This window comes from Aplysia californica, unplaced genomic scaffold (genome assembly GCF_000002075.1).
Source record: "Aplysia californica isolate F4 #8 unplaced genomic scaffold, AplCal3.0 scaffold00066, whole genome shotgun sequence".
NCBI classification, from domain to species: domain Eukaryota; kingdom Metazoa; phylum Mollusca; class Gastropoda; order Aplysiida; family Aplysiidae; genus Aplysia; species Aplysia californica.
The window spans coordinates 1,015,045-1,146,254 of record NW_004797336.1 but is presented as its reverse complement, the minus strand read 5'-3'; the positions used below and the strand labels follow the sequence as shown (position 1 = coordinate 1,146,254).

General features: G+C 40.8%; 3 protein-coding genes across 4 annotated transcripts in view; 1 reads left to right on the top strand and 2 right to left on the bottom strand.

The window, feature by feature from the left end:
- Positions 1-12,942: 12,942 nt before the first annotated feature.
- LOC101852537 (titin) lies at positions 12,943-73,669 on the bottom strand. Its single transcript, XM_035968534.1, has 19 exons — positions 73,251-73,669; positions 52,891-52,979; positions 52,277-52,383; positions 51,504-51,687; positions 50,456-50,580; positions 46,181-46,447; positions 44,390-44,560; positions 42,557-42,718; positions 33,686-39,938; positions 32,369-33,535; positions 31,101-31,190; positions 30,517-30,646; positions 28,294-28,393; positions 27,527-27,576; positions 25,748-25,839; positions 24,744-24,870; positions 24,141-24,343; positions 21,095-21,195; positions 12,943-20,223 (listed from the first exon to the last, which is right to left on the bottom strand). Exons 1-19 carry the CDS (start codon positions 73,321-73,323, stop codon positions 17,913-17,915), a joined length of 11,802 nt encoding a protein of 3,933 aa, XP_035824427.1. The 5' UTR covers positions 73,324-73,669; the 3' UTR covers positions 12,943-17,912.
- Positions 73,670-81,911: 8,242 nt separating this feature from the next.
- Positions 81,912-121,522, top strand: LOC101852308. Its single transcript, XM_005093581.3, has 17 exons — positions 81,912-82,095; positions 84,833-85,032; positions 86,671-87,602; positions 92,034-92,139; positions 94,329-96,510; positions 99,265-99,395; positions 100,445-100,491; positions 101,083-101,245; positions 101,726-101,866; positions 104,876-105,012; positions 105,734-105,849; positions 106,461-106,558; positions 107,556-107,621; positions 108,178-108,285; positions 108,646-108,741; positions 113,078-113,170; positions 114,639-121,522. Exons 1-17 carry the CDS (start codon positions 82,041-82,043, stop codon positions 114,687-114,689), a joined length of 4,722 nt encoding a protein of 1,573 aa, XP_005093638.1. The 5' UTR covers positions 81,912-82,040; the 3' UTR covers positions 114,690-121,522.
- Positions 121,523-127,180: 5,658 nt separating this feature from the next.
- The window catches only part of LOC101851930 (ankyrin repeat and SOCS box protein 1), a 20,289-nt gene continuing 16,259 nt past the window's right edge, over positions 127,181-131,210 (bottom strand). For both annotated transcript variants that reach the window (XM_005093579.3, XM_005093580.3), the window contains one exon: positions 127,181-131,210. This exon is cut by the window's right edge and continues 768 nt beyond it. The gene's annotated coding sequence lies outside the window, so the exon portion shown is untranslated.

Sequence of the window (131,210 nt, the reverse complement as noted above, 5' to 3'; positions counted from 1 at the left end):
GCCCCCCCCCCCTCTTCAAACAAACAAAAATCAATTCATCCCTCCAGATTCTACTCCTTCTCCCCTCGTATTTTCCACCCTGCTGAATCCTTCCCAGTCACTTGTTGAATCGGACTAGATAGCAAACTGATATAACAGTCAACTGCAGTTTATAAAGTTCAAAGATTTCAGTTGTATGTTTTAACAAGGGAGAAATACGCCTACTGATGCCCTAAGACAATATTACACGTTTTGGTATAATCATAATATATTATTCTTTTCTACTTTTTTAAAAACTTTCTTTTTGGGGGAGGGGGGGATCAATTTGAACTCTCCTTTTGGAACTTGTTTGACCTGCTATGTACATCTGAGGTTTCAACTCTCTACGTGACCACATTTTGGACATGTTGTCAAGCGCGAAAGACGTTTTTAATGTATTTTAAGATCAGAAGATCGAAATGATTTTTACCTTATTTTATATCCTGATTGAGCTCCGTTGATTATTCAGAACCGTTTGTTATTTTACGGCCCTTTTAAGACGCTAAGGAAATAGAAAGATGGCACTTCTGTTTTATCTTCTACTGTCGGCGGAATCAACACCGGCGTTTGTAATGGTGTAGCGATCAGTCACAAGTAGAAGACCCGGGTTTGATTCTCGTGTGTGAAGAATTTGTATCGAGTATTTCGATCTGTCTGCCGAGACCTTGTATCCTTATCAGTCGTGGTTAGCCCTGACAGGCAGTATTAAAGTCCACTTCCTTATTTATCTAAATTGTTTCGATAGGGAGGTAAAACACCAACAATCTTTTAAAAAAACCCACCCAAATCGGCCTAAGTGTCAGAAGAGCCTTAGAACGAACTGTTTCGGGGTGTGAAAGAGGCTTAGAATAATATGCGTGGCAGGCTTACAAGATGTAACTGACAACTGACCTTACAGCGTGCCGCAGCTCAACGGCCGCTTACGAACCTATATCAAACGTTGTCTGTGGTGTAGCGTTCCGGTCCTTCGCTATGCCACGCTGGAGACCCAAGTTCATTTCCGCTGTAAGGAAGATATTTTAATTGAATATATCGGTTTTTCTGATTGGGTGTTGTATCCCTCTCAGAAACTATAATGACGAATAATGGGGCTCTTCTCCCTTGCATGCGGGGGCTCTCGTGGCCTAGAGGTTAAGGTGTAGGCCTCTCATTCAAAGGTCCCGGGTTCGAATCCGGGTAGCGACCGAAAGATTTTCTGCTTTAAAATTGTCTCCTTTCCCCTCCTTTCCTGCTCTCTAGCAATGTTCTGTTGTCTGCTTTCATTTCCATTTTCTGCCCCCACCCCCTCACCTCCTTTGCCCCCTCCTCTTGGCTCCTGACTCTTTCTGCAGCCTTTCTACTGCTACTCCTTGGCTCCTCCTTACTGTTGTCTTTCTGCCACACCCCTGATCTTCTGGTAGGAAATATCTACACCTAGCCTTCTCGGACAAGGGAGGAAAATCCCGGAGGGCCCGAGTGCAAGTTGCGCACGTTAAAGATCCCTTGGTGGTCTAAAATCGATAAGAGTAGGCTTCGGCCGCCACCCGGGCAAAACTCAAAGTTTGCTACCAACTGAAAATATTAGGTGTGTCCCGCACCCTCATGTGACCTTATACAGTTGCGAGCACCGTAAAACACTTTACATAAACAAATAAAACAAACATCCCTTGCATGCATGAAGAAAACTGAGTTCGATTCCTCTTTGTGTTTAGATTGGGTGGTGAGAGAGAGAGAGAGAGAGAGAGAGAGAGAGAGAGAGAGAGAGAGAGAGAGAGAGAGAGAGAGAGAGAGAGAGAGAGAGAGAGAGAGAGAGAGCGGGGAGGGGGGGGGGTAATCAAGTACCTCTATCTGTCTTCCTGCGTTGGCCCTGAGAGGAAGGATCGAAGTAGCCCGCCTCTTATATGATCTAAACTATGTAGATGGAGGCGTAAAAACATTTACAATTATTTTACAATTACAATAACAATATTGGTTTTTCGCACATGGGTCACACAAGACGGTTGGCAAAAAACAACAACTACTAACGGACCGGTTGTAGCCTTCACCAGCTGGAGGTGCAAGCAAAGCTTCTGATGGTGCCACAGAAGACCCAAACACTAATGCTCAGGGGCACACTTTACCACATGTATATTATGTTTACTTGGATGAATCAATCGTTTCCACCTTTTTCTCTTCTTCGTCGCTTTAGTCTTTGAGAGAAGTACTGCATACTGGGTGTTTTGTCTTTGTTCCCGTTTTCGTTGTGTTTTTTGTTTGTTTTTTTGTTTGTTGTTTTGAGATTTGTTTGGTTGGTTTGTTTGTTTGTTTGTTGTTGGGGTTGTTGTTGTTTTTTTTTGGGGGGGGGGTTCTTTGGCTTTTCGCGAATATATAGAATTTGCTATTTAAATTGTCCAATGCCATGTGATCTAATGCAATAGTTCCCCTTTTTTACCTTTTGGATACGACTGGAATTCGCGAATTTCTTTAAAAATCGCGAAAATAGCAAATTCAAGTAGTGTGCGAAAAAAAAACAACATACAAAGTCATCTGTTTCTGAATGAAATGTTTATGCCGTGCTCGGCATTGTTTCTTTTTCTTCTTCTTAAAAAAAATAATTGGTAAACGACGTTCCTCGGCGGCTCTTTGCCGCAGATGTCCGGATCTTGCTCTGTGCTGACCGCCCTCTAAACCGTCCTGTCCACTGCCCACTCCTTCGTGTCACTTGAGGTATCAGGTTACGCAGAAGAAACTTTTTCCTTTGGACGCCCCTCACACCAAGAACATATCTCAGTCTTTCGAAGCGTCTTTAAAATCTTTTGCTGTTGGACACACGCTCAATCACGTATGCATGCACGCTCGCACACACACACACTCTCTCACACACACACACACACACACACACACACACACACACACACACACACACACACACACACACACTCACACACAGACTTACTAGTTTACAGTTGTACCAACACAACTGTCCAAGCATAAATTTGACCTGGTCTGCAGTGAATTAGAGAGAAACGTTGAAACGCAGAGATAGACACAGAGAAAAAGAGGTGCAGAAAAAAAACAGACTGACAGAGACACAGACAAACATACAGACACACACCTACATACACACACTCTCATACACACACAGAGAGAGAGAGAGAGAGAGAGAGAGAGAGAGAGAGAGAGAGAGAGAGAGAGAGAGAGAGAGAGAGAGAAACAGAAAGACAGACATGGGGGGGGGGGGGGGAGCTAAGAGAAAATCCTTTCACCTCTCCCATTTTCATAACCCGACCCTCGCCCCTCTGCATCCTCGCCTTTCTTTGTAGAATGGGCTAATTTCACCCAAGTTTTTATGCGGAGGGCTTCATTCTCTCCTACTGAATTCACTCTCCTCTCCACCCAGGCCCACCGGGCCAACCTATTGTCCACAGGAATGCGACATTTTCTATAAAGCAGCGAAAAATAGGGTCTTAGCCCCAGTCATGGGCAAGCTTTACGGAGCAGGAAGTTAACAGGATTTTCTTAATTTAAAGAAGCTGAGGCTGTGCTCATAATTCACTTTTTTAAAGCTGATTTGATGTTAGATTTGGACGCCCGAGCTTGGACTCACCACTGTCAAATAAGTTGCCTTATTTGGGGGTCAATTGCCCTTCTTTCTTACAATAATTTATTGTTTTGCTACCCTGACTTACAACCTTCACAGTCATCATTTAAGTATTTTTAGTTTCGAATACGCAAGTGCAAGATTACAGAACCTGAGTTTTATCAAGTATTGCATATGTCAACGTAGTGGCTAGTTTTAAACTGCATGTAGACACTCTAAAAAGTTTCATTGAAAGAAGACGTATTGACCACGTGAAGAGGAATATGGAAGTGGAAGATTTTTACTTTGGTCCAAGCAATTGTTCCTATAAACCGTTACACCAGTCTTCCGGCCGGACGTGTCAAATTGGAGTTTGGTATCAACAAGACAACGAACGACCAGACAATCATGAGAGCCTGTTTCAGATATCAACAAATCTCCTGTCGCTACAAGATTTAAAAAGTCCTGGATATTGCAGCGTGCTTCACGACAGGTTCACATCAAACCATATCCACTTATTACAGCCCCGTATAACCACAGTCGCCTGGTCGTGGCCAGAACCTTTAATACTATTAAGTCGTCATATCTCTAGGATGTGGTCTTCCCGTTGTTTCTCAAGGTGGTTATTTCAAGACAATAGAAACGAAACATTCTCACGGTGCTTGGTGCCCTCTGACCTTTCACGTGTCTCGAAACCCTCGCTGACCTTCCACAACATCGTAGTTGTGTTCTTATTGGTCCTCCTCGCCGTCTTCGTCATCCCAGCAAACGCTGACGTGCCCCGCGGTGCCGGACCTGTGGTCCAGATTCCACTACCTGTGACTTGCTACCGACATTTCGGCCATCGAATCCAGAGCTGCCTGGATCCGTTCCTCCAGCTGTTGTCTCTGTATGAGGCCAAAGTTCACGAGCTGAGACATCCCCTGATAGTGGCCAAGCACATCTGCCTGTAAGTATCACTTGCATTTATTTGGTGTGTTACACTACACGGGTAAACCCAACCTGAAATAATACGTTCTCTGGGAGTTCGTCAAAGGAGTTAGATAATGTTAATGGTATAATGATTAATAGAGATCACTTCTATGGCGCCCACTCCCCGGTGGCTATATGAGCTTCACAAGGAAATAAGATTTAAAATTTGACAGTTTACACAATGGCATATTTTATGCGTATAGGCCCATTCGAACTTTTTCAAATACATCATTACGCTTATAAGATTAACTGCATACGTCATTTTTGGCCGGTTTAGAGTTTTTGGTTTTGAAATGAAGAGCAGAGCCAGCTTAGTAATGATGTAGTTCCCTTGGACAAAAGAATAAAATCCAAATATAAAATCAATTGAATGCACTAAAGTTCAAGTGTTTCACAGAGTCAATTGTTCGAAAGAAACAGGGGTTTTTTTCTTCTCATTTTATCATAATGACGAAAGCATTTATCCATGAACGTTACGACACATTATGCGCACCTACTGTAATTCGACTAAAGAAGATATACACATAAAGACAATTGCTGTGGCTGAAAAAAGAATCAAATCTAGCTGGTTTAGGGACTATTCCTCAAACTGTTCGCCAACATAAGTTGCACACTCACATTTTATCCCCCCCCCCCTTCCCCTTTCCCCCATCTTCAGCATTAAACACACACACACACACACACACACACACACACACACACACACACACACACACACACACACACACACACACACACCACACTCGCGCGGGCGCGCACATACACACACACACGCACACTAACACTAATACTAATACTTTGACGGGTACCGTTACGGTCTTTTTTAAGAGTGCTAAAAGTGGGGGAGTGTCCTTTGTTGGGAAGGAGGGGAAGAAGGGGGGGGGGGCCCCCCAAAACCGCCCCGCCCCTGTCCCTAATATTACACTTTGCGCGGGAGCCCTTCAGCTTTTTTTAAGGGGCCATAAAGGGGGGGAATTTCTTTGTCAAAAGGGGGGAGGGGGGGGGGGCCAATTTTTTGGGTTCCTTTTTCCTCCCCAAAAAAAACGGCCCTCCCCCCCCCCCCCCCCCCCCACATACCCCACCCTCATAAAAGTTTGAGCTCCTGTATGACTTTACTGTTATGCATATTTTCCTTCTGTTTTCTTTCCTTCGTCTTCCTTCTTTGCCTTGAACGTTTAGCCCAAAGGCTCTGATAAGGCCTAAAAATCGGAAAACGAACAAACCAGTCCCTTTCTTTATTCTTTACTCCTGCCTCAGGCACGATGCTTAATTATCGGGAAACGACGATAGCCCAGCTAGCACGAGTATCGTACTGGGCTATGGCACGGACGAATCTGGTTCGAAACCCCACCAAGGGTGTTTTTGAACTTCGGTCGTTTGGGAAGCTTGAAGGTTCTCTACTTAAAGATCAAGTCCTTCTGAGATGAGCTTTGAACTCGGAGGTCTCGCCTCTTACACAAACATAGAGTCAAAAGGTGCGTTATACCCATACTAGGCCTATACAATGATATTCGAGTTTTTACCCAGGAGAGCTTTATTAAACACATTGGTTTTTCGAGTTTTTGCGTAGGAGGGTTAATTAAGCAAATTAGGCATTGCGTGCGCAGAAGCGTATTCTGCTGGGTTGGGTTTTTTTTTTGGGGGGGGGGGGGTGGTAAGTGTTTTACGGCGCTCGCAACTGCATAAGGTCATATGAGGGCGCGGGACATATTAAAATTAAACATTTTTCAGCTGGTAGGAAATTTTGAATTTCGCGCGGGTGGCGGCCGAAGCCTACTCTTATCGATTTTAGACCACCAAGGGATCTTTAACGTGTGCAGCATGCACGCGAGACCTCCGATATTTTTCGCCCTTGTCCGACTCTGCTGTTTCGCGCTTCGTCATGTTTTATTCTTGAAGAAAATTTAAATTCCGGTGGAATCTGGGTCAAAGACTCCTCAACAACATCACTAATATCATCGGCCAGCTGTTCCGGTGTACATAATTTCATGTTTTTAAAAATCGTCTCTTATTATGTGGTATTTGTCGTTTAAACAATTTTTGAAATATTTGGTCGAAATTCAATTTTTTTTTTTTAATTGGAAAAAAAGCAAAAAAAGATATTTAACGTAGGTACAATTTGTGAAAAAATTGAAACCGGCTGTTGTTGTTTTCAAATTTCCAGAAAAAAAATTGCTTTCATAACTTAGACCTTTGACGAAATTACCGACGATTATTCATTTGAATTGTTTTAGAGTGACTATGACACAAAGCCGGTCCATCAGAACACTACCCCCTAAATTCAAAGTTTGGAAAAAGCTTGTTGTCCACAAACCCGTCCTTTCTGGATTCACAGAACTCTCCTGTAGACTAGCGGCAATCCTTGAAATGATATCAGCTATCTATCTGTCTGTCTGTCTGTCTAGTTACTAGCTGCTGTTTTGTTGTTGTTGTTGTTTTTTTTTTGGGGGGGGGGTCTTTTAAAAAAATTAATAAACGTATCTACATATCTGCTTGCCTCCCAGTCTGTACATCAATATTTTTCATTTATCTGTCCACATCTTTTAGTCCTTACCTTTCTCCCGTTGTATTTTTTCTTTACCAACCTTTTACCTCTTTATTCAAATCTTGCCATATTTGTTATTTCAGAGAGTACGAGATGGTGCTTCTGTGCCTCCATTCATCGCTCACAGATTGTCCCACTGCACAGAACCTCAAACGGGTTCAAGCCAAGCTCGATTCTACGTGGGTTGCCCACATCAACGAAATGTGTGCGATCCAGTCAAAAGAAAAAATACGGACAGAAAACAGCGATTACAGGGATCTTACAAACTACATTTACAAGCAGAAATTGTCGAATAGTATGAACTCGTACGAAATCGCTCGTCAAATACTCAAAGAATCTTCGAAGACTCGAGCGGAACTGGAAAAAGACATCGTGAGAACTCGGGCAGACGACATTTTCCGAGGGTCTTTCGTGGAGAACAGACGACGGCAGCCCCCAACACTGCAGAAAGAAATGGATTATCTTCACGATAATGACTTTTCTCAGTCAGACGACTCTCTCAAACAAACTCAGCTAAATATCGTGAATTTCATTCAGAATTACAACAACTACCACAGCAGAGCTCGTGAAACCAATGACAGTGACAGTCCCAGACGTGAGCCGTCCTACCATCTTATCCACAGAGACGTTGCAAATGGTGGCTCCGGGAGAGATGTTGGTGTGTATCTCAACGGTGTTCAAGCCGTTTGCCTTATTTTGTATATTCGCCTTATTTAGGGGGAAGGGTGATTGTATAAAAGACGGAACAACTTTTTACAGTGAAGTAGATTCTTGTTTCGAATCCGAGTTGTACTATTATTATAGGTAATAAATGTGTCATCAAAATGGGAAAAAATGAATTGTTTCGTCTGTCTATCCATGTTTAAATTTTTTTTATAAATTACCCCAAAACGAAAGAGAGCGAAGAATGTCTCAGAACATTGAGGAAATAAAACGTTTATATATATCTATCTATATCTATATATCTATATCTATAATATATATATATATATATATATATATAGAGAGAGAGAGAGAGAGAGAGAGAGAGAGAGAGAGAGAGGGGGGAGAGAGAGAGAGAGAGAGAGAGAGAGAGAGAGAGAGAGAGAGAGAGAGAGAGAGAGAAAGAGTGCAAGAGAGAGAGAGAGAAAAAGAGAGAGCTCAGTGTAAGACTTCGTCATCATAATATGTTCCTTTTCAAAATGGCGTATATCGCTGGTAGCAACATCTATAAAACGGGAATTCGAACAAAAACATCTTCTATCGTCCTAATCTCTCGTCCTTCTTTTTTTTTTTTAGTTTTGTTTTGTTTTGTTGTTTCATTGTTTTGTTTTTGTTTTGTTTGTTACTCTCTTGTAAGTTCACCTTTAATTTTTGGCACGATGTGACCTAATTGTGTTGCAAGGGCCATAAAACGCTTACTGAAACAAACAAAACTAACAAGCCAATTGTTGAAACAGGAATTAAGTTATGAGTCTGCAAGCTTGTAAAACTGATATCATTGCAATTGCCATTAATATGTGGCTGTGCCATTTGTATTATTATTATTATTATTATTATGATTTTGTTGTTATTGTGGTTATTGTTGTTTTTCTCTCTTTGGGGGGAGGGTGTTTGTTTGTTTCCCCCCCCCCCCCCCCCCCCGCCCTTTTTTTTGTTGGTGTAAACACCAGAAACAGGTGAGAAGATGGTGTCCTCTTCATTGACAAAGCAAGAACATGCGCTCGCAACTGCATAAGGTCATATGAGCGCCAAAGGGTGGGTGTGAACAGAGAAGTCCTTACAGGGAATCAGACTTACTCAGCTCATCTCTCTAGCTTCAACAGCCCAAGGTCTGCTTCGACTATCACTATCAAGGCACCCCGGAAATAGCGGGTCACACATAAAAAAGAAATAGAGGAAAATGACAATAGTAAGGATTAGGAAAGTAAAAGCAGCAGTTCCCTGTTGCAGATCAGGCACAGTTATGAGCGTGACATGATGAATCAGCCCATTTACAATTCTACTGTGCTTGAACGAGAAATGTCCCCACTTTGGGATGAAATTGTTTTCCCGCCCACGTGTACATAATTTAGATAATTAAGGAGGCACCCTGCCTGTCAGGGACCTCCTCCCCCCCCCCCCCAATTAAGGAGGCACCCTGCCTGTCAGTCAGGGACCCCCCCCCCCCCTCCAGCTGAGAGGGTGGTCCCAGCAGGCAGAAGGACCGAGATACAATGTATGTACTCGATAAAAATAACACTTCTCCTCACTGCTGCAGAAACGAACTCCGGTCTCCTGCGTGCGACAGCTAAGCGCCTAACCGCTACACCACAGACGTCGGTACAATCGACATCCAGAGTCCAGATCTGTGCTATAATCTGCATGATAGATTATACAGTCGAACTTGCTCTAATGGCCACCCGTCCAAGACAGTTACCTGTACAAAGAAACAATTTCCATGCCCCCATGAATCAGAGGCGAAGCGTCTATATAATCAAATAATCACTGCTTCCCTTCCTAATTTTGAAACATTGTCGCTGTCAAATTCATCCATAAACGTAAATCTCTTAAATTAAAAGTAAAAAGACGTTCGTAATCAACAATGAACAGTATGCCTAACATTCAAAACGGTTTCACGGTCACAGAAATAGCCTCCTCACCCCTCTCGGGCCACTCCATAAGCAGTCGCAAGCTTTGATTAAGTAAGCTTAAAGTGAGGCTGGAAGAGTCTACCAATAGAGTTGAAGGGAACATGTGGATAGCAGTCAAAGCTGTTTCATTGCCACATATACCCTGTTCACCCCTTTGGGGCCACAGTTATAATCAATCACAAGCCCTGATTATGTAAGCTAACTAACACTGGTCGAGTCTACCTCACAAATGTGAGGGGAACTAACTTCTAATAATCTCTTGACTGCTGCATGTGCTTGGTTTTTTTCCTCGACTTTTTACCGTCCTATAATCAGATCGTGACCTCGATTATGACACCAGCTCCTGGCCGCGAAAGGCTAACAAAAACAGCCAAATGTGAAATTATAAAAATTATAATTGTCATGTTCTACCAAAGAGTCAGACTCACTGGTAGATCTATAACATATAGATCTAGTACTGACATCTCTGCTTCTTTGCTTTGTGTTTATGTATTCACATCTAAAGTTAAATTTAATTTAAGTTGGAACTGATATTTAATAAGATACTTTCCCGATTATTTTGGCGGTTGAACATACAATATGAATTCCGGATTTGTTTTCATTCGCAACTGAGAGTCGCCGCCTCGAGTAAGATTCTTGTGTGATATCTACAGGCCATATCTGATCCCGTTTCACTTTGATTACCCTGTCAAACAAGTCAGCCTTCACCCCTGCCATGAATAATAATAATAGCATTTATATAGCGCATACGAGGTTCTCGTGGTCTACAGTAGAGGTTAAAGTGGTTGCCTCTCATTTAACAGGTCCCGGGTTCGAACCCAGAAAACGCTGGAAAATTTTCTTTTCTAACATTTTCTCCTTTCAAATCATTTCCTGCTTTCAAACAATGTTCTGTCGTCTGCTTTCGTCGTCACTTTCTGCCCCCACCACCTCATTTCCTATGCCCCCTCCTCTGGACTCCTGACTCTTTCTGCAGCCTTTCTATAGCTACTCCTTACTTTGCTCCTTCTTACTGCTGTCTTTCAGCCACACCCCTGACCTTATGATAGGTACGATCTACCTAGCCTTCTCGGATAAGGGCCAAAAATCTCGGCGGTCCCGCTAGCAAGTTGCGCACGTCAAAGATCCCTTGGTGGTTAAAAATCGATAAGAGTAGGCTTCGGCCGCCACCCGGGCAAAATTCAAAATTTCCTACCAACCGAAAAACACTGATCACATTCAATATGTCCCGCGAGCTCCTATGACCTTATACAGTCGCAAAAGCCGTGAAACACTTACCAATATCCCCCCTCTCCCTCTAAAAAAAACCAAAAACATAATTACCGGTAGCGCATACTCATGCTCTACGCGCTTCCGAGAACACGCAGGAATATTCTCAGCTTCCCAGGAAGCATACAATGCAAGCTGCGGATTTCACGCGCCCAAACACTTACAAACTGACAAGATCTTTGACTACCTATACACTCTATAGCCCTCTTACGTTTTTAAATCTTAAGATGACATTGTCCAAGGTAACTCCTTTTCTCCTCGATAACGGGTTGCCGTCTTTGACAATTTCGACTCTACTTTGACCGGCCAGTTTGTGAAGGTCTCCACTACTTTCCATTTGAGATGAGACATTGTCTTGGGTTTTCAGTTTGGTAGGAATTGATTTTGACTTTTTGCCCAGGTGGCGGCCGAAGCCTACTCTTATCGACTTTGGGTCACCAAGGGATGTTTAACGTACGCAACTTGCACACGGGACCTCCCATTTTTTGTAAGATCTTACCTACCCTATGATCTGGGGTGTGACTGAAAGACAACTTTAACCCCTTTATTGCTGAGACGTGTATCTTCGTTTGTACCGGTGCAGTAAAATGTTTATCCAAGAGAGATTCGACTAAATCCATAGTACCTGCCACCTTATTATAGAATAAGCAACTGCACAAGTGATAGTTACATCTTTTGAACCTTCCTCTAGAGGCCAATTTAAGAAAATAGCACGGAACATGTTTTGAGGAACACAAGGGAACACATATGTCCACACAGCAGTTAAGAGGTTAAGAAGGAGCTAAGGAGTAGCAGTAGAAAGGCTGCAGAAAAGGTCAGTAGCCCAGAGTTGGAGACAACGGGGAGGGGGGGGGGAGCAGAAAGTAGAGACAAAAGCAGAAGATAGAATATGGTTAAAGAACAGGAAAGTAGGTGAAAGGATAAAATTTTAGAGAAGAAAATGTTCCGTCGCTATCAGGTTTCAAACCCAGGACCTTCTGAATGAAAGGGGAACGTGGTAATCCTCTAGACCACGAGAGCCGCCTAAGAGAAGTGCAAAACTCAAGTGAACTCAATATTTTTTTCAGTAAGCAATCCTTGTTTTACAGCACCTGCAACACAATTAGGTCATACAATTACCGAAGATTAGATTTGTTACTAGCGACTAACAAACAAAAAAAAAAGGAGAAAAGATAAGGACGATTAATGTTTGAAAGGACAGGAGGAGGAAACCACACCAAAGTACCTGCCAACCACCCACTAGAACTCACTCTCACACTGGTCATGAGGATAATGATGATGATATACGTGCACGTATTCACAGAAAAACACTGAGATTCTGAGATAAAATAGACGGGCAGTCGTGGAGAGAGACCTGAACCAAGGGACCAAGACGACGCTGTTGTGGGAATGTGAGAAGGGAGCTAATCGGGCAAAATTTAAAACGCATTTTTTTCCGCTTGTCGGCCTTGAGTAATTGGATCACACCAAGTTGCACGTTGTAATACATCATGTAGTAGCAAATATTCTTCACAGTCACAGTCATTGAGGGTAACTTAGTGTAAGGAAAAAGTAAGACAGACGGACAGTCGGACAGAAAGAGAAAAAGAAAAGATGTAGGACTTATCAGTAGCACCCTCCAACAACCCACCCACATGGAACGTGTAGCTATACATAAACGACAACTTGTTTAACTTCAAGACTTGATGCAAATTCCTACAAGCTCCTCTGGTTGCCATAGAAAGACTCTACTACCGGCATTCAAAATCATATTAAATACCACATACGAGTAAGGGGAAGGTAGAAAGTGTCTGTCAAAATTCAAGTCTACAACAAAACAAAATGTGGAAAAGAATAGCAGAAAGAACCCAAAATGTGAAGAGATAACATTCTGTGGCTCTGACCCAGACAGACAAATACTGAAGTAAAAAATTTTTTAAAGGAAGGTTTCTACTAATTCACTGACAACAAGAAAGGGGGGAAAAAAAAGCAAAAAAACAACAGCTGCATTCAAATTTACCCTTTTTGGGATGACATTTCGGTTTTATTTTCAGCAAAATCGACCCCTTTTACTTTTAAAGGGCTGTAGGTCAAAAATTGTCTGACAGGGATGAATTCTCTCATTAGACACGCCTGCACAAGACAAAGAAGCCTTTTATGGTGCTTAAATTCAATGGTATACACACATACATATGAAAACCTACACATATGCACCATAACATACATAGAAAAACAAGAAAAATAGTCTATTTGTTCCAAACCCACATCCAACTGGCAGCAAAAACCCAGAGCCAGAAATAAAACAAAACAATTTCCAAGACTTTCAATAAAACAAGTGACCTAACAAGCAGAGAGTACACACGACACACATATTATCGATTTTTTTAAAGGGCTTTGACTCGCGAAGATGAGCGTCGCTCAAATAAAAAAATTACCATTACACGACACACGCCTCAGCCTTCTGAATGCAGTGATAGAGTTAGAGAGAGTTGTCAGAGGGTCTGTGTAGAAGTATCAAGTCAATGTTTGCAAACACTCGCAACCAAAGACAAGAACAAAAACAGACTAAAAATAGCAGCAGGTCTCATCCTTATCCAAGAGCAGACGCTCACAAAGCTTTTCTTTTCTTATATACATATTTTTACGCCCCCTCATCGACACAATTTAGACTATTTTAGGAGGCCAACTTCATCCTGCCTGTAAGGGCCTACCTGGGCTGAGGGGGCAACAACATCCCAAAAGAAAATTCTAGATGCCCCATAAAACATTTTTTTCCTAACAGGAATCGAATTCGCGTCCCCTACATGCAACAGAAAAGCGGCTGACGAAGTTCGCTACAGCACAGACGTCTGAACGCAGAGCTCAACCAGCAGACAGTGGTACAACAGTCAGTAACAGGTTTAGTCAGATTCGGGTTACTGTAAAAACTAAAACACCCTTGTCTTTTCAAAACACAAAAGTATTCCACAAGAGGCACCTCAAACATATCTTTGACAAGACTAGACACGAGGTGGGGGGAACAGCCATGAAAATTCCACCAACAGCCCTAACAGAAATACACTCTCCGCTAAAGATTTGAACCAGGGGTGCCTGCACTGCAGTCCAGCATGAAGCCAACTGAGCTATTGGTTTACTTGAGGTCAAAAATTTTCTCTCACGCAACTGATCCAACTGCAAAGCATGAACATGAAGGCTCTCCAAACAACTGTAAAATTAAAATCTTCTATTAAGGTGTACAGAGATAATAAAGAAATAACTGAAAATCTTACTGTATAGTCTTTTATACAAACTTTCACTCCACACTTGAACCCACTGGAGCACACAAAGGAACTGACATGAAATGTCTATGGTCAAGTCCTAAAACATTATTCAGTCTCCCCCCCTGGATGGAAACCCAGCCACAAACCACTAAGGGGTCACATGGTAGACTACAATGAAGAAAAAATTTCTAAAGCATCCTACGCATACATATATATATGTATATAATATATACATACATATCCTTTCAAAGTGATACAACAAAATGTACAAAAGTAACACTAGCACCCAACACATACAAATCCTTGTCCTCCTTATATCCAAATACTTAATTAAGTAAAGTAAAAATAACAGCATTCAATTTACAGAAAAAAGGGAAACATATCCTTAATTGTGAATGCCTTTCGCATTCAAAATGTAAAGTACTGTACAAAAAGATTTTCTTTAAATATGGACAATATAATGCAAATGACAATGGTACTTCTTTCATGTACGGTATGCCAAAAAAACCCATGTAATACGTTTGAGCTTTACAGTGCAGGATGTTCTCAACCCTTGTATATATACAATAATACATTTGTCACTTCTAAAGAGACCATAAATGTGCATGACACAAGATTGCTCTTGTTAACAATTCAGATTTTCAACCAAAACATAAAAGATAAAACAATTGTAATGTCTGTTCCGAGTCAGACACTCACACACCGCAGTTCTTTCATTAACAAGCTCTCATAGCACATTTGTGAGTCAGAAGTGGCAAAAAGCTGAGCCATCATATACCACCATGATACATCAGGCCTCAACTCGAGAAACAGTTTGTAACTTGGTGTACTGAAAGTTCGAACAAGTCGAATATTGCTGCTGCGTATTTGAACTTAGTGTGTCCAAAACACAGCTGTCCTATTTCGTTTCTATTTCACAAAATGTTTGCTAAGCACAGGTGCATTATTCAAACTGGAGGGGTAAAAAAAGGAAAACTGCAGTGGAGTCTGACACAATTTACTGAAAACAACGGAAAACCCAAGGAAATGAAAATCCCCCATTTTTTTGAGAAACCTCTCATAGCCTGAAGCCTGGCAATACCGTAGAAAACCTGGCAGTCCAGCACATTTCTTATTCAGCAGACTCCATTTGTACGAGAGGTGAATACAGAGGGATTGGCCCAACATAGGGGCAACCAAACACAACTGGGAAGGGACAGAGAGAGATTTTATAGCCTGAGATGACTACAATGTTTTAACCACTATCCCCACTATTACTATTAGGTTTGGTGACCTCATAGAACAGTCTTCTCATTCCCAGTACGTTGTCAGTGCAAACAGCACTTGCTTGTTGAGTTGTGGATACTGAAATATATTTTTCAGTGTCAACAAATACTCAGGAAGAAGTGAGACTACTACCAGGAATCCCACACTTGGATAAAAATATGAGAACTAGTGGGCTACCTGAACAACAGCCGCAAGTGTTACAAGGAAGACTGATACAAACACACAGAGGAGAAACAGCTTGAAAAGAGCTGCCGTCACGGAGCTGTGCTTTACAGCCAGCCAACATGATATTCACAACACTTTTCCAAGAACAGCGAGGGAGAATAGAACTACACAGACACAAAGTAGAGGGGCATACAATACCACATTACCCATCAACCACTCTAAAGTGTGTGTAAGCTTTTCTCGTAAGGCCTATAATAGTAAAAAATGTTGAGTCGTTGCAAGAAGACCTTTTCCATCAAACCTGCCCTTTTAAAAAATATATTAATAGAATTACTCAAAACTTATTGCACAGGTCAAATGAAACCAGATCTGATCTGCCACAGTATTGCACCATCTGAATCTTAAACAACGGCGCAGTCAATGCCAAGTTCTTGCAATTAATGTCTTCACAAATGCCGAAAAATTTCTTAATAAAAATTAGCTGTAACAAAACAATGAAAACAAAAGGCAAACATTTTCACTCTTTCTCTTTAAACAAAAGTTGGACTGGGGAAGGTTACAGTACAATGTTGGTCTTCACGTTAAGAAAAAATGTTCATGAAAATCAAGACCTTTCTCCTTTTCAGATCCTTAAAATGTTACATCAAACTGTTACCAGTGGCCAGTCAAGTTCACAGTGAAGAACTTGCCGAAAATGCACTAACATTTATGCTGAGAACATAATAAAAAAACACATTTCTTTAGCGGTGACCAGAACAAATTCTAAAGTCAATAGTCAGATATACTGGAACATCCACATCATCTGTGTGGTCTTTCTATCGTACCTCAAAATCTGTTACAGGTGTACATTGTGTATCACAGCCTCTGGGAATAATGCCGAGAAAAACACCTCCCCTCCCCCCTAGTTGTTGGAAATTTAAATGGAAAGCAAATTACATAAAACATTCGTTTTCCTCATTTTTTTTTCCAAATTATATTTGATTTTCTAGTCCATTTCTACACTAAAACAAATACAATTTACTTGCCTTACAATTTCATATTTAAAACTTGAATACAGGTGTTCTTCAGGTACGAAATCAAAACCTGTAACATTCGAGACCTGCAACTTTAAACAAATTCATAATTTCCACCTTCATCCCTATCCAGGTCTCATTCTCCTAGACATAAAGGCAGTAGCTAAAAAAACAAACACAAACACTCCACTTGGTATCATTCACTGTAATTGTTTTGACAGAGGAAACAGAACTGATAGCCTTTACAAATTTTCTTTGTATCTGCCGACCACACACAAAAAATTTTAAAAACTGTTGTCTCGTAAAACAAGAAAGAACGTTACAATAAACATCCCTGCAGACCCCAAGAGCTTCACACAAGGACAGTAGATCAAAATAAAACAAGATAACTATCCCTTTAAATTTCACTTTCATCAAAGAAACCCAAAGAGAAATGACCAAAACATTTTTCCCTTGTCAACAGCTTTGTCACAGGGACACAAAAACAGCACCACCAAATGCATGTTACCATGGTCTAGGAGGCTCTGAAAAATAAGACTATCCTCTATACACTTGTAATTAGTTATCACATAAAACTGTCACAAAAAAAGTAAGCATCTAAACAATAATTTAGAAAGCAGGCTGCTTCAACCACGCCTGCCACAGCTAATCTGGGTTGAGAGGGACACAATACCATAGCAGAAAGACGGAGACGCATGATAAAAAAACCTCCCCACAGATCTTCTGCAGGCGACAGTGAAGCGCCCAAGCGCTGCACCACTGGTGCCAGTAGCCATCTTCACAAATTACTCCTAGCAAGCTCTACAGACTTAAAGTATAAAAGCTTACCAGAGAACTTTCTGATTCACTCAATAGCATTAAAATGAAAAGTTCCTTCAAGGTCTAATCAGATCCATAGGCTCCCTCTCCTGAGCAGCTTCAATGTACACTATATCCTGGAAAATGTTATCAAACGACAACTTTGTGAGCTTGGCAAGTGACGGCCACCGCCCCAAAAGGATTTTCTGTTAGCTCAAAGTGATGAGCTCTGAACTGACCCTGCTCCAAAGGCATTGGAATATACTGCCACACAGCTGGAGTTTTTCACAAGTTGGCAAAACAAGAACCGGTCACAACTAAGAAGAAATTTCCAGAATTACTCCATGCCTTACTCCTCTCCAAACTCATAATAACACATTAGAAGATAACGTCATACGACACAAAGTTCTCCACGCTGGCATCTTAAGGACCAGAAGCAGCTCAGAAAGAATTTCTAGAATTGTCAAGCTTTACACATTACGTCCGACTCGTTTCTGGGCTCATCATGCGCTGGAAGATGTTATCCGAGCCCGGCTCCACCAATGTTGGGGGCATGTGGTCGGGCACCAGAACCGGCATCTCCCCCTCTTCCTCCTCATCTTCACTCTGTGAGTGACCCCCTGGCACGCTTCCGCTGCTCACCGGCTCAATGGGTTCCAGGAGGGGAGGGCTCAGAGTGCGCGGTGAGTTCGTACCCTCCTCAGCCGCTGCTGCTGCTAGTGCAGCTGCTCGTTTTTTCTTCTGGGCCATAGCCTGAGCCAGCTGAGAGGTGAGGCCTGTCAGCTTGAAAGTCTTTGGCGGGGATGGAGAAGTGGCCTTTGGCTGGTCAGTTGCTGCTGTGGTGGTGGGTGTCGGAGACGGATCCTGCTGCTGTAGTTTTGCTGTAGATGTTGATGGCACAGGAGATGAAAATGAGGATGAAGCAGACAATTGAGACGATGTTGAAGATGATTTGGAGTCTGCATGTGGTGATAAAGAGCCTTGGTGGGGTGAATGAGATGACTTAGGGTCTTCAAGAGACGTAGAACTAGCTGCTGGTTGTTCTTTTTTCTTCAGTTCCAATGATTTGTAAAAGTCTGTCTTACTTGCAAAAGACGGGGAGTGACAGCGGTCATCACTGGAAGGATTTTCATCACACTGAGACTCACTCAAATCCACTTGGTCTTTGCATTGTTTGTGATTCTCACTGAATTCCCCATCAGGTTTTGGAATATTAGACGGAGAGGAGCCCCGTTCCTCCTCATCCATTTCTTGGGAATTATTGTCTTTGGAAGGTCCTTCCTTTGCCGAATCTTCTTCCACAGCACCCGTGTGCTCACTGTCCTCATGCAAACTCTCTGGATCAGGCTTACGAGAAGGGTGCTCCCTCATGTCCTGTTCACTTTCAAGTACAACGGTCGACAGTTTTTGTCTTTTCGGCTGCGGTTCAGAATCGTCCGAGGAATCTCTCTCATAAAATGATTTTGAAGACTCGTCAGGGGGATCTCTTTCACTAAATGATTTGGGCAGCAATGTTTTTTTTGCTTTACGTTTCCACTTGTCGTAGATTGAGGGTCTGGGTGTAGAAATTCCCTCAGAACCAAGTCTCCCATCTCGACTGTCCACGACATCGTCACTGAATCGAACTCGCTTCACAGGGGGTGGCTTCTCATCCATACCATCACTGTCCTCATCATCAGATAATGTCCTTTTACTTTTACGAGCCAAACTGTCCATTTTCTCAATGAGAGGCAGGGCACTGGGGTGGACATACTTACTAGGAGCCTGTGCGCTCCTCGGCTTCCGGTGAACCCCGTCCCCAAAGAGAGAGCTTGTTGTGGAGTGTTTATCTGGCGCTACATTATACACCATCTGCCCGTTGATCATTTTGGCATTCTCGTACATTACGTCTTCATACACTACATTGGTCGGCTTTAGTTTCTTCGCCATTTTCTTATTGACCTGTCTCAAGCGCTCCTTGATGTCGAGCTGCGAGCTCCCCTTGCGGCTCGTCTCCTGAGACTTAGAGGATTCTGCAGTGGGAGATTTTGAGGGCTTGTCCGCTGAAGAAGAAGAAGACTCACTTGCAGACACTGAAGGGGCCACTGCTGGTGATTGCGACGCCATTGTACTGGGGATACTGGAGGCAGGTTTTACAGGGCTGGGTGCCGCACCTCCTGGTGCTTGCTGCGGCTGCTGAGGCGACGTCATCTGTTTGAGCTGGAGTCCTGCCTGCAGCTTGATCACCTGGCCAGCTTTGCTATTGGCGTCCACCACCGTGATCTTCTTCTGGGCCAGAAGCTTCTCGTACTCTGCTCGGGAGATCTTGACCACTTTGACTGGCGGCTTGGCAGCAGCAGGAGCAGCACCACCAGGCGTAGCCCCTGCAGGCGATGCGCCTTGTTTCAATGTAGCAGACGTGTTGGGGGCAATTCCTGTCGACTGTGCTGTGGCTGGTGGCGCTGAGGTCGTGACCGCTGTTTGCCCTGCTCCTGCTTTCTGCTTGTCTTTGGGTTTCTTGATGTACTCACTCACGATGATCTTTGGAAGCGATCGACTGGTGGGCTCATGGATTGGATCCGAGTACCTGAACCTGGCGCCAGCAAACTTGGAGAGATCTACAGGTTTGCGGGCTTTTGCAGACTCCTCCTGTACCTTCTCCTTGTTAGATTTAGGTACAAATGACTCGAAGTCTGCAGCATCAAGACCCAGCAGTTCACGGCGGTAGCTCCAAGTAGCTCTAGGTCGAAATTCTGGATCGTCTTCCTCTTCCTCCTCCTTATCCTCCTTTGGAGGCTCAGCCCCCTGCCTGGGAAGACACAGAAATATAAAGGACATGACTTGCTTCACACAAAAGACCACTTATACACACAAATACATAAAAATCAGATTCTCAAAAATGTTCAGAAAAAGATCATAGTATCATACAGCCCCATACGAAGGGCTAGACAGTGAAAAACCTTTGGTAGGTCTTCCATCTCAAGTCCTGGGACTCAGTATCATAAATCTGTTGTTTGAATCGGGTATCCTATGAATAAGTAGCTTTGCTGTAATTTACCAGTTCACCCACCAGCAAACAGGGAAATTAATAAGTGAGCAAAAATGAACATATGAAGAAAACCGTGTTGCATCTCCCTCATCGTGACTGAACTGGTAAACTGGAATGAAATACTCTACCAAGGGAGTTATTGTTATGGCCTGTGAGCTTCCACCTCACAAAACTATAGACAAGCACAATAACAGGAACTTCTTTGTGCATATCCACAATGAGTAGGCTACTTACTGAGTATGTTTATCTACAATAAGAGCATTTTTTAAAAGACGTCCATAAGTACACCCCCTGCATTATTCATGTAACATACAGTCAGGATCAGCCCCAACAAAGGGGAAGTAATGCCAAATACTTCTTCTTCTGATTCATTACAAATCTGCATATTACAATATATCATGGCGTCTTGCATGAATTACCTGCCACTCAAGCCTCACAGATTAAATCAAACTCGGTGCAACAATAAACTGTTCTTACAGGTAAGACACTATATTTGATGCCCGACTAGTACTGAATTTCATGCAAGTTGAGCCTCTCCAGGATGTCAGAAATTTATCACATATTAAAGAAGAAATCTACAGAAATGGGTCGATTTTGGAGTCATAAAGTATACCTCCTGTATTATACTCACTTTTTCTCCTCCTCATATTCATCAGACTTCCATGCTTTCCCTGAAGAGTACAAAATTCTTCCACGAGTATAGCCCTCTTGTTCCGAATCTGAATCAGAATCCTAAAAGGAAAAAAAAAGAGAGATAAATTTCAAGCTTTTGGTTGTTGAGCTGAGATTGGGAGTAGTACTGTAACAAGTTAATTACTTGACCAGCTCCTCCAGACATTTTGTTTATAAATATATTCACTAATCCCATCCTTCTTTGCAACAGTGTATTAATTACAAGGCAGAAAACTCTCTATGTCATCCCCTAGTGGAAACAAAACATGTTTAGTCACCTTGTTACCAAGCAATAAAGAAAAGTGGGCTTTAAAAAGATATGAACCTTTATTAAGGCACCTGTCAGATATAAAGCGATGAAAGTAGACTGACAGACACATGGCAATAAGAACAAATAGATAAACAGGCAACACGATAAATAAATTGACTAAATCCCTGATACAGAGCAGGCTTCTTACTCTTTACAATCCCGAACCATAGAAAGCCTCCAGCAGATGACCATATTTTACTATATATAGTATCAAGCCCCCCCCCCAAGTTTTCTATCATAAGCACTGACACAAGCTAAGCAAAAAGTATACTGTAAAGTGGACAGCACATATAATATAAAGAGAGAGAGAGCTTACTTTCAAGTAGTGATATAAGCACCAATGATACAATCTACTCTAATAAGCGCATGTAGCCAACTTTCAAATATGGACAAGTGCTACAAAAATGAATCTATAATAATAAACTAATATCAAGTATGGAGAAATGCTATAAAATGTAGCAATGCCAATCGCCCGCTGCACCTTGGGCCGGAATTCGGCCTCCGCGCGAGGGGTAATTTTTCGGCCGCTCGGAATCAGAAGTGACTCTCTTCTAAGTACAGTTACGGGAAAACTCGTGGGCGAAAATAAATGAAACTCGGCAACCAATCAGAGGAAAGGTTAAACTAATGACATGCCAGCGTACAATCCCGAATGACTTCTAGAACTAGACCTGCATGTGAGCCTCAACCAGATTGTCTGAAAATTTTGCGCGCACCCCCCCCCCCCATAAGAGCTTAAATTTTGTGGGTGTCATAAGGAATGACTTTTCCGAGTAACGAGCGACCACCCCAACAAACACAATAAAGAAGAGACCTAACCCTAACCCTAGGCCTACCCCAAAAAAGAACCTGCCACGGGCCTCATGTAAAAAGGCCAGCACAAGTCCAAAATGGAAAAAAACCCAAAAAAACCCACTCCAAAACAAAGAGCATGCATAATGGCCTACATCTACATTGCTATTATAATAGGGTTTGATACAATAACACAATAGAATTGGAGTATGAATCCTCCATACCATATATATAGATCTACATCTAGTAATCTAAATAAATCTAGATCGATATCTTGTAGAACAAGTGAATAGGAATAGGCCTTGAACTAGAAATCCGCTTCCGATTCCGAAAAGAGGGACTCAGCTGAGTATAGACAAAGATAGTATATCTTTGGTATAGACAAATGTTGTACTATCTTTGGTATAGATTCTAAATAATTCACGCACCTGATGAAATGCTTTTTACCAACATTAATATTACAGCACAACCTATGACTACGATAGGGTTTGACACAATAGAATTGGAATATGAATCCTCCATTGAGGTCTATAATGATCTATATAAATCTAGATCTAGATCTAGATTCTATTAGAACAAGTCAAGTGAGTGAATGAATCCACACGATCTCAACAATTGAATTTGTCAACAAACGAAATTCAAAATGGCCGCTCGAGCACGAAACTGAAAGTACACAATTTAGGTCATCGTCCTTTTTCGTATTCGCATTTCTACTCGGGTTCCGACAATTATGTCGGAAACGCCGACGTCGGCAGTCGGCGGAGCGCGCGTCGGCGGTCGGCACGAAAACGAAAAGTGCCGACAAAGCCGATGGGAGGAAAATGGGTCGCTGGCACACGGCCAGGCCTCGCACTTCGCACATAGACTGATACAGGTGGGCCTAGCGATAGCATCGGCCGGTTCGCGGGTCGGGTCGCGATTGTCGGATTTCAGACGATTGTCGGCAAACATGCAGGTCTATAGAACCCGAGATATTGCCGTGTTTGTGCAAATTTCCTCTGCGATTCGAAAACTAAGCGGAGCTGCGGGTTGATCGCCGACCACACAGGCGCCCCACATGTCTTCTTTATTGCTGTAAAATTTCAGATCTCTGCGTTTAGTGCATTTTACGTACCAACTTAAAATTACCACCCATCCATTGATAAAACACTTGAGCTGGAAACTAGATCACGCATTCCAAACGCGAGGTGCCGGCATGTAAGAGGCGCGTGATCGCTAGACGGCATGTGATTGGCTGCCTATAATTAAATAGGTCACCGATGACTTCATCGCAGGTTTTCCCCGATAGCGCTTTACTGAGTTTTAGAAGGGGTGATCGCGTTGCGGTAAAAACGATGTCACGCAATTCAACAAATTTCATGCAAATATCAGTCTTTAAGATCCAAAGTAATAAAGACATCGAAAAAGTGATAGCAGAACTAGATTCTGCACTAAAAATCACATGAAGACGCCAAGTTTCATTCATATGCTCCAATTCATTACTGACTTATGAACAGTTTTTCCTCAAAATACATCAAGACATGTCCAATATTTTGGCGATATTTTCTTACATGAAGGTCCTCCAACATTTTGCAAACAAAAATCCTGATAACTTTTTAAATTTATCTATGGATTTTTAAAATTTTAAAACCATAGTTCTTAGAATTTACTCTATTCGCATTTAAGCCCATTTTTAAGCAAGTTGGATGAAAATTTAATTTTCATTGTCATTGCTATAAAAATGCAATCCAAAATTATAAACTCTACTATTAAGTATGGAGAAACGCTATAAAAATGCAACCATATCATCATCATTATTATCATTTTTTAACAGCTTCATGATCCCACACTGGATGAAAAAACAAATCGATATTTTCAGCCATCATGAAGCGAGTCTTCCGCACCCCACCATAGCTAAAAGTACCTCTCGATAGCTGGTCCTCTTTCTGGCCGCCCGGTGGCCGAATCCGCCCGCCAGGTCATATTCATACATATAGCTGGAAGAGCCGTAGGCGTTGACGTAGCGACGGCTCACTCTGGTGGACGTGGGCTCCAGGTAAACACGGAATGTGCGGCGCATGCTGCGCTCAAATACTCCCTTAAGATTTTCTGCCATGTAGCCAAAGTCTGAAACGTTGCATAAAAATAACTGTTTGCAATGGGGAATGAAAAGAGGTTTGAGGTCAATTAATACATTTTACCATTTGAAAACTTCAGCACATCTACAGAACTGAGTGATACATAAAGAGAGAGAAGCCAAAATTTCAGCTTCAAGCAGCACAAATCAAAATGCAGTTTTGGGCACAATATGTTTGAATCAATAATGCTAGTAAAGGTACAACATAAATATCTATGTGGAAAAACAAGAGGAAAAGGTGTTTTTTTTAAATCCCTCTTAATTTAGAAAAATTTTAAAAAGACAAGAACAAAACCAAAAAAGGTCCGCTCCCAACATAGAGAAATATTCTTTTAACAAAAAAAAAAATGGTTCAGAGTGAAAATAATGTTCTATCAATATTTGTCTCACCACTATCTTTCCCATGGTATTCGATGCAGTTATCAAAGACAAGATTCATGTCACGCTCAAACTCCTCCTTGGACTTGTATCCTCTTTCTTCCAATTTCTTTTCAATTTGCAGAAGGTCCATTGGCTCCTGAAAGAAGTACACCATGGATTCAATATTAATTTCCATTCCACCTTAAAACACAATTTTTGTCTCATCATGAAATTTGTGTCTATCTTGTCAGTCACACACTTCTCTGGTTTGTTTCCACAAAGCCAAACTGAAAGCCTCTTGAAAATGTCCAATGTACAATGGCATATCAACTGCTCAGTGTAAGACTGGATCATGCATCACTTTTCTAACATGGCGTATGGCAACGTCTTACACACAAAGCAGTCAATATGTAATAATCAGACCAAGTGCTGACAAAGCTCTTTGATCACAGACTTCCTTGTGTTTCTCAAAACACTCTGCTTCTGCAGCCAGACAAAAACAACATGATCTATATAGGGAACAACTTATCAGCTGCATCACACCAGTACAAAATACTATATTGCACATGGGATAAAAATGCGATAGTCCTCCAGCAATGAATCAGCAACATCGACAGCCTACAGACATTCTGTGGAGAACAATAAGTTCTCCACATTCACAGTTTGTTACCATACACAAGAATTAACAGCCATGCTTTTCAAAAGAGAGGGAAAAAAAAAAGAAAATTCTTTTGAAAAGAAGCCAGTTGCAGTCTAGGTAAGAATGTATACGGTTCCTGCTGCAGAGTTGACTATGTGACAATGCGATTTGTGTCCAACGACGAAACGTCAATGTCATAATGCGACCCCTGTGCATCAGTCTGATATTTCATGACCCCTCAATCAAAAATAAAAATAAACTAAAACAGTACCAATAATTAGCCTCATCTTCAAAATAACCTATCATGTTAGACACTGTTCTAATCCTCAATTAAAACCAAACAGAAAAATGACAAGAAACAGGATAAAGGCTTACAAATGAATTAACCCATTACCTTGATCACTTCAAAGAAATCAGGAGTATTCACTTCTTCCACAGCTTCTAAGAATGGCCAAGAGTATTCATTCCTTTTGACAGTCAGCAGCACTGAAACAAATAGCATAAACCTCATTTAACATTTTCATTAAATATGAAACCAACTTGGTTCATTTTCCTTTCATCAGCAATCTAATGCAATAAATCAGATTTAAGACATTACCAAAAGATATTATGAGGACATACTCAACTAAAAATTAAACATAAGTCTGGCCATGCATTTGTCTTTTGCGGCACCCAAGGTTTCAAATCCACGATTACATGAAAGCACTGTGAAGCAAAAATACATATTGACAAATGAATACAAATAACCTATTCTCGATGTCTCCTTTAACCATAAAAGATTACATAACTATGTAACCTGTGTAAAAGCAACTATAGACCTGCATGTGAGGCTCAACCAGATTGTCTGAAAATTTTGCGCAACCCCCCCCCCAAAAAAGAGCTTTTGTGGGTGTCATAAGGAAGGACTTCCGAGTAACGAGCGACCACCCCAACAAACACAACAAAGAAGAGACCTACCCCTACCCCTAAAAAGAACCTGCAACGAGCCTCATGTGAAAAGGCCAGCACAAGTCCAAAATGAAAAACATTTTTAAAATTAAAAAACCACACCCCAAAACAAACAAGGCTTACAAGGAGCATAATGGCCTACACCTACATATTGCTAGATCTACAATAATAGGGTTTGATATCAAATAACACAATAGAATTGGAATAAGAATCCTCCATATAGATCTAGTAAACTAAATAAATCTAGATCTAGATCTAGAAGAATAAGTGAATAGGATCTAGGAATAGGCCTTGAACTAGAAATCCGCATCCGATTCCGAACAGAGGGGCTCAGCTGAGTCTAGATTCGAAATAAATAAATAATTCACGCACCTGATGAAATGCCTTTTACCAACATTAATATTACAGCACAACCTCTGATAGGGTTTGACAAAATAGAATTGGAATATGAATTCTCCATTGAGGTCTATAATGATCTATATAAATCTAGATCTATCTAGATCTAGATTCTATTATCTAAGTGAGTCGGACTGGAATGAATCCACACGATCTGAACAATTGAATTTGTCAACAAAACGAAATTCAAAATGGCCGCTCGAGCACGAAACTGAAAGTAGATAATTTAGGTCGTCGTCTTTTTTCGTATTCGCATTTCTATTCAGGTTCCGACAATTATGTCGGAAACGCCGACGTCGGCAGTCGGCGATGCGCGCGTCGGCGGTCGGCACGAAAACGAAAGTGCCGACAAAGCCGACGGGAGAAAAGGGGGACGCTGGCAGTCGGCCAGGCCTCGCACTACGCACATTGACTGATACAGGTGGGCCTAGCGATAGCATCGGCCGCCTCGCGGGTCGCGTCGCGATTGTCGGATTTCAGACGATTGTCGGCAAACATGCAGGTCTACAACTAGCAGTGAGCAATTAACTAATGAATAGCACTGCACGAACACCAATGTGGCAGATGTAGTGAACACTGGCAGCTGTAGCATACATTTGTGTATGACAAGACAAAAAGGGTTTTTTTTGCTTTGTTTTTAATTTGAACACACTGATAATATAATGTTTAAAGGGAAAAAAGCAATACAGATCTCCAAGGAAAAAATAAACTGGGATAGTGAAAAAGTAGTACCTACTAGAGGCACCCTCAAAATAACCACTTACTTATCAACTTGATGTACAGTTATTAAAGAGACAAAACATCACAATGAAAATAAATGTTTTCTTACCCTTTTCTAGGTTGTGCTGCATCTCATCATCCCCATCATCCTGGTCATTACTGGTAGAAGAGATAATAGAGAAAAACCATGAAAAACATTTCAACAAACTGTCATTACTGGAATTAAAATGCAGACCAACACAAACCTGAATGCCTAAAGCAACCAACTTCATTCAAATGGCATGGACATAAATCGGGAGAGGCAAACATTTCTGATATGAAAAAAAAAAAATTTATAAATATTAAGGGCTTCTACTCTGTCCAAGTTCTCCATTACATTACAATAATCATATTTTCAGCTCCCCTCCACTCCTCTTACAAATCTATGGTTTCCATGACAAATATTTTAATAGACTAAAACTTAGCTCATCTCTTCCGAAATACATGACAAGAGGTCTTGTTCCACAGTCTAAAACATACCTAACAGTAATGATTAATCAAGGTGTATTCTACTTGCCCTAGTCCCAGCTATAGTTTTCCATTCTTTGGTTCACCTTATCTATAAAACATGCAAGCACACCTGTAAGTGGCCCTCAGAAAAATTGCCTGAAAATCTGAAGGAGCGTAGTTGCCCGCCAACGCGTGACACCCGAGCGACACAAGCGTGAGGATTAACTAAAGGGGCCCGGGGCAGAAAATTTTTAGTCAGTCAAAATTGCCAGATCACAAACAGGTCTGATGCAAGGTATTCAAACAAGAGGGGACAAAAAGAACATATTATAGAGCCTTTCACAAATCAGAAGTCAAGATGCCCCTCAACTATCGTAAAATGCTTACTCATCCTGCCGGAGTCCATTGGCCAACTCAGGAGGAATTTCCAAGCCCTCAGCAATCAGCCTTGCTCTTTCCTCCCTCAGTCTAGCACGATTGGCCCTCTCTGGGATGAGAAAAATATTAAAATTCAGTTAGGCTAAAATACAATGCCTCCAAAAAAGCGTAGCAAACGCAAACAAGAGAAGAGTCCTGATGAGCAACATAAGCATGACACAGCATATCAATGGTGAGGGGACCAGAGAGGGCCTTCAATTCAGTGTGAATCAGTGCTATGGTCATTCAACAATTTCAAAAACATAAGCATAACTCTGTTGTTCTTACAGATTTTTCAACTGTCTTCTAAATCCGAAACCTGGAAAGGCAGGTAACCAAATGCATCCTATGAAATATGCAAGCATGTGCTTCTGATTCGAATATGGTGATTTAAAATGTGCCGAAACATTGCCTTTGTCTGCTGATCAGAGGACCTACATGTCCGGTACACCCTTAAAAAGCATAACAGCAAACATTAAATGTTTATTAGCTATCCAGAGAACTGGTGTGAATTTTTTTGTACATAGCACAAACATTTATATCACGACAGCCAGTAACAACCAAGGCAGCCTTTAAAAAGGTCTTGAAAAGGAGCATTGGATGAAAGTTTTGCTTAATGGTTACAGTTATAGTGCGGTCAAATATTCATGGCGCGACTTATTGTTAAATATCTCCTCAACTATCGAACATAGGTTCTCCAGTTTTTTCACAATGACTTGTATCAATTTGTCATAACAGGTCAACATTTTTGTAAACACCTGCAAGCCGTATTCTAGAAAATTCCTAAATAAATACTAATAAAAAATCCAAGGGCGTGGTTTCTACAGATTTTCAAATTTTTAAATGTTTACAGCTGGGGCAATATTGCTTTTATTAGCACGTCCGTCATATTTTTCTAATTAGAACATCATACTTATTGAACACGTTTTGAGAACCTTTAGGGCCTAAAATGTGTTCACTTTTTAAAAAGATTCTTGTAGCAAATTTTGCAAGTAAAAATTGTCATTGATGAGCTGTGAGATAGGCCATATGCGTAATCAAAATGTGTGTGAGAAGCGGGAAGTGCTGTGATCGATACCATTTTACATGTAACAGAGATTTCAAGTTTGCTATATATATTTATGAAGAAAAGTTTTTTAATCTAGCCCCAATTGTTCTGGAAAAATATGATTCAGTTAAGACAAATTGATACAAACTGCCTGTTAACCCTCTGCGTGTGCACCACGACCAGACTCATACCTCCCTTCCGCACGCATCGCGACCACCGGTCGTAATCCGACATGAGTGTAGAAACTATACCGCTGACATGAGAATAGCCATTTTTTAAACTGCTGATGACTACAGTCCACTAGTGCAACATTTATTAGTGCCGCTGGCTGCGCATTTCACAGTCGTGGATCAGTTTGGAGTTTTTTATATGCAATTTTCTGGGATATTGTTTAGTTTTCAATATGTCGGATTCATCAGCCTATTTAGACATAGATTTACCCAACATTTTTCTGGAATCGGGCGACAGCAATAAAGAGTTTGAAGGATTAGATCCTCAAATAAAAGATTTAGATCAACATGTGAATGATGGGGATATTGTGTTGTAGATCTAGCGAGGCTCAGCCCAGAAGGGGATGTCGATATTCCTGCTGATCTCCAAGCAGGCTGGACTAAAAATGATGAGGATTTTGATACCAACAACAACATAAAAAAACCACATCTGACCAGACACAAGGGTAGTTCATTATTTAAGACACATTTTTCCTTCTTACTGTAATTAGAAATTATGATAAATAAGAAAGATATGAGCTTTTATTATAACCATGTTGAAAATTGGCATTTTTCTAAAATAAACCCACCACTGAAGAGAAGTAATGGTAAAAATGGCTTAGCACTAAGAGGGTTAAAGAGATATTTGAGGATAAGTTGTGCCACTAATTTTTGACCGCACTATAAGCGACAAGGTTAATATCAATTTGACAGAAAAATAAAAAGCAATAAATGTATGAAATTCTTTGAAGGCAGCATCTTATCTTTGAGAAAAAGATGTGAAGGTAGAGCCAACCAGAGAGATCATCAACCACTTGTCTGTGAGTGATTCATGTCTAAACATGCTATGGATACAAATCAGAGACAGCAAACCCAAGGGCTAATTTGCAATCCCAAAATACAGACCCACAAAACGACCACTGCACCCACACACACCTTCTCTTGCCCTCTCTTTTTCTTCCTGCAGACGTTTTTCCTCCTGAATTTTCATCTGTTGCCTTTTTTCCTCCTCAGCTTGAAGACGCTTCTTCTCTTCTTCTTCCTCTGCCTCTCTGTTCAGACGTTCCTTGGATAACAAGAAGACAAATACCGTAGTGAGATACTTTGTATCAATACTTTAAAATTGTAAACATTGGAAAATATAAAGTTAGCCTATTCATCAGATCACAGTTTACAATTATGTTTTAATTTTTTAAAGAGATTTCTGTAACGATGATAACCCCAGCATCTTTCACTATCTCATTTGTCTAGGCATGGATCCCAGTAAAGAAAGAAGGCTGACTGTATCTAACTGATCCTCAAGACAACAGTTTATGTGAACAATTTAAATACTGTCCACAGATATTAGATATAGATTGCAGTTTAAACTTTTATTCCCAGTCCCAAAGCAGAAAGCAAGTCGCTTTTTGTTAATGCTTTAGAATGAATATGACTACATCTCAAATAAATAAACAAGATAACCCCAATAAATTAACAGGTTTAACCTTAATTACGTCTTTAAATAAAACATCTTATATTACCTGTTCTTCTTCCTCCATTTTCTTCAGCTCAAGACGATATGACGATCTTCTCGGCATCATTTCTCTTGCTCTCTTTTCTCTAGCTTGCTCCTGGAAGATTTGAAGTACAGGTTAACATCAAGCTGTGATCCATGAGAGTACCTCTACGCTTATGTTGTCCAATAAGCCAAAAAGCTGATTACATAGTTAGTCTACACGTCCACCAAAATAAGATCACTACCAGGCCAGACTAAAGTACAACGTTTATGCAAGGTTTAGAACCGACTCAAGACGATTCATGTCCACCACGTCAGACCAGCTAGGCTTAACCTATTTTTAGCCCAGTGTGTTAGGGTTACGAGAACAACAGATAGCACAGGCATAGGCGATTTATTGATTTACATTTTCGGCATTGTTTCTGATGTGTAGATCTATAGAGACGTATAAGAATAGGTCTAAACACCCTGGCATACATTTTAGCTCATACAAGCCGGGTGACCTAGGTATTGCGCGAAAGCTTATTTTTATCTAGAGAGAGAGCGAAACAATCTAGGTCAAGTGCTTTAATTCCATTTTTCAGCACAAATCTTTTACTGTACAACATATTATAATAAAATACAACTGTATTGATAATGTAAAGTGCAATGAGGAAGCAAAATATACTTATAGATGCAAATTTTCTTCCAAAATGAGTCGAATTGAGGCTTTCTTAGTACCTGTACGGCAGACAAAAAACACACAAGCAGGAAAATTGCGTAGTCTTAGGCAAAGAAGTCAGTGAATGACAAAAGGGAGCTAATTTGCATATATGAGCCTGGCCTGCAACTGACGAAAAATGTCATTGGACTTGCCCCCTTATAATGCACAAAAAGAGCGTAGAATACATCACTCACAGCGCCAGTCAATTGGAACAGACAGCATACCATGTAATTTTTGCACAAATCATTTGTAACAGTAACGTGAAGAGATAGACCAGTAAGCAGTTCAGAAGTAAGAACCCCCCCCCTCCCGCACAATCAACCCACTATACACATAATACACAACCACCTGCCTCCTGATGTTCATACTTTACTTTTAAAGGCCCCGTTTTAAACTCTTAGACATCACAATGCTCCCACCAAGACCATACTATGTTGAGCCCATTATAAACATCTTCCATTAAACCGGTCATACACAGCATACAACGAACCTACATGAACATCTTCCACTGAGCCTGTCTCAAACATCTTACATTGTGCTGAATGGGTGCTACGACAAACTTAATCTTACACAGTCAATAAGCAACTCACCTTGTCAGCCATGATGGTCGGGATCTCTGGCAGGAAGTCGTTCTTGATGATTCGGTAGAGCTGCTTTTCCTTGTTAACTTTGGAGTCCTTGAGCTGGTCAGTGAGCTGGGCCCAGTCCTCTATGGTGTCACATACAAGCTGCCAATGGCTCAATCCCCCGCGGAATGCCTGAGCATCTGAGTAAAGCAACACTTCCTGGAAAGCTTTGCTCTGTTTTGACTTAGCCTCATCAGCCCATTCCTTGTCCTCCGCGGCAGCTAGTTCTTCCTCAGGCTTCTCTTCTGCGGGAATTTCTTCCTTCATGTCTTCCTCTTTTACTTCTGTGCTTTGTGCCATCGCTTCGGTACTTGTGTCAACCTTCTCAGCAGGAGCCTCCACACTTTTCTCATTTCCTGAAGTCGCTGGAACATAGTCTTCGACCACCATGTCTTGTATCTCTTCTGCCCCTGCCTGAAGTCTCCCCGACTCTTCAGGCACACAAATCTCTTCTTTCACCTCCATCACTTCTTGACTTGCCTCCTGAGAGTGTATCACAGAAGCATTCTCTTCATTATCCAAGATGCAACGGCTGATCTCTTGTGCAACTAAGTTGTTACTGAGATCTTCCTCTTTCGGGGGAAGAACCAGGTCTTCTCTCTGACTGAGACTGGCCACTTCTTCGGAATCTTGCCTCCTCTCATCTCCCAGCTCAATCTCTTCCTTCTCTCCTTCAGCATGACAAGTTGTGACAGTAGCCACATCATTATCACCTTCTTTCTGTCCTTCCGCTTTTTCCGACATATCATCTTGCTCTGGGGTCAATTCACTTTCAGCTTGGTCGCACATCCCTTGGCCAGACAAACTATCTGCAGCATGATCATCTAAAGAAATAGTTTCTGAGTCCTGCTTTAGTCCTTTATCTTCCGAAATGCCAGCCTCTTCATCAACACATTGCGTCTGAACTGAGGGTTCCAATTCATCCTCCTTGGTCTCATCTTTCTCTAAATCTGCCTCAGCAGAAGTCACATTCTCCGAGGGCTCAATCCCAACACTAGACTCCTCCTCCATCTTTGTCTCTGTACTTGCCTCCACAGACACGTCCATTTGAGACTCTGCCTCTGCCTCCTGCCTTTCTGTCTTTTTCGCCCTCTCTTCTTCTACTTCTGTCTCTTTCGCCCTCTCTTCTTCTACTTCTGTCTCTTTCGCCCTCTCTTCTTCTACTTCTGTCTCTTTCGCCCTCTCTTCTTCTACTTCTGTCTCTTTCGCCCTCTCTTCTTCTACTTCTGTCTCTTTCGCCCTCTCTTCTTCTACTTCTGTCTCTTTCGCCCTCTCTTCTTCTACTTCTGTCTCTTTCGCCCTCTCTTCTTCTACTTCTGTCTCTTTCGCCCTCTCTTCTTCTACTTCTGTCTCTTTCGCCCTCTCATCTTCTACGTCTGCCTCTTTCGCCCTCCCTTCTTCTGGTTCTGTCTCTTTTGCTTCTTTTGCCATCTCTATTTCTTCAACAGATGCCTTTTTCTCAAGAACTGACTCTTCATCACAGACAAGTGCTTCTGTTTCTGCCTGTGTCTCACTCACTGTCTCTGTATCGACAGCCGTCTCCATGTCACCAGCCATCACATCCTCTGCCTCATTATCATAAGGTCTTTGCTGACCCATCTCACTATCTGTCTCCATAACCATCTCTTCCTCTGCTTCTGTTGTTTTCACCATCTCTTTCTCCGCTTGTGTCTCTTTCACTATCTCTTTTATTGCTTCTATCTCTTTCACCATCTCTTTCTCAGCTTCTGTCTCTTCCACTATCTCTTTTATTGCTTCTATCTCTTCCACCATCTCTTTCTCTGCTTCTGTCTCTTTTGATGTTCCTCCCCTTGACTTTGCCTCTCTTGCCATCTCCTGCTCAGTTTCCGTCTCTTTTGACATTATTTCCGGTACTTCATCAACAGCCTGTTTTTCTGTATCAATTGCCATCTCATTCTCAACCTCTGCTTCAACCAAAGCCCCTTCCTCCGTCACTCCCTTTTCCGTCTCTTCTTCAACTGTGGTTTCTTTATCTGTCTCTTCTTCAACTACTGTTTCCTTCTCTGTTTCCTCTTTAACCATTGCTTCCTTCTCCGCCTCCATTTCATTTTTCTTCTTTGACTCGTCTTCAACCGGCGTTTCTTTCTCTGTCACTTCTTCAACAGTCGTTTCCTTCTCTGTCTCTTCTTCAACAGGTACTTCATTCCCTGCTTTGTTTTCAACCGGTGGTTCCTTCTCTGCCTCCATTTCATTTTCCTTATTTGGCTCTTCTTCAACTGACATTTCTTTCTCTATCTTTTCTTCAACCTGTGTTTCCTTCTCCGTCTGTTCTTCAACTGCTGTTTCCTTTCCTGTCTCTTCTTCAACCAATATTTCCTTCTCTGCTTCAATTTCATTTTTGTTCTCTATCTCTGTCTCAGTTTTCTTCTCTATCTGTGTCTCAGTTTTCTTCTTTATCCCTGTTTCACTTCCATTCTCTGTCTCTACGTCAACTACATTCTTCTTCCGAGCTTCAGACTCGGCTTTTGTCAGAACCACTACTGCATTTTCAGCCTCCTCCATTTCAACCACTGCATCCTTGACTACCTTAGACACCCCATCAGCCTCCTTTCCTGTTTCTGTCTCTACCACCGCAGTCTCTTCTGTTCCACTTACTCTCTTATCATCTGTTTCAATCGTAGTTGTCTCATCGGCCTCTGTCTCCACAGCCACTTCACTTCCCCCTTCTCTATCCACTTCTTTCACTTCCTCTGTAGGCTCCAACACTGTCACAGACCCTTCAGACTTGGCCCCACCTTGCATCAGATTTTCAGCTCCTTCTGGAGTCTCACTGGAGATTTCCCCGACTTCCATATCCTCCTCCTCCTGAGCTTTCTCAGGCTCAGTCTCTTTTGCTGTAATGTCTCTCTCCTGTTGTAAAAGCGCCTCTTTCTCCCTACGAGAAGCAGATGCACTAACCACACCAGTCACCACTGCCTCCACATCATCACCACTTGCCACCTGTGCTGATACAGTTTCCCCACTTGCTTTATTTTCTTCAACTGCTTCAGCTGCCTTGTCTCCATTATCTATTGCAAGGTTTGACTGGGTCTCTTGTATCTGGGCCTCTTCAGAGATTTCCATCGCCCCCATCTCATTTTCTCCCGTGTTCCGCTCTGTTCCTGAATTTACCAAGCCTTCCTCAAGTACTTTTCTTCTCCCATCCCCCTCAATGACCCCCTCAAGTGATCCAGTTTTCTTTATAGCTACGACTTCATCCTTTGATCCCCTTTCCTCACTCCCATCACCTTCCTTTGAAGGTGTTATCATGTCTTTGACAGCACTCTCACCACAGACAGTCCCCTCGTTCAGAGCCTCATTCTCTGCACCTCCCTCACTAGCGGTCCCTGAAAGGTTCCCTTCCTCCCGGGCCACCGTCAGCGTCTCAGCTTGTTTACTACCATCAAGTTTTGGAGCCAACTTTGTCATATCTGTGACACTTTCACCTTCACCATGTTCAGAGACCGGTCTTTCATCTCTCTCTTCTTGGTTTATCGTGGGGGACTTCTCAAGGGCAGGCATTTCTGATTCTGAAATACTTGACACTGTTTCCCCTTTGGTCGTCGAGGCAGCATTTCCTTGTTCCGATAGATTTCCATCACCAGTCTCTCCAGGGAGACGGGCACCTGTGTCTGTCACCTCAACTTGCTCAGCAGCTTCCCCCCCTGTGGCAACAACACCAGTTCTCTCACTGCCTGTAGTGTCATAATGCCTTCCAACTGAACTATCTCCTACACTAGCCTCATTTTCTGCATCACGCTTCGCTAACCTTCTTTCTTCTGCACATACAACATTCACTTCTGAACTTAAAAACTTCCCCTGACTTTCAGCACTGGAGTCTGCAGTCTCAGAAACCTCACTTTTGTCTCTGCTCTGCTGTAGCGCTGTAACAACCAATCCAGAATCCTCTATAACTCTATTTGATTGCGAGAGCATTTTCTCTGCCGCCTCGTTTTCCTCTGAATTTTCAGTGCCTGGTACAACATGTAGCTGTGGAGAACTTTTATCTCCATCTGATGAATGGTGCGTCACAGCTATATTTTTCATCTCTGAGTCTTTGTCCTCAACATCAAAATCATGAGTAGCTTTAGCGTTTTCTGAACTTTTCACAACCACAGCTGTCACGGGGCAACCCTCCTTCTCCAGAGAGACAGATGTGCCAGAAGAGGTGGTTAAAACACTGCTTGTGACATCAGCAGAAACCGCACTGGCAACGTCTGCGCTTACACCAGAATCAGATGTGTCAACAACCACAGCAGTGTGATCAGTATTAACAGTAGCAGTCCCTGTGACATCCATGACACAATCATCCACAGTTACATCCTCCTCAGAAACAGACGGACCATCTGCAGGTTCCTCATCAGGACAGTTATCACAAGTGACCTCGAGCCCCTCGTTGGAAGCAGTGGCAGGGACACTGTCGGTCTTCACCTCCATCTCAGCCTTTAGTTCCAAGGCAGTGGCTTCAACACCCGAGCCCTCTTCCGACACCACAGCTTCTTCCTTCTCCTCACCTGCCATCTCTTTGGACTTGGGAGACACAGGCAATGATTTTTTTACTTCAGGCACAGGACCTGACTCAGCAGAAGCATCAGGCTCAGAATGCCTTCGGCTATTTTTCTCTCCAGACGTCTCTTCCTTCTCTTCTATGCAATCTACCTCCATTTTTTCAGCCACTTTCTCACATTCACTCTCAGCACTCTCCACAACATTTACCGAATGGTTGAGCTCTGATTTTGCGGATGGAATTCCATCTTCAGGGACTTTTTCAACTATTTTTTCAGCAAGGCTTGATCCTTCCCCTGAAGAGCTGCTCTGAGCACAATGCACTACTTCTTTCTCTTTCTCTGGCTGCTTTTGATTGTCACTCGCTCCAACAACGCCATCCACCTCATCATCTCCATCACAGGCCACCTCTTTGCTTTCAGATGACACTTCTTCATCAACCTTTTCTGAGGACTCTCTTAAGTCCACCTTCTCAGAAGACTCTCCTCCCTCTACCTTTTCTGAAGATTCTGCTGTGTCTGTTTTTTCTGAAGACTCAGATTCTCCTCTGTCTCCCTTTTCTGAAGATTCTGCTCTATCTGCTTTATCAGAAGATTCTCTTCTGTCTCCCTTTTCTGAAGATTCTCTTCTGTCTCCCTTTTCTGAAGATTCTCTTCTGTCTCCCTTTTCTGAAGATTCTCTTCTGTCTCCCATTTCTGAAGATTCTGCACTGTCTGCTTTATCTGAAGAGTCTGCTTTATCTGAAGATTCTGCTCTGTCCGCTTTATCTGAAGATTCTGCTCTGTCCGCTTTATCTGAAGATTCTGCTCTGTCCGCTTTATCTGAAGATTCTGCTCTGTCTGCTTTATCTGAAGATTCTGCTCTGTCCGCTTTATCTGTAGATTCAGAAGATTCGCTTTCATCTGTCTTCTCTGAAGGCTCTCTACTCTTAGCTTTTTGAGAAGTCTTCACAGATAAGTCTGTTCCAGTCCTGGACTCCTCTTGATCAACCTTTGTATCCTCATGAGACGGTACAACTACCTTCTCGGGTCGATCCACTTCATCATTGGGTTTTTGTGAAGAACTACTGACTCGCAGATCAAGAGCAGAGTCCTGAAAATATTCAGAAAAAGAGTTGTCCCCTGCCAGTGAACTAAAAGTGGTTGAGGCATCAGCAACTGTGAGGTCAATGCCCGAGTCCACAGCAGAAGGCGTGTCCAGCTCCATGTGGTCAGCTTGTGGCCTGATCTCAGAGTCGGGACCTGCACTGTCGTCTTGACCCACAACTCCCTGTGTCACCTCAGTATCTACACCAGGAACAGGTGTGTCCACTTCCATAGGGTCAGCTCCGCCTTGGCCCATAACTTCCTGTGCTGTCTCACTACCTAAGCCAGTAACCTGAGGTGGAACCCTCCATTCTCCAACACTCAAATCTATCTCCTGAGCAGCGCCTGCACCTTCTACCACATCCATCTCCCTCATTTCTTCCTGACCGTCATCCATCAGCCCACTTTTATCCTTATCTTCTGACTCGTTCATGTCCACTTCTTCCAAGTCAATTATGTGAGAGCTATCTTCATCTTCATCATAGTCTTCACTTTCGTCTAGGACATCATCACTAACTTTCACTTCTTCATGAACCTCGTCCAATCCTGAAAGCGACATGTCCTGACTCTCCTCATCCTTGTTACTCTTCTTCTCTTCACTGACCCCCAGAGGCGAATCTAAGTGGTTTGGGGCATCTTTCTTCACAGAACTCTGCACCATATCCCTGGTTGTACAAATCTGTCGTGCGGAAACCTCTTTACCTGAATCGGTGTGAATTTGACCAGACAGGTCTCTCTCTTCAGAGCCATTGTCATTATCTGCAGTATCCTTTACATTGTCTTTCCCTAGCTCTTTCTTGCATGATTCTGAGTCTTTGACAAGTTCTATGACATCTGTTGACGTTTCTTCTTGCCTCTGAGACATACATTTCTCATCAGCAACTTCTGAAGCCTTCCCTTCCCCATCACACTGATTACCACCACTCTCGCTTGACTCATTGTTGGTTTTGACTGTCACTTCACACTTCTTTGCTTCATCTCCATCCATCGACGTCACACCATGCTCCTTCACTTCCCCCTCCAGAACTGATGTGGCCACTACAACATCAGATTTAGAGTCATCTACAATCTCTGATGCAATAAGTTTTTCCTTTAACGCCTCGACATTGACTGATTTCTCCTTCGTTTTGTTTCTAGACTCTTTGATTTTTTCTACCACAGACTCTACACTCTCTGAAACCATCTGTCTCACTGGTCCCTCAGATGTTTTTTTCACTGCAGCTGCAACTTCTTTCACATTGTTGACAACATTTACATTTCCCTCTCCTTCCCTGCAAACCCTCTGCTCTGATTCAGCCTGGTCTAATTCTTTTATTTCCTCCTTACTGTCACATGCCAGTTCACCATCTGGATTGTCAGCGTTCAGCACATTCGCTTCAGTATTTACTTGACGGCTGTCTTTATTTTTACGTCGCTGTGGGGTTGATTTTCTCCGTGAGCTTCCCCGCTTACCCACGGTGACAGGCTCAGGGACCTTGCCACTGTCAACTTCATCTTCTGGGAGAGCAGGGGCAACACTGACCTTTTCCTCTGCACTCACAGTCAGGTCTGTTGAGTGGTCATTTTCCCCAGCACCATCATTGACCTCACCATTGACCAGCTCCATCTTCTTGTCAACTTCTTTGGGTATGCACTCATCTGAAACTTCATCATTAGTGCTATTATCAGATGTACACTTAACTACTGCTGAAGAACTTTGCTTGGTAGTGCTGGACAATTCATTACTGGAATCTGGGGTGGTTGTTCGACTGTGCCGAGAGCTCAGCTGAGCCTGAAAGCCATCAATTGCCAGTCTCTTCAGTTCTTTCTTTGCCACTGTCGAATCAAATATGATGTCAGCTCCAGCTTCCTCCACACCTTGTCCTCTCCGAGAGCGCCTAGTTGGGGCAGGAGTCCCGTCTGACACTTGTTTGCTCCTCGGAGTTCTCTTCTTTACTGGATCCCTGGAAGGAAAAATAACAATGGCAAATGTGTCTCAAACCTTTATGTAGAGCTATCCTGACACTTATAAAAGTTGCCCCTCATTGTTATTGTACAGCTGATGTCATATGAGCTGCCACCATATGTATCACAAAGCGGAGGAATCAGGCGCTCGTCAATTTTTGTGCATGTCATCTGAAAGCTGATTTATTTGCCTTGCTTTCAATTAAATAAATACAGTCGAACCTGTGTAAGACGGCCACCCATTGTCAAGGAGAAAAGTGGCCGTATAAGACAGGTGGCCGTCTTAGGCAGGACTGATCACGATGAAGAAAACAAACCATTCCTTTCTGAGAAAATAAACCCTTCCTTTCTGAGGTCCCAACCGAAGATAGTTGCGTAGTTGTTGTTATTTTTGTTGTTGCATTTGTGCACGGGTGACAATAAAACGAAATGTGTCAGACAAGGGGGACCAAATGCTATGGTAAAACAAACACGTGTCGCTACCACTCGGAGAACAAGCAACGCTTCTGTCACAAGTTCATGCTGACGTTCATTGTTACTTTGTTACAGACTGGGTAAACAGTGACCACTCATCTCACTTACGATTTGTGTATGGGTTCTGGGCGCGGCTTATGGGTTACGAGTCGAGGGATCACATGCTTCCCTCCCCAGCAGCTGAAAATTAATTTTGTTATCTATTGGTCAACAGCGAGAGGGGCCTACACAACATGATCAGTTGGAGGGACTACCTAACAACGACACGTTTTTAGATTATGACGGCTCGCCCACAACGCCAGGGGCCAATGCTTGATTTATGACAAAGCGTAATGGAGTCATTAAGGTGGCCATCTAAGACAGGTGTTATTGCTTTGTGTGATAGGGGTTGTGAGTTGAAATATAGTGGCCGCAGCCGCATTGGACAGATGCCCGTTTTACACAGTTAAATTATATAGAAAAAACGAAAGGGGGAAATGGAAAGTGGCCGTTTGTACAGGTGGCCGTCTTATAGAGGCGGCTGTCAGGGCAGGTTCGACTTTACCTATTTATCTTGAATAGATATTTGCGACAGAAGGAAGTGAGGTCGCCTGGTTTCAGTGGTGAGATTAGCGAGAAAATGGCTGCCAAAGTTTGGCAACTCCAAAAGCTAAAGAGTCCTTGAAAACAGAAAAATGACATGTTTTGTGCCTTTAACCAATGTTTTTCAGTAAAATTCACATGGAAATGTGATTTTACATGGACATAAATGAGGTTCAGCCAAAAAATAATAAATTCTATTAAAATTTCCAAACTTTCGGAAAAATGCCTGTTTCTCCGATTTCTGTATTTTGACAAAAGCTGATTTCACCTCGCTGCCTCACATATATAAAAGAACAGAACATAAATAATACTTCATACTCTAACAACATAAATGAATAGAATATTTCAGTCTCCTCCAGGAATGTTGTTGCTATCGATCCAGCAACAGCTGGGCTCTCATCCTTCTGTCACTGCTTCCACCAGCCGAAGCTGAAAAGTAAGGAAAATTCTGCCGGGGGTCCGAGCAGGGCCCAGGGACAGCGTCCTGGTGGAAGCTCCCGAAGAAATTGAAATTGAGTGCTTTTAGAGGGCAGGAAAATGGTATTTGGGAGCCTGTTTGAAATGATTGCCTACAAACCATAACATTTATTTTTTCACCAACATTTTGTCTTGTTTGATTTCTTCACCATGATCTACATAATATATTTCCATTGATAGCAATGTTTAAAAGCAAGTTCCCCTTCCATTGCTACTATAATTCAATTAATTTGTCATCGCACCATTGATAGAAGGCAAACCTGCTAATTTTCCTTAAATTTCACGTCTGAATGTCGCATGTCACAACCTCGGAACACCACTTCGAATTATTCTTGATTTTAGTCGTTTTAGGCTGGTTTTAGCATAAATTTCTTTCATCGCTGCCCTTATCGCGTTCCCGTGCCGTAGAATCTTCGTATTGATCATTTCTCTAGATCTAGACAAATTTGTAAAAAAGTTTCTTACTGACAGTAATTTTCTGTCTCAGCTCACAAGTAAATTTACTTGATCAACGAGCAGATTTTCCAGGGGCGGCAACAATCCGAAGATAGACAGACGAAATGAGTGAATGATAGAAAGGAGGAAATTGGCACAAAAAGTTCGCCAGATTTTGGTCAATCCACAGGTAAAAATGTACTGCTGACCAACCCGCAATGAATGCATGGGGCCTAGCGGAATACAATGTAATAGCCGATTGCAGGAAATGCGCAATCTGGCAGGTTTCTATACCATTAACTTATTGCCGAGAAAATTACCATAAATATCCGTAACTTATACAGTACTAAAACTAGATGATACGAAGGTGAGTACGAATCTTTTGCTACGGAATTTTGGTAGTCCTACGCTGTCGCAGCTTTTTACGGAGGGAGTTGATAATGATGGAGGAACAAGTACAGAAATGGCAGAAAGTACGGATTTCCGTAAAAATACGGAAGAGTGGAAGCATTGTACTGTCCAATGCCATGTAGTGATAAGCGCAGATTTGCTCTCCCCCAGGAATAAAAACTTGGCAACTATGTGTACACAGTACCCTGACACAAGGCCATATAACAAAGGAAACTTTTTTTTTCTTGTTGTCACTCACTGTTTCTGCTCTGCTTGTTCTGGTGTTGGGGTATCTTTGGAAACACTGCGAGACTTGGCCCCTCTCCCTCGGCTGTGAGATCTTGAACGTCGTCCACCACGATAGTAGTTTGTCCTCCTTTTCTTTGTACTCTTGTCTTCAGTCAGCAACTCAACTGGTTCACTACGTCAGCCAAGGGCACAAGACACACACAAAAAAAGGAAAAAATACAGTCTAGCACTTACACAGCAAACAGATTTTCAGGTCACACATTCTTTTGTATGTATATATATTCTTTGTATTTAAAAAACATAGCGAAATTCATGCAAAATGAAAAGATTTTTGCTTCCTCTCAATGTTGTAATGTGCAAGCTAGATTGTGCACAATCAAAACCCAAAGGGCTGAAAACTACCAAAAAATTGATGTATAGTTATTATCCACCCCCACCTGTAACAATTATATCCATATTCCTTTCCTCTCCCCCCTCTTCAAATACAAAGCTAAAGTAGCAGTGAAGGCACTAAATGCCACTGACCAGAAGTGTTGATATAACATCTTACTACACCTGGAAAACAAAGAAAATCAAATTCTGTCACCTAGAAAGTAAAGGAAGGCTTTTCCTACAAAACTACATAAAAAGTCACAATCTACAAAGCCATGATTTATAGTGACATAAACATTTCTTGAAATGACTCGACTTTCTTTTTCTTCTTCCTTCTTCCTCGTTCTCGATGACAGCAGCTAGACAGTCAGTCCGATGTCGCACACAAACTGCGCAGTTCGCTTCAACTCTGAGAGACTGCCATACAGCTTTCTCTCAAAGGGAGCCACATTCTGCTATGTCTGTGTACGGGGGGTGACGTAGCGCGGGCAGTGTTGAAGGATATGGTTGGCATCCTCTCGGTCGTGTCCACATTCACAGATCGCTGACTCTCCCACTTTTAATTTGGTGTGCATATGGTGTTTGAGTCTGTTGTGGCCACAACGGAGTCTAAAGATTGTGACCTGGTCTGCTCTATTTAGTATGTAATAGGGGTCATGTCTGTTGAGTCTAGGGAGGGATCTTTTCCATCTGTTTCTTAAGGCAGATTTTATTAGTGTTTTTGACTCTGAGAGATCCTTGCCATCTTCAATCTGGGTCATTTTGGTTCCTTCTTCGGCCAAGTCGTCTGCTTTTTCATTTCCATGAATGCCACAGTGACCTGGTATCCACTGCAGAGTTGTGTTGGCTTGGGAGTTTAGATCACATAGGAGTGAAAGGAGTTGTCGTACTTGAGCTGTTTGTGGCTTTTGGAGAGCTTGCAGGACACATTTGGCATCTGTGAGGAAGACGGTGTTGGCTTTAGATTTTTGGTGATTCAAGAGAATGGTGGCTGCTGTTTTGAGTGCTGATGTTTCTGCTTTGTAATTGGAAGATAGAGATCCTCTGGGGATGGAATGGCTTTCTGTTGACCCATCTATCCACTCTATGTAGATACCTCCACCGCCGTTTCTGACTGCATCAGTTGCTGATCCATCTGTGTAAACTCGATTCCACCAGTTGCTCGGGAAGTTTCTGTCCAGGTAGTCGAGTGTCAGTGACTTGAGTATTGGAGGAGGGACTTCAGATTTGGTGCCAAGCTTTTCTAGGTTCTCTCGAATTTGAGGGGGGTGATTAGTCTGAAGGGGGTGGACTTGACACGGGTCTAATGGGGTTGGAGATTCTTCAAGAGAGACTTCGAGTCCAGAGCTGGAGTGTCTGGCCGTATGGAGGAAGCTTGTTCTTTTTAAGCGTTTGCTCTGGCTTTTTGTAGATCTATCAATGACTCGACAAAAACACATCTGTACATAATCAGAATAAATTGTCCCTTTACCTCATTGTGGTATCAGCTTCGACCTCTGGAGTTTCCTTTGCAGCAGGTTTTTTGGAAGACGCTTTCCTTTTCTTTGATGATGTCTTCTTTCTCCCCTTGAGTTCACATTCAAAATCTGCATCATCAGCATCATCATCCATCTCATCATCACTGCCATCATACATTATGGCTCTGCAGAAGAAAAGGTTTTTTTTATATTAGAGGGTTTTGCGGCGCTCGCACCTGCATAAGGTCATATGAGCGCCAAGGGGTGGGTGTCAACAGAGAAGTCCTTACAGGGAATAAGACTTACTCTGCTCACCTCTCCAGCTTCAACAGCACAAAGTCTGCTTCGAATATCAAGGCATCCCGGAAATAGCAGTTCACAAGAGTGTGACAAACATTCAAAAGAAGTGGAGGAAAATTACAATAGTAAGGATAAGGAAAGAAAAAGCAGCAGTTCCCTGTTGCAGATCAGGCACAGTTATGAGCGTGACATGATGAATCAGCCAATTTACAATTCTACTGTGCTTGAACGAGAAATGTCCCCCCTTTAGGAATGGCCTAAACACACTACAGTCAGTGGCACTGCCCCCGGGGGTGCATGCCACGGGGGGTGCAGAAGAAAAAGACAACAGCTCATTTCAAATATAGATGAAGCAATCCATATTTGGTATCAGAGTATTGCTTTGTCCTGCATTCCGGTTTCCAAACTCTTCTAGTGCCAATGTCTGGAAAATACAGGCATACAAGTAAGCAAAAATAGATGTAAGTTTTTGTTACTGGAAATGTCTTCAGTGAATATTTTGAAAAGCATTCCGGAGGCAAAATCACTTTAAAGATGATAATAATGTATTACCAAAAGGAATTTTTTTTTTCTAAACAAAAAACATAACAAACTACTGTCCTAACATGCATAAAGTTATCCAAAGATCGTACATAAACAAGATTGTTCACTCAGTCAAAATAGTGTCCGCGGAAGTCCGCGCAATGCTTCAGATGGCGCTGCAATCTTCGTTTTGAAGCTCTCTTTCGTTTCTCCAGAAGAATAGGACCCCCCTCCCCTGGCAATGCCACTGACTGAAGTGTCTTTAGGACATTCCCAAAGGGGGGATATTAACATGTTCGTATGTACAGTAGCATTGTAAATGCACTGACTTATCAATCCAGGGTGCCTTGATAGTCGAAGCAGACTTTGTGCTGTTGAGGCTAGAAAGGTGAGCAGAGAAAGCCTGACTCCTCATTTGGACTTCTCTGTTGACATCCACCCCTGCACGTTCATATGACTTTATGCAGTTGCAAGCGCCATAAAAACCTTACTAAAACTAAGAAGAATAGGAATAGCACAGTTTGTTAGTTTCACTTTTTTTTCCCCACACAAGTAGGGTAACTCTGTTCACAAAGTCGGGAGCTCTTTCAAAGAGGGCCCCACCAAATTATGAGGACACTTTTTTAATTAGCTCAAAGGGAGGAGTGAACTATCTTGCTATACATGATCTTGGGAGTTATCTCAGTAAAACACACCTGAGTAGTTAGTTAGAACAAGGCTCAGTTCTCTGAGAAAGACAGTTAATGAAACTTTCCAAAAACAAGAGTGTCAAGGTTTTGTCATTGCCATCTTTTGAACTACTATAATTTGATAGGTATAGTTTTGAATTTCCTTCGATCAGTTTTGTATTGATGACACAAAGAAAAGATCAGGTAAGGACTTTATGTGTTGTGTTGTGTGTGTGTGTGTGTGAGCGTGCATGTCTTCCCCCCCCCCTCCCAACAATACAAAACTAGATACAAAATTAAAGGTAATAAACTCACTGCAATTCTTCATCTGCATCGTCCTCTTCCTCCTCCCCCTCCTCCTTTTCCATATCAGCAGTGACATCATCATTCGCTTCCGGCTGGTTGGCAACATCCTCTATCAGATCTCCATCCTCTTCCTCTGCATCCCCTTCATCAACCATTTGGGGTTTAGCGCTGAGACTGGGGTTCCTCCGCACAGTGCCAGTCTTCTCTTCTCCATTCTCCAGGTCTTTGTCTTTTTCCTCTTCTTGTCCTTTTTTTGGAGGCCTTCCTCTCTTTTTCCTGAAAAAGATCAAACTCTCAAACCCATGCCTTCATTGTCTTCTTCCCCGGCCACCATATTTGTATATATATATATATATATACACACACACATATATATATATATACATACACACAATATATATACACACAATATATATATATACACAATATATATATATATATATATATATATATATACTCATCACAAAGCGAATAAGCAAAAAGCAAAGAGGAAAATCAATACTACTGTAAATTTCTCACTTGACAATCATCGTAGGAACTTATGTCCACTAAAACAACTTGTCTTGAATTTCTTATTTTTAAATTTAAAAATTTATTGGATGTCGATTAAACAGGACAGACAATTATTTTATTAATTTTAATGTTTAACTCACACACACATAATTGTTGACAACAGCAAAGCTGACTGCCTCAAAACAGAGCAAAGAATATATCAAATTGAAACAAGGAAGAGTGTTTGGAAAGCAAGGTGAAAAGGTACAAACCTTGAGATTGATCAATATTTTAAAAATCTTAAAGGAACTTTACACACACCACCTTGTGTGTGTGTGTGTGTGTGTGTGTGTGTGTGTGTGTGTGTGTGTGCGTGCGTGCGTGCGTGCGTGCGTGCGCGTGTGTTTATAATTATCAGTGCTTCCACAAGCTGAAGCTGAGAAGTACGGAAAATTCTTCCAGGGTTCCCAGCAGGGCCCAGGGAGAGCGTCCTGGTGGGGGTTCAGTGCTTTTAGAGGGTTGAAAATGGCATTTGAGAGCATGTTTGAAGAGCTAGATTGCCAACAAACCAAAACATTTATTTTTTCACCAACATTTCGTCTTGTTTGAATTCTTCATCAATATCTACAGAATATATTTCCATTGATGGCAATGTTTAAAAGCAGGTCCCCCTTCCATTGCTACTGTAATTAAATTAATTTGTCATCGCACCATTGATAGAAGGCAAACCTGAGAATAATGAATAAATATGTACCTTCACAATATAGTTACCCGGCATATACCCTAATTTTCCTTAAATTTCATGTCTGAATGTCACATGTCACAACCTTGGAACACCACTTTGAATTATACTTGATTTTAGTCGTTTTAGGCTGGTTTTAGCATAAATTTCTTTCATCGCTGCCCTTATCGTGTTCTCGTGTCTAATCTTCATATTGATCATTTCTCTAGATCTACACAAATTTGTTTTAAAAAGTTTCTTTCTGACAGTAATTTTCTGTCTAAGATCACAAGTCAATTTGCTTGATTAATGCGCAGATTTTCCAGCCACGGCAACAATCCGAAGATAGACAGACGGAATGAGTGAATGATAGAAAGGTGGAAATTGGCAGAAAAAGTTCGCCAGATTTTGATCAATGTACAGGTGAAAATGTACTGCTGACCAACCCGCAATGAATGCATGGGGCATAGTGGAATAATGGCCGATTGCAGGAAATACGCAATCTGGCAGGTTTCTATTACATTTACTTATTGCCAAGAGAATTACCGTAAATATCTGTAACTTATACTAGTGCTAGACGATATGAAGGCGAGTACGGATCTTTTGCTACGGAATTTCGGTAGTCCAGGGCTTGAAATAGACCGCGGCACCGCTGCAATTTGCCTTGGTGCCATTGCAATTTGCTGTAATGCCCTGAAAATCAAAGGGTTAACCGCGGCAATTTTTGCCGTGCCCTTGTTTTTTGTTGTTTTTTAATGTACCATCATGAAAATAAATCAATATTTGTCCTGTGCTGTCACTTTTGGAAAAAAAAGAAAGAAAAGAAAGTTAAAACAAGCGTCTTGTCGGGTTCGCCGCCGTGGCAGGTCAGTGAACCTTAGTCACAAGATACCGCATCGTGTGAGCACCGGTTGTTGGGGTCATCAAAGTTCATTCAAAGTCTGAACGCCGCGAAGTATGGGACTCCGGAATGGGGGGGGGAGGGGGGGGGGGCATTATTGATTATTTATAATTTTTAAGATATACTCGAGGAAGAGAGAGAGAGAGAGAGAGGGGGGGGGGGTATGAAGATATCCCGTTAGACTTGTCTGAAATCTCATCAAAGCTTCAGTCAGACACTGCTCAGCTTGACCATTGTGTCCATTTTGTCATGGCAAGTGCAAACACACTCACATTAACCAAACCTCAGCAGTATCTGAAAAAAGATCTGGATGAAAAAGAAGACTGCAGATGTGAGAGAAAGTGCAAGTGTGATGATTACAAACATGAAAGATGTATTGGATAAGCTGGAGCTGTGCTTGGAAGAAAGATTTTCTGGCACATCAGAAGATATAGTTTTGAAGAGTGCAGGGATATTTGACAGGACAAATGTGCCTGAAACTGACAAAATTTAAATGGGTGAGTTGAAAGAATATGGTGAGACACAGATGGATGACTTGATAGCTCATTATGAGACTGTGCTTCAACACTGAGGATGCTAAACACTGAAAATAAAGAAAGAGTGGCTCATGTTTCTCTCCGAAAGTCAGGGCTTAAAATTACTTCTGAGTGAGAACAAGACAAGTTCAGTCTTGAAAAAAGCAAGGAAATTTCCCAAATCTGTCTCATTTGGCTCATATAATCCCTGTTTTCTTTGAAGAGGCACATCCTTGGTGACTGAAGGCATTTGCTTTCCAGACATATGCCTGAAAAGATCATGCTTATATGTCCCAATGGTCCTGAGATCAAAGAATTCAACCCAGAACCCTGCATTGCCAAGTGGCAAGAGATGTGTCTCACAAATAGACGTCCTGATAATACAGCACTATTCCCTGAAATCATCTTCTCTGGTGATACTTTTTAAAATCACTTGTGTTTTCCCAAAAGGGACAAACAGTAAGCCAGTCTTTTTCTATATTGTGTGTGCCAACATATTTTCAAAATTCTGATCATCTAGTGATTTACTTAGTTTTCATTCATGATTTTACCAATTTTCCGATAACTCTATACTTTTGTTGAGAGCAAGAATAAATTGTATTGTTATTTATATAAACGTTGTGATGCACGATCCAGTATTACCAACTTTAATCAACAAAATGATCACCTATAATTTTTGCCTTGGTGCCCTAGAAAATTGCCTCGGTGCCCTCTGATTTTTAGGCCCCACCGATTCAATTTTTGACTGCCCTCCTGAACACCTAATTCAAGCCCTGGTAGTCCTACGCTGTCGCAGCTTTTTACAGAGGGAGTTGATAATGATGGAGGAACAAGTACGGAACAGGAAGAAAGTACTGATTTCCGTAAAAATACGGAAGAGTGGAAGCACTGAATTATGTATGTTTGCCATTGCATGCTGGAATTATTGGCCACAGCCGGCAAACTTTTACCCATGATCTGGTATCAATTTTTTTTTAATGTAATTTATTTGTGGCACCATAAACAAATGCATCTTATTGTAACAACACAACAAACATAGTAGTTACAGGCAAAAAATTGTCAAAGATTCAAGTTCCAAGTTGTTGTTTGCTTTCTGAAATTCACTCTGATTTAGTGCCCATATGTGGCAATGATGTGACAAATATAAAAACAGGTATCCCATTGGTGTAAATTGTTCAGAGAAGGGCATTCAAACAAACCGCGCTAGGACAGCTACAAACTTCAATATTACAAAACAACACGAAGCAGATTGATGCGTTTATCCTTGACAATAGGCGTATCAAAGTGCATAACATTGCCTTTAATTTAAGCCCCCACGAACTGCAATTCAAAATATGATTACCTAGCTAGCATTTTTGCAAAATATTGGCAAACATTTTGACTGAGACAAAGACAATCCACGATGTGAAAACTTAGTTGCAAAATCCTGACAAGGAATTCTTCAAGAGGGGCTTTACGTTCTTTCGTATCTCTCTGAAAGTGCATCAATTTTGAAGGAGACTACATAGAAAAGTAGCTCTACAATGCAAGCATCTCATGTGAAAGTTTTAATTTCCATCAAAATAAAATTGTTTAAATCTGGCATTTTCACCTTACAATCCAAACAATCCTTGTATTACATACCACTCATTTACATAACCACCACATTAACTCACTCTGGTTTCACTTCATCCTCCTGCTGTGCCTCCCTGTACAGTCGGGTGCCATGAAAATACCAGTATTTGGAGCCTTTGGCATCCGTCCCAAGAGGTTCCACTCGCAGGCTTTCTCCACTGAGTCCCTGAACAAGGAAAAGACGTCTCAGTTGTTTAATGTTGTTACTTAGGAATCAACATGTCTTGATATGCATCATTTATTACATGCTACTGTTCCTAGAAATGTCTCCATGACAAAAAATAAAAGCACTTCTATGAACTATCATGATAATTTCAATAAAAGTTCGAAAGGACAAATTATTTGCTAATTACACTACTGTCTTCGGACCTCAGACGAACCCAATACAACACTCATCACTTAGAGTCATTATATGGATATTCTGTCCTGGGCACTCTGGAATGAAGGGCAATGAGGAGTTTGATAGGCTGGCAAGCAGTGCCGTGGTTGATGGTGAGGTGAAATTTGACAAAGGAGAAGTGTTGAAGACCCTGGAGGAAAAGTTGCGGGATGAGGAAAACAGGGGGGACAGCAGAACACCACGCAATCATTAGGAAGCGTGAAATGGGGATAGAAAGGGGAAAAGGAAGAAAGGAACGATTATCTGGAAAGGAAAGACGCAATAGACAGCCACCGGAACAATCAGTATGGATACCTTGTGGGCTTTGGTGCTGGGGAGAACTGAGCACTTATGGACCTGTCCAGTGTGCAAAGACATTGTTGCCCAGGACAGGTAATACAGGTGATACAGATAATTTCAATAAAAACTTGATAGCACTGAACAGAATTTGATTACCATTTCTTCCCAAACGTTTTCCATATCAAAGGATCATTTTCTATAGCTGAAGCTTTTTGCTTATGGTTCTAGGAATCCTTTTTTGTCTTTTCTGGAATCACAAATTAATGCTGCATCTTCCCTTCAACTGGTATTTCCTGGTCCAAGTTGACCAAATCAGCAGTATTTGAAATTATCTAAGTCTAAGAACATAAAATGCAGTCCTTCACAGCAACTACAGTCTACCACCGCAAAAGCTCAGCCAATTAATGTACCTTAAGCACTTCTGCAACGTCATCTGCATCCAATCTGAAGTCACAAAGAGCATGAAGGACTTCTACTCTTTCTCTGACAGACAACTCCAAGAATGCCTTGTCTGCAACTGGATTTGAGCGGCCCAACTCAAACTGCCACCTTTGCTTGAAGATGTCTTTCAGGAACAGGTCATAGTTGAAGTACCTATGCAGAAATAAGAATGGGAGAAACTTTCACAAAAGTTGCTAAACAAATACATAATTAATACATTAAGTAATTCTGCATTTACAAGAAACTGCTATAGCATCTAGTAATTGAGAAAAAAAGCTAATGCTTTGAAAGGCACATTTTAGTCACTGTCACAGCTGGACCCCACACATTAGCTCTTTCAATCCACTTCATATTGTTCTCAAAACTTCTAAACCCAATTATGACCATAATAAGGGTTTTCATCCATTTTCTTTTTCTTTGGGCAAGTCCTACCGCAACAGAGATAAAAAAATATTCCCACTGTTGCAATTATTAACTTCAGTAATTGCTGGTTTTACATTCAGATTGTGCTTAAAAACAGAAAGTAAGAAAGAATTAGGCCTCTCAAGATTCCACTTTCATAGTTTCATAGAATAACTTTTTTGTAAATAAATTACAATTTCATCTAAAATCACGAATTTGGAAATAATTTTCAATTAAAAATGCAAACATCCGCGAATCAAACATAAATTACAAGCTAAGCATACCATAGCCATAATAAACTAGAGGACGTCCTGCCACTCTGATCCTACAAAATACTCACTTGATATCATCACGGGCGTAACAGCCATTCAGCAGTTGACAGATGATGTCAAGAACGAGAGTGCTGCCCCCAAGGGATGGTGATGTCAAAACAGCTTCCTCTAAATCCTGACAACAAAGAGGTAGTCATATAAAATTCTGATAAACAAAAGTTGTATCTTGAGAAAAAAAAACACTTCCAAAATCATGAGGTAACCTGTCCCAATAAATGTGATTTTGCTGCAATCTCATCAAGTGCATGTGAAGGAATAATCAATGCTGCATGCTCCTTTGGTATTTAGACACATATTGAAGCTTCAAAGATAAGGATTTTGAAGAAAATACCTTTTTGCTCAGTTGAAGAAAAGATCTAAACTTGCTTAAAAAGATTCTGAAATTATGATGAAAGACATCACAATCTTTGTTGTAACATAAACAGTTCATAATGCAGAAAGAAATTTCTTTCACTCTCGAATTATAAATCTGGACTGAACCAAGTGAAAAAAATTAACAGCTTTCAAGATTTCCTTAATAAAGAAAAATTGCTAATTAAAATCACAAAGCTAGTCTAGCATGAATACCTTTTTCATTAAATACTTAAAAGCAAGTCATAGTAAAAATATTGTCTTCACTAACCTCAATGTCGAAGTCACACAATCCAAACACAGCCTTGAACAGTGAGCAGAAATGTGTGATTGCTGGAATTTCCCACCATGTCTGAATTTCTGAGGAAAATTGAAAAAAAAAAAAATCAAATAAACAACAAGTTATAAAAACAGAAAAAAAAAACCCCAATACAGTGGAGTGCACTTATAACGAGTACTGAAATAACGAGAAGTCTGTTATAAAGACACTATTCTAAAACCCTGTATTTCCCCTTCTTTATATCTTTGTAAATAAAATACTGCTATAGCGCAATCAGACAAACACGCAAGTCGCTTATAGCAGAATATTGCTGCTGCAGTGCGCAGCGCAAAGGCCAATTATATATGTAAAACCTTGTAACTTGAGAAACTTGTTGGTGAACTAGCAAAACAAAGAATGGGAGTGCCCACATGTGTCAACAAAGAAGGCCGGAGCGAATGAGTGGGGAGGGTGTGGCATGCGCAGACAAGCAGAACGCATCGCGAGATAGGCCAGCCTAGTCTAGATTATCTAGGCCTACCATGCCTCTCACTTCTCCGATGCAGGGATGGAGAGGTCACAGTGATTCGATGGATAGAGCGAATGTGTGACATGCGCAAGCAGACGGAACGCAAAACAGGGTGTGGTGTGGTGTGGAGGGGACAACACAGCGGGCGACTTAGCCTACAGCCCTTTCTTTCTAATCGCTAACGTCGAGCTGTCAACATTGCTAGCGCTAGAGAAAGAAACCAGAATTTGATTTTTGATCAAGTATGACCAAGAGGTCAAGTTGAAACAAAATCATCATCAAGGGAGATAACAAAAAGAAATAAACAGAACACCAAACTCATAGACTAGGCCTACTTTATTATTTCCATTGAATTCATTAATGGATCTCTTATAACGAGAATCCTGCTAAAAGGGACATTTCGCACCAGTCCCCTCCCTCTCCTTATAACAGGATTCCACTGTAGCAGGGAAGGTTAGTAGTGTCAAGAATGACATCACCAGTGTCTGCTAAATTTAAAAATGACATTGCACCATTTCATATGGGTGAGTAGCCAGCTACTGTTGAGTTATTGAACGATAATTGAGACTACAGCTTGTTCACTTTCGCCAGTCCACATTTTAAAAAAGTATACTCATATTAGTTTACTGTTTACCTATGCCCACAACGTGGTACTTCTGCAGGCCAGCAATTAACAAAGAAATCTTATTTTAAAATCTCGATCAAGTCGAAAAAAGTTTCTCTATTTGGGCCCTCTGCTGTTTGGCTGCATACACAGGATCACTAAAATAAATCACTGACAGTAATCTAGCCTGAAAATTGCTTTTTGAGACAACTCCACCATCCTGCCCCAACATTTCACTGTTTGCTTGTAAATTTCATCCCACAACTGTCTAGACGTCTTCACATGAGTCTCAAAAAGTACTCACCCTGTCTCTTGAATAGTCTGGCCCCGCGGAAAATTGCATTTTTGAAATAGAAAAATTGCAAAAAATTGCAAGGTAAACCGCCTAAAAATTGCAAAAAAGTGCAACTTTCCCATCCCAGGCGCATTAATACGGGCTTAACATTTTTAGTTTAAAAACATGACAATTTTGAGTACCAGTAGCATAAAAGCAGCTCAGCCTTTTAAAAAATCATGACAAACAATACAAATTAATCAAATGTTATTAACAACATTTGCTAGTTACAACACACGAGTACGTTAACAATAAAGTTATCGACCAAATATAATATGATAACGCGTGACACAAAATAACGGAACCCTCGGTTTTCGAAATAACTTTTAAATGAAGGCATAAAATTTGACCAAATGTAGTACATATCGGGTACTTGGTTCATGCACAAATCTAGAAGTGTAGGAGGTTTAGTCTATAAAAAAACAAAAAAATTGACGAGAGATTTTCGAAACAACCTCTAAATACAAAATAAGCTTATGCTCCAATCAAATCAGATCCTGTTCTATTTTTCTCTTGAAACCTTCGATACACCGGTAAGCTGTATTTAGATCTATTTCAGATATTTTCTGTTTTAAAACCGGCATGGTATTGTTTTAACACTACGTCAAATCATAAAATACAGCAAATTTTTTTCCCCATTTATAAACAATAGAAATACATGTACTTATGTAGATCTAGATCATTTCTATAGTACCCACTCCCGTGTGAACACAGCTTAAGACGTTTTACATAATGGGGTGTTTACTTGCACGGTACGCGGACACCTAGCCTCAGTGTCTACGTACACGGTAACCAGCAACCGGGCACGTAGTCTCATTGTCACGTACACGGTAACCGGGCAGTTAAGAATTCCAAGTTCAGTTTTTGTCATCCGGTGTTGCCTTCAACTCCAGCCCTCCCCTGACTGTACTTTTTTTTTTTTAATCAATAATTCTCCCATTCCGGAGCCCTATACTTCATAGCGCACAGACTTTGAATGAACTTTGGTGACCCCAACCGGTACTCACAATGTGATGCGAGAGCACTGGTTCACTGACCGGTAACGATGGCGAGCCCAACAAGACGCGTGTATAACTTTCTTTTTTAAATTTCAACAAGTGACAGCACAGGACAAATAATAATCGGTTAATTTTCATTCCGGTGGGTTACCGTGTACGTAGATACTGACACTACTAGGTGCCAGGTTTCCATGTATGTAGACATATGCATCATGTACGAACAATATTCACGCGCGCGCACTCACACGCACACACACTCACGTAGACCTCACAGTCACATACGCACACACCTACTTTCTTATCACACGCGCACGCTTACACACATTAGATAAAGGCCTAGCCCAGAGAAGGCTACCTTCTCGGCCTAGCCTATGTCTCAGTTCGTGTTGTACATGATGCATTCCGGCCTGAATTTCCGGTTAAAGCTTTTCGAGTACGCTCAGTAGGCTTGAGCTGGGCCGATACCATGATTTACGTAGGCCTATCGGCTCTGTGCTCGCACCATTTCGTATCTAAAATTCTGTTAAAATTAAAGCGTTGATGTATTTTTGCCTAAAATTGCAAGAAATTGCGAAAATTGCAAAAAAATGCGGGTTTATTGCGGAACTCAGGGGGATTTTTTTTTTTTACCTGAAGGATTTTACTTTTTGCTGGGTGACTAAATGCAAAATAGGTTAATGCCAAGGTCGAGCAGACTTGTTTTCTCGCAGTACCTTTTGAAGGTATTTTCAAATGAAGTATAGTCCGGGAACATTGCCCCAACCACAACTGAAGTTTCTGAATATTCAGACATTTAAAAATCTCCAGCTCTAGAAATTGAATTCGATGCAAAAAATGCTTCTTCCCAGTCCTCGCAGAATGGCAGAATGAAAGGATGACGCCTAAATCTCACAAATAACCAAAAAACATCGATATCGGAAACCGTTAGGAGAAATAGAGTTCAACTTTATTTTCCCGAACATTCTGAGAAATAGTGACTTCGTTTTTATTTTCTCGTCAGGATGGACGATTACAAAGAAGTATGTGGCTATTCTCCAGCGTCGCGCCGGTCAATAGATCGGAAGCTATTCTCTGTCATCACATTGTCGGTCTATTACTAATAAATTATTTGTCGACTCAGATTTGCAAATACCTCTCTCATCTGTTTGTCTTGGAAAAAAATTCCCATAACTTCACCACTTTGTGCCACTTCCATTGATACAGATAGGTTTTCAGACACAAACTGCCTCAATTCCTCCAATTTAGAATTATGATAGGTGCTAGAAGAAACGTGTTCACCACTGGTTAAAAGAAGAAGTCACTTTTCACCGTTTCCAAAAAAAGGACATACGACAAGAAAGCACTGAAATCGCAAAATATCGAAAATTACAACAACAAGAAATTAGTTAAACATCAAGCTATACTATATGACCAGACAGGATTTTAGACAAAAAATCAATTTTGTTCGTTTAAAGAAACAGAATCATTATTTTAAAATATAAGCAAATGGACGACCTAAATAAATTAATAAAGTTACGCTAGACAATTATCATAGATAAAATATAATGAAAGGTAGACTTACTAGGCCTAGTTATTGTATCTCAAAATCTGCGCCGCCAAATACATTGTAATTCATTAGTAATAGACCGGCGGCATGACGCCGGGGAATAGCTTCCGATCTATTGACCGGCGCGACACCATAGAATAGCCACTTGCTACAAAGAAAGATTTAATCAAGTTAGTCTGAGCAAGGCCTCTGCTCTGGGACCCACGTGATCCTGACTACAAAGACAAAGATCAAAGGGCACGCAGGGCTCCCCCTTTCATTCAGGCCAACTTTTAAAGAGGTTTCTTCACCTTTTGGTTTTCTGTCTTAACTCACTGGTGACCAATCACGATTTATCTCGTGATGGCTTCCCGTCGCCTGAGGACCAATCACGAGTTATGAGAATAAAAATCAGCAAAATCGTCCAATCCCATATATTATCCATGTTTATTGTAATATCCAGGTACTCAATCCATTCCTTCTTCCGGTGACCTAAAGAAGAGTGACTCTCAATGAACGAGGGAGATTTTGAAGTTTGTTTTTTGATCGACATCAAATCATGTCTCAACCCTAGCGAAAAAAGGCTACTGAAGTGATTGAGTTCTTCGAGACGCTCGACTCCGATGTTGAAGAAACTGATTCTGAGGAGGAATTTTTTTATTCAGGTGAGAAATATTTACATCTTGGCGATAATAGGGAGTTGTCACTGCATCTCGGGACTGACTATCCCGACTGAGGAGAGAATTTTGTTCTTGATGGAGCAAGTTTAGATCTATCACTTTCCAGAAGTAAACATTGCCACGCCTACTTTTTTTGTTTACTTCTTGTACCTCATTTCATCATGACAAAGATAACAATCTAGATCTAGATTAGATTTTATTTTGTTTTTTGAACAAATCTAAAAATCTAGTTTAGATCTAGATCTAGGCTACTTTGTGCTTGTGAATCACTACCAAGCTATTTTCTACTAGATCTAGAACTGAAGTCATTCCCTAGTACCAAGTCAGGTCCAGAGTAAGATTTATTTTGTCAGTCCAAGGTCCTGTATCATTGCTCTTATTTACATCTAGATGTAGATTTTTAGATTCTGTTTCTAACTCAGGCAAGCATTATAAAATTAAAATTGATGCTCTGTTATTTTGTGTCATCTAAATTTTTCGAACATTCATGTTACTTTCAGGTCCTGATGAGGACAGTGATGATGCCGACCCAGGACCATCAACGTCTGCGGGACCGCCACCTAAACGCATGAGTCCGTCTGGTGATGTGGCACCTGCACCTGCACCTACACCTGCACCTACACCTGCACCTACACCTACAGGTGACTGGACTGAGGATCTCACTGGGTTTCCTCCTGGGGTTTTTGGTTTCCTCCTTGGGTCCCCTTTACTGGGCAGCCTGGTAAGCACATACCAGATAACGTCGAGACACCTCTGGATTTTTTCCGTCTTTTCTTCACAGCAGACATCCTACGGGTAATCAAGACAGAGACGAACAGGTATGCTGCTTCGGAGCTGGGTCGAAGACAGCTGCCCCTGAGAGTGGAGCACAGTGACACTGCTGAAAGAGTTGTGGGGGTTCTTCACCATCTGGGTGCATATGTCACTTGTCAAGAAACCCTGTCTGTAGGACTACTGGAGTATGGCAGAAATTATCCCCACATCGTTCGCCCCCAAAATAATGTCAAGGAACCGATTCATTCTTGACCTCTTGCATCTCAACGACAACACCACGTACATGCCCCTCAGAGAAACTGGTCACGACCCTCTCCATAAGCTGCGACCAATTATCAATCCCCTTTCTGCAACCTTCCGAGACCTCGTGGACCCCTTGACAGAAACTCGTCGTTGATGAAGCCATCTGCCCATGGAGGGGAAATCTGCGGTTCAGGGTGTACATGAAAGACAAGCCCAACAAGTGGGGGATCAAACATGCTGTGGGAGAGTGCCTCTGCGTACGTCTGTGCCTTTGAAATCTATGCCGCCGACCCTACCATCAGCAACAAACCCGTGGATGTGTGCCGACGAATGATGTTGCTGCTAACGAACAAAGGGAACATTTTGTACACGGACAACTATTACACCTGTCCAGCTTTGTACCATGAGATGATCACAGGCGACACCATGATTGTTTGGACGGTAAGAGCCAACCGTGTGGGTATGCCGAAGGATTTGGCAACGCTGAATCTAAGAACTGGAGAGAGTGCCTACCGATGGCAAGACAAACTGATGGCCCTCCGTTGGCAAGATAAAAAGTCTGTCAACCTTCTGACAACTGTGCATGACCCACAAGAAGGGTGACAGTCAGATCAAGGGCCCAGACCAAGGAGAAACCGCAGGTGGTCCAGGACTACACTCTCAACATGAGGGGTGTAGACCGCAGCGACCAACTCATGGCCTATATGCCCTTCCATCGCCGCACCTTGAAATTGTGGAAAAAACTGTTTGGACATCTGTTTACCCTCATGATGGTGCAGGCATCCATCCAGTACAACAGGAAACAGACATCAACAGGTGGGAAGCCTCTGCCAATCTCCAAGTTCATCCAGAAGCTTGGACAGGGCATGGCGGAGGAATTCTTGGGCTGGCAGGAAGGTGATTCCGAGGACCCACCTCCCACACAGCTTGACCACCTCCACTCACGTTGCTTCCCGGACTACATTCCTTCAACTGAGAAGAAGAAACGTCCCACCCGGAGTTGCAAGGTGTGTTATGAGAAGGCGAAGTAACCTGGCTCCACAATGAAGCGGAAAAAAACTTCGTTCTGGTGCCCATACCACAAAGTACCCCTGGTGTGGTTCCCTGCTTTCAGGACTTCCACACAAAGAAGGAGTACTGTAACTAAACCCCCTGACCCTGGATTACTGGAGTACATACATATATTGGATACACAAGCCTTTGATGAGTCAAACTGCATGTTTTTGTATATGTTTTGTTTGCGTTTTCCCGAGGCCTCTCATATTTTCTCTCAACCTCTGTCTGTGCTAACCATGTGGATTTCAATGCATAATGTAGTCTCTTTTTCACCAGAATTCCAAGCATACACATGCCTTGCACAATAACAGTTATCAATCTTTACTTTTAAAGGGTCTTTTTACAGCAAATATAGGTAACAACCTAGCCAGGGTTGTATCAGGGATGCTGAAAATTTTGTTTGAAATTCTCAAAAAGGGTGTGTTTTTGGTAAATCGTGGAAAAAAAAGTATCCAACATAGAGGATTTTCGTCAAGTGCACTGTGTTCAGAAAGGTTGTATCTGTAAGTGTGCCAAATTTCAGCTTTGTAACCTAACTACAACACCACTAAATAATCTTTTATAAACCCTCCAAAACCCTTGACGCAAGGGTTTTTGTCCGAAAATAGGGCTGGTCCCGAATCAGTGTAGCCCCTGGCTCAGCGCACGCGCACATCATCTTACGTGAAATTCGGGTCCCGAGTCGGATCCCCATTCACGCAGGTCAAGTGTGTGTGCTTCAGTCTGGTTGAGTTTGCGTGCGTTTGTGGCCTTCTTCTCGAACCGTCTGCGTTGGTTCGTAATCCAGGCACACGTCTCATTCAAAACACGCCAAGTTGGTAGCTCTAGATGTTCGTCCAATGAAATTTATAGAAGAAATTGACCCACTTAGACATGAGGAGCTCAAAAGGGTAGTCAGGAAACAAGACTTCCATTTTTCTATACAAAATCTTTCAAATGAGCTTGATTTTGTATGAAATGATATTACCTGATAAAAAATAAGCTTGTTTTATAGTTTTGAACACCATTGTGCAGGTACAAAGAACAATTTGAGTGCAAAACATTCGGAAATTGACCTATATCATATATTATCCCCTTTCAAACCTCAGGTCATTCATAACAACAAGAGCATCCAGAGAGATTATTCGAATGGGCGTAACTACTCGTAATGTCTTATCAGCTTGTGAGAGAGGGTTATTCATGTGTTTGTAACACTTTATAATAGAAAGCTATGAAAGATAGAGCGTTATTTTCATCATCGACTAACACACTCCCACAGTATTCATCTGTACACCAACAGTACACACTGAGTGACCCCGGTGGCCGGCCCGGAACGTCCGACGTAATCGGTTGCTGATAAGATTCGCATCTCAGCACAGACGCAGGACAAGAGTTAAGGGGTATTTAAACCCTTGTTTTAGAAACTGAAAGGGTAAAAGTCAGTTATCTCCTAGTTTTATAGTATTGAATCCAAACGATTTTTTATTAAATTACGGTTTCATTGTAAAAACAAGAAATAATGTGAGTAATATTGACTAGAATTAGAGTTGTGTCCATTTGGACATTGGAAGAAGGGTGGCAGTGGCTGGGCCAATCAAAAATACAACAAGAGTTGACAAACGAAAAGGGTCAATTCCGACTGTAATACACAAAGAAAATCAGACCTGCCACTCTAGGAAATCTTAAAGTCAGGATCTCAGTGGGGGAAAAAATTGGGATTTGGTGAAAATAAATAAGGATCAACGACAAATCACCAAGGTCACTGCCAAGCTGACTTGAAAAATTCAAGCCAGCGGTGTCCATATATATTATGCACCGCGCATGTACGTGTGTGTGTGCCTGTGTGTTTTATCTTTCATCACGTCAAGCTCTCCTAGTCCAAGTGTTTTACCCCCCCGATAAGTCCCGAAAGAGGCTTCAACCAGTGTGCATGAACTTAAATTAACCCCGTCAACGGACGGCCCCCAACACATGCGGAACTCACACGCCGAAGTCATGTCATGATATGCAAAAGCACTATTGAAACAGTCTTACTGACGGGTATTGATGACGGCAGAACTACGAATATAATATTGATAATTTGTGTGTTGCAAGGGGGCTCTCATGGCCAAGAGGTTAAGGTGTTGGTCTCTCATTCAAAGGTCCCAGGTTTTAATTCGGGTAGCGACCGAAAATTTTCTTCTCTAAAATTATCGCTTCTCACCTCCTTTCCTACTCTCTAGCACAACGGGACAATATTCTGTTTTCTGCCTTTGTCTCCTCTTTCTGCCCCCACCCCCTCACCTCCTTTGACCCCTCCTCTCGGCTTCTGACTCTTTCTGCAGCCTTTCTTCAGCTACTCCTGGGGCTCCTTCTTACTGCTGTCTTTCAGCTACAGCCCTGATCTTCTGGTAGGAAAGATCTACACCTAGCCTTCTCAGACAAGGGCGAAAAAATCTCGGGAGGGCCAGTGTGCAAGTTGCACATGTTAAAGATCCCTTGGTGGTCTAAAATCAATAACAGTAGGCTTCGGACGCCACCCGGGCAAAATTAAAAATTTCCTACCAACTGAAAATGTTTAATAAATGTGTCCTGCGCACTCATATGACATTATGCAGTTGCGAGCGTCATAAAACACTTACCAAAAAAAAAAAAAGAAAGAAAGAACAGAAGTGTGTCGCAATTTGGAGAATTCTGGATGGAAACAAAAGCAAAAGCAGATCTTGAGACAGTCCCAAGTCGAAAAGCCAAATCAATACTACTTCCATTACAGTTGAAATAACAAAATCGGGATGCTTGAAATTTGGAGCAAAAAATCTGGATACCGCGATTAAATTGGGATGAGTGGCAGGTTTAGAAAATAAACTGATTCATTATCAGAGCCATCCCAAGGTATACATTCCAGTTTTTCCAGACTTTCGATGGCGGACAATTCATGTTTACTAGTGTGTTAAAGAAGGGTGGGGGGTAATCTCACGGCCTGGGTAAACTCAAGGCACGGCACCAGCAAATGCAAAGCGATCAGAATGTGGGCGGAGCTTCTCTGCTGAGGCAAGCCTGTGTTCCCGGAAAGGGCGCGCAGCTGATAAGTAGGTCGACTGCTTCTGACACAGAGTCACAGACAAAAGGTGACTGTCGTGAGCGTGTGGGTGTGTTGTCAAGTCATGGATTCGGGGTTGAGAAGTGGGGAAATGACGCTTGCCTGACGCACACCACCTGTGTTAAAGCGTATGCAAACCCCCAAAATGAAATTTTAAAGAGTAACGCTCACGCACCACCGAAACTTAAAAGGGGGTAATCTGCTGGCTTAAATCGTAATATGCACATTTGTGCGTAATGGGGAGCCCCGGCACGTAAGTTTGGGAAACGAAGTGACTATTCGGACTCGAGTCCGAATATGAAAAAATGTTATTCGGACTCTGATTCTTGTCCAGCATGACATCACTTCCGACTTCCGACTTCCTGAGACCGTGACTCCGGCTTCCTGTCCTGCCTCACTCGTGACTCGCCTCTGGCTGGGTAGAGACTGGGATCACTTCAGGCAAAATGGCGTTTTGTGCAGGAGCCGAGTTTTTATCTTATGATGAATTTGAGGCCTGCCTGAAAAGTTCTAATAAATGTTTATTTGTCAAGAGGTCATCAGAAGCAATTAAAGATGGCTCGTAAGCGTGTGTCGGGGTCGAATGGGCGGCCTGCACACGTGTGGCTGTGTGCGTGTCGGGGAGGGGGGTACTATCGGTCCGGGCGTTGAACGTCGCATACGCGTCAGTCTTTTTTCCCCCGGCAACTGATCATTATACAATAATAAGCTAGTCTTGACGTAGATCTACGTAATGAATTGTGCGCTGGTCTATGGAATCAAAAGTTGACGTATGCTCTCTACACAGCAACACAACTTTTTCTTGGTAAACAATCGAGATGACACAGGCTTGTGTATTTGAACGGGAATCGGTCTTTTTTTTTTTACACAGCTCATAATATGCAGGTGCCAGATGGTCTGCTAATCTTCAATTTTACCTTTTTCTACAACAAAGAAAGTGGGAAACATGGGGTTGGGGGGGGGGGCGTATCAATGAGGCGGCGGGCATCGGATCGGTAGAAAAGGTGTGGGGGGAAACTAAAAAATGGCAGAAAATTGGAAGCACTGAACGTTAGATCTATAGAACGAAGACACTTCCTTTTTTCCTGACCCGAGTCCGAATAACATTTTTTCATATTTGGACTCAAGTCCGAATAAGAAATTTTTTTATTCGGACTCGAGTCCAAATACGAAAAAATGTTATTCAGACTCGAGTCCGAATAAAGACGGCCTTTGGGAAAACCTTTCCAAGATGCTGACTGTAAAAGAGTTCTTCATTAGGATTGTCCACGAGATGCTGGAGAATGTCCAATGAAATTCTCCTCTTGGATTCTCTGAGCAAAAAATGCTCTCTGCACCATATATTATATTTCTTGCTATGATGGGAGGGGGGAAAATATAGATCTAGATCTAGTACTGAGTTTTAAAAGGAAGTGATAATTCACACCGGGTGTGCGCATAAGAATTAATATTATTCACACCGGGTGTGCGAATAAGAAATAATTTTATTTGCACAGGGTCGAGCCTACGTAGATTTTGGACCTCGTTTGTCACACCCGGGTATCCCACCTTTTCGCAAGGCTTTAAATGTTGGGAGTGTATACAGACCCGGTAACCGGGAACAAAGTCACAAAGTATACAGACCCGGTAGGGGAACTCTTTTGTGATTTCGGAAAGTTTCAGCGCCCTCTTGGCTCACGGTAGAACTAGGTTCTTCTAGATCTATATAAAAAAATATGGCCTAGGTCAGATCTAGACAGACATAAATCATTGATCTAGTTTCGAGGCTAGCCTAGATCTAGATTCTAGATCTAAATGAAGATTGCGGATGTCTTTTCGATGAACGGACGTTTTATCTCTGTTTTGGAGTTGGAGGAATTACAGAAAAGAACAATGTCTCTCTCTCTCTCTCTCTCTCTCTCCCTCCCTGTCCCTGTGTGTCGCACGCATTCTCTTTTTCTTTGTATGTCTCTGTCTTTCTCCCCCCCCCCCCCCACATATTTCCCACTCTATCTTTCTCTCGTTCCCTCCTGCCAACTGGGGCAAGTCATATATTTTGCTAGCACTTCCCCCTGCTCGCTCTCTCGCTCTCTCGCTCCCTCCCTCCCTCCCTCCCTCTCTCTCTCTCTCTCTCTCTCTCTCTCTCTCTCTCTCTCTCTCTCTCTCTCTCTCTCTCTCTCTCTCTCTCTCACACACACACTACCGGGTCTGGGCGCTGAAACTTTCCGAAATCACAAAATGAGTTCCCCTACCGGGTCTGTATACTTCGTGACTTTGTTCCCGGTTACCGGGTCAGTATACACTTCGTTAAATGTTAAAACAAATGGACACTAGATCTAGATCTAGAATAGTTATAACTTGTTTCAAATTTAGGGTTAAATTAAGCATGCTCTCATCTCTCTGTCTCTCTCAATGCGTAGGAAAACAAAGGCCGGAAAAAAGAGAGATCATTTGAGTCATTATCATTGACACAATACGCAACTTGAATTCCAATTTGAGTTGTTGGGGGTTTTTTGTTTCGCATTGCACAATTAGAATTAGATCTAGAGTCTAGATCCATCCCTACCAAAGATAGATAATAATAAACTTTACAAGATTGTTCACTCAGCCCGAAAAGTGTTCGCAGTTCAAGTCAGCGCATTGCTTCCAGATGGCGCTAGAGTCTTTGTTCCGTTGTTTTGAAGCTCTTTCCTTTCTCCAGAGAAGAATAGGATAAATTAGTCTGTTAAATTAACTTTTATTGTTTTTCACACAAGTCCAAGTAGGGTCTGTTTGCAAAGTCCGCACTTTTTCGAAGAGGGCGCCACCAAATTTTGAGGACTTTTTTATTTCGAAGTGACTATTTCTCCGAACGTTCGGGGAAATAGTGTCGATCTTTATTTCTCCGAACGGTTTCCGGCCTCGTGGTTTTTTGCCTAATTATTGCGAGAGTTCGGCGCCAACTTTCATTCTGCCTCTGGTCTAGGCTTGGGCAGAATTGAAAAAAATAGGACTTTCAAGTCTCAAGTCCAGGGGGCGTAATAAAGTATACATGTAACATGAATACAATGTAGTCGCTTTGATAGTAAAGCCATCAGCATTACTTCCCTTTATCGTTATCATTATTTTGTTGTTCTCCAACCAACCACCTTTGTTGAGATGTATGGAACATCTTTGTGATACTTGTTTGGTTGATTTTTTTTTTTTTTATTGATTTTTCTTCGCTTTTTATTTTTTTGTTCTGTTCTCTGTTGTATTAATAAACTCAGGAATTGCTTCAGCCTTGGATGGCAATGATGGCATTGAAGCCTTATCCAGGCCTAGGCCTGTCTACCCCTTATCGAGGAAGTGGACTCAACCAATACGCCAAAGGCGAGCAAATCCTAGCAAGTAATAGGGGTGGTACTACCTACCCCTTATCGAAGAAATGGACTCAACCAAGCCGCCTAGGACGAGCAAGTCCGAGCAAGTAGTAGGGGTGGTAGGTGTATTTGAATTCAAACAATCAAACTGAAAGCACTAAATTAATAAGAAACATGCCAATTTTTAGCATTTCTTTAGACATTGGTTCACTGACTCTTTACTCAAAGTTTGTAGATCTACTGTACGTTAAAATAATTGTATCTTTTGATTGAGGGATAGATCTATTTTGCTAGGCCACGCAAGACTTGGACTTGCTCAGTTCTAAATACAGTCCGTGCCGGCTTTAAGCACGCCGGCCTTAAGCACGTTTCGGACTCAAGCACGCTAAACGGCTCTTACCGAATTTTTGCTATATATATAAATTTCACGCCTTTAAGCACGGTAACTTCGGCTTCAAGCACGCTTCATTTACAAGACAGTCAATATTTTCATGATGAGACATCGAAGTTCGAACACAGTTTACACCGCAGCAGTGGAGTGTGTCGAGAGAAACACAAAGAACGCAAGTGATGGACACACACTCACACGGGCGGAGAGGAAGGCAGAGAGATGCACACAGCCCCGCGCGCGGACATAGGATCTAGCCTAGGCCTAGGGCAAAGCTACACACGACCAAAAAAAAATACAAAGAGAGTCGGGGAGACCAAAAAGGGAGGCTGGCTGCAATTTCACCTTTGACCTTCGCTATCCATTAATCCTGATTGTGTATCACGCGCGAGGTGGGATGAAGGCGATGGTATGAGTGGCACAGCGGGCAGGGTACGCACCGGCAGTGTGTTACAGGTAGGCTTAGTGTACTGTATCGTGACTGGCCGTCTAAATTAAGTTTTCATTTCCCATTCGACCACAAAATATAAAAAAAACAAGCGAACAAATACTACCAAGGCGGGTGTCTAAATAACACATAATAACAGTGCACACTTTTGCGGGACCGCTATAGGCCTACTTACAAACAAAGGGAAATAGCACGGGGAATTTTCTACATGAAAATCTCTGGATTATGTCTACTTCGCACTTAAGCACGCTTCGGCTTTAAGCACGCTTGAGCTTCCTCCCGATGACCGTGCTTAAAGCCGGCATGGACTGTACTTGGTCTCAAACACTACTTGATGGGCATGAGAATTTCAAGTCTCAAGTCCAAGTCCCGCCCAGGCCTACTCTGGTCTGGGAAGGAACACCGCATGGCAAGCCCGCCTACAGACAACCTTCAGTAATACCCACCACACACCCACCACCATCATGCACATGTACACACACAAACTTATACCCACATTAACTAAACATGATCAGTGGGCAACTTTTGAACGTATGACGAGCTGAGCTGTGGATGGAGAGACTGTGAGTGAAAGAGCGGGTGAAAGGAAGAATGTACGAGTGTATCCACAGGTGACAGCAACTACAAAACGACAACACCGACCCCCCTGGCCTGGTCCACAGCTCACAAACGAAAGGAATGCGGCTAAGGCAGTGTTTTGCCTATATTATTGTCCATGGTTCGCAGGGTGCAAGGGAATGGGTAAGATTTTCTTTGTGTGAGCCTGGAAGGAGGGGGTGGGGTGTGAAAGTCATGCGGACGGGGATGAGCCGCGGGAGAGAACACGGGAATTGAATGAATGAGTGAAACTGAAAGAGAGGAACGACTCATGAGCCCTGGAGTGAATGGATCCTGTGTTTCTATTTTTGTATACTTTGAACTGTTACTGAATAAAGGCTGAAATAAAGCCCGAAAAACAAACACACACACGCTCCTCACTCTCCACTTACACACTTACTACCACACACAGACACACGCACATGCATACACACACACACATGCATACACACACACACATGCACACACACACACACACACACACACACACACACACACACACACACAGAGGAGCAAATTTTCAGGTCTATATCTAATCTATTTCAATTTTCAAGAGCTAGTCTATAGATTTTTAGATCATTGTAAAAACGTGAAGAAGAAAGGTTTCACAACCGAATGAAATCAAAATTAGAACAGCCCATAAACAACCACAAAAATTAACAAAAATAAGGGCGTGAGTCCACCTGTCCGAAGAAGATTGGCTGTTTTAACCCTAAATGTGCGTAATTTTAAAACAAAGTACAGGATATTACATGTAAATTTTGGAATCATACACATTAAGGGGCCTGCCATTGTCAGTACATGTAATCAATTTTGGTGGAACGTACGCTCTAACATAACATGTACATTTAAATTATATATATATACATGTATATATATATATATATATTTAGAATCTAATGAAGGTAGGAACATCAAATTAAATGACGTTACACTATACAACATTCCCCCCCCCCCCCCCCCCATTTTTCCCCAACAAAAAAAAATTGATAGAAAAACAACACATCAGAACAATAACAAGAAAGAAAGAAATACACACTAACAGAATAAAACACCACAAAGGGGGAAAAATAAAAGTAACTGTAACGTATTCAACAAATCAACGTGGTGACAACAAGTGAGAAAGAGACGAAGTGAAGCTAGGTGAACTTTCTTTCAAAAGTAAAGAGGTTCGGTTTCTTACTTTTTTCTTTTTTTTTTCTTCGCCTTTTATTCCCTGAGTCGGGCACCAAAAAATGCCAAAAAATCGAGCCACGACTGATTGGTCGTGGCCGCGACAAACGCAGATGCTAGTTCTAATAGTAGTAATAGTGCTATGTGTTTTTATCAATAACTCTCTGTAGATCTAGATCTAGATCTAGACAGCACACAAGTGAACACAACACATTAAGTTTAAGAGCAGCACCCTTCATAGGCAACACGTCATATCTGTAGCGAAAAACTGTTTGGAACTGTGGCATTTCTTTATATAAATATTTACTGCGGACATTTTTTGGACCGATTGAACCATATTGTAATATGAACAATCTTTGGTAGGCCTATACTATAATTATAGATCTATATAATATCAGAAAATTTGCGGAAAGGATGTGATTTCAAAGTGTTCGGAGAAATAGTGCCCAGCTTTATTTTCCCGAACGTTCTGAGAAATAGTGCCCAGCTTTATTATCCTGAACGTTCGGAGAAATAGTGCAGGCCTTTTTATTTGGCTCAAAAAGAGGAGCATCCCTACGTGAATGAGGATGAAAAAAAGAGGAATGCCCAGATCTAGATCTAGATAATTTCCAACCTTCTTTTGAAACGCCCCGTGCCAATAATATTTTGTAGTATTCACACACCTTACATTACTTACAAGTGCGAATATTTATAATTTCATAGTATTCACACTACACCCTGTGCGAATAACATTTAATTTCACAGTATTCACACACCCTGAGCGAATAAAATTTCACAGTATTCACACACCCAGTGCGATTAAAATTTCATAGTATTCGAATACAATTCCATAGTATTCACACACCCAGTGCGAATAACTACAGCCGTTTTAAAAAGCATGCCGACATGATGATAATAAGACGATTTGATATTTTTTTAAACTTTCCCTCCCGTCTCACACTCGGCTACCAGTTGTCTATTTTCTACTAAATATTGATGCCCAGAACACGAATATCAACTTCATTTCCGTCGCAAATTAATAGTTTTTAAAATATTTTATTGTTCGCAGTGGCTATTTTTACGGCGAGCCGTAAAGATAGCCTCCCAGTGAGTCCCAGGCTATTTTTACGGCGATCCTCGAAAAGCGACCCTACTCCGCCTCTCATGTACGCGACATGCCTCAATGTATTAGATCTAGGCCTATAGGGGTCGTTCAAAATATAAACTTACACCTCAGAGGGGAAAGGGTGTCTTTGGCTTCTGTAAGAAAAATGTAAGATTGGGTGGGGAGGTTAACCAAATATGACACTTCTGTGAGATGAACGTTTTGCTCATGACTGGGAAGAAAAGGTAAAAGAAAAAGTGGATAAATGCCAGTAACAAGACCCAGATCTGCATGATCACTGCAGATCCCCGTTGTTTTTTTTGCTTTTTGTTGTTGTTTTTTTAGGGGAGGGGGGGTACAAATAATTTTGAAATTATGATGAAAATTCTGTAGGTGGACATCTAATTTCTTAATGTTTCTTTATAACTTTGCAACTGTTTTGTTGATCTTTTAATGTCTTTTATTTGTAAGACACGTACCTATTGGATTGACAACAGTCTCAATGTCTTCCACATAAATGCGTTTCTTTTTAGTCCATATGGTTTGATTAAATTGTATTAACTGAAATGATCTTTTTTTTTTTACAAGTTAGTTAAAAAAAGCCACGTATAGTACAGGTATCTTTAAAATAATAATGGAAATTGAAGATCGGTAAAATTACTAATATTAAATTGGTGTAGGTGGGGGTTGGAGGCAAATGTGAGAAAAGTGGTATTGGGTTTTGTGTTTTAAAAAAGTCCCCAAAAGTGTAAGATTATATTTGAACAGCCCCATAGGTTTTCCATTTCCTCCTCTTCACCGTATTCTATTCTCTTCTTCATCTTCCTTCTCCCTTCCTCCACCACCACCTCTTCCTTCTTCTCCCCACCATCATCATTCACCCTCTCTTTATCATCACCACCACCATCACCTCCTCGTCACTATCATTACCATCATCACTGCCACTGCCAGCATCATCATCTCATTCACTGACATCACTACATGTACCACACCCACAAGAAGAGCGGCCATTTTGAAGTTAACACTTTTCGCCTTGGGAATGCCTTTAAAATGTTCCTCCTTCCTTATAATTTGCACTGAGCAGATTTTTGATAGAGGTGTAAAAAAAAAAATTTTTGCGTTCACAATGATTAATTTATTAATTATTGTGATGCAATTTCAGGGTACAGGAACACATATATATTTTTTTAACATTCAAATTTCAAAATTTTGCTCAGTACGATTGACCATAGTATCTTCTACCATTCCACCAATTTTCATGCAATTTTGTTAGAGAGTAAGAAGCCTTCGTTTTTTTTAAATTATTGTTTGTTTTGCATGTTGGTGCTGTAAAGTTTCCATTCCATGGCAACTTTCATATTTTCCGACTTATCAAAATTTACTTTGTTCATTATTTCTTATGCCTGCATAATTTTTTTTCCTAAATATGAATCGGAAAAAGAATCACCCTTGGGGTGAGCTGTTCCCCGTAAAAAAGGACAGTAATAATATGAGCACATCAGAAAACAAAACACAAAAACTTAAAAAATGCGATCTATTTTATTATTTCAAAGAATCCCACAACAACAAGGTCCTAGTAAAGAACATAAAAACATTGAATTGTTTAAGTCCAGAATAAAGACTATAATTATGATAATACTAATAATAGAGGACATTTAATTATAGTGCCTTACTCTCGGTTTTAACCAGCTCAAAGTATGTTACATTAGTTTAGTCATTTAGTAAAATGTAGTATAAAATAACAAATAAGGTAGTAGCCTACGAGACCTACAAGCCAAGACGGAATTTATAAGACTGAAAAACGTGTACTACGTCATCAGTTTGTGACCGCCGTAAAAAGAACATTTCAGTTAATACAATTTAATCAAACCATATGAACTAGAAAGTGAAAGAACGCATATATGTGGAAGACATTGAGACTGTTGTCAATGCAATAGGTACGTGCCTTACAAATAAAAGACATCAAGACATTAAAAGATCAACAAAACAGTTGCAAAGTTACAAAGAGGGCCACCTCTATTCTCACCCGGAGTGAGAATAGTGCAGGCGAGTCTTGTGGCTATTCTCACCCGGTGCGCGTTCACCAAATTTTGCGTTCACCCTAAACCACAGAATTCTACACTGTGATAACAGAAAAATTGTAGAATTCTGTGCCGTGAACAAACGTTCCATTACAACTGTAGCCTACTAAAAGCGTACAATTTTGTCTGTGGGTAGTGGAGAGAGAGAGAGAAAGAGAGAGAGGAGTAGCGCGAGAATTTCCGGGCAAAACAAAATGGCGACCCGCGTAGTTCGGCTCGATTCGAAAAGTTAAATAGCCGTAGCATCTTTGTAGACAACCAAATTAATTTACTTTTGTGTTCTAACATCACTTTTTAACTTTGTTTTGGTCAATTTGAACGTCCACACTGATAGACAGTATTCAGAAAGAGACAGAGAGAGAGAGAAGAGGGGAGGGGTTGATCTTGCGAGAACTTCCGGGCGGGTGAGAATAGCCACTTTCTACAAAGAAACATTAAGAAATTAGATGTCCACCTACAGAATTTTCATCATAATTTCAAAATTATTTGTAACCCCCCCCCCCCCCTCCCCTAAAAAAAACAACAACAAAAAACCAAAAAAAACAACGGGGATCTGCAGTGATCATGCAGATCTGGGTCTTGTTACTGACATTTATCCACTTTTTCTTTTACCTTTTCTACCCAGTCATGAGCAAAACGTTCATCTCACCTCCTCCCCACCCAATCTTCCACTTTTCTTACAGAAAAGCCAAAGACACCCTTTCCCCTCTGAGGTGTAAGTTTATATTTTGAACGACCCCTATAGGCCTAGATCTAATACATTGAGGCATGTCGCGTACATGAGAGGCAGAGTAGGGTCACTTTTCGAGGATCGCCGTAAAAATAGCCTGGGACTCACTGGGAGGCTATCTTTACGGCACGCCGTAAAAATAGCCTGGGAGGCTATCTTTACGGCTCGCCGTAAAAATAGCCACTGCGTTTATTGTTTTTAACCGAGATAGACGTGCTTTGGACCAATCGGGGGGTTCCAGGGGGGCCTGCCCCACCACTGGGGTAAAAGAAAATCTGGGGGGTTACAGGGGGGCATGCCCCCCTGTTTTTACCCATAATTTGACATTTTACAGTTAGATTTGAAATTGTCTTGAAAATAATTGATTTGCGACAGTTTTAGTGGCTTTATGTGTGATCTGTAGCAAACAGTACTGCAGTTTGACCCCTGAAACAGTGCATCTCTGTGAGCGGGAGTGAAAGTAAAAATTTACCGACGATTTAGACTAATTTAGTGCAGGGAAAGATTTAGAGACAAAAGTAGTTTAGTGACTAGTGTCTACATGATAGTATACAATCTAGATCTAGAATCTAGATTTCTAGATCTAGAATCTAGTAGTAAGTAGTAGTGACTGTGTAGACTCTAGTTGTGTGTGTAATAAATTTTATAAAAGTAAAAGTGTAACAGTCACAGTAACAAACAGTGTACGCTGTGGCTGTGGGAAAAAGTAAAAAGTAAACAACACTGCTGAGATAGCAGACTTCAAACCTTTTAACTTTTCCTTCGTTTTTGATTCATTTGAAGAGTCATGGTCGAGTTCACTGCCATCCACAGCCTCCATTGCAAAAATGTGCAATCGTAACCCCCTGCGGCCAGGGGCTCTCGGCTAGTGGTGGCACTACGCAATGGCACTGACCAAATAAATGGACGCTCTGAAGCCGTCGGCTTCCCTGGCTTGTCCGACAGCCGCTGAAGCACGATGTAAGACCTTCGGGTAAGACTGCACTTTCACGAATGAAGGGCACCCAGAAGCAGGTGCCTATTTACGTGACGATCCTTAAATAATAGCTGCTCCTTCGTAAAACACAATGCAAAATGTTACAGAAAACTGCAACCTAGGTCTGGGTATTGTTCTACGATACATCACGCTCAGACACCGCAGCCATTTTGTTTGATTGTATGCAATGAATTGTGGGTAAAGCTATCATTTCAAGATGGCGGTGAGTCGGGAGTGATGTTTATGAAGTCCGAGAAGAGAAAATGAATTTAGTCTTGACTTATGCATGTTCTGTCCAACTGAGTATCCTAATGGAGCGTTCGCAAACTTTGTTGAGACCTCTTTTGTTGCTGGTATTTTCTTTCACGTGATTGTGATTAGAGGAAAATTATTGCTTTTAACGACCCATGCACACAAATCGGACTCGAAAGTCCAATCATCAGGGTCCGCTGGACTTGTCCCAGATCTGACCTACCAATTAGACACACACAAGAAGGGCTAGACTGACCCACCCCCCTGCTACAGGCAGTAACTTTTTTTACAGCTATTACTGTGGATGAAAAGCATAGATTACAAAACAATGGCTGCACGTCTACGTTCTCTCCTTGATCTGGACCATATGTCCCTTGTCACTTGTGGTAGTTGTAGCCTATCATTATCAACTGATTTTCACATGATAGAATCTTGAGGCTACTATGGCTCTCCCCCTCCAGTCCCAGTCTCAGACTCGGTGGCAGTGGTGCCTCAGGTCAGACTTGTTATCTAGATCTATGTGTACTTAGATCTAGATCTAGATTTAGAAAAAATTCCATACACCCATGAATATGATGGGAGCCAGTGAAGGCTGTGAACTCGTCACAGCTGAAAAACGTGTGTGGCAAGTTCACCGGAAAAAAGAATCCAAATAACAGTGAATGGCACTCTTCAGGAAGAGTGGTCCTGACCTAACGCCTTACAAATTTATACACATAGATCTAGATGTAGATCTATTACACAATGGGAAACAAAAACGGAAGTAGATCTAGAGTAAAAACAGCTGGCGTAAGAATGGGTTTGGGCCTTTTCTTTAAATTTACCTGTGTCTGTCTTATTCCATTTCTTAGCTTTTTTTTCCCCTTCCAATTATTCAATCTTCAATCTGATTGAAGGCCTAACTTTTGCTTCACCCCCTGTCGAAGTGTAAAGTTACCTGGCGGTCCGATGAGTTGGGTCTGTCAGGGGGCCCCCGTCCAATTGCCTTGTCCCTGTCCTGTCTGCGACTGAATCTCTCAGTGAGTCTCTCAGACGATCTCCGCCTATGTTCCCGCGGCACCTTGTGACATCGTCCAAAGGCGTGCCACTCCCTTAATTGTCTTGTCCTCACAGTAAAGATAATAGTCATGTCCCTTGACATCACATCCAAGTTGCCCCTTTTCGCCCTGTTGAAATTGCACTCAGCTTTAAGATTGAAAAGTACACGGAGATGGAGTTCTCTGGAGCTTTTTGACTTAAAAGAGAAACAAGTGGAAGCCTAGGACGCACAGATTTTATTTTTAGATAGAATCAAATGTGCAACGACACATGGGTCAAATGATACGCAAAAGCCTAGTCTAGGTTGAAGCAGCGTTAAAGTTGCCCCGTGGCCGAATTTTCTCCAACCTATGTGACGAAATAACTGTGACGATATCACTGAAGGTATGTGACGAGTTCACTGGTATCCAAATATGCTAGAGTCTAGATCTACTGTTTTAGAGTCTGAGTCATTCATTACAACTCTACAGGAGGATATATTTCAGAAAAGTTGTAACTGTTGTAGTTGTAGGCCTATCTATCCTATGTTATAAAATTTCGACCAATTTTCTTTTTATAAAGCAAAGGCCTAGATCTTGTATTTGATTAATCGACAGAGATAAAAAACAACAAAAAAGCCCCTCTATACACATTGGCTTGTTTGTTTGTGTTTTTTATTCCAATTTCCCAGTAACAATGGGCAAGTGGCTGGCACCATTTTGAACTTTACTTTGGTGTAGTCATTGGATTTCTTGGCTAAATATTCCAAGCAGCCCTTGTAAGTGTTTGTTATTTAACTCTAGAAGTGCTCAGCGTTTCCCCGGAAGTAACCTGCCAAAAATGCCCCGCTTCCACGACCAATCGGTGGTAAACATTGGGGTTTGGCGGGGGGGGGGGGGGGGGGTCAGCTGAGATACCCGAGAAGTATACCTGCTACTGCTACTGAAAAATTACCTTTTACGGACGGTTGAACAGATGATAAAAGGCATATAAAACCACATCTTTTCTTAAAGCTGATCGAATGAGCCATTCAAAAATGATAAGCGATCTAAAAAATACAAAGTGCAAAACACGATACAGTCGATGTCGGCTTTAAGCACGGTCATCAGGGGAAAAGCATAAAAGCGTACTTAATGCTGAGTGTGCTTGAGTGCGAGGTAGAGATTCTTGTCATAATCCAGTGATTTTTAGATTGTTATTTTCCTTTTTTAGGAAAACTGCACGGGGCATCTTAACCTTACTGGTTAATTTCTCTCTGTAAAGGTCAAAGCCAATCGATGAGTTGAGTACAAAGGTTTTTTAAATCACCGCTAGGAGAAGAGGAAATTTGTTCGGGTTTTCAGGTTTGAAGTTTGTATTATTAGGCTTTTTAAAAAAGGCTGGCTCTATTTCTCAGAACGCTCGGAAAAATAAACTTGAATTTTATTTCTACTAATGCTCGGTAAAATAAAGCCTGGGGAAAGATCCACAGCTTGTTTGAAAACATAGGGCAAAGACATGCACACAAAAAAACTGCGAAGAGCCAGTGGAAACAGGTGGAAAATTTAAGTAATTCTTAAAACCGGTCTATATAGAGGCGGATCAAGTGATCCCCAAGGGTGCTGATTATGCCTGCTTGTCTCTGCCAGCTTTTACTCCTTTCTCTCTGTCTCTGCTGGTTCCTTCTCTGTTTCTCTCTGGGTTTCTGTCTGTTTCTCTCTGGGTTTCTCTCTCTGGCTCTCTGTTTGACTAGCTATCTCCATCTGTCTTGTCTCTCTCTCTCTCTCTCTCTCTCTCTCTCTCTCTCTCTCTCTCTCCCTCTCCCTCTCTCTCTCTCTCCCCCCCTCCCTCCTCCCTCCTTCCCTCTTCCTTACTCTGTTCATATCAAGCTATGTTTGAATTCGATTTAAAAAATGCTTCTTCTTAGTCCTCACAGAATAACAGAATGAAAGATGATGCCGAACTCTCGCAAATTTTTTTTTTAATTGAGGACGGAAACTGTTCGGAGAAACAGAGGCCTAGTATATTTTCCTGAGCGTTCCGAGAAATAGTCAATTCCCAAAAAAAATACAAGAATAGGTGAAAAAACAGACCCACCACTCATGTGCATTTAATCAGGATATCCCGATTTTTTTCCCCCAAATCTCAAGCATCTCGTTTTTCCTGATTTCGACTGTGATCCCAATATTTTTTTCCGTCTGTTGCTCCTGATTTTTCTGAAAACTTTTCCTTCTCTGTGGCGGAAAGGACCTGTTGAACTTTTTGTCAGCAGGTACTCTGAACATTATTTTTCTGAATATCCTTTGTTGGAGCTTTGCTCGCACATGTTGTTTCTGTTTCAACTGTAAACTGTAATAGAAGTTGTATCATATGGCATTCCAACTTATGGAACATTCTCAAGGTCTACTTTCGCTTTTGTTACCACTCCGAATTCTTCAATGATTTCCTGATAACTGTTACTCTTGAGCCATTGCCAAAACGTGGGGGGAAACACATGTATACATCTCACATTAGTGTGCATAAAATGTGATGCATTAGTATTTATTCCTCCAAAACTTATACATATATATGTTAAGTATAGGATGTAGAACCTGCATTAGCAGTTTCAGACCCAGTGTCAGCTTTACTATCTTGAGTTTGTTAATTTTTTGCCAAAAATGTTCGTTTTTTGTGATTCCTGGACTCTCATTTTGAGCACACCAATGCAAACTTCCAAGAAAGTCCAAAAGGTAGTATTTTTGGGTGTTTTTTTTTAATCTGTGCTTTGATTCTATGCTATTTGTGATCGAGAAAGGTTCACTTGCTCAAGAAATCGGTTGTTTGCAAATAAACGAATAATTCGGATCACTTGTGCGTCAGTGGTGTCGTCACGGACTAGGTGTTTCAGAAAACACCATTATTTTTCAGTAGAATCACCACAGCTGGTTAAATCTTTTTGCTTTACGTCGTTTATTCAGTAGTTCAAAAGCCGCGATGCGCGAAAGGAACATCGGGTTCCTAGATCTACGATTTCGGTCAGCTGTTTAACATTTGCCGTTATTGGCGTCACTTTGCGACGTACCGGAAGTCCGAATTTTAGCCTACTTTTGTTTTGAACGGATCATCAACAGTGCCCGGATATAATTGTTTTCTTGAGTGACTTCCCCTTACCCGCTTCCCCAGAACAGCGGAAGCAACGGGGGAAAGAGAAAAACGAAAGTAGTCATTGCCGTCACCTTCGGTTACGCACAGAAATCTTGCGTTGAATGTGACGTACTGGACTGAAATTGCGTGTTTTTAGGCTACCCTATTGAATATTTTTGTGAAATTGCGGTGTTTACATTGGATTCCTGGAACAGGAGTGTGATGTGTGAACAAACTTCGAGAGATGGATCATTTCTGTGGTTATAGATTTAGCTTTTGTGCTCAGTGATGACGTTTGGGGTGTCGTCATGCAGCCGTACAAGACTGACCGACGTACTAGAAATTACATTGTCCTCAGAGTAAACATTTTTTATGTCATGCGTGCTCTTTTTACTCAAACAAATAGACAAACATGTCCTTGTTTATTTGTCTAACTCAAAAGTACACATTTGTTCTTTGTTGGCATGATATGCCTTTTTCCAATACATTGTGTCATCATTGTTATGTACAAGTAATATTTTTCATAATTGCTAATATCAATAAGTTTTCAACATATATTTCATACATGCAAGATTCATTTAGAAACAAAATACGCCTTTATTGATCTGTGTATCTCATAGTGCAAATTTGTTCTTTGTAGGCATGATTTTACCTTTTCCCAGTATGTTTTGTCATCACTGTTTATGTACGAGTACTGTTTGTCATAATTAGCAACGTAATTGTGATTGTTTACTGTCTTTGATATGACCTGATATCTGTTTCAAAGCAAAAGAAACCTCTCCTGGTTTGTTTTTTTAATTCTTAAAGTGTGCTTTTCTCTCTGGAGGCATGACTTTGTGTTTTCCTGTACATTGTGTCATCATTGTTATGTACAAGTCATGTTTGTCATCACTGTTATGCACAAGTCAGCCCCATTGATTTTGTGCTTTTGCCTCATATTAGTTAAAAAATTGTTTTACACGTGTGTTTTTCTGGTGCTGAGGCTTTGATAACTGTATTTGTACAGCCTTTCACTATTGTGATGTGTTGTCAATGATAATGTCCAATGTGTATCCTTTCTTGTACATGATAACAATGATGACATGTTCTGTGCACTGCGTCATTGTTACAATGCTTGTCATTCATATTACCATTATGAATGGAGTTCATAGTGTACAAAGTGTTTGTTTACTAAACAAATGGAATTTAAAGTCTATAATTTGCCTTGCTGCTTATATTATATTTATCTGTTTTTGTCGTCACTGTTACATACAAGAAATACAGTGGTTGCCAAACCAATAGACCCATATCTCCAAAACCCTACATCTCCTTGCTCTGATACTGTAGGAATATGAGCTCTAAATGTGAATCTGAGACTGACAGAAAAGGGAGTCAAATTGGTAAGAAAAAAATTTTGGAACCACTGAGTCTCAAGAGAGTCTCACGTTTTGGCAATTGCTCTCTTACGATTGTGACATACAAATGATTGATCAATATCGTAGTTCTGCTGTTACTTTCAAAACAAGCTTCGCCCGAGTTCTTGTTAGTTGGACCTGTCATCAAGACCCGTCAGTATAACTGCTTCAATCGCATGTTCGCGTCACTCATGGATTCCGCATGTGAGTTCCGCCTGTGTCGGGGACCGCCCGTTAATGGGGTTGACTTAAGTTCATGCACGCTGGTTGAAGGGTCTTTCGGGACTTATCGGGGAGGGGGTATTAGACACTTGGACTAAAAGTGCTTGACGTAATACTACAGGATTTAAAAATGACAAAGCACCCACACATATGCACACGCAGGGAATACATGTATATATACATGGATAAATATATTTATTTGCACTCATGGAAAATGTTTAATTAAGTCAGCTTGATAGTCACCCTGAGTGTTCTGATTTTTAGGTTTCTTAAAGTGGCAGGTCTGACAATAAATATGACATCAGGACACGGAAGAAAGGCCTCTGTTTCAGTAATTTGTGTCAGTAAACTAACCACAGTGGACTCTGCTTGAATTGATCTTTTTCTCGGGTCCCAGCACCTCTTCTTTACAGATTTCAACGATTAAGTTGCACTTCGGGTGAGTTGATCTTTTTTTCACTTACCTGACGACATCAACTCATCCATAGTTGACTGTAGCAAATTGGATGCTGATCATAGATTTTCACTATTAGGCGTTAGATAGAGAGTATGCCTCCTTGCTACGCGATGGCCCTACTCGATAGCGGCGTCCGCCATGTTTGAGTTGGTCAGCTGTGTGAAGGAGTTCACGTTAAAGCAATGGACTGGGCATGCTTTTCTCTCTCTCGCACGCAGTAGGCGAGACTTGGCCTTTGTTGATTTTTTTTTTTTTTTTACCTGGGCGCTGTGGTGTACTATCTAGACTAGATAAAATATGAGCGTACTTTCTACGACTATATTTACAAGTAAATGTATTATTAAATAGATAAAGATAAGATAGGCTTTAAAACAAACAAAAATAACAACAAAACAACTTTATTTTGGGGGGCTCTCGTGGCCTAGAGGTTAAGGTGTTGGCCTCTCATTCAAAGGTCCCGGGTTCGATTCCGGGTAGCGACCAAAAAATTTTCTTCTCTAAAAATGTCTCCTTTCTCATTCTTTCCTGCTCTCTAACAATGTTCTGTTGTCTGCTTTCATTTCCACTTTCTGCCCCCACCCCCTCACCTCCTTTGCCCCCTCCTCTGGGCTCCTGACTCTGTCTGCAGCCTTTCTACTGCTACTCCTTGGCTCCTCCTAACTGCTGTCTTTCTGCCACACCCCTGATCTTCTGGTAGGAAAGATCTACACCTAGCCTTCTCGGACAAGGGCGAAAAATCTCGGAGGGCACGTGTGCAAGTTGCGCACGTTAAAGATCCCTTGGTGGTCTAAAATCGATAAGAGTAGGCTTCGGCCGCCACCCGGGCAAAATTCAAAATTTCCTACCAACGAAAAAGTATTAGGTGTGTCCCGCGCGCTCATATGACCTTATGCAGTTGCGAGCGCCGTAAAACCCTATACTAAACAAACAAACAAACAACTTTATTTCTTCATCAGCACTTTATCTACGAGGTGGTTTATTTCTTATTGACTGAATCTAAGCGTATCTATAGGGCATAATAGGGCCATAGAATTTTTAAGAAGCATTATGAAAAGATGGGTGTCAGGGGAACCTCCCAACCACCCCACCCTCTCTCCCCTCCCAAGTCATAATTCCAAGCCCCTCACCACCACCAATATATGAGTTTGGCTTAGATCTAGAAAAGGTACAGAAAAAAATTCCTGGGTTTTTCTGCCATTAGAGATAGGAAGGCAATGAAGCTCTTGAACAAATTCAACCAAGCAAATGATGAATGCATGGTATACTCTAGTATTTTAACAAATCGAGTTAAATTTTCCCTTGTGACATTTGGACAGGAAACTGTATTTTTCATACTTCACTTATTTTTTTAATTATACAACAAATATGCAGTGTTTTCTTATGTCGGTATTAAACTTTGGTTTATATTGATTTTAAGAACTTAATTAGACTATTTACAGCACTTAAACTTCCTTCTATTGCTATATTTTTTAAAGTAAGTCTATTTTTGGACATTGGTAAAACAACTATTTTCTTTATGTCACACCCTGGACTCAGTAAAGATTTTTTTAAATATCTCCCACGGTTTACCCAAGTTAACCAGTTGGGTGGAAACAGATTTTCTGCTGCTGATAAATGAGGCGTGTGTCATCAGGCCCCCCACCACACACACACACACGCACGCACACACGCACTTACTTACACAACTGCCCTATCCTCTGACCTCACACAAATCATGAGGTGAGTGGCTGCTTGTGCTCTGTCCAGTTGGTGGCTTGCGATAAAAGTGTCACCCGTTTGGTGAGAGACAAGGTTTTGATAAGTGTGTTATTGTGTGGCTTTTCTAACCCCTTATTCTTGGTGATTGTTTGTTCATTTTTCGACCATGTGTACTTCATTTAATTCTGAAATAAAACAAAACAAAAACTACAACATTAAAAAAAACTGAGTATGGTGTGCACTTTGTAATGCAGTGTGTTAAAATTTCAGTCTCATTTATTTTTTATGTCTTTTGTTAGATTTCTATTTCATAAAGAACCCGATTTGAAAGTCAAAATTTTTCTTTGTGCTTTCAGATTCACACTCGCAAATTTGTCACATGCACCTGATAAAGGAAAAATTATCATAGCTCTAGAACTATGGACCCCAATCATTGGAATACATACAACTTGCAGTATGGACACTCCACTCCAGGTAAGTCAATCTCCTCCACTTATTATCTCTTTTATATCTGTCAGCTTTTAGGCTGACCTTTTGCTACTGTCCGCTTCTTGGATTATGAAATGGAAAATGTATTCTATCAGAAGATGCGTGGTGCAATGCTTAAAAATTGAAACGTAACTAGTTTTATTGGGAGATGTTATATGCAAAAGAGTCACCATTATTACATGTGTATCATCACTTTTATATGACTTCTTACTTCAGCTACTGTTTGCATCAAGAAAGTATTACATTATGGTAAGGGGGATGTCCAGAAAGTAAGTACCATTTTCACATCTCTCCGAACTGAGTTTGGACATTCCCGATTTTGCACCACAGTGAGTTGGTGTGTTCAATGCTGAACCGGAAATTAGTAGAATTTTTGGAAAATTGGATGGCAATTAACTCTGATGTGTACTGCAACACGCTTTAAAAAACTGCGTAGAACGATTCAAAACAAAAGACGAGGAATGCTTAGCGACGGCGTTGTTTACAGGGTGGCCAGGAAAGTCGGAAATTTTTGTTTAAGTCGGATTTTTATGTCAGAAAAATTTTGTTCCGACGGAAATGGTTGGATAAACGTCGGCAATAAAAGGAAATTTGAGAAAATCTGTAAGTTGCCTTGGGAAAAACCCGGGAAAATACATAAAAGTTCTCGAATATTTGAAAACCAAATCCGATAACGTCCCTAAGTTCATTTTGTCGGTCGCGATCATTCAGCTTTTCCCGGTCTGAGAGTACGTTTCATGCGAACGGGCGGCGGCAAGCGGAAGTGTACGAGTGATGCCGAGGCTCGATCGGGAAAATCTATATCTAGATCTAGTTTCGCTTTCACTACCTCCCTGAAATTTGCCGATAAAAGTCTGATGACACAACATTGTTGTAACATGCAGTTTGTGCATTACAAAGGCTGTGTCGCTATGAAAATAAATCAATATTTGTATCTTGTTTGAAAAGAAAAGAAAGTTATACAAGCGTCTTGTCAGGCTCGCCGTCGTGACCGGTCACTGAACCTGCGCGTTTGTATGTCACACACATGATGATAGTAGGGCGTCGAGTGAGTACCGCGAATGTTAGGGTCACTAAAGTTCATTCTAAGTCTGAGCGTTGCGAAGTATAGGACTCCGGGATGGCGGGATTATTATTTTTTTTAAAAGATACACTCGGGTGGGGGGAGGGGGTTAAAGGCAACACCAGGGAAAAAAACTGAACTTGGTAGCAAATTTTAGCATTAGCATTTGGAATTTTGAATGCAACGAGAGCTTTCTGCATAGCGCGTGTTGTGCAGGACTTGTGTGGAATCGGGATCCGTCATACCTTGTAAGCTGTGTTATTATTGAACTAATGGGTTTGCGTGTCATTGGATGGGTGATAGTCGTTTGACCATGGAAAAACTCAGCAAGATAGTCTTTGGAGAGTAGAAGATTGACGGCACTTGGCATACTGAAACCCAGGCTAGAAACAGACTTATTTTTCTTATGATTTTTGTGACTATATATATGTGTAGACTATAACTAGAGAGAGAGAGAGATCTAGACTAGATCCAGCATCATGGGAAAGTGCTACTTCATCAACACTGAGTGGTTGTCCAACTCTTAAGTATTCAGAATGATTGCAGAGTATCCAAATGATAAAAGCAAGTTTAGATGAAAATTTTGTTCCCAAGTATTTGTCATCGGTCATTCGGCTTTGAATACTGACATGGTACCTCAAAAGCACATGAAAGCCCAAACCAGCCAGTGTGGTGCCAAATCTATTCTTAAGGTAACCAAGAACAGAACAAGTGTTGTGAGAGATACTGAAAGGAGCACCAACAGTAATATAATAGTAATCAACTAGAGCAGTTGTTGACACGAGTCTTCTCATTCATGAGATGTTTTCAGGCTGAAAAATAGCTGAGATTTCAGTGTAGTTGCACAAAACGTGGCTACCTTGGAACATTAATTGGGATTGCCCCAGTGATGTAGTCGGCTATCCTAAGATGTGTACGAAATAGCTCCTTCTACGTGATTCTCTTTGACGAGAGCCTAACACTGACAATGGCAAGAAACAACTTGACCTATAGTGGTAGGATTTCTTTTGGTGTGGTAGGATTTTTAGGAGGAAAATTTCCCTGGCCACCCTGTGTTTTGTTTCACGACAATGCAACTCCTCACAAGTCTGCACAGACCCAAAACCTGATTGAAGCACCCATCGTATAGCCCAGACCTGTATCCAAGTGACTTTCATCTGTTCCTGCATTTGAAAAAATGTTTGGCCAGGCAGGACTTCAACTCAGACGCTGATCTCTCTCACAGGAGAGACTCGACATTGGCTGACATCGCAGGCGGCAGCTTTCTATAACGACTTTCAGAAGCTCGTCCCACGCTACGACAAATGCCTCAACAGTTCTGGTGTCAACGTGGAGAAGTAGTTATATATATATATATATGAGGCATTCAAAAATAAATCATTTTGATTGGGAAAATTATTTCTTTTATAATTATTTTAAAACGCTACTTACTTTCTGAACGTCCGTGCTTATTTAAATACCTTGAATTCAGCAAAGTTGCATAAGTGGTATTTGAAACTTTTGTGGTGAAAGAAGGGGTGGGGAGGGGGCACTTTATGGATCACTGGATCTCTGCATGGAGGTGTGTTTCTGAGTTTTTCTATGCCAAGCATGCTTCTCTCGTCATGTAATGTCTGATTTAAACATACACTAACATGTTCGGGTTTGTGTATTTTACAGGTCTTGGTTTGAGCCACACTCTCCAGGCTACTCATGGGTCCCTGGGTGGCCGCTCAGTCCCGACCCTCCCACCGGTCAACTACCCAGGTTTGGGTGTGCCCATACTGGACACCATGGCTCCTCTGGCTACAGGCATTGCTGCCCAGCCCACGCACAAAGCCATGAGCCTGGCACAAGGACAGCTGGTCTTCGATTCACAGGTAGGTAGGAGTTGCATTCTGTACCTCAGGGAGATAAAAATGAGGTCATGCCTCTGAAATGGAGGAAGATGAGGTTGTTCTTGTTTGGGTTTTTTCTTGCAGTTTCTTTCTTTTTCAAACGTGAGTGGGAGCATGATGTATAATTAAAAATAATAATAATAATAATAATAAGAGCATTTGTATCCCGCCTTTCCCCACAGCATGGGCCCAAGGCGTACACAGGAGATTAAAAACACATTCATACTAACACCATACAAATTCATCATGTGTGCACTTTTTGACAGCAACATTCTTTCAGACAATAAAAAATGCTCATACAAAAAGGCAAAGGCACTGTCTATTAATTAAAATATTTCTTAAATAGATGTGTTTTGAGTCCCCTTTTGAAAGTATCAAGTTTTATTTCGCTCCTCAAATCATGAGGGAGAGTGTTCCAAACTATTGGCCCAGAAAAAGAAAAAGCTCTCTCACCATATTTCTTCGATGACACACGAGGTGTTGAAATTAGTCTAGAGCCACTGGATCTTAGTTCACGTGATGGTGTGTACGATACAATGAGTTCTTGAATGAATGTGGGAGACTGGTTAGTTTGACCTTTAAAGCATAGTAGGGCTAACTTATATATATATATTCAATTCTCGCTTTCAGTGGAAGCCAATGGAGCTCTTTAAGTAGTAGTAATAGCTGTTTTTTAACAATTGAAGTCTACTGTTGTGGTTATGATATGCTTTATTTTTTTAAGGGGGCGGTCAGGTTGGACTTCAGCTGAAAACTGAGTCAAAGTATCATTTTTGAGGTTTTTGCGCAAGTGAATACCTGAATTTGTCTAGATATCAAATCCGGTATCTTATTTTGCTGAGATAAGCATGCTGTATGTGAAAATCCTAAAATCTTGCTTACTTATTGCTCTAGAGACTTGACAATTGACACTGTGATAGATTATCCATATTTCTAGGTATTGAGCTAGTTATTTTTTGTCTTTTTTTGTATATATGACAGGAAGTATGAGCGTTTTTATCAGGTTGGGGGGTGTATTTTCAACGCCTTTTTACATCCTGAAATTCAAAGTCATGCTATATCCATGAAAACAACCTAATAACAAAAATAGTTGCCCTATTACCTCAATATAGGTTGTGCCTTTCCATTCCTATCTTACAAAGTAGAATATCTTGATTAGTGTTTGAGATTTTAGGAATTTAAGATGTGTTTATTTTCAAGATGATCACTGTCACCATGGCAATGACTGATATATGTCATGAATAACACCCCAAATCATTTCGCACCTTGGCATTGAGTGTTACTATACTTAATTCATTTATTTAGGTCACGGAATAAAATATTTTTTGGCTCGCCTGACCTCCCCCTTAATTTTTATATATTGTAATATAGTTTTCTGTCTTGTTGTCTCGAATGTGAACATCTGTCAATAGAAAAATTCATCATGTTCTCAAAAAATAATATTGTCTGATTGTTCTAAGAAATTAGATCTTGAAAGGCAGCAATCCTTAGTCAAACGTTGTTGTGGAAGAGTTCTTGTACTAGGGAATTTCCTTGATTAATTACAAAGATTTATTGTTTCTATTTGGATTTCATTTTTCATCAACTAGTATTAAATGTATACCTGTATTTTCCTGACAGGGCCGTGTTTCGACTGAACATGAGCCTTCTAACATCAGTCGTTACGACACCACTGGTTCTAAAGCGTTTTCTCGGGATGCGGTTGCACGGAACCAGCAGTTTCTTGAGGCTGCTGCGGCGAGGGTGTGGGGAAGCGCCAACTTCTCCCCTTCCAGCATCTACAACCAGTTTGGAACTCTGCTGTCGGATGTGTCCAACGTGCCAGCAACTGCTGTCTCCACTTCCCCCGGTGCAGGTAGTGCCAGTATAACTGCCTCAAAGGCTAACCAAGGCCAGTTGCACGAACCACCACCTGCTCACAGCTCGAATGTTGCCCGGCTCAGCACAATCCAGAGGACTCCTCATACGCCTGATCTCTTCTACGCTCGCAGCTCAGAGTCGCTCATGCCCTCAAGTCTGGCTCAGATCAGTACTCTGTACTCGGATGCACTTGGGAAACAAGCAGGTGGTAGTCAACAGCAGTCGTCATCCTCATCGTCATCACTTCACCGTCAGACGCCAGTCCATGTTCCAGTGTTTTCTTCACACGGTGACATTGAGGACTTGTCCTCCAACTCCCAGAACCAGCTCTATGGCTCTTATGCGAACCTGTCTGTGACGGACTCTGGAGAGTTCTCCTCTGCCGCACAGCTGGCTGGGGAAATGAGTTACGAGGCTGTCAGCCCAGCCACACCTCTCAATGAGAACACTGTCCAGGTATCTGCTGCTGACCACGCCTCTTTTTCCATTGTCCAGTTTCCTGACCTAGCCAACCTTACCTCAGAGCACGCTCACACTTTGGCGGATAAGTTCCAGGCGAACGACTTTCGTCTCAAGATGGACTCTCGTGTGAACCCAACACCTCAGCAGGACAGTCTTGTGTCTCCTCCGCAGCTGAAGGTGCCTAAGGAAATGAGCAATGTTCACGCTGCTCTCTCCATGCACAATCCTAGGTATGCTAATTGTGGAATGTCAATAGGAAACTTATCTTCTTTTTGTTTTTTTTTATTTGGATGTGTGTGTGTGTGGTTGGAGAGTGCCACTGGTGGGTCTAACTTCTTTTCTTTTCCCTCTGTTGTTTCTGTCTGTAGCTTTTTCCCCAGTGCTTAGTGATATATGCCGATGTGCTTCTCTTTACTCAGACATGAACACCCCCCGGGGCAGTGCCACTGACTGTAGTGTCTTTAGGCCATTCCCAAAGGGGGGGCATTTCTCGTTCAAACTTATTAGAATTGTAAATGGGCTGACTCATATCACGCTCATAACTGTGCCTAATCTACAATAGGGAACTGCTGCTTTTTCTTTCCTGATCCTTACTATTGTCATTTTCCTCTACTTCTTTTGTATGTTTGTCACTCTCTTGTGACCTGCTATTTCCGGGGGGCCTTGATAGTCGAAGCAAACCTTGTGCTGTTGAAGCTGGAGAGGTGAGCAGTCCAAGTTTGATTCCCTGTAAAGACTTCTCTGTTGACACCCACCCCTTGGCGCTCATATGACTTTATGTAGTTGCCAGCCCCGTAAAACCCTTTACTATAAAAAACAACAACATGAAAACATTTAGAATTTTTGTTTTGATGCTCATTAACTCTTTGTTACGTAGTTTTTGGGGCATCTAGACATAATAAACCTGTGGCTCGATTTGGCTTTGCTAGTGGTCTACAAAATAACTTCATAGAAGCATAACCATCCCTCAAAATGTAACATATATTATATCCAATTGAAGGAAATTGAATGAGGAATACATCCCAATATGAAACAAGTACTAATTTTGAACATAAGTATGCATTAGAAGGCACGACTGTTCCACTCAGGATCACTTAGTTGCCGGCCGACCTGACCTCCGAGACGAGGTCACGCGCTACCTGTGGGCGCTCGGCCTCGCGGTCAGCGGCTCCCCCGCGATGTTATGTTTTGTACACATAAAACAACACCAGTTCTTATGAAAGCCGAGAAAGTCAATGAAACAACAACCATATGATCACACATGAAGACGAAGGTGTAGTTTACGACAGTATAATTTTTATCACGGAGAAGTAAAAGAAAGTGTAGTTTAAATGAGGGGGAATGTGGCTTTCATCATAGATTGGTTATTACAAACAAACATGTTTTTTTAAAAATAATTAAAAATAAACGGACCGACAGATTGTTACAGTCTTCATTTTCAGCCCACAGTCAGACTTTGAACTTTCAAACACACTTACGTTTATGAGGTACGACCAAAAAGTCTTGTTGCTATTGTTGATTAATGCACACAATCTTGTCAATGAGTGGGAAAACACTTTCACTTCTACCAGCAACCGACTGCCTGACTTTGTTAATTATATTTGTTCTTCGTTTTCTTTTCGGTGAGCTTGCTTAGTCAGATGATATTCTGTGTGTGACTATCCTTTGAAACACTAATGGCTGTCCTTTTGTTTTGAACCTCAACTGTCCTTTCCTCTGAGATGTGTTAAGCTTTCGTCTGATCAGATGTGTAGCAACTTTTTCTTCTAACGGCGTGAGTGGCTCTGTGTCCGATTTCAAAAGTGTTCACTCTAATATCGTTTCATGTTTGACTAATAGGGAGCTGGTACTATCTGTGAACTGGATCGTCTTCGTTTTAGGTGGGGATGTCAAAATATGAGTTTCTGGTGAAATGTAAAATGAGTCTTCGTCTGTATCATGTGTAAATGTGCTGTAAGTGGATTGAGTGGTAAAGGGCTGAGCACCATTGCCTGTACTTACAGAGGAAACATCTGGGGTGGGGGTATCTGTTATGCTCGCAGACTCCACTGCCATACGAGCGGGGGACGGAGAACGCAACTCGTGTCCTTCCGTATGCAAAGGAATGCGCTCTTTAATGCACCCTTTGCTAAGTTTAACACAGCAAGCACACACAGAGCACTCGTTAATGTTTATGCTTGCGTCGTAAGTGGACCAAACATAAGCACTGTCTTCTACACATTTCTGTGCGGCCTTCAAAGCCGCATTTGTAATAATTTCGCTTCCGTAGTGTGTATATGCGCGAGCCACATTTCCTGCACAGAGTGTTGTAATGCTTGTCGGCTGTGTCGTTGTCAATGTTCAGTCTATAATATTGCAATAAGTCAGACTTAAAGTTTTTACTAAAAAATCGACGCTGCTTAGAAACTTTAGTTTTTAAACTTCTTCCACCACAAGCACGACACAACTTGTTTTAATTCTCAAAGTGGATGTTATAAGAATGTTCCATCTTTGATGTTAAAAAGCTCTATAATTATAGACACACAAGAAAGTCAGACGGCAAGTTCCCGCTTCACAGAGTTTTTCTTTGCACCGAGCGTTGCAGTAGACTAGTCACATAAAGTGCGCTAGTTCATGGAAATTTAGCTCGTACCCTGAGATTTTTCAACACAATGGAGAGAATAGATTTATGAAAAGAAATATGAAGGTTAACACAAAAATTGTCGGTTCGAATTATTAAAATTCTCTTTTAAATCCAAAAAATTCAATAACACAGAGCTGTACAACAGTGGTAGTTTATAGGTATCCCAACGGAGTATAAAGCGAGATAGAAACTGGTTTCAAACTGCGGGTTATAGAGGAGATGCTGAGCTTTTATTTGGTATAAACACTCCAACGTTTACGGGATGGAGAAAGGGAGTACTATGCTGTAAATTCCAGTTTATTTCTGGAAATTGTACCCTTTCCGCGCGGAGCGGTCAGATCGAGGGATAGGCCGGTGGAAGTGGCGTAACGCGTCGAGATTTATTACCTTCCGCGAGGGGTCACAGGGTTCAGAAGGGTCAGACGGGCTACAACTAAGTGCACCGCTCGGAGAGTGAAACTGAACTGCCATGAAGGGAAATCTTGATGGTGATGAGAAAAATCAATTTTGATTGAAAAAATTACATTCACCAAACATGTGAAAGCGAATCAGCATAGCTATCTTATCATATATAGGCCAAGAGCATAATCCATAACTTTCTGAATGAGCAGCTTTTTATTTGAAAGCAATATTCCAATTTTTGTTTGAGTTATGATATTTATACTGAGTCCGGTTACATCATTTTGTTGATGCAAGACTGCAAGAACTAATTCACTCATTTTTCCCCAAACCCCCGCTTTGACAAAGTGAAACTAGATGTTTTCATTTCCTAAATCCTTTCCAAGTTATTCAATAGCAATAAAAAGTTTTAATGACGGATCGTGCTAAAACGAAACAATACTGAGGCACCCTATCACAGCCGATCAGTGATACATCCACAAGGGGTGCGAACTCGCGCCGATATATCGGCAATACGTCAGGAAAAAGTTAAAAACCCTTTGTGGCGTACTGTTAATGACTTTCGGTGTACAATTCTCCTCTGAGCCATTAACACTTTGCCACCTTATCTTGCCGATTGGCGATGTTTACCACCCAGTTTCTTTGGATATTTCCTCAAATGAGGTGGCAAAAAGTTTTTTTAAAATGTTATCTCTGAAACTAAAAAGGTCACTCAATCACAATGTACTACTGATAAATTTATTGTCTCCTCAGTAAACTGAAAAATACAGTTTGATCGTGTGAGCAAGAAAATGTTTGTGCAATGTTAAGAAAAACCAATGAAAAATTCTATGTGTAGATTTTATACAATTTACCTGTGCAGCAGTTTATGTAATGTCTGAAACTAGTGAAACCAGTTCATCTCAGTTACTGATAAAACCATATGCATATATTTTAGAACATAAATTTTTCATGAAAGAGGCTCCTCCAGGAAACTAGCTTTAATCCATTAAAGTTTACAAAAGCTGAAAAATGAATCACCATGGATGTATTATGATGTTTGTCAGCTAAAATTATAGAACTGTGACCATATTGAGCATTCCACTGAACATGTTTGCAAGTCAACAAATTCTTCTTTGAAGAAGAGCTTATGCAGCAATCAATTTTAGGTCAGCATATGACTCTGTGAATTTTTGCATAAAAATGCCTTTTTCTTATGGGGAAATATTTCCTGGAACTTGCTCAGTTTTTCAGTAGGTTTTTTTCATTAATCATGCTTTTTAGCCACAACTAAAACAGCCTTCAAAAAGCTGCGAACAGGGTAAATTTAGTGTAGAGCTTTCTGAAATCGTAAAGTACAGAAATTAGAATAAATGCTGTGGGGAAAGTATGTTCACAGAAATAGATATTGAGATGTGATTATTGGTTTAAGATGAGTACTTGAATTACAGGAATTTGGCAACTGGTACCTATGAGACAGCAGTGAGTGCTAATATTGGAAGGGATGCTTTGTTACTGTGAATGAGTAATGGCCAAATGGAACTATAGTGGAAGAATTAGGGGCAATTTGTGCATCCAGTATTGTGCAATTGATACATGATGAACAAATTTCAAATTTTGTTTGACTTTCATTCTTTGGATGTGTACACGTTTTTTGCAGGTCTAGCCTTTTCCAAGCAGGTATGGGGACACAAATCAGCAGTCCTAGCCTCTCTGTCATTGGTCAGGTTCAGCCAGCTTCCATTATCAATCATCCCTTACCACTGGTAGGTACCCTATTTATACATTTTATTATCTGACGTGATAAAGGACCATAGTTTCTTTCAGGGGTTGTTGCATGCAGGGCATGTGCTATTTCTCGCTTCAGTGAAATTAAGTTGTTGGCCCAAAACGTGCCTCGTGACTTTTTTGCAGCATATGCACTGCAAGTATGACCTTACACTCACACTTTTTAAGAATTGTCATTAGGGCACAAGTACTGAAGTTGGAGGTTTGGATACTGTGGATTAAGTTGAACAGTAATTTTTTATTAAATGTTAGTTTAAATTTTCACAAAGGAGTTCAAACTAAATCAGGTGAAATATGGAAGAGACAATCATTCCGGTGTTGTAAAAGAATCTGTTTATTTTATGTCACACTTATTCTAACATTTCAGAAGGGGAAAATTGTATGAGGACTTTGTATGTGAGTGAGTTGCTTTTCACATTTGATCAATACAAATTGCTTGGCGAAATATATATGTGCAGGTCAGAACTTCTATTATTTCACATGTTCTTCTGATTATTATTGAAATGTCAGAATTTGGTCTAATTTTATGTAAAAGTATGTTTATCTGGTTTCAAGTTCTTTGTTTCTGTGTTTCATGTATTTCTGCAAACTTTGATTATTTTGTGCCAAATTCAAGGGCCAAATAATTTTTTCATCTCCATCGCTTCCTGGTCATGCAATGACTTTTCAATCCATAGCAGTTATTTTGCACTGTCTGTATTGGTAGTGCATTGCACTTCAAAGGAACCTGGTTACATGACCAGTGGGTGGTTAGCAGATGCTCAGATGTGGTTTGCTTCTTCTTTCCTGCCTAACATCTATGGTCCTTTTATAAATCTGTCGTCCTTCTTTTTGTGTTTGTAACTCTTGTAACACCTCTAATCTTTGTCGCTTATAATATGATCTTATTGTCTTGCAAGTGCCATAAAATGCTCACTAAAACAAACGAACAGAGGCAGTGCCAATTAATTATTTTCGAAGTTTTAGGTCTCCTGTTGATGAATTAGGTTTGCTTTTCGTTTGTATGGAGAGAGAAACTGTCTTTGCTGTGGGTTTGTTCTCAAAAGTAGGCTAAAAATTTGTCACTTGCACAGTACAGCATATTCGGAATAGACACAAAAGAAAAAGTGATATTGTTTTAAATACCACATGATTTTTTTTTAGGGGAGGGAGGAATATTTGCCTGGCTTGAGAATTTTTATTTTTTTTGGGGGGTGGGGTGAGATTTTCACATTTTTGTTGTTTAGACCTGCGTTTCTGTCCATTTGTGGGTGGTTGGCGGGTGCTCTGGTGTTGTTTGCTCCTTTTTTCCTATCAAACATCTATAATCTTCCTTTTCTTTTTTTTTTTATGTTACTTTCTATTAACTCTTTTTATCCTAGCCGTACCCCCACGGACTCTTTACCAGTCCTGGGGCCGCTGCACCGTATGAGTTGGAAGTCAGTGCGTATAGTTCAAAGTGCTATATTTCTTACATTTACTCTAAGGTTTTAAGGAAATTTGGCAGTTATGTTAGAAATTGAATGTAGTTTTTGTAAATGTATGTGGTTAGGAATTACACCAATTGCACAATGTAGATTTTGTGATGTATTCCACCCTCCATCTTGACCCTGATTGCTGCGCCCACAACGACCCATTGGATTTTGTAGATCTAGCTCTAGACCTACAAATCGAGCACGAATTCCAGTACTAACCCCTTCACCATGATCTGAATCGCTATTAGATGAGTCTAAGTCCTGTTTCTAATCATCCACAACAGAATTTACGGCACTTATTTCAGAGTCACTTTCATCAAATTAGTAACATTCCCCCTCACAACCCAGTGCCACTTCAAAAAGTACTTCGTCGGTCATGAATGTGCGTTTTCAAGACATCTTTCAAGCTTCTACCCCCATCAAAAACAAAGTAACCACTGTTCAATACTGTTCATTGGAAAATTAAAATATTCAGACAGAGCTAGCATCGCCGTATTTGCGTATTTTTGTAATTACAAGCAGAACTAGCTTCTTTAACGTGACCGTATCGCTGTTCCGAGAATACTCGTAGCCCGGACTGGTCCTCGTTACGAGTATACTCGTAGCCCGGATAAAAAGCGTTATATCACTTCTTCGGCACGAATTTGACCGTATTGTGTTGCAAGTGCCGTAAACTCTTACTAAAACACTCTTGTCCATTTATTTGTATTCAGGTCTCCCAGTCAGCTGCGTTCACAACATCCTCTATGCAACAGTCTCAGGCACCAATCCCTGTCCAGGCTTTGGCAGACTCAACCACAAAACCAAAGAGAGTCCGCAATCGCAAGAAGAAGTCGGAGAGTAACCCTCCCCCAACCAGCCCCACAAACACCAAGAAATCCAGCGTTATGTCCATGAATCCCAACTCTGCCCACAACAACCAACAGTTGCCACAGCATCATCAACAACATCAGTCTTCTCACATTTTAAACATGCCAGCTACCTCTCTCGCCAATATTTCCTCTTTGCCGCTGAACACTGCCCAGCTCAATCAAAACAGCCAGCAGATGCAGCCGCAGCAACAGCAGACTTTTAGGACAATTGCTGGCACCAACCAGTATAGCTCTAGGGAGGCTCAGAGAGCTCACACACCCTCAGTGCAGCAAAACTTTTCTGCTCAGGAGGACCAAGGTCATGGGTACAATCCTATACCCAGTCCAAAGCCCCCTGGGGGAACAAACCAGAACGTGATGAGGTCTCAGAGAGACTTTGCCCTGCCAGGAAGGGTTCCCAGTGAGAAATCCTCTAACTACAAACAGCACCAAAGGAAGCCAAGTGGTGACTCGTCTTCTGACCCAAGCAATGCCCAGAGCAATCAGTTGTACAGGTCCAACATTCCAGAGAATCAACAACAACAGCAGCACATTCAAAACTACAGAGCTGGTTTGATGGGAAATGGTGGCCAAAGGGGTTCTCCCATGCCGTTGGACAATCGTGGAAGTGGTGGGGGAGGGAGAATTTACTCAGAACATTCAGCCCAGCAGAAGCTCTCCACCCAGCTGTCGCCACTGGGACAACCATCGCCCCAAGGAAGTGTGGCTAGTGACTCGTTCAACAACAAAATGCCTAGCGCTGCCACCAGCCAGATGATGAACCCAGGCATGTGTCAATCACCAATGAACTCTCGTCCTGTGAGTGTAGAGCCGACTGCAGTCATGTCCCATGGTGGTTACAATAACAGTCAACAGCAGACTCTTCAAGAGAATCAGGACAATGGTCAGTTTCAAATAGACTTTGGGGGTCCCCCTTTCTTGGAGCAGCTGGTGACACCCATGGCTGTGCCGGCCACCAGCTACGCCCACACTACTGCTGAGAGTGGGGAAGTTGTGTTCACCACGCTGGTCACACCTGCTGAAAGTGCACGTCTGCAGCAGCAGCAGCAAACGCCTCTACCACCACCACCCCAGACCTCGGCTGAGAGTGATGCCAGCTTCAGGCCGACCTACCGAGGAGAGACAGTGCATGAGATTCGTCCCATCGGACCACTGGGAGGGCCTGTGCCCATAGATGATGTCTCCTTCAGTTCTTTCTTCGCAAATCAGGGTCAGGGGGTTGTACCAATCCAACAACAGCAACACCAACAACCAGTCAGTCAGCCACAGGAGGAAGTCAGAAGGAACCTGACTTATGTGCCTCACATCAGCGAAGATGATGAGTTGGGCCATTTCAACACCTCGTCCATGGCGGAACCAGTGCCTATGATTAAGAAAGAGGTGACTGAGCCAGCTGCTCAGAGAAAGTTTCACCGAGACTCTTTCCAGGACTCGTTTCTGAACTACCTCCAGGGTCACAAGCAAGAGACCCTGTCCAGCGTGTCCACGGCTGCTGTTACAAAAAAGCCTATGTTGCCTAAATATATCCCTGAGCCTCGGAGGCCACGCCCCCCTCCACCTCCACCAAAAGAAACAATCACCTTCTCTGACTTTGAAGAAGGTCACGGCCATGCCAGCCTCAAGGGGAAGGACCTTCTGTCCAGTTTAAGTGACAATGACAATTCTTCTCAAAAGAGTGAGAGCGATAAAGAAGGTTACTCGGTTCAGAGAACTAGTGAACTTGCTGTGAAAATAACCTTACCTAAGAATAAGAAAAAAAATAAGTTTGGACCCTTTGCTGAAAATAGCCTTCTAAAGGAGAGCATGAGGAAAAACAAAGAGGCAGCTAGATTTAAAAGTAAGAAGAAAAAAGGCAAGTACAGAGAGGACTCTGATGGCGAAGAGTATGCACCAGGGGATATGTCAGAGGAGGAGATCATTTTACAGGAGGAGCCAGTAATCAGAGAACCCACACCTCCGCCAGTGAGAACCTCCATTGGTAGAAAGGCGAAAGAGAAGAGCATGGAGAAAACCAAGAAGAGAAGTGAGTATTGTTTTTTTAAATTACCTTTTACTATTCTCTTTACTGAGATGGATATTCAATCAAACAGTGAAACGGCCACCCATTGTTAAGGAGAAAAGTGGCATATATAACACATGTGACCATCTTAGGCAGGACTGGTTAAAATGAAGAAAGCAAAATCATTCTCTTCTGTGGTCTATTCGGGGCTGATTTCAGGCTTAGGGCTGTTGTAGGGCTAATTCAAAAGGGTTCTTGTTTGCTTTTGAAAAATGGAGGGGGGTGGGTGTACTATGTTGTTTTTTTATGCTGTTTTGTTTGTTTTTTAGTTAGCTTTTTTTTTTTCTCTCTTTTTTTTTTTTTTTTTTTTTTTTTTTTGTGCAAGGATGAAATAAATGAATGTCAGATGATGAAGACAGAGTGCCATGGTAAAACAAACACATGGGTCGTCACCACTTGGAGAATGAACGACGCTTCCCCCTCAAGTTCACGTCAACGTCCATTGTTACTTTGTTAGAGATTAAGTCAATAAAAAAGTGGCCAGACACCTCTCATACGATTTGTGCATGAATTGTGGGCGGGGGTTATAGGTTATGACGGATCACAGGCTCTCAAAAAAGCTACGTTTCCCTGATCTTTCCCTGTTACCCATTTGTTTAGGTTCCCTGAGTGGGTTGCTTTGGGCTTACCCCTGCCTCGTTTGCCTTCAGTTTTGCCAGTGAGAGCTAGATGTTCAAGACCCTTATTGAGGTGTCCCAAAAACTGCATTTGTTGTTTCCTGATTGTTTTTAACATTGAGCGTCCCACGTGGGCTTCATCAAGCACTACCTCAATTGATTTCTTTTCCTTCAACGATACTCTTAGTAGTCTCCTAAGAAACCACAGTTCTGTTGCTTCTATTTTATTTTCACTGTCTCTTGTGATTGTCCAGCATTCACAACCATATAGAAGGGTTGACCATACATAGCATTTCAGAGCTTTCATTTTGGTGGTCATTTCTCTTTTTCAGGATTGGGCTCATTTTATTGAAACTAGCCTTAGCCATTGTTTTATTTCTGTGGAACATTTGGCATCAGATGTTATCATATATCCTAGGTATTTAAACTGTTGGACTTGTTTGATCTTTTAACCTTTGCTAATGAGATTACAAATAGGATTTGCTGCTTTTTTTGGATATTACCATGCATTCTGTTTTCTTTACATTCAACACTATTCCTTTACGTTCACTTTCTGTTACAACAGTATCTAGAAGCAATTGAAGGTCCTTTTCTGAGCCCACTATTAAAACTGTGTCACCTGCGTACCTGGTGTTATTAATATTTTCTCTATTTGCTTTGAGACCTGGACATTCTTTTATGTTTCCAAGGATTATTTCACTGTAGATGTTAAAGAGGTCTGGTGACACACACATCTTTGCCTCACTTCTCTCCTAATCTGCTTATATTCACTGTATTCTCCATTAATTCGTACAGCAGCGTATTGGTCCCAGTACAAATTCCTGATAATTTTTTTATCTTTTCCATCTATCTAGCTTTTCCAGTATTTTAAATTGCTCATCATGTCTAACTTTATCGATCGCCTTTGAATAATCTATGAGAAGCATAAATACAGACCTTTCTGTGCTTCAATACATCTTTCCATTAACATTGTTACGATGAATACAGCATTTCTGGTGCTCTTGCTTGTCAGGAACAAAGCCGAATTGCATTTTAGATATCTCTGGTCTTACACTTTTTCTCAATCTTCCCATTATTACTCGCAGCAATATTTTTGTAAAATGACTCATAAGGCTAATTGTTCTCTGCATATCACGCTCAGTGGCACCTGGTGTTTTAGGTAAAGCTTTAAAAACTGACTTCATCATATCTTCTGGGATCTCACCGCTGTCATAGATAGCATTTAGAAGCTTTGTTGTTATTTCAGTGCCTAGTTCTTCAAGCGCAACAATCACTTCAACTGGAATATTATCTGGCCCTGTGGCTTTTCCTTGTTTCATTTTCCTAATGGCAGCTTGTACTTCTGCTTTCAGTTTTCCATATCTAAAGGCTAAAGGCGTCATATATGAAGAAGAGGTTAAGATATACGACTATAAAGTAGTTTAAGGAGTTTAACTTGCCAGAATTAAATTGTTTTTGTTTTTTTTAAGGAATTTGATGCAAAATGTAGAAAAGAGTCATAGTCTGACAGTGTAAGAATAGAATCAGACCTAGATATCAACGGAAAAAATTAATAGGCTTCGCAGAATTTAATTGCTTACAAATATTTTGTTCTCGGTTATATGTTGATGAAGTCCATCATTGAGAGAACCCAGTATGCAGCAGAAAATGTTTTACAGTTGTCAACTTTTCCCACCCATCCTCTCAATCTGTTTTCATAAGACTTTTCCATGTGACTTCCTTTATTTGGTGCTTTTCTGTCTGTTGTCTTTGTAAAATTTTGAAGCTGTCAGGGTGGAAATGGCAATTGTAGTCCACATACTGTGCTGACAGTCTCTTTGCTTTTAAGCTGTCAGTGTGGATATTGAAAACAGGATTTAAAAGGGTTACAGTTCAGATTTTTATGGAAGTTATCATGGGTTGATGAAAGTGTAGGTATGCATTTTTGTTTTTTCCCCCTCCCATACAGTTGGTTATTGGCTCCTCTGTTGTGGTCTGCTCCGTATACTTCTTTTCAGTGTAATTGTTGTCATCAGTTTGTTCGTGGTGAAATGTGGCCATCCTCATGTAGAGACAACGTGAAAGTATCTACGACTGTACCCGGTTCTCTTTTATTTTGCAGAAAAACACACAGAGTCAGGAAGCAGCGAGGATGAAGCAGCAGTAGCGTTTGCAGTTAAAGGCTACAAGAGTGATGACTCGGACAAAGACTACGACTCGGATAAGGATCCAGTGTGGATGCCGTTTGAAGTGGTATGTCTTGATTACCCTTTCTGTGCTTCAGTATAATTATGTATGTGAATTGTTTTTACCAAATGTAGAACTTGTAGCGCATCATGAATACTGACATGTCAAATATTGTGGTCCAACAGGTCTCGTTATACTTTTAGTAATATAGTACAGAATGCCTGAGATTGTATTGGTGGCAGATTAATTTGATAAATTATGATAAGTTAGTTGAGCTAAGTTTTCATTTAGAAAGCCTAAATGTCTAGTGTGCATCAAGAGTCGAAAGGCTTAAATAGGTTTTGTATGATTGTTTTGATGTGAAACTTTCAGTTTGAAGTGTAGGTCAGAATTAAATATTTTGAAATTGATGTGATTCATGCATTATAAAGGCCCAATTACACATGCAGTTCGTTCATTGACAAACTGACAGTTTAACCTACAGACCCTAGATCTGGGGCATTCGTTAAACTGACCTTTGTTGACGAGAAGTTCTGTTTAGACATACAGTTTTTCATCCTTAAAGTGTCAATCTCACAAAAAGAATTTGACTTGGTAATCCAGTGTTACATTGTGTTCCCCATGTGATTTTTACTAATTTTGGGTAGCTGATCACAAAAATCTGATCATTTTTAAAATTTGGCCAATATTTAGGAACATTTTGGAACATTTTTTCAACTCCACCTTTGGGCAAAGAAGCCGCTCCCTTGTCGTCATGCCTTCAGTTCGCCTGCCGGCAAATATCTGGTGGCTGTACTGAGTACCCTTCGATATCGAGAAGATTGCTCGTTTCCATGCTCAGTTTTACCAGGAAGTTGACAGGATGCCCGCCATTCTTTCGATATCGTACAGTGTGTCGATCAATGAACTACATGTAAATGGGGCTTAAGAAAAATTGTTTTCTTGTGTAGATATTTATTAATATGAAGGAAAGATTATGAATGCATTTTCAAAACTGATGCTTTATATCAGGTCTGTCAACTGGTTGTTTTTGGGGGGGGGGGGGGGGGTTTGGGGGAGAGGTTGTGTCTTCCATTGCCATGTAAGCATTGATGACTTTATCTTTGGTTTTTCAGGACTTGAAACAAGGGCATGATTATGAGGAGAAAAGGAAAAAGTCAAAGTGAGTCACTTTTTTTATTTCACGTATTTGGATTTGTTGTTTAAGGTAAATTACCTCAAGACCCATATTTTGATAACCATAAGGTTGGAAAAGTTAACCAAAGCACATAAGGGACACATGATATTAGTTAGGAAGAAAAAGAAATTGTGGTCAAGAGATGAGGAATTTGTTAAGTTACCGGTTGCATATTTTCTTTCCCTGCGTCTACATTGTAAACCTTGAAATAGCTGGTACATTAGTTTTTGAAAAGGTTGGTGTTAATCCACTTCTTTATGCCTGATTGATTGTACTGGCTAAAGGTTTAGGTGTAAGTTTTTTAAAATAAATCTGAATGTTTACATCCTTCTTTTAAAATGCTTAGTCCTAAACTGTTGATGACTTTGTTTCTTCATCATGCCTTGGGAATGACTTACAATGTGCTTAGCATCACATGAGTTGGAAGACCTCATTCCCATGGTTTGCAGATAATACTTTAATGTAGGAAGTCCTTTTTTCAATTACAAGTCCGCACTGGACTATCTTCACTATGAATTTTAATTTGCAACATTCAGATTCAGGTGATTTCTCAATGGTTTCATTCTCCTACCACAGGAAACCTCGGCTGCGTTTACCCAGCAACAAAAGCATCCGCACGTTGCCGCACAAAACTGCAGTAGCCCCTGTTGGTCCTGTAGGTGTTGCGAGTGCTGCCAGAAAAATGCTGGTCAGCACAGCGACACCTGCTGCTGGTCACTCCAAGGATGGAGGGTTCAAGGTGAGATGGGCGTTTCTTGTCCTTGTTGTCTTGTGAAAGAAGATACAGTGATTCAGGACCATTCTTTATCAAAGTTCTGTAGGAAAGCACATCTTGGTGAATCGTGACTCTTGAACAACATTGGTGTATGTACCAATTTTGAACACTGAATATAATCTTCTAGTTACTGGCCTCTTTTTGGTTGATTGTAAATGTTGTACACCCCAATTGATCAAAGGGAGGCGACTGGCTTTTTTTATCTACCTGTCAGTGTCAGCCCACGCAGTGTGATATTTAATAGAATATCTTTCATGTATTAAGCCACAAGTATTGGCATCTACTCATTTAATCATAAAAATCAGTGTAATCAAGGTGGCGGTGTCATTGTAATGTATGTTGCTACAAACACAAGCTAGAAGTTAACATTTGACTGTGGTGCAATTGACAATACATTGCATAATGGCATTACCCCACTGATGTGTCTCTTGTGTTTGTTCCCAGATTGGTCAGTACATCATTGAGAAGAAAGATCAGCAGAACTATGAGTCGTATCCAATTTGGAGAATAGAGCAAGGCAATATGATCCGCAAGTTTGAGCTGAGAGTGGAAGATGGTGTCATCCGACATTGTGCTGTTGGCACGGTAAGGCTTTGAAAGAAAACTAACTTTTGTTTTGTACTTATGTATCTGGATAATAAGCAGTAGTGCTTCCATGTCGTCGGGCTCATAAGATAATTGCCTACGTCATTTTTTACCGATTTGGAGTTTTTGGTTCTGAAATAAAGAGCAGCCAACTTGTTAATATTATTCACTTGGACTAAAGAACAATCCAATTATAGAATCAGTTGAGTGTACCAAAATTCAAGCGTTTCACAGAGTCAGTTGTTCGAAAGAAACAGTATTTTCTCATTTTCTCAAATGGCTAAAAATGACTCTTGCATTTGTCTTATGTTCTTATGAGCTTGACAATGTGTTTAACTCTTTATATAGCAATGCTAATCGGGCTTCCGCACTCAGCCAAAATTTGGTCCCTGTTTGCGGGTAAATTTTTGGACCGGGTCGGAATAATAGTGACTAACTTTCTCAAGCTCGGTCTGCGCTATTTCTGGACCTATGTGAATGAAACTTGGCAACTAATCAGAAAATAGGACAACCTAATCATATGTGGAAGTCAAAGTTTGTACTCATAAATTAACCTATACTTTTAGTGTTGGAAACACTTTCGTATCGGGTACTTGGCTCTCTAGCACTCCAATTAATTACTGAGATATTGTCGATTTTCTTACTGCATCAGCTACTGCGTGGTCTACTTTTAGGAGTATTTTCCTTTATGTGGGTCATCCATATTTTGCCGACCTTTACAACCCCATAACTTTTTTATTTACGAACTAATTCTTAAAATTCAAAAAGCATAATTCTTAGAATTGAATACTCTTTCTTATGTACCAAACAAAAAAAGGATAAAGCTAAATATTAAATTTTCATTTGCATTGCTACTTTATCTCCGTGGGGGGTAAACCCACAATGCCGGGCCCCTTCTTTGGTACTAAATCTAAAATTAAAAATAACAAAAACGTCATTAAATGGGTCATTAAACAAAACAAGTGAACCTATTTTGATATTTCTTCATCTAATGAATGAACTCCCGATAAAATGTGCCCGAGCAGCTGTCCGTGGCTCACCGGCACAGGGGTACCGACCTCAAGCCACTGGGAGCAGCTTGCTGGAGATAAAGAGTTAATGCAGCAGGAATCTTTTTTTTTTTCTCCCTGAATTTAGCCATGACATGGAATGACTAGTGGAAATAAATTTTGCTATTCAAATGGCTTTTTAATGGCTGCATTGATCGACATGAGGTTTTCGCCAAAAGATCCTTTAAAATATGCTCCAGATCATGACACCCTTCGTTTATTCAGTTTTGAGACAGTTTTTTCTCAAAAAGCTAAATTTCTTTATTTCGCCGATCGCTTTTGTAGACCAACACTTCTGTCTCTGCAATTTTAGAAAATCCGCCAGGTTTGTTTATTTCAAGTTGTACTTCCGTTCGATATTGTCGCGCAATACTGAGCACTATTTTTTAAAGTGTGCGACCCGTATAGATCTAGCCTCTTGTTTTCTTTTTTTACTTGGTGCTAAATTCAACTGTAATCCTTTCGTTTGGTGCCCATCATCGCTTTTTCTGGACTCCTTTGTCTATTATATATTTGGCAACTTGGAAACACATGTGTCACTTTTTTCTCAAGATGTATTGCTCCATTCCAGTAGAGTGTAAATATAGTAGGCCAATGACTTTCAGTTACTGTTAACCGATCATTCTTTTCATCGAAAGGGGGCTGAGCTTGCAGGGGCGTGGCGTCACTTTCAGAGAAGGTAGCGCAAAGAACAAATTTATGCACAACGAATAGTATTGCCTACTTAATACAGTCCTATGAACTGTAGACCTAGTATATACGCCTCTTCGTTTAATTTTAATACAGATATAGGGACACCTACCTCCATGCGAGAAGAATAGATAAGTGCCGGTACAATCTTTTATATATAGAGAGAACTGATGATAAAGAACCAAGTTCGGCGCTCAAGATACGCACAATCACATCACATCATAATTGTTCACACACAAAACAATATCTTCCCACGGATCAACAGAAAAGCACACATTCACAGTCAAGAACAAGCATGCACTATTGCCCTCGGGGCGACTTGACATAATGACCCCATTCCCTGATTCATTTGCAATTCTGGTTTCTAGAAAGCAGACAATAAAACCTATTGTTAGACAGTTCGCAACCATGCCATTTCCAGGTAAACTACCACTCCATTCCCACCCACCCCCCACCCCCATACAGGCGCCAAATCCATCTCGGCCCTTTGGCCCAACAGTACAATCTCTTTGTGTGATGGGAGTACCTGTTGTAGCATTTTTGGTTCTGGGTGATTTCTCTTGTGTCTTCCGTCAAACGTGTGGATGGGGTGTTAAAGAAACTTTTTTGCTATTCTTGGAAAGAAAACCCTGTTTTCAACTGATTGAATCAAATAGTTTATAGATCATTTTGAATTATTTTGACCTGACTTCACACCTAAACAATGAACACCAAAATGGGTTCTGGCAGAGACAGCGGTTCAGGTAGCGCAGATCTGGGCTCGGCACCCTCGGTGACGTCAGACGTAGTAAACGAAAGACGCGGGGAGACCATTGCGACCGGCAACGGGAGGCTTATCCGCCCTCCTCCCACTAGCCGAATTATAGACACCTTAACTAAAGACCGGCATACTTAGGGATGAACACTGAATAAGAGATTTGTTTGAAGAAAATATTGTGATATTTAGTTAAGTTTTGGAAAATCGTATTCCCTTTTTTGAAAATCCTTCTCCATTTCAAAGGGTGGCGCCATGGGGCCATTTGCGCTTGGAGAGCCACGCCACTGTCAGCTTGTAATATTATAACTACAATGTAGTTACTCCTTTTGCTGATTCAGATAATCAAGAACTTAGTTTTCTTTAGTGCAATAACTTAGTGTCAAAAAAGTTTCTTTACAATGCAACAGCTTTACAAATTTGAACTTTTTGATTAGACAGTCACAAGTTTATTGTAAAAAGTAACATTGCTCCCAAATCAACAGTTGCTGTATTCTTTGCTTTTCTGAATTGTAGTTCTCCACGTGGATGAAGTCGATGGAGAACCAGTTTGAAGCCATCCAGGTGAAGGAACTTGCGGGCAAGAACAAGTCAGAGTTGATGGTGGTAGAGGTCATGGAGGAGAGTCGGCCCAAGCCCCCAAGTGATGGCAGGTATGACTGGTGGCTGTGTATACTTGACGGTGTTCCCAGATAGTTCAGATGTACACCCATTCCCAAATACATACCCCTTTCCCGAAATTGTATACTTGCCAGTGTGATTGAGGGCAACCCTTTACTTGCCAGTATTGGGAGACATTTGGTGTCTGTATCAGCCTAGTGACTAAAGGGCAATTAAAGTGGCTGAGTGGGTGGTTGGCAGGTGCTCTTGTGTGGTTTGCTCCTTCTTTCCCATCAAACTTCTTTCGACTTTGTCTCTCCTCCTTTTTTTGTGTTTGTAACTCCCTTGTAACACCTTTAATCTTCGGCACTTATATGACCTTATTATGTTGCAATTGCGGAAAAACTCTTACTAAAACTAAACTAAAAGTGGCTGAATTAGGGCCGTAGATTATTTTTTTTCTCTAAAAATTGAAATTCTGACTGCACAGACACATGCTTCAACAAAATTAATTTTCCAGTTTGTTAGAACAACCACTGTTAGGTTTGGTCTCTTGTTCTTCCCTCTCTCTCTCACACACACGCGCGCGCGCACACCTACACCCTAAAAAAGAAAAAAGGGTGGGAGGGAAAAGATCTATAGTTGCTTTGGTGGAGGTTGGGGGTTTGGAGGGTTTCTGTAGTGTGTTATTTGTTCAAATCAGCTTTAACAGTGGAAAGATGTTTTAAAAAATCAGCCATGAATACATTAAATTCGTTATTTTCCTTTTCACAGACTTGAAACGCGGTATGAAGATAACCCGTTGGTTGACACTTTCAACATCTACCTACAAGTTTTCCTCAGTCAAGCCCTGGAGCCAAGTTTTCTTAAAGCAATTATTGAAACAGATGGTGAGGAACATTCCTTTTTTTCTTGTAAAGAATTTCATTATTTTGATTTAAAATCAAATTTTGAATGAGTAACCCTCTATGCACTCTCAGTTTAATTTTTAAATCTAAATCTTTGTCCCTATTGTGCGTAAGCTGTTTATCATTTTGTACGTGAGACATAGAAAAGATGATGGTTAATTTGAGTAATTTGTTGGGGGTGGGGGGGGGGTTGTTGTTGGGTTTTTTTTATTTGATTGTTATGTATTGAATTTATTAAATGTATTGTTGATGTCTTCAAGAAGGCCATCTGAATTCCTGAGAGAGGAAAGTGCTCTAGGTTGAACTACTTGATAGTCAGTAAGTTTTTTAAGTAACAGAATCTTCGCAGGAGGATTTATGTATACAGACGGCAAAGAAGGAAATTTCTCATCTTGTTTTAAGGAACCCATGGTGGTGCTGCTCAAAAAAAAATGTTTGTGTTTCTAGAAAAGATGGCAAAGTGATGTTAATGGAAAATTGTCATATATGAGATATTTTACGTGTTGAGCCTGTATGTGTGAGGTAATAGTTTTCTTGAAGTCATTATACTTATTCTTCCCTTACGCTCCCTTGCCCTTTTCTCTGTTTTACAGAAAAATTCTATGTGGATGCTTTGAATCAAATTGACCGTTTGATTGGTGTCAAATGTCAGGAAATAACAAAGATTACACAGTGGAAGAAATCTTTTCAGGTAACATACCAATAAGCCTTCAATTTTAAATTATTGCATTGTTAATGATAGTAATAATTTAATAGTGTGCAGGTACATTGTCACAATTATTGTGCTCACTTCTACTCAAAGCTTGGCTCCATGTGCTTTAAATATTATTACTATCATAACAGGGGCTATTACTTTCCAAAACTTTTCTAGCTTCCTGGGAATCATTCCGTGTGTGCCACCATTTTACAGGTGCTCACACTTCAATATACGATGTCTTTCATTGTCTTAGCCAGGTACCTCTTCCCACCTGTTGTGATACATTTATTGAGTAGCGGTTAGGTGCTGGGGTTTTTCCCCTCTTCAATTTGTATGTGTCACTACGCGGTGGAATCAAGAGCTCATCAATTTTTTGGCACATGGAGTTATTGGTTTCATCGTACAGCGTGTCCATTTGCCTTGCTTTTGATGAAAACAATACCCATTTGTCTTGGATACAAGTTAAAATATTTGCGATTGAAGGTGGGGTCGCCTGGTTTCAGAGGTAAAATTAGCGAGAAAATGGCTGCCAAAGTTAAGTTATTTTTCTTTAGCTTGAGAGCCTGTGGAAACTGAAAATTTACATCTTTTATGCTTTTAATCAATGTTTTTTCAGTAAAATCCACACTGAAATGTGTTTTTAATGGGCATAAAAAGTGTTGAGCCAAAAAGCAAAAATTCGATAAAAATTCCCAAACCTACAGACAAACACCTAATTTCATGTGGCTGCTTCACATATATGTACTCTTGAGTGCCTCATTCTGCAGTGAGTCGGATTATATTTTTATCGAGTACAACTCGTAGAGAGACTTGAATTTTGTCCAACTTGTAGCAGTCAGGATTGCTGAAATAATGTCAAGAGACCTTGACCAGAGAGTTGATCGGGCAAGGTTTTTAAGCTGTAGGTAGTTTACTAAGTTTTACCTGTACATCTTATTTTCTCCATTGCATGTTATTATTTACTCTTTTTTTTTTTTTTCACTTCTGTTAGGATTGTCTTCATAGAAGCCCACTCATGAAGGAGATTGACCGACCAAATCTGAAACAGCCTTGTCAGGTAAGGTTTACCTTTCGTTTGCTCAAGAACTATGGTCACTTTTAAAGAAACGTGTTTCGAAAGCAGATATAGTCTTTATTTTGTTTAAAGAAAAACGGTTTTAACCTCTTAGCACTTGGAATCAGTACCTTGATTTTTTAGTCCTGTTGCATGAATCTTTTGTGGAAGCATTCGGCATCAATTATACATTCTAAATGATTTCACTGATATTTGTAATTGTGCCTTGACACAGAGCTGTAAGAAACTTGGCGAGACAAATCTCGAGAAAATTGTTCATGGTGTATGCCCTTTGAATTGTGATGATTGATTTCTGTCAATTGTTGGTTCCTCATTTACATTTTCCTAATCGAAGAGGTCACTGGTCACCTTCTCTGTACCACTGTGAGTGCTCTCACACTTTCAGGGGTCAATTCTCATCTGGTTCTGGGCCTTGTAGCAAGAGAGGCTGATCTGCAATGGGGATGAATTCATTGTTGGCAGATTTCAAGTTCATGTGTGTGCCCATATTTGGATCGTTACATTTTTATTTATTATTTTAATGCTTTTCCCCCGACAGGCTTGTGAAAACTCCAGTCCACCAACCATCAAGTCTGTGCTTTTGAGTGGACACCCATACGACAGATTCCTTCTCACGCCTATTGGTGGAGGGTCTGACATTGCTCAGGTACGGACATTATTTTAAGAAGGACCGCTTGAGGTTCCAACAAACCATGCTTGTCTTCTTGGGGGGGGGGGGGGGGGGGGGCATAAAAACGAACAGCTGCTAATTGTAAGACTCTGCCCTACACTGTTTTGAAAAGTGACATGTAACACAATCTTACCCTGAACAGTTGAAATGCCATGGGACATAATGGTTCTCTTTGGATTTCCCTGGATGGACTGTCGTGCATAAATATTTAGGACAGCATTTTTTTAGAGTAATTACAGAGGGGCTTCTCACTCGGAGAAGTGTAAGTTTTTTTATTTCTCTGATTCTGTGGTATGTAAGACTGACTTCAGATGTTTGTTTTTCTTTTCTTTGCAGGAATTTATGATTGGAAAAACTGCCGCCCATTATGTTCGTCCTTACCATACGTTGTACCACTACAAGTACTGGTTGCGACGGCGCTGTGATACTAAGGTGAGTGGGTTGAATTGTTTGTGGTTCATCTGCCAGTAGTCTATGTGTTAAACAAGTCCACATGATGATTGTAGTGTCGGTAATTTGTTGGAAATACAGTCAAACCTGCCCTGACGGCCACCTGTACAAACGGCCACTTTCCATTTCCCCCCTTTCGTTTTTTCTATATAATTTGAGTAAAACGGGCACCTGTCCGCCGCGGCCACCATATATTAAAACACAACCCCTATCACACTAAGCAATAACACCTGTCTTTAGACGGCCACCTTAGTGACTCCATTACTTTTTGTCATAAATTGTGCATTGGCCTCCGGGTTGTGGGCAAGCGGTTCTTATTCAATAACCTGTCGTTATTGTTAGGTAGCCCCTCCAACCGATCATGTTGCGTAGGCCCCTCCCACTGTTGACCAATAGGTAGGAAACAAATTTTCAGCTGCTAGTGCGGGAAGCGTGTGATCCCTCATAACCCATAAGCCCCGCCCAGAACTCATAAACAAATCGTAAGTGAGATTAGTGGTCACTGTTTACCCTGTCTAACAAAGTAACAAAGGACGTCAATATGAACTTGTGACTGAAGCGTCGCTCGTTCTCCGAGTGGTGACGACCCATGTGTTTGTTTTAACATGGCACTCGGTCTTCCTCGTCTGGTACATTTAGTTTTATTGTCAGCCTTGTCTAAAATCAGCAGCAAAATAAAGATTACGAACAAAATACAAACCAACAAACAACAACAACAAACAACAACCACAAAAACAGCAACAATGTGGCTACTTTCGATTGGGACCTCAGATGGGAATGGTTTATTTTCTTCTCCTTGACCAGTCCTGCTTAAGACGGCCACCTGTCTTATATGGCCACTTTTTTCCTTGACATTGGGTGGCCGTCTTACACAGGTTTGACTGTAAATGAATCTACACCATTGAAATTGTCCAAAATGGCCACCCATGTCGAGGAAAAAAGTGGGAAATGCTGGTAGGTACAGTTGGTTGTCTTTGACAGGTGGCCGTACACACACATACACACACACGCACAAACACACGCGCGCGCAAACCTATTCTAACGGCCACTTGTCAAAGACAATCACCTTTACAAACAAGTACTTCCCACTTATCTCCTCGACATGGGTGGCCATTTTGGACAATTTCAATGGTGTGGATTCATTTATTTATTGGCTCACTGAGCCGTGATCCCAAACATAGACGAGATGACATTTTCGTATTTTTTCCAAGTCAGCGATCCAATAATACAATGTAATTCTTGCATGGAGCTTTAGTTAAATCATATTCCTTACCAGAAATAAAGATTTCCAAAATACAGAAATATTTTAGATGAAAACTTTCACTTTGGTGACCAACTAGAGGCCTAGAGATCCGATGACGTCTTTTCTCATTGCTTATTGCCATTTAAAAAATACTAGATCTTGGTATGTTTGAGAACTTTGCCAGCCAGTATCATAATAATTATAGAAAATATAGATATCTAGATAGTCCTCATATTTTTGTGTTACTGTAATTTATTTTTGGTGTTGTTTTTTGTCTCGTTCAGTGAGCGGAAATATTTTTAAAATTTGTCGGAAAAGTTTTAAAGATAAGTTTAAAATGTTTAAATAGGAGAAATACATCATTATCTCTGCCAAAAATGAAGCCACTAGCTCAATATTTACATTCCTGAAAATTATTTGAAATATTGCAAAAAATGGCCATTTCAGGGGTTGAAGCCTCAGCTAGTTTCCTTGGGAAAGGCGCTTTTAAAAAGTTGGCCATTTTGATGGGCATTATTGGGGATGGATGTTAAATTTGGAGGTCCTTAACTCACAGACTACTGGGCCCTTTCACCAGTCACTAGCGCTGAATACTGGCTCTTTGGAGGGGGGGTGGGGGGGTATTTCAAAACACTATCGCAACTCTCAGAATCACCATATCTGTCATGACGCTGTGGAATCAGGCGCTCGTCAATTTTTGAGCATTTAGAGTTATTGAAAGCTTATTGATTTGCTTTGCTTTCAGTGAAAAAAATACCAATCTATCTTCAGTGCTTCCACTCTTACATATTTTTACGGAAATCCGTACTTTCTGCCAGTTCCGTATTTGTTCCTCCTTCATTGTGGACTCCCTCCGTAAAAAAAACTGCGACAGCGTAGGACTAGATATCTACTGAAATTGCGTAGCAAAAGATCCGTACTCGCCTTCGTATCGTCTTGTATAAGCTACGGATATTTACAGTGATTCTCTCGACAATAAGTTAATGTTATAGAGACCTGCCAGATTATGCATTTCCTGCAATCAGCCATTATTCCGCTATGCCCCATGTGTTCATTGCAGGTTGGTCGGCAGTACATTGTTATCTGCAGATTGATCAAAATCTGGCAAACTTTTTGTGCCAATTTCCTCCTTTTTATCATACACTCATTCCGCCTATCTTCGGACTGTTACCGCGGCTGGAAAATATGCGCATTGATCAAGGAAATTGACTTTTGATCTTAGACAGAAAATTACTGTTAGAAAGAAACTTGTTTGCAAATTTATTGTTTAGATCTAGAGAAATTATTAATGCGAAGATTCTACGGAACGGGAACGTGATAAGGGCCGCGATGAAATTATGCTATAACTACTAAAATCAAGAATAATTCGAAGAGGTGTTCCGAAGTTGTGACATGCAACATTCAGAAGTGAAAATTGTGGAAAATTAGGGTAGCCTACGCTGGGTAACTATTGTGAAGGTGCACATATCTATTCATTATTCCCAGGTTTGCCTTCTTTCATTCGTGCGATGACAAATTAATTGAATTATAGTAGCAATGGAAGGGGAACCTGCTTTTAAACATTGCCTGCAATGGAAAGATATGTAGGTGAAAAAAATCAAACATGACAAAATGTTGGCAAACAAATAAATGTTTTGCATTGTAGGCAATCTCTTCAAACAGGCTCTCAAATGCCATTTTTAACCCTCTAAAAGCACTAAATTTCAATTTCTTCTGGGGTTTCGCCCCCTGAACCCTGACCGGAATGCTGTCCCTGGACCCCGGCAGAATTTTCCTTACTTTTCAGCTTCAGCTGGTGGAAGCACTGTATCTTGAATAGAAGTCAAGATATTTACAATTGAAGGTGGTGAGGTCACTTGATTTCAATGGTGAAATTTGCTAGAAAATGTCCGCCAAAGTTTGGTGACTACAATAGCTAAAGAGTCCTTGAAAACAGAAAAATGACATATTTTGTGCCTCGAATCAATGTTTTTCAGTAAAATTCACATGTTTTTGTATAGAAGTTAAAAAACAAAAAATCATTTTAAAAATGCCAAACTGGCAGAAAAATGCCTGTTTATCCAGTTTCGTTATTTTGACGAGCACCTGATTTCACCACGATGCCTCACATATAGTAATGATTTTTTTACATAGTTAAGTTATATTCAAGTTTAATCCAATACAACAAACAAAAGTCTTAATCTAATGCTTTATTTTTTGGATTTTTAAAAAATTAGCTTGAATTTGACTTTCCGAAAAAAAAATTCAGAGACATGACAGATAGAATGAAATTCACAACAATAACAATAATAAAAGTTCAAAATGTTCTTTTTTATTTGTATGGACGTATGAGTGTTTGGTGAAGATATAAAAGCTGGGCTGTGCATTGATGCAGACCCATACACTGAATTACATGAGACAGTTGTAGGGCACGAAGTTTTGATTTCATTGCACTAATAACAACACCACTACTAGTGCTAGATCTTGCCCTAAAACTACGACTTGGGCCATGTTCTGGTACATATCCAGGGTCCTAACTATCAGACACATCATATTCTGAGTCACTAAAAATAGTAAAATGAACAGAAACATCGAAAACAACAAAGAAAATAGGTGATTCGTGTTCATGCGACTTCTTTGACCGTTATTTCGATGCAACTGTCAGCTGTGTAGGAAAAGTGTAGCGCTAGTTCCTGTTAGTTGAACTTTAGATGAGGTGACTGTCCTTCACCTTCAATTGCTTAAAAACTACTTACCTCCCAACTTCCACCAAACTCGGCACGAAAGGAAAGAAGTGGTAAAACTAGCACTGGAGTCTGTTTCCGTACATGTGACAGGAGCACAGTTTTCGAAACAAAACAGCAAAGTCCGTCCCGTCTGGGATCTGTACCAGTGAATCAGCCACCAGTCCCGTAGTCAGTGAGTTTAATAGTGTTATAGGGGTCATTAAAAACCAATACAATACCGTTTCAAATGTCAGTGGATTTGTGTTGACTTTTTTATGGCAAGAGGATTTTCTATTCTTTTTTTTTTCAATTAGTCTGCTTGTGCTGAGTTTCTGAAGAGGTTTCCTCATTGCTTCTGTCTTTGTTCCAGGTGAAAATGATCAAGGAAAGCAATAAAGGGAAAGATGTCCCCAGTGAGAATATTCTGGACAAGTGTTTGGAGAACAGAAACTGGGTGTTACAGGTGAGGTGGTCTGCTCATTTCTCTTGTTCCCAAGATGTCATGATTATCATAGCTGCCACTTTCCCGCTAAATAGCGGAAACTCCACTTCATCTAGCTTTTCCCGCTACTTTCCTCCTTCCTCCGCTGGACCGCTCTCGGCCACAAATTGCGATACTTTTTTTTACACGCGGAAAACACTGAACCGGGAGAGAGACGAAAACGCAGCTTGCGCATGTCCGCCCGTAGCTTTCTACTTCCGTTCTTCTAGGCCTAGCGTTAGTTTCACCAGAGACTGGTTTCACTTTGTTTATTGTGGAGCAACAAAGTGTTGATTGGGCATCGGGACGTTAATGCGCCGAGTTGTCAATGAAAACGGCGGAAATTCGAGAGAAATTGATGCTGAATGCAAAAATAAAAGGAGCTGAAATGAGGAAGAAGCTGCCGGTGCGACTTGAAAAGTTCATGAGAAAATTGAACAAACCGCTTGCTGCACTTTGCGTTTGGTGCGATAAGAAATCGCGGCCCGCGGCACTCCTGTACAATTGCGGCCCCGTTTGTTTACATGACGGCTAGATTCTAGATCTATATTGTGGCTGTTGATGAAGTGAACACTGGATCTAGATCTAGATAATCTATCTCTAGATATAATCTAGATTTACACATATTTAGATATCAGATTCTAGATCTAGATTAGATAGCCTAGGCTATAATTTTAATTCAGGTTAGATCTACACTCTACAGAGGGACTACTAAGTTAAGTGCAAACGGGACTGCAGTTGTACAGGAGTGCTCAGTACAGCGGCAGAGGTGTTGCCTCCTTGATCCAATACTGCGCGCACTCTACATCGATGTACAAGTTTTAAGTTGAAAGAAATCTATAAGACACCAGCTTGCAACAAACACTGGATTTTTAGTCACCAAGTCTAAACTGTGTCAAATTGACTCAAATGCTTGTTAGTCTACTTACTGCCTTTGTTGGGTTTTTTTGTTTGTTTTTTGTTATGTTGTTGGTTTTTTTCAAATACATTTTAATTCAGTTGCCTATGGTTAACAAATATGACAGTTTTCCCTTCCAAAACCATAGGCTAGATTTTCCAGTATATATTGCCTCTGGATCTCACTGGTTTTACTCCAGCCTTCGGAGAGCGCACATCCGCCTTCGCATGAATTTCCTCCTTTTTTGAAATTCCTGAGTGACAGCTATGCATTATGGATGAAAAGAAAAGAGGACAAAGCACTATTTAAAAATAATCATCTAGTTTCTATTTATTTAAAAACTTGGAGTTGGGATATGACCAGTAATGGGGCACACATTAAATTGGAATTGCATCAAAAGAGCAATAAAGTTGGACAAAAAGGATTTTTGCAACCGTGTATTTGGTCTCTCAATGTCATTTTAGTCCTCAACTGATAGAATGTTTTGTGGCCTACTTTTATCCAAAGTTCTATGCTGAAGGTAATTGTTATGAATTTTGTTTCCTTTCTCAGCTCTTCGACGACTTGATCAGCCTGCTCCGGTTTGAAGACACAACGAGATAGAGATGACGACCGGGTTGTTTATACCTTTTCTGTGTTGTTCAAGATACCGGCTGTTCAGCCTCGTTGTTTTATACTTTGATGCATTTCCTTTTCTTCAAGATGTTCTTCAAGTACAGTACTGACATGTCTTGCTATTCTGCCTATAAGAGAAAGATGTATTATATATTGGACTAATCAAAGTATTTTGTACTTATAGCGATTGTTGTGATGGCTGAAGTGTTACTTGTGATATGTGATTGAGTGTAGATTTCAGCAAGTCTGATTTTTCTGTTTAAAGAGAATAGGTCTTCAATGTAATAGATGAGACCTCTTATACTATGCCTGAGATGAGTTATGGGGCAATACACTCTTTATCCCATGTCAGTCTGACAGTCTGTTCTGTATCCATTGTATCTTTCAATTGAATTTTTCAAAACGAAGTTTGACGACTGGGAATTAATGTCCCACTTCACGCAGGCCCGTGAAGCCAGGAAGGAGCCTCAGTATTTCACATCTAAACCCAAGACAATCTGGCAACCAATCAGTGGTGGGAGTGTAATCTCGTGTGTTGCTTTTGAAGATACCATAGAAGATACAGAATTTTAGAAATGTTCAATCCAACATAATGTAAAAAGTATTCTGTCTGTGCTCACCATTGTTTCCTGCATCTGCCATAAAGGGTTGAGGAATTTTTTGTTATAGAGATGAAGAAAGTTCTGCTTAGAAGAGCTCTGTGGCCAGCTAGAAGTAGATGTTATGATGATCAAAGGCCTGCAGAGAATGAACAATGAGGTTAAACATGGGATGGCTTTTCCTATTTTTGTGCATATGATTTTTTGCTTGAGTAGTATTATCAAAGAAAAACAACCTCAACTTCAGGCACAATTTAAGTAGTTCTTGTGCAGCCTCAAGGTATGGGGTCCATCATTCACTTTTTTCATTGTGCGTCTTTGACTGTGGTATTATAGAAGAAGAAAAACACGGAACAGCAAAGAAGTTTGATCCTTGAGTTTTTAGTCTTTTTCAGCAACTATCTGCTAGGTGATGTTACAGTACTAAGTCAAAGCTGAGAAATTGTGCCCTTATGGATCGACCAGACTTTAAAATTGTGTTTGTTTGAACTGTGTATTGTCAGATCTACCAGTTATAACAATTTTGTTGTATCTTTGCTGCAGTTTGTTCCTATTTTTCAGGTGTAACTGGATTTTTCTAATTATGAAACACATTGTTTTCTTGTAAAAGAGGGTTTGCAGTGTATGATTTTTTTTCCCTATTCTTGCAGCCTCTCAGAAATCTTGACTGTACTGTACTACTCTGTCTCCAAAAAGCTCTTTTCTTTTAATCAGCTTAAGGTGATGAGAATTGTAAATATATTTTTGCAGGAATTTATTAGGCTGACATGTCCCCTAGTGAATAGAATGAAGGTTACTGCTGCTGAAAAGAAACTCTGAGAAAAGGAGATAGATGACCAACCACAAGATAAAAACGACTATAGAGGTTCCGCACTAAAATCGAAACACGTTTGTTATGTCCTCTACCTTCCCCTTCCAGATCCCAGTGGTAGTCGGCTGGTGAGTTGTCTATCAACAGAAGAATGTTTTTGTTTACAGGTATTTGAGGCTTTTAACTGGTTCTCCTCCCATACCATAATATCACTGACCTTTCCAACAGCATTGCACTTATGGGGTTGGGGGGGTTTTTTTTGTGGTTTTTTTAAAGTTTAGTTTTCACCATGTCCTCATAGTGGGTGGAAGCTGTCTTTGTTTGTCCATGTTTATCCTTTTGCACCTGAATATATATATATATATATATATATATATATATATATATATCAGATTTAGTAAGTGTTTTGGCAATATGGCGCCTTTGAGTTGCATCTGGCATTTATACTATGTTATAAATTAAAGTCAATAATGTTCTATACCCATCTGTACATTGTACTGGTTGCACCCATTGTTTTGATAGCTTCCCCTTCAGTATTGCATTTTCGTTTTGTTTTACACACTAGCCCAGTGTGATTCTACTGTGTTTCTGTTGTGTTGACCCTATTTGATAGATGATTTATATTTCACAATTGCAAATGTTATCCCTTTTTTTTAAAATATCACAGAGAAATGAATTACCATTAATAAAAGGGTTGATAATATTGGTTAACCTTTGTACTGTTCTTAAGATTCGGGGTTCACACTGACGTCAGTTGGCCAGAGTTCCCTCTTAGTTGGTGATTGGTATTTATCATGTTTCTAAGGGGTGGTTGGAAGGTGCTGCTGGTAGCTCCTAACTGTCCCCTATAGCTGATATTTCTGTTCAGGTCTTGTTTTCTGAGACACTAAATTACATTATTGTGTTGATGATGTGAACCTCTTGGACATAGCAAACAAATAGATGTTTTTCTTAATCTTTCCTACTTTCCCACCATCAAAGAAAGTTGTTTGCTTGTCTGAAAGTCAGCATATAAAATTTAGGTAAAGAAAGCCAGGGCTATTTTACTTAATTTAAGGTAACATGAGCTTTAATTAAATGATGTTTCCATTTTTTTGCCGCTTCTATTAGTTTCATCAATCACAATTGCAACATGTTATGACCCCCCTCCCCACCCTCCTTGGCCTCCCAAATTTTGAATCGGTGAGAATGAGAGGGACATATTTTTATGGGAACGAGGAGTGGCATGGTAGTTTCTGACAATTCTCCTGTACAGTTATGATGCTGTCACAGTTCAAGTGGGTTTTTCATCTTGATGGCCTTAGAACATTATAAGAACCTGCCCATGGCTGGACTTAATTGGGTTCTGTCTACTTCCTATGTTTATGTTGTTAGTATATGCTATGGGTTTGGGTTTTTTTAGAAAACATTTCCTTCCAATTGTATTCCTATGGTTAGCATGGTAAGCAAGCTGGGCTGCCAAGGAAACTAGTCAGTCTGAAGTTAAAGCTCTGTTTTGTCGATGGTAGGTAACATCACCCAAATGAGTCGAGAGCACTTTTTTCCTCTCTTTTGTGCGCCCCTCCCCCCCAAATGAGATGGTACAAACCCCTCAAGGACCAGGAGAGAGCACTGTAGACATGAGTTCCCAGGGTTGGTTTGTGTAAGTAGTACTTTCATGACTACTTCACTTCTGCATTTTGAAGTGGGCTTACTGCAGCGCTCAATATTTTTTATTTTCTTCTGGGAAGTGGATTTCTACGGTTTTGGGTTGCCTTGTTTGTGGTTTATCTCTGCATTATACGGATTTATTATGTTGGGGCGACGGTTGTTCTGATGTTTAGAATGCGTACAGGTTGGTTTGTGTGCGGCAGCATGTTCACTCAGATATATATATTCTTCATGATTTTGTTTCACAATTGATGAATTAAGATATTATTGATTTAAAGTGACCTGTAAAGAATTAGTTTGTTTGGGTGGCTTTTCTTTGTTAATATTGATATTATCCTGGCTCCAAGCAAGAATGAGTGGATCTGGAAAAGGCTGGGACTAAGTACTAGTGGCAAGCCTTCACTGTTGTCTGTTTTTGTTTTTAATTCATTTGTCATCCCTCCATTTTTTTGTTTTCTTTTAGGTGTCACAATATCACAGTGTTTTAGAATTTATAGAATGTCCTACAGTGATGCAAATATTTTAATATTGCCCCTAGGGTAGTTGGATGATGGGCGCTCTGGTGTTGTTTGCTCCTTTTCATTCTTTTTGAAATGGGTGGTTGACAGTTGCTCTGGTGTGGTTTGCTCTTTCTTTCCCATCAAACTTCTATCGTCTTTATCTCTGCTTTTTTTCCCTATGTTGTCTTGACACATCTCTCTCATCTTTGTCACTTCACATTACTTAATTATGTTGCAAGTGCCGTAAAACATTCTTTTCAGTGCTTCTAATGGGCTCATCTCCTCTTAATAGAGACATTTTGTTCACTTTATTACAGTCAACAGTGACTTAGCACCAACATCAAGCTTTAGATGATCAAGTGGTTGAGATATCAGTCAAAATAGAAAGATATATTTGGGATTCATTTTTCCTGTTGATTTTGTCATCACACCAGAGAGCTGGTTGTACATGCACTTTGAAGAGAAGTTGTTCAAGTAGTAACGAGAATTTACAGGGAAAAGAGCTGTTTTGTTCAGTGAACATGGATGGTGTTCAGCATGTTGCTGAGCAACATTTCGAGACCTCAATTTATCTGTCCTTCTACCTCCTCCTAAATGATCTATGTTGTATCGATTAGAGCGTAAAATATTTTCAACTTTGGTCCTTCTTCTTCTACATTCTTTTACTTCTGTCCATTTGCATTTCAGTTGTTGCAATGAAAGGTTTTGAGTTCGTTGCTGAGAGGAGATTAACAGTCAGTTGACACCAAAGTAAAGAGTGGTGGCTACCTTGTTGTTCTTCAGGTACGGCTTGGCATCTCCACCCCTCATTAATGTAGTGTAGCTGCACGGCGTTAAAGATCCGAGTTCAATATCAGGTTGGAGAACTATATATCTTCTACTGGGATACTGTAAACCGCTCTGCATGAATTACACCCTGAATACGCCCTGTAAAGGTCAAGTCAAAGCAGCTCAGCTCCTAAATAATCAAAAGCAAAATTGTTTGTTTTTGAGGGAGGGTGCAAAACCTTCAGTTGCCTCAATCCTGCATTCATCCCAGCATGACACTCCACTAATGCTAGAACAACACACACTCGTGAGCCAAGATGCTCTGCTGATGCATAATTGTGATATTTACTTTAGCCTCTTCCTCTCCCCTTTTATCTATCTCTCTTTCCCTCTTTCCCTCCCTATCTTCCTCCCTGTCTCTCTCTCTCTCTCTCAATAACATTGACAGGTTGAGTCCTACGATGAAAACGAGCAGTGCATATTTTCTTACTAATCTTACCGGTTTGTGGCCACTTGTGACCTCTTGAGGCCTTTCTCTCTCTCTCTTTCTCTCCCCCCCTCTCACTTTAGAGCTTGTGAGCTTGAAGTAACATGTGTGAGTCAAGTTGAGTATTAAAATGAAAACGAGCAAAGATTTGCATGTTTTCTTACTGGTTTGTGGCTATTTGTCTCCTTTTCAGGCCTTGCTATTGTGAGCGTGCGGCAAAAATAAAGGAGTTAATTTACTTGTATGCCCGCACTTTCTCTCAAGTACTGCCTGAGAACATGTTACTGTGACCGGCTCTGGCCGTTGATGTGCACCAACCCTGTGCGTGCGCCAGGAACCGGACGTCTTTGTCTCTGATAATTATTTGCGTCAAGTGTTTTTTTGACCGCTGTTTTGCATTGTTTGTGTTTATGTAAATTTCTTATCGTCACTATTATCACCATCATTATCCACCTGCCTTATCATGTTTACAAGGAAAGACTTATAATTTTCTTGTAGATTTCATTTATGGCAATCAGACAGACATGTACATATGTAGTATGAATACATTATTTAGTTAAACACCTCCCTACTCAGAGCATAATGAAGCATTGCACCGGCCATGCAGGAAAACCATTGTACAGAGATCAGCAAGCACCTACTATTCCATTTACTCCACATGCTACTACTACTTTACAACAACAAGTCATCAATGTGCTAGGATAATAGCCCAAATCATGCTTCATCGAGGTCTTTTTTTTTGTTTTCAAACATCCTAATTTTGTGTCTTTTTACCTGACCATGGCTTTAACGTGGTTTTTGAGTGCTTGCTCTTGCATTTTTACATTGTGATCGGCCTTTGCAATTGTTTGAGGAATGTCAGTTTGAATTTTATGAATTTGGCCTAAATTTATTTTATGGTAGCATGTTGGCAGGCTAATTCTACTTCGGTACTACTGTGACTACTACTAATACGACTACTACAAGTACTACTACTTCTTCTACTACTCTAATCCTAGTTGCTGGTGATTACCTCAACTGGCTCTTCAAATTTTGTTTCTTAGTTTCTCTTACTTTAATCAAGCTGTTGTGGTATTGTTTGAGCTGTCCTTACATTACAACCCCAAAAGGACCCAAAATTCTTAATATGATCTCTCCTCATTTCTTCATCCTATATATGTGTAGTATGCATTATGTGGTCAACAGCTGCTACAGTAATACTGATTTTTTTCAAAACCTAAAGTTGTTATAGCTTGATGGTTTGGGCCTTTGAGCTGTTTTGTACACCTGTATTTGTTATTGTTAAATCAATTGTAGATATATAGGATTTGATTGGGGTTTTCTTTTGGGCGAAGGAGTTGGGAGTTATTTGATTCATATTTGATTTCAGATATGTGCCTGTTCTTTCTGCTGAGAAGGCAAAAAAAAGGGAATGGGGAATCTTCATGCTTTTACTATGAACTATGATGACTAAAAAACAAGATTCAGGATGTAGCTTTTGTCATTGTAATTTAAGAAAAACTATTGTTTACTATTGATATTTTCTAATGTTCAGTAGCAAGATAAGTTCCTGCACTGGTTTTCACTTTGTTCAGTTGTTTTGCAGTACGCTGCGGTTTTCTTTGATGTAGGTGTCACTAGTATGTGGTGATTCAGGGGGATTTTTCTTTTGTTTCTCCTTTTGCTTCCCGGGAACACATTGGGTTTGCTTGTTGATTTTGTTATTGGAACTAACTATGCATAATGATTGGTAGCGTTGTCAGTACAAGATCCTCGTTTGACTTTAAGGGATGTGTTTCATACCAGTTGTAAGTTAGGCCAGTAGTTTTAGCTCTTGTTAAAAAGACACACCAAGTAGTGTGTGGCATTCATGTTCAAATTCATAGTTATCTTTATGGGCACGTTCTGCAATACATACTTGTATTGTAGTTTTATAAACCAATGATATATAACTCTTGTTCTGCAGGTCTTTATGAAAATAAATCATTTTTTAATAGAAGAGCGATGTCGCTTTCATTACTTCAGAAGAACTTGTGTCTTTGGGTTTTTTTGTCTCTCTCGAAGTTGTATTAAATTGTTCTGTGTGCAGGTTTCATCAGTCGTGTGGTTTTTGTTTTATCTGTTTCTTTCTAAAATTCAAACCTGCTCAAACTGCCACTTGTGCAAACAACTACCTGCCACTCAATTGCGACCACTTGTGCCGGTGGTTGGAGGGCACCACTGGTAGGTCCTACTTCTTTAGTTTCCCTCTGTTGTGTCTGTCTGTCTTTCTTTTTTCCAGAATTAAATGACTATTACTGTGTGTTTTTCTCTTTACGCTGACAAATCAAACAAGCAACCACTTTTTTCCTCGACTATCAGTGGCAATCTTGGACAATTTCAACAAATCTTTTCGTGTTAAGACCAGTTGTTAACGTGGGTGGTTGTTTTGTTGTTACTGCAACCTCCTTTCACTGTTACCTGTATACTGTATACATGTACTGTGGAACTCGGATTTAACGAGCTCGGATTCAACGAGATGAGATAGATTCCCCGGTTTTTTTCTTCTTTAAAATCAATAAAACTAACCCGGATTCAACGAGCACTTAAATAAGCGAGCTCGGATTCAACGAGGTCACTTCCAGGGTGAACAGCTCCCGCAGACGTGGCTTCGTTAATTTTTCTCTCAGAGCGAACTTTATCTATTCCCAGAAACCATCCATTGCACCTGCACCGTGAACCATTATTTACTTTGCCGATTGCATGCGACCAATCAGCGGCCTTTTTAAATACCAACACATGCGTTGTTGGCACGCGCACGTGTCTACTCTGGCATGTGTCGGGGTCGGATGGGCGGCCTGCACACGTGGGCGTGTTGGGGAGGGGGGAGGGGACACTAGCGGTCCGGGCGTTGAACGTCGCATATAATACAAACGCGTCACAGTCTTTTTACCCCCTCGGCAACTGACCATTATTACAATTATAAGTTAGTCTTGACGTAGATCTACGTACTGAATTGTGCGCTAGTCTCTCTATAGAATCAAAAGTTGCCGTATGCTAGGCTCTACACAGCAACACAACTTTTTGGTAAACAAACGAGATGACACAGGCGTGTGTATTTGAACGAATCGGTCTTTTTTTTACACAGCTCATAATATACAGGCATTTCAGGCACTACATGTGACTTCGCTTGAACATTACTTGCTCAGTGCCTGTAATTATCTACACAATACCTCGTGTTTGCTATAACGAACACTCGGATTCAACGAGAATTTAGGTCGGGCCCGGCGACCTCGTTGAATCCGAGTTCCACTGTATTTGTGTTCCTTGCAAAATGTGATCACCCTTGTGCCACCTCGCCATAAACTGCAACGTCACTTTACCTGTGACAATCAATTGCGGTGGGTGATTGGAGATTATTGCCCACCCACTGGGGCGGTGCTTCTGATTGTTCAAAGTGCCTTTAGGCACTTCCCAAAGGGGAAACTTAACCTGTTCTTTTGCACAGTAGAATTGTAAATGGGCTGATTCATCGATGCCATGTTCATAACTGTGCCTGAACTGCAACAGAGAACTGCTGCTTTTTCTTTCCTAATTCTTACTATCGTCATTTTTCCTCTACTTCTTTTGTATGTTTGTCACACTCTTGTGACCCGCAATTTCCGGGGTGCCTTGATAGTCAAAGCAGACTTTGTATTGTTGAAGGTAGAGAGGTGAGCAGAGTAAGTCTGATTCCCTGTAAGGACTTCTCTGTTACATCCACCCCTTAGCGCTCATATGACCTTAAGCAGTTGCGAGCGCCGTAAATCCTCTACTAAAACAAAACACATTATTGCCATGGATGATAGGCAAGCATCTCTAGTAGTTTAAAATCTTTGGCAATTGTATATCCTGCAAGTGCCGTAAAAACTAAAACTAATCAATTGCAAGCTCGTTCTCTCTACCCTGTGTACTGACAGGGAAGTTCAGAGCTCAGTCTTCTCAATTTAACAACTGGAGATTTAGATATATATAGTTGCTACCTTAGAATTAAAAAGTTCTAGATCTATCTGCTCAGTACCTAGTTTTGAGAAATTTGACGTCAAATTTTTTGTTTCACAACAGGTCAAGCTTTTTCAAATGCAGATCGTTGAATATCTTTATGACGCTAAATAATCTTACGATTTTGATAGAGCAGATAGGACATTTGGTTTCTGACCTCATTGTCTTAGTAACTCGAAATGGCCAAAAATGTCAAATAATACTTTGTAATTCTAAGGTAGTGTAGTGTTTTGTATACTACGAACTTGTAAAAGGGCTCGGCATTTAATTGTTTTCTCACCAAACGTACTTGATATTATCTCTTTTCTGCGTCCATTTGGTTTAAAAATTTGTCTTTCTACTCTCTTTTTGATGGCGAAAAGGCATTTTATAGACATGATCTAAGGATATTAGATTTTGGAGGTTCATGCAAGTCCATGATTATACTGTATTTGGTAAGCTGAGAGCCAAAGGCAACTGTCCTTTTCCATTCAGCCAACCATGTATGAATAGTATGATCCAGTGAGTGGGAGGAAGGAGGGTGCCTCTGGTAGGTCTTACTTCTTTTCTTTCCCAGTGCCGTTTTTGTTTGTCTACTTTAAAATATTTCCCAGCACTAAACAACTGTTATTGTATTGAATGATGCGATTCTTCTTAAGTACAGTACAGAAAAACTGAGCACAGATGGGGTATCTTTCCTCCAATAATGACACAACACAAAAGGGAAATTTGTACGTAGTCGGGCTTTAGCGTCTAATAAATAAACCAACATACTTTTTAAAATAAGAAATCAGTCATGATCCTCAATAATATGAAATAGATTAGATAATTTTGGAAAGTGCTGGGTTTATTGCAAAAGTTTTGTTTTATCTTACGTAAGTGTATGTATGTCTTCCTCGAGGCTTGATTGTAAATTTTTTAAAGTACCAAATCAATCAGAAGCTTATAGGATACTCTAATGAAAAAAAAGGTTCTTGTGCCCAACTGAAAACATTGCAGTTATAATGTTAATAGAAGTACCCTTTCTACATTCAGATGGAAGGGTTTTAATGAGTGGACGAGTGCATCAACTTGTATGTCATCACTTTCACTGTTTGTTTGTTTTTTTGTTCGTTCATTTTAAATTAAATCAAACTTTAAGAACTTCACAACAGTGAAAACACTACAAAGTTTTGATGTTCCTAGAGATATATGTGTCCATTCACATGTGTAGTTCAACATGATGGTGCTCGCTAGCAGTGCATTTATATTATTCAAAAAAGAGGCTAAACCATCCATGTTACCGAGTCATATGTCATATACTGTGCCAAGTATATGTCAGAGGTGGAGTTGAAAATAATTTAGAATGACTTTCCTTTGCAAATGCTACATATCCGCGATCAAAATACAGGTAGGCCTACCACTTTTTTAATGCGTAAAAAATGTAAGAAGACTTTTGAGTGTTTACACTTTTCTTTTCACTTTCACGGGAGTAATACTAACTAAGTAGTCTAAAAGGGTAGGCCATGTTATAAAAACAACATTCTGGTTCTTCAACTAATATTCATAGCACCAACATAAAAAAACATAAAATTGCCCTTTTTTCCTGACGACGGGAGGGATATTTTCTATTCTTTTTCAAAAAATGAAGTTTAGGTCTTTGTTTATCAAAAACCGCAATTATATTTGACATAGTCACCAAAGAAACATGGTAGGCTTAACTCAAAATAAGAGAACTTGAGATATTGGGGCACTCAACGTGTTGTTGCTATTGCCAGGACACAGGAAGGCCAACGTTAGTTTTCTATTAACATTTTAATTTTAATGTTAACCACTCAGCACTAGCGATCAGTATGAGATAGTTCAGAAATAAATCAAAATCTTCATCACTCACACTCAAATCCAGTAGTCTTACCAACTTAGCTAACATTTTTCTTCCCAAGCAACTGTATAATTAGAAGACAAAAAAGTCCCCTCTGCCTCCTCCCTGCAAAAAGCACAAGAACGTGTGGACAATAATTTTCAAAAATATATCCATTTATTAGGTCATACATGCATGTGATTCAGACTCATGATTACAAATGAAAACTTGTACAGTGGAACTCGGATTCAACGAGAACTCGGATTCAACGAGATGAGATAGATTCCCGGGGTTTTTTCCTTTAAAATCAATTTAAAAAATAACCCGGATTCAACGAGCACTTAAATCAGCGAGCTCGGATTCAACGACGCTTTCAGGGTGAACAGCCCCCGCAGACGTGGCTTCGCTCATTTTTCTCCCAGAACGAACTTTATCTATTCCCGGAAACCATCAATTGCACCTGCATTGAGAACCATTATTCACTTAGGCGATTGCAAGCGACCAATCAGCGGCCTTTTTTTACCAACACATGCGTGGTTGGCACGCGCACGTGTCTACTCTGGCGTGTGTCGGGGTCGGATGGGCGGCATGCACACGTATGGCTGTGTGTGCATGTCGGGGAGGGGGGGGGGCACTAGCGGTCCGTGCATTGAACGTCGCATATACAAACACGTCAGTCTTTTTTTCCCCCTCGGCTACTGATCGTTATTACAATAATAAGCTAGTCTTGACGTAGATCCACGTAATGAATTGTGCGCTGGTCTATGGAATCAAAAGTTGCCGTATGCTAGGCTCTGTACAGCAACACAGCTTTTTGGTAAACAACCGAGATGACACAGTCGTGTGCATTTGAACGAATCTGTCTTTTCTTTATACACAGCTCATAATATGTAGGCATTTCAGGCACTACTTGTGACTTCTCTTTATACATTACTTGCTCAGGGCCTGTAATTATCTACACAAAACCTTACGTTTGCTATACACAGCGCCGAAAACTGGCCGAAATCGAGCCTCTTAGTTTCCCAGCCCAGCGACATCTGAAAGTCATTAAATCACCGTCCGAACCGCTCCGTGCCAGGTTACGCGGGGTCACTGGCCACTCCGTTGTGCATCAGTTGCAGTCGAGCAGGCCATGGCGTAATCGACATGTTTGACACTAATAATCGGCAGTATCCTCACTCTAACCACGAACTATTCCATACAAAAAGAAAATCTCAGTCTGCGAAAACCCGATCTCAATGCAACGATATTTGCCGATGTTACAGTGTTTGTAAAATATTCTGAATTTCATCAAATTTAATTTGTGTGTGCTGCACTTAATAATTCACTTTTAATTTCCAAAGTAGACAGTGAATTTCATAAAGTTTTAGTGCGTACACCACCAGTGACATGTTTGTGTTTTGTGTGTATAAATTTCATCACAGTCGGAAGAACGGTTGTTGTGATATTAAGTCATTAAGTCTCTTCCATCTGATTCTCATCCAGTGATTTGTTATTTGCCTGTGCAACTATTTATGCTGCTTTCTATCCTGTTTTAAGTTTAATAGTTCTCCGCTAATTTCAAAGATTGATGTTTCTATGACATATTTGTGCTTCATGTGTAGCGTGTTACGGTGTTAATTAGAATCCATCTGCCTGTGATTCATTTATAACAAGTTATCTGAACTATCCCAACGGAACACACTCTTGAGAGACATACCTCATCCCTGAATGAACTTTGTCGAGTTTGCGGGTTTAAGAACGTGAGTGAAGTACAAAAGCGGCGGAAAAGAAAGGCTAAGACATGCGAGTCACTGCAAAGTGACATTTTGTTAATATATGACATTGACATAAGAGAAGACAAAAATGACAAACATTCGAGGTTTATTTGCCACAAGTGCCACCTTAAGACCTATGACACTGTAGAAGTTGAGAACAGAATGTTTCTTGACAACCAGGGAAAAGAACAGGGTGTCCCCTACGGCCGTATTAAGAATTTATCCTCATTTGTTGATAGCCTGTTAGATGAGTATGTTGGGAATGACCCCCTTGTGTGGCCTGACACAATACCACAAGAGGAAGTGTGGATCGAAACTGGGGGGGAGGGGGGGGGCATGGCAAAAACTCGTTCAAAATGACACTTCAGACAGTCAATACATCCAAGCCCAATGCTAAACAACACACAATAGTCATTGCTACAGCCGCAGTAAAATACACACATGAAAACATCGTAAAGTTTTTTTTAGCTGGGGGTCTTGGAGATGACATCGCATCATTATCGGCACATACATGGAGGGGGAAAAGGCTGAAAATCTTCGTCAATGGAGATTATGATTACATGTGCAAAATGTACGGTCTGTCGAGTCCACAAGGAACGCACCCATGCCTGTGGTGCTTGATACCTAAAGCTGACTTTGATGCCATTTGGTGAGTAGATGCCCACTTGGGTTGTCTTTATTCTGAGCTATTTATTTAGAGAATTTCACTGACTACTTTAGTTGTTATATAACTTTTAATTCGGTGTATATAACCTTAATTACCACAGAGAAGAGTGGCTGTCTTTGATCACATGTTGTTGACAAACTATTCCAGATATCTTCGTTGCGTTTTCACAAACTATACATTAATTTTAAAAATAGAAACTCATTGATGAAACAATTTGTGTCTGTTGATAGTTTTTCTTTATTTGGTGAGCGTTGAAACAAAACTGTGTAAAATTGCCGTGGTATGTAACCCCGCGCGTGGAGTGAGCGCAGGTAGACTGACCGGTAGCTGACCCCGGTCACGCTGACCTAGCAGCGTACGGCCTGGCAAAACTAAACGACCGCTGATTCGGCGCTGTGTATAACGAACACTTAGATTCAACGAGATTTTAGGTCACACCTGGCGACCTCGTTGAATTCGAGTTCCACTGTACTTGTGCAACTTGTGCACATGCACACCAGCATCACTAGCCCATGAGCACAAACACCCATGCACACACACACACACACACACACACACACACACACACACACACACACACACACACACACACAAAATATGTTCTGATAAGCATCACAGCAGTGGTAATAGGCGAACAAATAAACAGTACATTAATGCTTCTCTGAACTCAATAAATGTACCACAATTTTTTGCAAGTCAACACAACCAAAACCAGGACATATGAAGGCACTAAACAATGTTTTACTAAAATGACTAGATAAAACCTGGAGAGACAATGCAGTTTCTTCAGTATTCACACAGCAATGTCAGTGTTTGTAAAATTTTAAAAACCCTCAATTCTGTCATTTGTATATTGTGCCTGTGAACCCAACAAAAACAGTGCTGTGTAGACTTCACTCATCTCTTAACACAAAGAAACCTTTTTCTGTGGTAAGAGTGGATGGAAGGCTTTAAAAAGTCCCTATACAATTATGTAAAATTAAAAGTCCCTGTCATCCGAACTGTAGTCTGATCCTACTATCCACTTAAACAACAGCAAAACCCAGACACTCCCCAAACGGTCAGTTACCACCTCTTCAATAAACTGTGAGTTAAAAAAGAAGTCCTTAATAAACCCATTTATTTCAATACATAGAAGTCTTGTGAGATGGCGACGTGTAGGAGGAAAATAACTGCACAATTTCTTAGCAAATGAAAGAAATCTATAATTCTGACTATTATTATTCACCACAGATACACCTCTCCTCACACTCTACCCATAAAAATATGTAGGCTAATGTACACTGAATCTTGTCAAAATTCCCAGTGACAATTAGATCATTTTAATCCATTGTAACTATTCACATCAGTCTAGCTTCTAAATGTTGCAAGATATATCAATGCTACTTCAACGAAATTAAAAAAAAACAACTCTTTATCATTTGAATGAATTTGAAAAAGGCTTAAAAACTCTCATTCAACGAACAAGGATTCACCGAAAGAAGGATGACCCCATTATTTTTATTCGTAAAAATAAACGAACGAACCCGTATCCACCGATCACTTATAAGTAACTTCGGAATCACCAAAGTCAAGAGTAGAGAAAACAAGCCCAGCTGATGTAGGTTTGTGCATTTTTGCAAATAACTTTTATCTACCTGTATGCCAGTCCAAAGGACCACTGATCTCGCAGCACAGTGGATCATAATTTACACTTATTGCAGATAACGCATTGCATAGGGCCTACTGCAAGTGAACCACCATGGACATAAAGCCATTTTGCGAGGACAATGCCATAATATCCCTTCCCAACTACAGATCAGTTGAAGCGATAGTGACAGTATACGCACCCAGCTGTGCTCAGGTCTGTGGGCCCACACTGGCAGCGAAAGTCATGCCAGACCATAGCAGCAGGCCCTAGTGTATTTTTTTCACAAACTATCTACCAAACCTTCTGTCATATGACACAGGTCTGTATTTAAGTAAAGTGTGCTTTTACACTATGTAGGCTTTAGCATAGTCCATTGTATACCAATACACCTGGAGTTTTCAACATTAGCCATAATCTTGGAGCTCAGTCAATACATTGTTATGGCATCGATGAAAAATGGTTAAACTGTTAAACCACACCGCAGTTGACTGGGGAAGTTGAAGAGGGGAAAAATAGGGTGGATCTTTACAGCGAAAATAGTAGGCCTATAGCACCAATCCCTCATTCAACTTTTTGGGAAGACAATGATAAATATGAGATGAGAGCTGCCATGGATCGAGGAACATGTAAACTTACGAGACACCAAAAACCTGTACTTGAAGGAATTGATCAAGCCTTTCTGATGAGGTTGATATAAAAACAAACAAAGAGACAAATACACTGAGTACAATGAAACAAAAAGAAAAATCTTACATATGTGCAACATTTTTCCGGTAGCCAAGTGAAACATTTTCCCACACAAGCAGGTATTTTGGGGCGCCACTGACTACTTTCCTTTACACGTGCACCAATTACAACCTCACCGAGCTCTTGAACTCAATTGACTTGGAAAGTCGTTCCCGACCACTTCGCTGTACGCAGGCCAGATGGGTTGACCTCACAAGCTGGACCTGGCCCACGGGACTGTAGTTTAGTGGCCCCTCCTCTACGAACAATGAACAATTTTGCAACACAAATGCCATTTGTGAAGTTTTGTCAAATCTGGAACCATCGTATCGGACAAGATGAGACAAATTTCAACATTAACACATTTTTTCACAAATCATAATTTTCCATTTTTCTAAAGAACTGTAGTAAATGATATTTCAAAAAATAAGCTGCAACAAAAGGTGTCAACATTTCTTGACAAAGCTAGACATCTTCTGCCTAACAATCAGATACTTTCCATGGGTCACATGACGTCACTTGAAATAGACGTAAATTTATTGGCAGTTAGTTTTAGCCCTGATTATTGTAAATCATATGATTGCACTTCAGGGTTTATCAAGTTTTAAAAGTTGTCTCTTTTTGTTAAATATATAGCAACGGGAAGCAAGTTGCATATTAATGGTTTGGTGTAGAAAGAATTTAGAAATTTATTCAGCTTTTCTTTAAAAAAACACCGGTTATGGGTCCCTGAATCATTAATCATCCTCCGGCCAGACCCAAAGCTGTTTTACAATTATTCGTATGAATGGGAATTCATTTTACATGATTTTGTCTCATTTTGTAAAGTACCAAGGATGAAATGTAGCATTTTGTCTATTTTTGAAGGGGAAATCTCATCAATTAAAAGGCCTAGAATCCAACATATGATTCCATTACACAATAAATATCAGTGAAGCCTTAACTTAAGGTTTATATCATCTTTACCCTAAACACAAAGTTGCTATGGTTTGTTCAGTATAGGTAAAGAACAGAAATTTTCATTTTTCTCAAAAATGAGTAAAATTGCATTTTGTTGCAAAACTGTTCATCTATAAACAAACACATGCCAGTGGGA

Bases quoted from the DNA above. Each gene is read 5' to 3' on its own strand.
- LOC101852537 (XM_035968534.1), bottom strand. From the start codon at position 73,323: ATGGAGGCTGTGGATGGCAGTGAACTCGACCATGACTCTTCAAATGAA. The intron at 44,561-46,180 runs GTGAGTTTATTA...TTTCTTCTGCAG, and splicing joins GATGCAGATGAAGAATTGCA to AGCCATAATGTATGATGGCA. The intron at 27,577-28,293 runs GTAAGCATTTTA...CTCTTCTACCAG, and splicing joins AATGGACTCCGGCAGGATGA to TAATGACCAGGATGATGGGG.
- LOC101852308 (XM_005093581.3), top strand. From the start codon at position 82,041: ATGGACCCCAATCATTGGAATACATACAACTTGCAGTATGGACACTCC. The intron at 101,246-101,725 runs GTGAGATGGGCG...GTTTGTTCCCAG, and splicing joins CCAAGGATGGAGGGTTCAAG to ATTGGTCAGTACATCATTGA. The intron at 106,559-107,555 runs GTAACATACCAA...CACTTCTGTTAG, and splicing joins AGTGGAAGAAATCTTTTCAG to GATTGTCTTCATAGAAGCCC.